The 143,397-nt window shown below is 45.3% G+C and overlaps 3 protein-coding genes and 1 pseudogene across 5 annotated transcripts; 1 reads left to right on the top strand and 3 right to left on the bottom strand.

Moving 5' to 3' along the window:
- Positions 1-4,948: 4,948 nt before the first annotated feature.
- LOC123461711 lies at positions 4,949-5,394 on the bottom strand (annotated as a pseudogene).
- Positions 5,395-17,524: 12,130 nt separating this feature from the next.
- Krcc1 (lysine rich coiled-coil 1) lies at positions 17,525-34,598 on the bottom strand. Of its 2 annotated transcripts, none has more exons than XM_045152739.1 (3): positions 34,463-34,598; positions 22,138-22,275; positions 17,525-18,836 (listed from the first exon to the last, which is right to left on the bottom strand). In XM_045152739.1, exon 3 carries the CDS (start codon positions 18,812-18,814, stop codon positions 18,047-18,049), a length of 768 nt encoding a protein of 255 aa, XP_045008674.1. In that variant the 5' UTR covers positions 18,815-18,836; positions 22,138-22,275; positions 34,463-34,598; the 3' UTR covers positions 17,525-18,046. The 2 variants fall into 2 exon arrangements, with proteins under 2 accessions (XP_045008674.1, XP_045008675.1); XM_045152740.1 differs by lacking the exon at positions 34,463-34,598 and adding an exon at positions 25,426-25,497.
- Positions 34,599-50,189: 15,591 nt separating this feature from the next.
- Positions 50,190-117,948, top strand: Smyd1 (SET and MYND domain containing 1). 2 transcript variants are annotated; one of them, XM_004660507.2, is made up of 10 exons: positions 50,190-50,326; positions 79,426-79,602; positions 81,964-82,177; positions 90,399-90,529; positions 93,041-93,079; positions 100,186-100,375; positions 111,490-111,582; positions 113,538-113,701; positions 115,445-115,613; positions 117,610-117,948. In XM_004660507.2, the coding sequence occupies exons 1-10, from the start codon at positions 50,190-50,192 to the stop codon at positions 117,766-117,768; spliced, it is 1,473 nt and encodes a 490-aa protein (XP_004660564.2). In that variant the 3' UTR covers positions 117,769-117,948. The 2 variants fall into 2 exon arrangements, with proteins under 2 accessions (XP_004660564.2, XP_004660565.2); XM_004660508.2 differs by lacking the exon at positions 93,041-93,079.
- A 13,113-nt stretch (positions 117,949-131,061) lies between these two features.
- Fabp1 (fatty acid binding protein 1) lies at positions 131,062-137,692 on the bottom strand. Its single transcript, XM_004660506.2, has 4 exons — positions 137,596-137,692; positions 135,969-136,141; positions 135,126-135,218; positions 131,062-131,139 (listed from the first exon to the last, which is right to left on the bottom strand). Exons 1-4 carry the CDS (start codon positions 137,660-137,662, stop codon positions 131,089-131,091), a joined length of 384 nt encoding a protein of 127 aa, XP_004660563.1. The 5' UTR covers positions 137,663-137,692; the 3' UTR covers positions 131,062-131,088.
- Between the last annotated feature and the right edge of the window lie 5,705 nt (positions 137,693-143,397).

Genomic DNA, 143,397 nt, shown 5'->3' with positions numbered 1-143,397 from the left:
ATTCCATGACAAAAGCAGGTTAAAGGAGTATTTGAAGACAAAACCAGCTCTACAGAAAATACTTGATAGAATCCTCCATGCTGAAGAAAAGGAAAAGCACACATATAAGGAACCTAGAAAAATCAAGCAATACTCAAATACTAGTCAACAGAAGAGAGCACAGGTAGAACCAGAACCACACACACACACAAAAAAAATGGCAAACATAAATACACACCTTTCAATAATATCTCTTAATATCAACGGCCTCAATGCCCCAATGAAAAGACATAGATTCGCAGACTGGGTTAAAAAGCAGGATCCTACAATTTGTTGTCTCCAAGAAACTCACCTTTCTACAAAGGATAGACATTACCTTAGGGTGAAAGGTTGGAAGACGGTGTTTCAAGCAAATGGGCCTAGAAAACAAGCAGGGGTTGCTATCCTAATATCGGACAGGGTAGACTTTACTCCAACATTAGTCAAGAAAGATAAGGATGGTCACTTTATATTGATTAAGGGCACACTCCAACAGGAGGACATTACAATCCTAAACATATATGCACCTAACATCGGGGCTCCCAAATTCATCAAACAAACACTATTAGAACTAAGGTCACAGATGACACCAAACACAGTGGTGGTGGGTGACTTTAACACCCCACTCTCATCAATTGACAGGTCATCCCAGGAAAAAATAAACAGAGAGGCATCTGGACTAAATGAGGTCATAGAAGGAATGGACTTAACAGATATATACAGGACATTTCATCCAAAGGCTGCAGAATATACATTCTTTTCAGCAGCACATGGAACATTCTCTAAAATAGACCATATATTAGGACACAAAGCAAATATTTTAGAACCAGACAGCCAGACCTTTGTAAGAATGAGGTTCCTGGTTTCAAAGCCCCAACCTCGGGGCCTGGGTCCTTTGGCTTTGTAGACAAGTACCTTAACTGCTAAGCCATCTGTTGCAGTCCGGTTCGCATTGCTGGTAGAAATCACCCAACCAAGAGCAGCTTCTGGGAAAAAGAGATTTATTTTGGCTTACGGGCTCGAGGGGAAGCTCCACGATGGCAGGGGAAAACAATGGCATGAGCAGAGGGTGGACATCACCCCCTGGTCAACAGAAGGTGGACCAAAGCAACAGGAGGGTGTGCCAAACACTGGCAAGGGGAAACTGGCTTTAATACCCATAAGCCCGCCCCCAACAATACACTCCCTCCAGGAGGCATTAATTCCCAAATATCCATCAGCTGGGAACCTAGCATTCAGAACACCTAAGTTTATGGGGGACACCTGAATCAAACCACCACACCATCTCTCCAGCCCTACTTCATTTTTTTAAAATGCCATCCTGCCTCAGTACCACACTTTGAAGTTTGTCTTCCTCACTGCTCTGAAATGCCTCCTTTGTTACTAAGTACATATTCATGGCTCTGCATCTGGCTTCTGCTTTCTCTACACCTTTGTATCTCTAGCTGTATTGTTGGATTTTTGTTTTGCTTTTTTCAAGGTAGAGTCTCTCTTTAGCCCAGGCTGACCTGGAATTCACTATGTAGTCTCAGGGTGGTCTCGAACTCACAGCCATCCTCCTATCTCTGTTTCCCAAGTGCTGGGATTAAAGGTGTGTGCCCCCATGCCAGGCTTTGTAACTATAATTTAACAGGAGTGTCATAAGATACCTTTATAATAAGTAAACCCTCTGTTTTTCCTTTATTCAGGCATGTCTTGTTTATTCTCTGTATTTTGTTTTCATTAAATTTAAAATTTGGGGGCTGGAGAAATGGCTCAGTGGTTAAGGTACTTGTCTGCAAAGCCTGACCTGGGTTCAATTTCCTAGAACCCATGTAAAACCAGATGTACAAAGTGGTGAATGTATCTGGAGTTGGTTTGCAACTGCTGGAAGCCCTGGTGCACACATTCTCTTTGGCTATCTTCTCTCTATTCCTGCCTGCTTGCCAACAAATACATAAAAATATTCTTTTTTAATTTAAATTTGTACTGGGTGTGGTGGCTCATGCCTTTAATCCCAGCACTTGGGAGGTAGAGATAGGAGGATCACTGTGAGCTCAAGGCCACACTTATATTACATAGAGAACTCCAGGTCAGCCTGGGCTACAGTGAGACCTTACCTCAAAAAAAACAAGAAAGGAATTACCATGATTTATTGTTTATAATTATAGAAGTTGTCAATAAAAGTTTTAAAAGCAGGTCAGGCATGGTGGCACATGCCTTTAATCCTAGCACTCGGGAGGCAGAGGTAGGAGGATCACCATGAGTTCGAGGCCACCCTGAGGCTCCATAGTGAATTCCAGGTCAGCATGGGCTAGAGTAAGACCCTACCTCGAAAAACTAAAAAAAAAAAAAAAAAAAAAAAAAAATTAAAAGCAACAACAACAAAAAAAAATTAAGTTTAGGGCTGGAAGGATGGCTTAGCACTCGAGGTGTTTGCCTGCAAGGCCAAAGGACCCAAGTTCAATTCCCTAGGACCCACATTAGCCAGATGCACAAGGGGGTACACATGTCTGGAGTTCATTTGCAGTGACTGGAGGCCCTGGGGCACCCATTCTCTCTCTCTCTCTCTCCCTCTCTCCCTCTTTCCTGTCAAATAAATAAATAAATTGAATAATTTTGAAAAGTAAGTTTGGTTCCTCAATTTCTAAAAAACATAATTTTGTTTGGAACTGCACTGATTATAGGTCAGTGTGAGAACTGACATCTTTCCAACATTATACCTTCAATATACAGACACAGCTGTCTCTACTTATTTGGATATTCCTTTGTGTTCTTTGAAATAATTGCTCATTAAACATCTAGTCACTGTTAACTCAGAATTTGTGAGAATAAAGACCACCAACCATAAGTTATGGCCAAATTGAAGTAAGCTTTTAATTGTGGCGGCTGTCTCCCTAAATGCGGGGTGTAGAGAGCAGCCCCAAGTCAGCTTCTCAGGATCCTTTCATAGGGCAAAACCATAGAAATCACAGGCTAGGCGGTTTTCAGAGACAAGCAAGCATGGGGACAAAAGCAGACGAGCCATTATAGTTAAACTACTTGACTTGAAGAGGACCCTCTGGGTTCCTAGTAATCTGTGAGCTGCTCAGCTGAGGACACTGTGCTCTGGACTCTGGTGCGATGAATCTACACTCTTTGGCTGGTGGATATGGATCCAATTTCCAGAGGGAAATGTGGGTCCCCTTGTGTTACAAATTTTAAGGGAGCACCATTGATGGTGAGAAAATCTGGTTTACCTCTATAAATCTGAGCAAAGAGATACCTTTGAACAACCAGTACCACCCACATCAGCTAGTGCAAACAGCTAGAACTCTGAATTGTTTTACATGTCAGGATGGGGGTCTGAGATCTGTCCTTAGTAACATTCCTCCTTTAATAAGACATCAAGGGTAGATTGGATTAATACAAATCAATAACTTTCAGTGAACATAACCAGTGAGGACAATTTTTGGAATTTTTATTTACAGGCAGCAGTGTCTGACTAACCAGGGACAGGCAGAGGCCTGAGTTAATGTTAGAGTTTAGTACTGTAAGCTAGCATCAGGCAGGGGAGCCTGTTAGTCTGAATCTTTGTTTATATTGTACTATTTTGTAGTTATATTTTCTTACTGGGTGATTAAGACCACGTAGGCTGTATATTTTGGAGGTCAATAATGGCGCTGAAGGAGAGACTTTTAGGGACCTGTGAGGAGTTCTGTGACTTTCAGCACTGTCATCTGCTAGGATAAGTCAAGGCCATGATGACCAAATGGCCCTTCCTCTTTGGGGAAGTCTGGAGGACTGACTTTCCTCTGATATGACTCTCCTGTTGCAGATACACTGACTTGAAATTTACCCCTGGGCCTCCATATCCTCTCTGATCAAGAAGACAGGTGACTTACCAGAGGCTAGAAGTTAGCAAGTGTCCCATCATCTCCTGTGACCTTCTGACCTGAGAGTAGGAATCAAAATATTGGTTATCCTTTTAACTCCAATGTTTTTTAATTGACTTTGGCTTATATATGTGGCTATTATTGTTATTTTATTTTTTGGTTTTTTGAGGTAGGGTCTCACTCTGGCCCAGGCTGACTGGATTTAACCATGTATTCTCAGGGTGGCCTCGAACTCACAGTGATCCTCTTACCTCTGCCTCTGGAGCACTGGGATTAATGGCATGCACCACCACACCTGGCTTATATATGAGTATTAATCACTCAGAGACACTGTACTTACCTGATAAGCAAAACAGATTTAGTTAAAAAGGTGAAGAATATATCTGGTTAGCAAAGCAGATCTGGACAGAGAATGACACAACAGTTTTAAAACATTTTGATTAGTATTTAAGTTTAGCTGTCAGGTGACAGTGTAAGCTACATCTGAACACAGAAAATAGATATACATTTTATCTTTTAAATACCTGTCAGTTATAAGTATAGGCATAACATTTTAGTAGCCCAGAAAACAAAATTTTATCAATTACTTTTATTAATAACTTTAAGTTGATTAATCTAGATATTATACATCAGAAAAATATAAAACCATATAAAAACTTGGCATTTATATTTGAAAACAGCTTTGAGTAGTCTGTATACCTATGCAGGTTCCAATTACTCTTCAAACTGGAAGCAGAATAGCAGTTTAAGATGATGATGATGATGATGATGATTTTTTAGGTATAGAAATATTTATTGGGCTGGAGAAATGGCTTAGCGGTTAAGCGCTTGCCTGTGAAGCCTAAGAACCCCGGTTCGAGGCTCGGTTCCCCAGGTCCCACGTTAGCCAGATGCACAAGGGGGCGCACGCGTCTGGAGTTCGTTCGCAGAGGCTGGAAGCCCTGGCACGCCCATTCTCTCTCTCTCCCTCTATCTGTCTTTCTCTCTGTGTCTGTTGCTCTCAAATAAATAAATAAAAAATGAAAAAAATATATTAAGAAAAAAGAAATATTTATTAACAGAATAGGCCTACAGGCTCATTTCTTCTTGGACACACCCGCAGTGTGGCGCCGGTGGCCAGTGGTCTTGGTGTGCTAGCTTTGGACACGAAGGCCCCAGAAGTGGCGCAGCCCTCAGTGGACTTGGATCTTCTTCAGCTGCTCCAGAGCTTCCCAGAGCTTGTTGTCCAGACCATTGGCCAGAACCTGGCTGTCCATCCCTCACATCCTTCCGTCTATTTAAGAACCAGTCTTGTATTGGTGTGGATTCTGCATAATGGTGATCACACATTCCACCTCTTCTTTGGTGAGTTCTCCAGCCCTCTTGGTGAGGTCAATGTCTGCTTTCCTCAACACCACATGAGCATACCTTTTCCCACGCCCTTAATAGCAGTGATGGCAAAGGCTATTTTCTGCCACCCATCGATGTTTGTGTTGAGTACTTGCAGAATGTGCTGGAACGCCTCAGGGGTCACTAGAGACATAGTGGTGGCACCAGTGGTGGTGTGTGGACCTCCGGGGGAAGAGCTATTTTTAGTTTATTTTTATTTTTATTTTTCAAGGTAGGGTCTCATTCTAGCTCAGGCTGACCTGGAATTCAATATGTAGTGTCCAGGTGGCCTCAAACTGATGGCAATCCTCCTACCTCTGCCTCCCGAGTGCTGAGATTAAAGGTGTGCGCCATGATGCCTGGCATACAAGCACCTTTAACTGTTGAGCCAGAAAGAAATATTTTTAATTTCCTCCAAGCCAATTTTATAGAACTGTAGTAAATCCAAACACACACAAAATTTCATGACACAGCCAGATGTGGTGGTGCACACCTTTAATCCCAGAATTTGGGAGGCAGAGGTAGGAAGATTGCCTTGAGTTCAAGGCCATCCTGAAAAATTCCAGGTCAGCTTGACCTAGAGTGAAACCCTACCTCAAAAAACAAACAAAAAATTCATGACACAATCTATAACTATTTAAATTTTAACCAGCTCTAAACCGGGCGTGGTGAGCATGCCTTTAATCCCAGCACTCAGGAGGCAGAGGTAGGAGGAGTGCTGAGAGTTCGAGGCCACCCTGAGAATACATAGTGATTTCCAGGTCAGCCTGAGCTAGAGTGAGACTCTACCTTAGAAAAACAAAAACAAAAACAACAAAAAAATTTTAACCAGCTCTATAATTTTGCCTGTAGCACTTTAGTAAACTTGCTTAATAATTATGTAACTTAAATCTAAAGTATTAAGACTGTGATTGTTGGAGGAGCTGAGGAAATCCATCTTTTATTTTGTGTTTTGTTTTTTGAGGTAGGGTCTCACTCTAGCCCAGGCTGACCTGGAATTCACTATGCAGTCTCGGGGTGGCCTTGAACTCATGGTGATCCTCCTACCCCTGCCTCTCTAGTGCTGGGATTAAAGATGTGCACCACCACACCCATTGCATCTTTTTTTAAAAATAATTTTTATTTATTTATTTGACAGAGAGAAAGAGGGAGAGAGAGAATGGGCACACCAGGGATCTAGCCACTGTAAATGAACTCCAGATATGTATGCCCCTTTGTGCATCTGGCTTACATGGGTCCTGGGGAATTGAACCTGGGTCCTTCGGCTTTGCAGACAAATGCCTTAACTGCTAAGCCATCCCTCCAGCCCTCATAATTGCATCTTAAATCACAACATAACTTTGATTAGAATTTTCTTTTACTGTTCATCATGAAGTAAATAGTCTCCAAGTGTATGACAGATAAATGCTGATTGGTATCTCCAAATGTGATCTATTTGCCTTATAAAATAGGAAAAGAGAGTGAATAATTCCTCTGTGGGATTAATAACTTTATGAGAGAATTAAATATTAATGAACCAATTTTAACCTTAAGAGTTTGTTAAAAGGTTGACAAATAGAGAAACCTAACTAATTTGGTTGAGTATGCTGAAGTCAGTCTTTCACAACCATTATTGACCAGATTAACATCAATGAGTTAAAGTTTAAGTTTACAATATGAATACCATAGCAACCTGCTACCAACCAGGGCCATCCTTTGTTAGTCTGATATAAGCCCTAATCCAATAGTCATTTTAATGGTTTTTGTTTGTTTGTTTTTTCCAAGGTAGAGTGAGACCCTCACTCTAGCTCAGGCTGACCTGGAATTCACTCTAGTCTCAGCGTGGCCTCAAACTCAATGTGATCCTCCTACCTCTGCCTTTTGAGTGCGCCACCAGGCCCAGCTCCAATAGTCATTTTATATCTTAGGAAGTCTGTATCTGATCAAGTTCATTAAGATTTAGTTAATCAACTTTGTCTTTAACCTTTGTTTAGGTTTAATCCTATCTTCATTTACATATTTTACTCTACAATCTATGTAACCACTCTGTAACAATCTTTTTCATCAAACATTTAATATCCAACTTTTAAAGTTTTCTGTCCAGTTTATTTTTGTTAGTCAGTTCATCTCATAACTTCCAACAAAAACTTTTATTGTCCTTATCATAGCACTTTTAATATGACCATTTAAGCTTTTTCCCCCTTAAAAGGCTTTTTTAAAAAATTAGCTCTTTATAGAAGTGTAGATCAGATTTGCCTTATATTATTTACCCAGAATATCCTGAAACATACTTCTTAAAAAAATATAAAAGCAGGGCTGGAGAGATGGCTTAGCAGTTAAGGCACATGTCTGCAAAACCTAAGGACCCAGGTTCGATTCTCCAGGTCCCACCATAAGCCAGATGTATGTGGCATGTCCATGCATCTGGTGTTTGTTTGCAGTGGCTGAAGGCAATGGAGCACCCATTCTCACTCACTCTCTATCTATCTATCTTTCTCTGTCTCTAATAAATAAGTAAAAATAAATCTTTGAAAACAATATATAAAAGCAGACTTCTGGGTAAGATTGTGACATAGGAGATACACCAAACCAGCCTAGCAAGGGATTTAAGCAAAGCCACAGCAAAATACACTCTTCTGAAAAGTGAAGGTGTATAGGTTTTTATTAGCCCCAGCAGGAGAGACCAAGATCCACCAGAAAGGAAGAAAATAGCTAGAATCCCACTGAAGCACTTGTGGCCTGATCTGTGCAATCAGCATACCTGCCCAGTGCCAAGCTGCAGGATCAGAGACCAAACAAGGGGATTTTCCAATCTCATCAGCCTCCTTGCAAAGTCAAGAAACCTGTGGAAAGACAGTGGAGATCAGCTGAGGAGTCTCTGAAAGAGGTATGGACGGAACCAGCTGAGCAGTTCCAGTACAACTCCAGACTTCCTGCCCTCTCCCATCCCCCAACCATCAGAACCATGAACCTCCAGAGAACACATTCAGCCCCCAGTGGCAAAGCATCCAGCACAGCTGATCAGAACACCAGCTCCATAGCACAACACAGAGGGATCGAGGCGGGCACTCAGCACTGGTGAGATTGGAAGCCACCCCAAAAGGTAACGAGGCAGACTGACAGAAAAGCAGGTGCATAAACCTGCACTGGAAGTGCTAATCTCTCTTTCCATATCAGGGCAGGTTGTGGGTTACATATTCTTGGTTGGCTTTACCATTTTCAATTAAACTGCATTTGGGGGTTGACTGTTATTGCCTTTGATGCTTTCAGATTCATAGGACCTTTGTCTTTTGCTTCTGTCATTATTGGGGGCAGGGTCTGATTCAGATCGAGGCTGACCTGGAACCCAGTTCAGAACAGAAATCTCAACCTCCCAGCTGACAGGATTAAGGGTGTAAAGTAACACACACCCTTAGGGATTTGGCTTTATAAGAATATCTGTTTGTTTCAATCCCCACACTTGCATACTCTGTGTTGGTTTTTATTGAAGGTGTATATTGCTCAGCTGAGTTTAGAATTTGCCCGTGACTTGCTCCACCCAGCCCACTAGAATACTCAAATATCAGGCAAACTCAACACGTAGGATTACCTTTGTGTTTGGACTGGAGAACAAGAGCTACACCTGGCACCTGAAACTCCTACTCTGAAGGTACATAAAGCTGGATTTCCAAATCTAAAAGCACCACAGATTATTAGAAAACCCAAGCATTAAATCAACTCAAGATGCAAAAATTGCAATATTATAATACAATAAACACAAAGAATCAAGACATAATCCTATCATCAGACATGACCCCCAATGAGACTATTTTTTAAAAATTATTTATTTATTTATTTGAAAGCGACAGACACAGAGAGAAAGATAGATAAAGGGAAAGAGAGAGAATGGGCGCACCAGGGCTTCCAGCCTCTGCAAATGAACTCCAGACGTGTGCGCCCCCTTGTGCATCTGGCTAACGTGGGACCTGGGGAACCGAGCCTCGAACCAGGGTCCTTAGGCTTCACAGGCAAGCGCTTAACCACTAAGCCATCTCTCCAGCCCAAATGAGACTATTTTATGTGAAATGCCTGACAAAGATTTTAAAAAATTGTATTTATACACAAAGAAATCAAAGGAATCAAAGAAGAAAATAAAGGAATTAAAGAAGAAAACAAACTTCTGAAGGAATTCCAAGAGAACACTGGAAATCAGCTTAGTGAAATAAGGATGTCATTATAAGACATGAGTAAAGTGGGCTGGAGAGATGGCTTAGCGGTTAAGCGCTTGCCTGTGAAGCCTAAGGACCCCGGTTCGAGGCTTGGTTCCCCAGGTCCCACGTTAGTCAGATGCACAAGGGGGCGCACGCGTCTGGAGTTCGTTTGCAGTGGCTGGAGGCCCTGGCGTGCCCATTCTCTCTCTCCCTCTATGTGTCTTTCTTTCTGTGTCTGTAGCTCTCAAATAAATAAATAAATAATGAACAACAAAAAAAATTTTTAAAAGACATGAGTAAGGAAATAGAAATACTGAAGAAAAAAATCAGGCAGACATTTTAGCTCTGAAAAACACAACCAGTCAAATAAAAAAAACTCCGTGGTCAGTCTCACCAGTAGAATGGACAAAGGAGAGAACAGAATATCTAAACTATAAAGCAAGTTGGCAGACCTAATACAGTCCAACAAAGAGAAAGACAAGCTAATAGCAAGGTATGAGTGGGAATTTCAAGATATCTAGAGACACTATGAAAAGGTCAAACAGAATTCAGAGCATAGTAGAAGGAGAAAATTTTCAATCCAGTGGCTTAGTGTTTTAACAAAATCATAGAAAAAAATTTCCCCAAATTGGGAAAGAAGTGCCAATGCAGATACATAAAGCTTTCAAAACACTAAACAGACAAATCCTGGAGAGAACCACTCCTTGCCACATTATAATTTAACTACTAAACACACAAATCAAAGAAAATATATTGAAAGCAGTTAGACAGAAAAAGCAAGTCACCTACAAAGGCAAGCCCATCCGATAATAGCAGACTACTCAACACAAACTTCAGAAGCCAAAAGGGCTTGGAATGATGTAGTCCAAGTTCTGAAACATAATAACTGTCAAGCAAGATTATTTTATCCTGCAAAGCTATCTTTCCAAGTTGATGGAGAAATAAGGACATTACACACACACAAAAAATAAATAAATAAATAAATAAATAAATAAATAAATAACAGGCTAAAGATATTTATGACAGCTAAGCCAGCTCTACAGAAAATACTTGAAGCAAACGTGTCCACTGTTGAGTATCTTCACTGGTGGTATCTCTTTCTCCCATTGAACTACATGTAGAATGGCTTCTTCCAGCTTTCTGTCAGCACTTTATAACTTTTTAAGAGTAGGAGAATCTTGCAATTTTTTTCCTGCCTATGATTTTAATTGCTTTCAGTGTGTCTTCTGGGGGACACTCAACAGTAAAAGTTGGCCATGAAGAGTTTGACAGTGGGCTTGGTGGAGGACATCCCCCACAATGAATTTCCCACTGCGTTGGTGCTGCAGAACAGACACAAAGGCAAAGCCTTATCATTCTGCAGCCTTAGGGCTGTGAGCCACACACACTCATATGCACACATTAATCCTAAGTGCGCTTTTCATATAGACTCCAGACACATTTTCCCCTCACACATTCATTTATTCATTCAGAAGTTATATATTCCCATTTTAAATTCCTATTCTATTTATAACTCCAGGGACCAAAACCAAACCTCAAAATTACATCAAGTATAATTTCAGATTTCATAGTCAGGATTTTCCAAACCAAAACTTGATTAGTCTCAATTCCTTTTTTTTTTTTTTTTTTTTTTTTGAGGTAGGGTTTCACTCTGACCTCAAACTCATGGGATCCTCCTACCTCTGCCTCCCGAGTGCTAGGATTAAAGGCATGAGTCACCACACCTGGCTCAATTCCAATTTTTTTTGTTTATTTTTATTTATTTATTTGAGAGCGGCAGACAGAGAAAGAAAGAGGTAGATAGAGGATGGGGGTGCCAGGGCCTCCAGCCACTGCAAACAAACCCCAGATGTGTGTGCCCCCTTTTGCATCTGGCTAACGTGGGTCCTGGGAAGTCAAGCCTCAAACCGGGGTCCTTAGGATTCACAGGCAAGTGCCTAACCGCTATGCCATCTCTCTAACCCCTCAATTCCAATTTTTAATTTCCAATTTTCAACTTACCTGGGGTGGTCAGGGTGTCCAGGTCTTCCAGGACAACCTGTGACTTGATATACAACAGTTCCTAGGAGGATCCAAAAATGTTAAGCACAGAAGGACAAAACAAACACAAACAGAAAGACAAAACATAAAAGAACAAATGAAAGAAGGACAAAAGACAGATGACAATTGAATGATATATGGGCCCCCAAACCAAAACCAAGTAGACAACGCAATGTCTTGCTATTGCCTAGAACCAGGACCAAGTGGACAATGTGGGCTCCGCAGTTATCCTGAAGCAAATGGGCAGTGCAATGACTTGCAATTGCCCTGGACATGAGTATGCATGTGCCTCATCAAACACCTCTCTGTCCCCAAGTGAGATCTCAACCCAGACCAATTGTCATAGAAAAGAAGCTGTGACTTCCGATTGAGGCCTCCCCAGACAGGTGCTTGCTGGTTTCACTTTTGTGCGGCTGCTCACCGTGACTGTCAGTGGAGCAGAAAGCGTGTCCCGGGGCCTGGGAACATCTTCAAGGTGTACACCCCCTGGGAGCAACACTTCAGTCCCTGGGGCTCAGAGAGAAGGGTCCGGCTTTTGAATTTGGGTTGGGAGTCTCCATATTGCTGGGTCCTCCATTATGTTAACCCAGAATTCATGAAGAATAAAGACCACTGACCACAAATTATGGCCAAATTGAAGCAAGCTTTTAATTGTGCACAATAAAGCCGGTCTGGCAGCTTCTTCCCTAAGGTGGGGGTGTAGAGAGCAGCCCCGAGTCAGCTTCTCAGGCTCCTTTTATAGGGGGAAACCATAGAAATCACAGGGTAAGGGATTTTCAGAGGCAAGCAAGCATGGTGACAGAAGCAGACCAGCCATTACAGTTAAGTTACTTCCTGGAACATTATGAATATAGAATCCTGGGGACAGTGACCAGGGAACCATTTGTGGCCCCAGCTCAGACACAGAAACTTAGAGAAACAGAAACTTGATTTAGTCATTACAGCAAAATGGCTCTGGGCACTGCAAGTCTTAAATTTTGCCAGCCAGGCCACATGAACCAACGTGCAATAGTGGCACGTTGTCTGTCATGGTGGAAACCAATTGCCCTCTAATTGGACTGGAGGCCCACTCCATGGGAGGGAATACATCCCTGATACTGAAAACTAAACAAGGGTAGTCATGAGCCCTAGGGGTGTAACATCTGCTGCTGTTTGGCTAAATGTGTATACTATGCTTATCAAACTGCCCAGTAAGAAGTTCTCTTAATATTCACACCCTTATATTAATGCTACTCTCACTTTTCTCTTTTCAGATGGCAGTGGCCTTGGCATGACTCAGAAGGTATCATGGTGCTGGAAAGAAGTGACAGAAGTGCTCAGAACTGCAATATTTCTATCATATCTTCCAAAGCTCAGGGTCTATTGCTGAAGAGGTGGCGGAAAGAATGTAAGAGCCAAAGGAAGGATAGGACTCCTTACAACATGCTCCTACAGACACAAAATGGCCTGGATATCCATGACCTCACAGTGCCTGACACTACCTACAGAAGACCATCATAACAGGAGGAAAATATCATAACATCAAAATAAAAGAGAGGGTCTGGAGAGATGGCTTAGCAGTTAAGCACTTGCCTGTGAAGCCTAAGGAGCCTAGTTTGAGGCTCAGTTCCCCAGGAAGCCCTGGCGCGCCCACTCTCCTCTCTCTCTCTCTCTGCCTCTTTCTCTCTCTGTCTGGTGCTCTGAAATAAATAAAAATAAGCAAAATATATATATATTTTTTAAAAAGAATGTTTACTAGCTAAGCATGGTAGCATATGCCTTTAATCCCAGCATTCTGGAGACAGAGGTAGGAGAGTTGCTATATGTTCAAGGCCACCCTGAGAAAACAGTGAATTCCAGGTCAGCCTGGACTACAGTGAGACCCTACCTCAAAAAAAAAAACAAGAAAAAAATGTTTTTGTAAAAATAATGTTTGGGCTGGAGAGATGGCTTAGTGGTAAAGGACCTGGTGCGCACATTCTCACTCTCTCTCTCTAATAAATTAATGAAATAAATCTTTAAAAGAATCTTTTTTTAAAAAAGAAAAGAATGTTTGTTTACCATGTGAAGAAATCTGGCAGAACTAACAGGTGGAGAACCGAGGCTCCTGTGCAGTGTGACTAGTCACTCTCAGCCTCGTGTGGCCGTCACTCGTATTTAGGAGGTGGGCACTGATTTCATCTTTGGGCAGCTTTTATAGATTCAGTACCTGTGATAAGCATGGGCTCCCTAATGCTTCACCAAGACTATATGGTCCATTGGTATCCATGGGGGTTGTTCTAGGACCCCTGTAAACACCCAAATCAGTGGATGCTGAAGCCCCTTATAGAAAATGATGCAGGATTTGTAGATAACCTGTGCAGATCCTCCTATATACTCTAAATCATCAGTACCTGTGGTGGTTTGATTCAGGTGTCCCCTATAAATTTAGGTGTTCTGAATGCTAGGTTCCCAGCTGATGGAGATTTAGGAATTAATGCCTCCTGGAGGGAGTGTATTTTAGGGGGGCAGGCTTATGGGTGTTATAGCCAGTTTCCCCTTCCCAGTGTTTGGCACACTCTCCTGTTGCTATTGTCCCTCTTACATTGGCCAGGGGGTGATGTCCACCCTCTGCTCATGTCATCATTTCCCCTGCCATTGTGGAGCTTCCCCTGGAGCCTATAAGCCAAAATACACCTCTTTTTCCCAGGAGCTGCTCTCGGTTGGGTGATTTCTACCAGCAATGTGAACCAGACTGCAACAGTACCCAGTACCATATCAACACTACATATGTAATTGTTACACAACACTGTTGCAGGAATGCTAAGACATCTTTATTATCAGCCCAGTGTCACCATCTACTGGACTGCAGAAATAAGAAGCATGGCACAGGCCTTGCCTTTCTGCTCCCCTTCTTGGTTCTGGCCAAAACCTCTCTTTAGGACCCAGACTCAGGCCCCTGCTTGGTCTTTCAGGGTCTCATTCTGCCTTGCCTGCCTCAACCTGTAAGTGACAGACTGTGCCCACAGCAAGGCGTTGATTCAGGACTGGCCTATGCAAGCCATCAGGCACAAATCCTTCCCTCTAAGCTCTTGCAGACACTGAAAATGAAGCACCTTTCCTCTGGACCCGATGGTTTCTTCCAAGTCCTCTGCTCCTCTTCCCAGGGGCACCCATGTTTCTGTTTGTAGCCTTCAGCTCTGCTTGCTAGGGAAAAGCTCCATTCACTCACACTACCTAGATAGAGCCAAATGTTATGATTGGAGTGAGCTTCGGACCCTGTAGGAAAGTGGTCTTTTGAAAGAAGGGTGGAACTTGCTTAGGGCCTTCAATGACTTCACTGTCCCAAGGAAGAATCCTAGTTCCTTAACATAGCTTATAGAAATCTTACTTTCTTCCCAGCCATAAGACTTCACTTACAGAGAAAATTCTGGTTTGTCAAAGCACAACTGTTTTCTTGCTTATGCATTTGGATTTAATGGCCTTTCAATTGAGATTTTGTAGATGTCTCTTGTTTAGGGAAGCTTTTTCCCAAAGACTACTCCCAGCCCAACAAACAAACTGGCTGTAGTGCTCTCCTCTTCCCCCCCGCTGGACTGAGGTTGCCCTTACCCTGGGCTGGCTTCCTTTCATTATCTGCATGCAAGCTGTCTAGGGAAGCGTCCAAGTTCTCACTCCCCGCCCCTCCCCGGTACCCCAGTTCCTTCCTGGCATAATGTAGGCACATTGTTCTCAATATTAATTCATTTGGTAGCTACTCTCAAGTTATAGTTTTTAAAATTTTATTTATTTTTATTCATTTATTAGAGAGAGGCAGAGAAAGAGAATGGGCACTCTAGGGCTTCTAGCCACTGTAAATGAACTCCAGCCGGGTGCGTCACCTTGTGTATCTAGTTTATGTGGATCCTGTGGAATTGAACCTGCGTCCTTTGGCTTTGCAGGATAACGTCTTAACCGCTGAGCCATCCCTCCAGCCCGTTTTTTTTTTTTTTTTTTAAGCTTATTTATTTGAGAGGCAGATAGAGAATGGGCGTGCCTGTGCGTTCAGCCGCTGTAAATAAACTCCAGACGCATGCACCACCTTGTGCATCTGGCTTACGTGGGTGCTGGGGAACTGAACCTGGGTCCTCTGGCTTTGCAGGCAAGTGCCTTAACAACTGATCCATCTCTACAGCTCTCAAGCTCTATGTTTTTTTTTTTTGTTTTTTTTGTTTTTTTTTTACTGAGAGGACCAAGAACTGCGTGGCCTCCATTGGCTTCATGAGGGGGACCCCGCATTCCTCGGATGTGTGGGCCGAGAACCAGAAGAACCAACTGCAACAGGGATTGTGGGAGGCCGGGGTTTGGGGGGAGTGCGCTAGAGCCCCAGGAGGTGAAACTACTTCCACAGTTCGCCCAACCGCGGCCTGCTGCCGCCTCAAAGGAGCACACAAGCTAGCCCCCCTTTTTGGGGGGAGGGTTTGAGATAGGGTCTCACTCTAGCTCAGGACAACCTAGAATGTGTAGTTCCAGGCTGGCCTTGAATTCTCCTGCCTCTGCTTCCTGAGTGCTGGGATTAAAGGTGTGCACCACCACACCTGACTCATTTAAAAAAAATTTTTTTTTTGTTTGTTTTGAGGTAGGGTCTCACTCTAGCTCATGTTGTCTTGGAATTCACTATGTAGTCTCAGGGTGGCCTTGAACTCAAGGTGATCCTCCTACTCTGCCTCCCAAGTGCTGGGATTAAAGGCGTGCGCCACCACGCCGGGCTCTAAACTCTGGTTTTGATTTTTTCCAAATTTAGCCGGAACTTGCCTATTTATATTAGTTTTTGCTCTTTCAGAAGTGCCCTTTCTAAAGGGGACAAAGAGGCCAAAGCAGGGATCAAAGAGCAAGCAAAAGCTCAGCTTCAGTTTTATAGACTTCTTGTCATCTATTTGAATACTGAATGGGATTGTGGAAACAGGGTTCCAATTGACATTTTAGGGCAAAAAGTTTCTGCACATTTTTTAATATTATTGTGTAATATTGTTAATATCATATACATGTAACTCTTCCGCTGCTCAGGATTTATGTTTTTCTTTTGAGAGAGGGAAGAGGCAGAATAAGAGAATGGGTATTCCAGGGCTTCCAGCCACTGCTAACCAACTCCAGATGCATGCACTACCTTGTGCATCTGGTTTACATGGGCACTGGGGAATCAAACCGAGGACTTTTGGTTTTGCAGGCAAGTGCTTAACCACTAAGCCATCTCTCCAGTCCTGTTTTTTCCCTTTGGTTTTTCGAGGTAAGGTCTCACTGTAGCTTAAGCTGACCTGAAATTTACTATGGAGGCTCAGGGTGGCCTCGAACTCACAGTGATCCTCTTACCTCTGCCTACTGAGTGCTCAGATTGAAGGCGTGTGCAACCATGCCTGGTTCAGTATTTGTTTTTTTCTTATTCTTTAATTTTATTATTTGAAAGGTGGTGGGAGAAAAAGAGGCAGATAAGACAATGGATGCACCAGGGCCTTTAGGCGCTGCAAATGAATTCCAGACACATGGACCACCATGTGCATCTGGCTTACATGGGTCCTGGGGAATTGAACCTGGGTCTTTTAGTTTTGCAGGCAAGGGCCTTAACTGCTAAGCCTTCTCTCCCATCCTATGGTTTTTACTAGAATAGTTTTGTTTTTTTTTTTTCCTTCGAGGTAGGGTCTCACTCTAGCCCATGCTGACCTGGATTTCACTATGGAGTCTCAGGGTGGTCTTGAACTCACGGCAATCCTCCTACCTCTGCCTCTCGAGTGCTGGGATTAAAGGCGTGCACCTCCACGCCTGGCTTTTAGAATAGTTTTCTTCTTTTTTAAAGATTTACAGGATATATCTGTGCAGGTTAATGCTCAGTTGTGTGGTGCTGTTCATTCTTAAATCATAGCACCTTGGTATCTTACTGAATAATTTGTACACTGTTGCCAAGATAGAATAATCTAATAACATTTTATATCTTATAAATTCCTCTCTTTAGTTTCAAATTTCAGAAAACTGTTGTCATAGACTTCTATTGCAAAATCTGAATATGCTTGGTAACGTAGTACCTAAGGAACGTATGCAGTTAACTGCTTCTCCCTCCCAGAAGAAAATCACTGACACTGAACATTCAGAAATTAGAACTTTATTATAAACATTCCCAGATTAGAAACTGAATTTGTGTGAAGATGCTGAAACTTTTGGAACTGTATGTAAGATAAGCTTATTATAATGTATTTCACTCTCCAACACTGCAAGTTAGATCTAACAAAGGAAGTCTAAATTGCTTCATAGAAAACCAGTGAGCATAAAAATACCTGACACAAAACTAAAACAAACCCAACCAAAACATAGATTCTGCAAAGTGTTAATCCTCCAATTTAAAATAAATGGGTCTCCCAAGGGAAAATAATTCCATCACAGCAATTTAACAAAAAGCAGCACCACTCTCATAAAGGGAAATTATATGTAAGATGTAATGACGCTTTTAGAAAATGTAATTTTCATATTGGAAAACAAGCAAACTAAATACTTTGTGCTCACTGTCAGAAATTAAAGTACCTCTTGACATAGGATAAGTGGCATGAGTATCATGAAACCAAGCTCTCAAATATTTTTCAACTTAATCCCAGGAGAACCAATTGAAGAGTTTCAAAATCCAAGGATAGACTGGTCCCAGAGCATTTCTTCCTCCGTCCTTTCTTCGCCCTGTTCCTTCTTCTCCTTTCTGCGCTTGCGGTCCTCTCTCTTAGAGGCTTCATCTCGGGTTTTTCTCTCTTTTCGAGTCTTAAGCTTTTCTGTACTGACTGGTTCAGTTTCTGTTTCTCCCTTCGGTTTCTTTCTTTGGATGCTCTTTTGTTTGTTTAAATCCACTTCCTCAGAACTTCTTTTTCTCTCATGCTTGGGCCGCTCTTTCTCAGTTCTTTCTCTGTCTTCTCCTAGGTGCCTTTTCCTCTTTGGATGCATATGTTTATGACTGGCATGAGAGTCGCTGGTGCTGTAACCTGAGCAGAGGTGTTTGTGAACTCCAAACTCTAGGCTGTATGAGCCACAATTGTATTCTTGCTGACTAAAGTTCAGGGGCACTGTTTTTTCTGAGAAATAGTCCCTGCTAAACTGACAGTAACCCAGAGTGTCTAGTGATAGCTTGCTGTTGTGAGCTGGGAACCGGTTCTGTACGGTTTGTGAAATACTGCATGATCTTGGATGGGTCTGGATGGTTCCAGATGAAAATCCTGGGTCAAACATTCTGTACCTGGGTCTGGAATCAGCCTCTTCTCTGTACCTACCATTTCTTAAATAGTCCTCTCTCATCCTTCTGAAAGAAGTCTCTGGCTCTAGGCCTCTGGCTTTCTGTGCTTTAATGTAATTTTCAAGTTCATCTTGAAAAGAGTCACAGGACTTGTTTGAATGCTTCATTAGGGTGACAAAAAGGGTTTTTCTGTGGAGAAGACAGGAGAAAAATCCTTACTTTGATTATTTTGTAATGAAAAATTATTTTGTTCTTAAAGCTTTAAAAACAGTCTAAACAAATTAATACTTAGTTTACTATTAACACTTAATATTAAATATTAAATTGTGAGCAAGAGTGTAGAAAGGATATGATACATAAGATGTTATCATAGGGTTAAAAATGTAAGCCACATAAGGATGTGTGAAGTGAGAACTACTTGTTTGTAGGTGGCCCCATATTAATGTTTAGCTTAACTTCTTTCTTTCTTCATCCTTTTTGAGATAGGGTTTCTCTCTAACCCAGGAGGACCTGGAACTTACTGTGTAGTTCCAGGCTGGCCTCAAACTCACAGAAGTCCTCCTACCTTTATCTCCTAAGTGCTAGGATTACAGAGGTATACACCACACCTGGCTTGAATGTTTGCTTTCAAAGTTCTGATGAATCAGTTTCCTGTACATTACTTTCTTTTTTTTTTTTTTTTTTTTTTTTGGTTTTTCGAGGTAGGGTCTCACTCTGGCTCAGGCTGACCTGGAATTCACTATGTAGTCTCAGGGTGGCCTCGAACTCTCGGCGATCCTCCTACCTCTGCCTCCCGAGTGCTGGGATTAAAGGCGTGCGCCACCACGCCTGGCTGTACATTACTTTCTAAGTAACAGAACCACAGAAAAGTAATTTAATCTTAAAAATATTGTTTACTCTTAAACTGGGTGCGGTGGTGCACGCCTTTAATCCCAGCACTTGGGAGACAGAAGTAGGAAGATCATCATGAGTTTGAGGCCAGCCTGAGAGGTTGGGTGGGCATGGTGGCGCACACCTTTAATCCCAGCACTCGGGAGGCAGAGGTAGGAGGATCGCCGAGAGTTCGAGGCCACCCTGAGACTACATAGTGAATTCCTGGTCAGCCTGGGCTACAGTGAGACCCTAACTCAAAAACAAAATAATAACAACAACAACAAAAAAAAAAAAAAAAAAAACAGAGGCCAGCCTGGAATTACAGAGTGAGTTCCAGGTCACCCTGGGTTAGAATAAGACCTTACCTTGAGGAAAAAAAAATTTAAAAATATTGTTTACTCAAGCAAAAATAAATGTACACACTCACCTGACTATAATACTCTAAGGCTTAATAACAACAAGCTATGATGTTTATAAAGTGGTTTGGGAATGATGTACATAATTCAGCTATAAGATGAACCCAACTCTTATGTATATGGTATGAGAGATGGAGGAGGGACAGAATTCTGTCATCTGTATAGTATTTAGATTTCATTCCATTGCTTCTGATTGGTAACAACACAAACAGAATTCTAGAATTCTTGTGATTTGTTCTCTGAAAGTACCAGTAGGAGGGATAAGGGAGGAAAATGGTGGAGACAACATATGAACATGACATAGAAATGATGCAGAAAAAATTTTTTCAAAGAAACTCAAGCTGGGTGTGGTGCTGCATGCCTTTAATTTCAGCACTCTGGAGACAGAGGTAGGAGGATTTCTGAGGTTGAGGACAGTCTGGGACTCAGGGTGGGTTCCAGATTGGCCTAGGCTAGAGTGACCCTACTTTGAAAAAATAAATAAAAATGAAACTCAGACCTGGTGGTTTTTATTTGATTTGGAGATGATAACGACTTAAAATTTTCTTGTAATATATTTTATCTCCCCAAATAAGAAAGCAACAGCAAACCCTCAGGTAGAATTAACTATCGCTCCCCTTTTAGCACAAATGAGCCTGTCAGAGCACTCTAGAATCACTAATGACTGGATATTTTTCTGGAAGTTTGAGATATAAAAGCAAGTCTATGGCAAGTCTAAGCAAGTGGTGGCGCATGCCTTTAATTCCAGCATTTGGGAGGCAGAGGTAGGAGTATTGCCAAGAGTTCGAGACTACAGAATGAATTCCAGGTCAGCCTGAGCCAACGTGAGACTCTACCTCAAAAAACCAAAAAAAAAAAAAAAAAAAAAGAGATAAAAAAAGCAAGTCTAAATGAAACTAAATTTGGTTAGAAAAATTAGCTTCTATTTTAGTGCTATGAAAATCATGACTAGCATCATAATGTAACAAATATGATAAAACATAAAAATATTTGACACTTCCGAAGAGAATATATACAAACAGTTAATAAGCACACGGAAAGATGTTGAAGACAGGCCACATGTGGTGGCGTACCCCTTTAATTCCTGCACTTGGGAGGCAGAAGTAGGGGGAATGCTATTAATTCCAGGCTAGCTTGAGACTACAATGTGAATTCCGGGACAGCCTAGTACAGAGACTCTACCTCAAAAAAACAAAAGATGTTGAAGACCAATAGGTACCAAGAAAATGAAATAAAATCACAATGAGATTTCACTATATACTCAACGGAGTAACAGAAATTAAAAAGACTGACTGGTGAGGAGGTACAGAAGTGGAATGCTAATTATTTGTCTATAGATAAGAGGGCCGGGCGTGGTGGCGCACACCTTTAATCCCAACACTTGGGAGGCAGAGGTTGGAGGATCACTGAGAGTTCGAGGCCACCCTGAGAATACATAGTGAATTCCAGGTCAGCCTGAGCCAGAGTGAGACTACCTCGAAAAACCAAAAAAAAAAAAGAAGTGTAAGAGGGTACAACCATTTTAAAAGTGTGGCAATTTCTTAGAGAAATCTAGGACAGCCTGAGTTAGAGTGAGACCCTACCTTGAAAAAACAAAAAAAACAAAAAAAAAAAAAGAGAGAGAGAGAAATTACATATGTACTTACCCAATGACCTAATTATGCCACTGCTAGGTATTTAGTCAAACAGAAGAATATATATGACAAGAAAGACATTTACATGGATGTTTGTAGGAGGTTTATTTTAACAGACCCAAACAGGGAAAAAACCTGAAGTGTCGATCAATAGGTGAATAGATAAACCATATGATGGTATAACCACAAAACAATAAATATTGTCAGTGATAAAAGGTTCCTAATGTTCATTCATTGACAAGTGGGCAAACAAAATGTCATCCATTGATTCAATGAAGGGCTGGGCAGATGACTCAGCTGTTAAAGGCACTTGCTTGCGACAAATGACAGCCTGGGTTCAATTCTCCAGTACCTATGTAAAGCCAGATGCACAAGGTGGTGCATGCATCTGGAGTTGGTTTACAGTGCCAAGAGGTCTGAGCATGCCCATACTCTCTCTGTCTCAAAAAAAAAAAAAAAAAAGCAATGCTAATAAGCAGTACAACATGGATGAACTTTGAAGGCATTGTTAAGTGAACAAAGCCAGGCCCAAAGATAACAGATGGCACAGATGTGAATGAACCTTACCTTTATCAGACTGACAGCTTGGTAGAGAAATTTGATCATATTCAGGTTGCTTCAGTTTTTCAGCATGAACTTTCCCCAAAGGAAGACTGTACCATGAGGTAGGCATCTACTTTTGTCCAGTATCTTATCCTCCTTCACCTGAAGCCAAGCACAATTGATTTTCTAATGATTAACTCAAGGTTTGTAACTATACCAATCAACACAGACCAATCATCTCAAAACTCTCACAACTTGCCAGGCATGGTGGCGCACACCTTTAATCCCAGCACCGAGAGGCAGAGGTAGGAGGATCACCATGAGTTCGAGGCCACCCTGAGACTACATAGTGAATTCCTGGTCAGCCTGGGCTGGAGTGAGACCCTACCTCAAAAAAACAAAAAGAAAAAAAAACCCTCATAATTTATCTTTATTTTCTTTTTTTTTTAAATAAACAAACATTTATTTATTTATTTATTTACTTGAGAGCGACAGACACAGAGAGAAAGACAGATAGAGGAAGAGAGAGAATGGGCGCGCCAGGGCTTCCAGCCTCTGCAAACGAACTCCAGACGCGTGTGCCCCCTTGTGCATCTGGCTAACGTGGGACCTGGGGACCTAGCCTTGAACCAGGGTCCTTAGGCTTCACAGGCAAGCGCTTAACCGCTAAGCCATCTCTCCAGCCCTTATCTTTATTTTCCTTTCAGTCAATCGAAAAACAAAGTTTAACTCCCTAGGTATTTTTTTTTTTTACCCTGGAAAAAGGAAAGATTTGGGGGCACAATTCTGCTGCTGTTGTCCACCTGATATTGGCCAGGTGGTGATGTCCACTCTGTTCATGCCATCGTTTGCCCCTGCCATCATGGAACTTCTCCTTGAGTCTGTAAGCCATAATGAACCCTTTCCTCCACCCCCCACAAAAATGATCTTTTCTTTAAGGGTGCTTAGTGGGCAAACAAGACAACCAGAGTTTGCAAGGAGAGAGAAGGCTCACCGGGCCTCTTGCCACTGCAAATAAACTAGACACATGGGCATTTTGTGCATCTGGCTTTACATGGGTACTGGGAAACTGAAGCTGAACCAGCAAAGTACCTTTAACCGCTGAGCCATCTGACAGACACATGAATGACAAGAAAGCAAAGGGAAGAAAAAGGAAGACTAGTGGGAGAGGGGAAGGGAGTGCTGCTATCTGAATACTGTCAAAGTACATAGTGTACTTGAAAGAAACTGTCCTTATGAAATTAATCACTAGGAACAATACATGCCAATAAAAAGTTAACAAAATATTAAAATTTTGTATAATTATTAAAAAATTTCCATTCTGGGGCAAGTCGTGGCCATATGAGTAACTTCTGCTTAAATAAAGACAGCTCAAGCCGGGCGTGGTGGCGCACGCCTTTAATCCCAGCACTCGGGAGGCAGAGGTAGGAGGATTGCCATGAGTTCAAGGCCACCCTGAGATGACAGAGTTAATTCCAGGTCAGCCTGGACCAGAGTGAGACCCTACCTCGAAAAACCAAAAAAAAAAAAAAAAAAAGAAAGAAAAGACAGCTCAAGTTAGGCATGCTGGCACATGAGAACAAAAGAAAACAAAAGCTTGTCCTGCCAACCTTATGGCAGGAGCTCTCTACACTTCCTCTTTCAATCTAATCAAGTTTCTCTAAACTAAAAAAAAAAGAAAAAGAAAACAGCTCAAATCCTTCATGAGGCTTTCTCCCCCCCTCTCGCCCCAGTGCTGGCATGAAGATGCCATAATTGTAGTTCAGTCATCATCATAACTATAGTTCAGTCACCATGGAACAGAAGAGCAAGGGCCCCACAGCAACAAGAGAAGATGCCTGGGTCCTCTCTGATGACACTATGGAGCGGTCATAACTCTGCACTGTCTACTTCCAAACTTCTTGTAAGAGAATAAACCTTCTAGGTTCAAGATCCAACAGTTTAAAACTGGCCACATAAGAATAACTAAAATGTAGATGAGGAGGAAAAAGGAGAAATTAATATTTTGAGTACAATTATCAATGATTTTTACGTTCTCACATGTATTTTTCTTTTTCTCAATTGAATATTACTTTGTAATTTTATAAAAACTTCAATGTAAGCTGGGTGTGGTGGTGCATAACCTTTAGTCCCAGCTGAAGAGGATCACTGTGAGTTTGAGGTCAGCATGGGCTAGCGTGAGACCCTACCTCAAACAATAAACTTCAATGCATTCTAAAGTATCAAATAAGATGTTATCCATCCTTTTTTGCTGCTCTTAGATCCTTGGTGGTCGAGATAATAGGAAAATATTAGAAAGTTATACTTGATTTCACTAATTCTCACAACTATGGCAAGACAAACATTCTATTTTCTAGACTGAAGAAACAGAAAGGTCTAAGTGACTGCCAGCAATTAACAGTGGAGTTAAAACTGAAACCCAGCCAGGCGTGGTGGCGCACGCCTTTAATCCCAGCACTCGGGAGGCAGAAGTAGGAGGATCACCATTAGTTCGAGGCCACCTTGAGACTCCATAGTGAATTCCAGGTCAGCCTGGGCTAGAGTGAGACCCTACCTCGAAAAACCAAAAAAAAACAAAAACAAAAACAAAAAAAAACAAAACTGCAACCCAAGTCCTCTCAACCCAATGCTAAGCAAGAACCAGTTATGGTACTTTAATCTCAACCATATAGGAACCAAGATACAGTCACTGCCAAGATAGATAAAACTAGATGAGGTCTTTAAAGCAGACTAGATGAAGATTCTAAAACATAAAGCATAACCAACTTTGTTTCACTGAAGTAAATCCACGATGCCTGAGAGACCCAATCGCTCATCCAGGTATCAGAATGTAAGAGAACGGGGGGGGGGGGGGGGGGGGGGAGAGGGGGGACTGTCAAGGGTAAGATTGCTGCAGTGTATACAACCTTTAGCTAATGAAAGGGAAATCACTAAGGGCATAATATCTTTTGATTCATTTTGAGTGTCCTGCTCAAACATTATAACCTCTCTCTCTTTGTTCTTACAGTTAAGAATTAAGGTGACTAAATGACTAGTTACTAACAAACTAAGCAGCTTTCTGGGTACAGTGGAAGATGAGGGGAAAAGAAAATTGAGCTTTAGTGTTAAAAGACTTGAGTTCTGGATAATTCTAATTATCCAAGTATAAGTCAGCAAGTTATTTCTTTTCTGAGTTAGTCTCCTCATCCTTCAAAGGACAATACTATGTGTGGTCAGGGTTTTTGGAAGGATTAAGTAAGATGACAGGTATGAAGTTTATCTGCTACACTTAAGAAAAGTGTTTGTGGTACACATTCTTTATTTTCAACCTACCTTAGAATGTAAATTCTTTTATGATTCAAACTGTAGCACTATTTCACAGATTAAACCTTTGTTCTTTCAATGTGCTATAATCTATGGAGAATGTAAAGGGAAACAAGACAAAAGATCACACTGAACATGTAAAATACTTTGTCTTCAACTAGTAGTAACATTTCCTATACCACTGTTAACTTCACAAATGCTTACAAGGCTATGTTAATAGCTTTTTGTTCAAGAGAATTTAAAAAAATTACTTTGCACATGTGTGTGTGCAGGCTCAGCCGACTCATGCGTACTTTGGGTCTGTATTTACATGGGGGTTGGGGAGTCCTACCCAGGCCAACAGGATTTGCTAACAAGCTCCTTTAACCATCTTCCAAGCCCCAAGAATGGGAATTTTAATATGAAAACATGCAGGAAGCCTCTAATATTTACCATGGTAAATTTTGTTGTTGTTGTACATTTCCAGGCATGGAAGTCAGACTCATGCATGGGAGGCAAATACTAACACTGCTGGGCTCAAAATTGTGATCCTGCCTGTGCCTCACGAGTAGACGGAATTACAGCTGTCACATCTGGCTATAACACTTTTATTTGGTCCACAAAATGTCATTGTGAAGGAGGAGCTGGGGCCCCTGCAGATTACTCTATGGAAGTGACCTGGGGCAGCTGTATTGAGATGGGCTAAGAAACCCAATCTTGGCCTTTCTACAACAAACAATACCAAGAAATGCAGTCAATTTTATGAACACTGATTCTGGCAACAGCAAGTCCTCCTTATCTGTGGGTTTCATGCCTTGGATTCAACCAACTATATAAAGAAAATAATTTGGGAAAAATAAAACACAAGAAGCTGGGCGTGGTGGCGCATGCCTTTAATCCCAGCACTCAGGAGGCAGCGGTAGGAGGATCACCGTGAGTTCGAGGCCACCCTGAGACTCCATAGTGAATTCCAGGTCAGCATGGGCCAGAGACCCTACTTCAAAAAACTAAAAAAAACAAAAAACAACAACCCCCCCCCACATCTATAGTAAGTGTATATTATCATTTGAAACAATGTAAGAACTACTTATGTCGCATTTACTTTGTATTGGGTACTGCAAGTAATCAAGAGTTAAAGTATATGGAAGAATTTGCATAGAGTATGTGTAACCACACTATTTTACAAAACAAACTTGAACATTTGTGGATTTTATTATGGGGGTGCATGTCTTGGAACCAATCCCCTGTTAAGATGACTGTACATCACTGTTACATGAAAACCATATGGAGGAACCACACACTATCTTTCCGTATGTCAGAGAACCTTCTTCCATAGTTTGTACAAACATTGAGAGACCAAGGAGAAGTAATGTGCTGCATCTGGCTTCTGTGACCTCGCTTAGTGGCTGGACAGTGGTGCTGCCATTTAAAGTCAGACAGCCATTTTGACTCAGATGAGGAACTAGCTGACTAATGTGCTATTTTTGTTTCTGTATCAGTGCTTGCTTAGCTATAGCCCCCCACCCTTGATTCCTGGGAAGCCTCCACTTCAAGGACATTCCAGAGATACCTGGCCACGGAGGCTCCGGCCTCTTGTAAAAGATAAGTTCTACAAACAGCTCTTGCAATAGGTTCTACAAACAAGTTACTACTTAAGATAAGTAGGCTGTAGTTCCCGCGCGCACCCTCTTAGAACCAATCATTTTAGAAGTCGCAATATGATGTAACCTTTCCTTTATAAACCCCTTTCCTCTGAGGGTTGGGGCTCTTTCCCTCAGTACTGCTGTGCCGGACTGTGGGGACGGAGCCCAGGCCTAGGCTTGCAATAAAGAAACCTGCTGCTTTTACATTCTAGTGTCTTGGCTTCTGTGGTGGTTCTCTGGGGGACTCCTGGGTGACCGGGGGACTTGGCTCCTGGTCAGGGGTCTTGGCACAACAACATGACTGAGTGAATTTTATTAAATAAGGATCATACAAGTTCCTCAAAGCCAAGCCACATGTATAAAACTTCTAAAACTTTGACTAACCCCCTCCAAATAGTCTTGCCAAAATTAGATTTACATCCAAGGTCCACCCTTCAATCTAAAGCTCCCCAATAGCTGAAGTTTATTTCATAGACAGTTTGCCAGTTTACAAGCAGGATGCTACATGGTTTGAAGGTGATCTACCCAATGCAACAATGTGGAATGAAGCCTAATGAGTAATGCTTAGGTAATGTGATAGCACCATCTTTAGAAACAAAAATCATTCTGCAGAGCTAGGGACGTTGCATGCACTAGGCAGGCACATCCCCAGCTGAGGGAATCATTTTAATGAATGTATTAGTGTCAATTCCAAGAGGGCTTGCGATTGTTAAGTTTGATCTCTCCACATATATACTCTTGCCTTCTGCCATGGGACAATGAGGCAAAAAGGCCTTCACTAGATGCTAGTACCTTGGTATAGACATCACCAGCCTATAGAACTGTGAGAAATACCTTTTTTTTAATTTTATTTTTTATTTTTTGCGGTAAGGTCTTTGTTCTCTAGCCCAGGCCGACTAGGAATTCATTATGTCACTTTGGGGTGGCCTTGTACTCACTGCAATCCACCTACTTCTGCCTCCTAAATATTGGGATTAAAGGCATGCATTACCACGCCCAGCTGAGAAATAACTCTTTTAGGAAGTTTTATACACAATAGACTAAGATAAATGTCAATCATGTAACATTTGACTTTCTGCCTAACCATTCATTATTTCATTCATGGTCTTGCTACACAGATCTGGTTAGTTTAGGACTAGTTATGTATGTAGAACTAGCCTTGAATTTATAGTAATCTTCCCGCCTCTGCCTTCTGAGTGCTGGGATTATAGATGCACACCTGTGCTGGCTTCTATAAAGCTTTTGAAAAATAAGTCAAAATCATATGTAGCTGAGCATGGTGGCGCACACCTTTAATCCCAGCACTCGAGAGACAGAGGTAGAAGAATCGCCCTGAGTTTGAGGCCACCCTGAGACTATATAGTGAATTCCAGGTCAGCCTGGACTAGAGTAAGACCCCACCTCAAAAAAAAAAACAAAAAATTCTATACACAAATGCAGAAGATAAATATGTACACTAATTTAAGGAAAGAATCACTAGCTATTCCATGACCCACTCTTCCCTCTGGTGGTGGAGGTGAAAGGCAGGTGATACTTGAATCTCCCAGTAGAGCCTGAGTACTTGCTAAGAGGAAGAGACTATCTCTGAAACTCTCTTAGTAAGAAATCCACTAATGATTACTGATAGTAAACAGACCCTAAATCTGTAAGGCACAGGTCTATGAAGAATGTCACAAAAGGTATGTAACTCCCTAGGGGTTAACACTGAGAGGATACACAATCTACTATGAAGCCCTCAAAGAACCTCACTTACCATCCATAGCTATTATTTTGGGCGAGATATACAAGTCCCATGTAGGGAAAAAAATGTCTTGGAGACATTTTTCATACACTGGAAAATTCTTTGCTTTATTTGGGTCTCTCCATGACATGTATTGTTGAAACAAACATTGATTCTTGATATTACTGATTCATGTGAGTTTGATTTGATAGTTCAATCTGTGTGTTAGCTAGAGTTAGCTAAATTTTTATTGAAAAAAAGACATACACTAAATTTAGCTTAGTATCACATTCCGATTTCATTGTATATGTCTAGTTTTGCTTTTTTGTGAAGACTGTATAATTTAAAACTGCAAGTACTTGTTATGCTTGGTATCTTCAAACTAAGCTTACTTTCAGTACTACCAGAGTACACAACTAAGAGTTGTTGCCCAGCGTGGTGACGCACAACTTTAATTCCAGCACTCCAGAGGCAGAGGTAGGAGGACTTCCATGAGTTCCAGGACACCCTGAAACTACAGAGTAAATTCCAGGTCAGCCTGGGCTAGAGTGAGACCCTACCTCGAAAACCAAAAAAAAAACCCAGTTGTTTAAAAATTCTATACTCGGGCTGGAAGCCCTGGTGTGCCCATTCTCTTTCCCCCCCTCTGTCTTTCTCTGTGTCTGTCGTTCTCAAATAAAAATAAATTTAAAAAATTAAAAAAAAATTCTATACTCTGCTGGGCGTAAGCTAGACGCCTTTAATTCCACCATTCGGGGGACAGAGGTAGGAGGATTGCCTTAAGTTTGAGGCCACCTTGAGGCTTCATAATGAATTCCAGGTCAGCCTGGACTGGAGTGAAACCCCACCTCACAAAAAAATAAAATAAAATTAGTATTGTAATCTGGGGCTAGATAGATAGCTTAGTGGTTAAGGCACTTGCCTGCAAAGCCTAAGAAATCTTGTTCAACTTTCCAGGTCCAGTAAGACAGATGCAGTAATGCAAGTACAATGTCGCACATGCACACCAGGGGGTGCATGTGTCTGCAGTTTGTTCACAGGGGCTGAAGACCCTGGTGCTCATTCTGTCTTTCTCTCTCAAAGAACAAAAAAAGTACTCTGGGCTGGAGATGGCTTAGCCTGCAAGGCCAAAGGAAACAGGTTTAAGTCCCCAGGAACCACGTAAGCCAGATGCACAAGGCGGTGCACGTATCTGGAGTTCCTTTGCAGTGGCTAGAGGCCCTGGTGTGCCCATTCTATCTGCCTCTTCCTCTCTCAAATATATATTTTATAAAATTGTTCTCATCCAGGAATGGTGGCACACACTTTTAATCCCAGCACTCAGGAGATAAAGGTAGGATTGCTGTGAGTTCAAGGTCAATATGGGACTACACAGTGAGTTCCAGGGTCAGCCTGGGCTAGAGTGAGACCTTAACTTGAAAAAAAAACCTAAAAACAACAACAAAAATATACTGTATTTAAGATAATGATAAATTAGGGGCTGGGAGATGACTCAGAGGTTAAAGGTGCTTTGTCGGTAAAGGCTGTGGGTCTGGGTTCAATTCCCCAGCACTCACAAAAAAGTGACCCGAGTCTGACATTAGTTTGCAGGGCAAGAGACCCTGCTGTGTACCTCTCCACATGAGTAAATTAATTTTAAACAGGTAATTGTAAATCAACAACATTCTAGAAGGGACTTCATTAATAGCTTCTCTCAACTACTTTTGTTTTAAAATATAAATTTACTCTAAAATCAGGTTAATTTCAGAAGTTTTGGCACTTCCTTTGTTTCAGAAGTAATGGCTGTAATGATTTTTTTTTGAGACAGGATCTGTGTTGAAACACTGTCTCACTTTGTAAACCAGGCTGACCTCAAGCTTAAGGAGCCCCTCAGCCTCCCAAATGCTGGGATTAAAGACGTATACCACTAAGCCAAACTCGAAATAGTTTTAGTGATCCTATTTTGAAGGTGAGAATGAAACTATAGTAATTGGAAGCAGGATAATTCTGATAACCAGGCATGCGATATCATACTAAGTCTGGCTTCTGTCCTTTCTGTGTTTCTGTTGTACGTTTTTCCAAGGTAGGGACTAGCCCTCTAGTACAGGCTGATCTGGAACTCACTCCGTAGTCTCTGGCTGGCCTCAAACTCTGGGGAAATCCTCCTCCTACCTCTGCCTCCCAAATGCTGGGATTAAAGGAGTGCGCCACCATACCTAGCCCAAGCCTGGTTTAAGATACATATATATATATATTCTTCTGTACGTATTCAGTCATTGCCCCCCCCCCCCATTTAGATGCTGAATCTGGGACAAAAAAGCCATTTTTCCATGAAGATACATACATATATATATATGTATGTGTGTGTGTTTTGGTTTTTCAAGGTAGGGTCTCACTCTGGCCCAGGCTGACCTGGAATTATGATGTAATCTCAGGGTGGCCTAGAACTCATGGTGCTCCTCACCAACCTCTGCCTCCCACATGCTGGGATTAAAGGCGTGCACCACCATGCCCGGCCAAATAACGTGTATTTTGTATATAGTATATATAGGCATGATGGCACATGGCTATAATCCCAACACCTGGGAAGCAAAGGCAGGAAGATCAGGAGTTCAAATTCACCTCCAGCTACACAGGAAGTTCAAGGCCAGCCTGGGCTAGATAACACCCTGCCTCATCTCCACCCCCCAATCATGTATATATACATGTATGAGTGCTACTAGTGCTTTAAATGTAACACAGTAAAAATTTACAAGTTGTCATGTGGCAGTTAGTGGTGGCAATGAGGGATATTTACTGGAAATAGGCAAGAGGTAATTGTTTTTGGTTAAGTTGCTGTATGGCATTTAGAGGCCAATGTTTCATGTTTTATAAATTATGGAACCCTACACACACCAGGGAAAGAGTAACACAGCACTGCTAAGTCAGTTCACAACTAAAGCTATACAGGTCCTGAGTTGGTTAGTGCATGGTTCCTCCACCTTGATACTGATATATGGTCTAAGGTAACCCTTTGGTGTAGAGTGGTCCCATGCATTTCAGGGTGCTTGTGGTGGTAGTGGCCTATACTCAATAGATACCCATAGTGCCTGTGCTTTCTTATCATGTCCCTCCTGTGCAATGATACACCAGTGTATTTCCCAGGTTGAGGGGTGTGGATACTTTGATGAGAACCATTGGATTAGTCTCATTACCCTATTCAATAAATGACAAAATTCAAGTCCCAACAGTCTGGGACTTTCTTAGGGTCTTGTGAAATAGCTAGCACTAAAATCTATTACCAGTCAAGGCTCCTATTCCACTATTCTCATTTTACCACCTTGAAGTGGTACAGAAAGGTTACTGTCAACATTTTAAGTATTTTGTACCTATTCAAAGTCATTGCCCCTCCCCCCATTTAGATGCTGAGTTTGGCCAAAAAAATAAGCCATTTTTCCATGAAGAGCTATTTCCAAATCTTTCTGTGGTTTGGCCTAGGAGCCAAAAAGAATTGTAGGCTTGATATTTCTTAGCTGCTCAGGCATACCTGGTGACAGGCATGAAGTTTGTCATGCAAACAAAAATAAAACCTCAGATTGTATTTATCTCACAGTACTATTTCAAGCTAATAGAAAACATCCATCTAATTGTAACAAATTGACATTCTTACTGAATGGAATTTTATATATAACATGCAGTTTTAAGGATTTTACTTTGCCATTTATCCAAAGTGGACTGTGTAAAAGATAAAAATACCTATTTGGGGGCTGGAGAGATGGTTTAGCAGTTAAGCGCTTGCCTGTGAAGCTTAAGGACCCTGGTTCCAAGCTTGATTCCCCAGGACCCACATTAGCCAGATGCACAAGGAGGTGCATGAGTCTGGAGTTTGTTTGCATTGGCTGGAGGACCTGGCGCGCCCACTCTCTATCTGCCTCTGTCTGTTGCTCTCAAATAATAATAATAAAAAAAAACCTACTGTTAAGCTTTTTTTATGGGGTTATATTTACGGGTGTCTTTCTGGATAAAAGGAATCTAGGTTACTTGGTAGTACTCTGGCTTTCATCACTGGAGAGAAAAAGCAGCCTAGGGCAATACAGCAAATATTTTTTTAAAAAGTCGTTTTCCTGAAATCTGCAGGGGGACTCAAGCATCACAGTTTAAAATGATTTCTAAACTACTTTAAAGTTTATCTGAGTTGCTAGCAAGCAAGTAAGACGTTTCCAACTAATGTAGTGCCTGCCCACTAAAACTGGGATGGCTAACAAGTAACTTTTTTGTGTTTCCTAGTACCTGTTGGTGAAAACTGTATCCAAAACTATCCAACTCCCTGTACAAAGACTTAATCAAATTTAACATGGCCTCTACTTGCCTAAGGTCAACTCCTATGAATAACATAGTTCAAAGCTCTGGTCTTCAAAGTTTACTGTTTCTTTTAACCCACACGTTAATGACAGGTCCTGACCTCTAGGGTCTTGCTCTAGCCCAGGCTGGCCTAGAATTCACTAGGTACTTTCAGGACTGCCTCAGTGATGATCTTTCCACCCGTCTCCCAAGTGCTGGGATTAAAGGCGTGCACCATCTCTCTTTAAAAAGAAAGCATTTGCTAATTAGGATTTAAACTAGTGACTTGGAATTTATGACTTTTCCTAGGACTAGAAAGCTGTTCCTTCCGTTTTCAATTTCAACAATTCACATAAACAAGGCTGGCCTACTTGCATTTACAATGACTAAGCCTGTATAATTTTTCATCTGCTCCTTCTAGACTGTTCCTTTCCTCATACTTCTTGCTTTAAAAGGCCTAAATCACCCCTGAACATATTAGAATTCTTTCTTCCTACAGTCAACAGCCATGGATTCAAACCTGTTTCTATCACTCCTATGTGCAGCGTGACTTTTCACAAACCACTCTCAAGGTTGTAAACTTTTTTCCTTTTTTTTTTTTTGAGGTAGAGTCTGGCTCTATCCCAGACTGACCTGGAACTAACTACTGTAGTCTCAGAGTGGCCTTGAACACACAGCAATCCTCCTACCTCTGCCTTTGGAGTGCTGGAATTAAAGGCGTGCGCTACAACGCCCAGCAAGCTTGACTTTTTGAAAGGGCACGGACTATCTCGATTTGTTTTGGGGGTTTTTTGGGTGTTTCTAGCCCGGGCTGACCTGGAATTCACGGTGGGATTAAAGGCGTGCGCCACCACGCCGGGCTGAGGTTGTAAACACTTTAGCAACTCGTCTCTTACAGGCTCACGGCCTCGAGAGCGGCGCGGTGGCGCCCGCGCCCAGCCTCTGCTCCCGGCAGCAGCCTTCAACTTCCCTAAAAGTTCCCGAATCGCTCCTAGAACCGCCCAGTGCCTAACTGCGCCTCCGCTGGCTGCGTGCGGGACGTGTCCGCTCTCGGCCGGGGCTCTCCCCGGCTCGGCTCGGCTCGTCCTTCCCGGGACGGTGCGCTCCTCGCGGCCGCTTCCTCTCCCTGGCCGTGTGCGGGCCCCGGCCTTCCCCTCGGACTCCGGCCGGCCGAGGCGACCTGGGCCCTCCAGAGTCCGCCCGGCGGCCCGGCGCTGCGCGGCGGCGTCCGTTCCGGGGCGCGGGAGCTCACGGGCAGCGCCGGCCGGCCGGCCGCGCCGCGCCCCGCCAGGTCGGCCATTTCGCAGTCCGGGGCGGGGCGCGGCCGGGCGCGGCGCGGCGCGGCTTCCCTGCCGGGCGGAGGGGCTGGAGCAGCGGCCGCCCCCGCCGCCGGGCCGGAACTCACCTTCTCCGAGCAGGGGCGGGCGTCTACAACTACTGCCCCCTCCCCGCCAACGCCGCCGGCCGGGGAAGAGGCTGCGGGGGAGGTGGCGGAGGGGCAGGAGCACCGCTGCCGCTGCCGCCGCCTCCGCCGCGCCGAGCAGGCGGGGTGGGGGAGGAGGCGGAGACCCGACTTCCTGAGGGGAAGTCGCCACCGCCACCCGCGGCTCACTGGTCGGCGCCGGCGCCATGGCGCCCGGGGCGCGCTGACGCGCGTGCGCACTGCCGAAGCCTGGCCGCAAACAGCCCTGCGGCCCCGCCCGCCCGCCATGGCCTGCCTGCGCTCGTCCCGCGCCGCCGCCCCGCGCCTGCGCTCTCCCCGCGCCGCTGCCCCGCGCCTGCGCTCCGCCTTTCCCGTGGACGCGGGACACACCATTCCGGAATGGGGCGGCAAAGTATCTCTGAAGTGTATTATCTCCTGTTCTGAACTTTTTGGTATTTTAAAGTCAGGGCCTTTAACCTGGGCAGAGCTGGAATTCACTATGTAGTCTCAGGCTGGCATCGAACTCAGAGATACAGTGAGCCACGATGAAATATTTTATGTACTCAATTGAGAGAGAAAGAGAGAAGCAGGTAGAGAGAGAATGGGCGCGCTGGGGCCACCAGACGCATGTGCCACCTTTTGCATCTGGCTTTACGGCGGCCCTGCAGGCAAACGCCTTCACCGCTCAGCCATTTATACAGCCCCTAATTTTTTTTTTAAGTCTTTGCTCACTTACACGTGTGTGAGAATGATCGTACCAGATCGTTTTGTCATTATTTATTTATTTGAGAGCAACAGACACAGAGAGAAAGACAGAGGGAGAGAGAGAGAATGGGCACGCCAGGGCTTCCAGCCTCTGCAAACGAACTCCAGACGCGTGCGCCCCCTTGTGCATCTGGCTAACGTGGGACCTGGGGAACCGAGCCTTGAACCGGGGTCCTTAGGCTTCACAGGCAAGCGCTTAACCACTAAGCCATCTCTCCAGCCCTCTGCGGATGAATATTGTCAGGCTTTACGTGGGGGTTCCCAGGCATGGTCTCTCTCTGGCCCAGGCTAACCTTGAGCTCATGGCAGCCTTCTACCTCTGCCTCCCGGGTGCCCCCACGCCCAGGATTGCCTTAGTTGAGTTATCATCATCTGTTGCTTGTGCTATGCTAAGATCTCCGTCCCTCCGATTTAACTGCTTCAGTTTGCTCTCCGTATTGCCACTAGAGGTCATTATTGAATCCCCATTGTCTTCTGGACAAAATTACAGCCAGTTCTACCAGCTTTCTTCCACCTTCCTGATGTCATCACTTTTCTCTGCCCTCACCTTGCACCTTGCACCATGTTCACCTTATGATTTACAAACATTAGACTTACCTGATTTCTGTTAATACCACGCTTATACTCATACTGTATTTGCTCTTTCTTTTCCTGAATTTATTAAGGAATTCCTTTCTTAGTCTTTTTTTTTGTTTTTCGAGGTAGGGTCTCACTCTAGCTCAGGCTAACCTGGGATTCATTCTGTCGCCTCAGGGTACCCTTGAACTCACAGCGACCCGACCCTCCTATCTCTGCCTCCTGAGTGCTGGGATTAAAGGTATGCACCACCACGCCCTAGTCTAGAAGTACTTTTTTTTTTTTTTTTTTTTTTTGAGGCAGGATTTCACTCTAGTCCAGGCTATCCTGGAACTCACGCTGTAGCTCCAGGTTGTCCTTGAACTCGTGGTTGATTTTCCTACCTTAGCCTCCCAAGTGGTGGGATTTAAAAGCATGTACCACCACGTTCAGCCAAAAGTAACTACTATTCATATTTCTCATTCATTTCTTAACACTTCTACTTTACATGTATCCTAAGGTAACTTGGAAGACTTTTTAAAATTTCATTTATTTATTTACTTGAGGGGGTGTAGAAAGCCACTGCTTGTGCATCTGGCTTACGTGGGTACTGGGGAATCAAACCTGGGTCCTTAGGCTTGGCAGGCAAGTGCCTTCACCATTGTGTCCAGTGTTTTTTTTTTGTTTGTTTTTGAGACAGAATCTCACTATGGAGCCCATACTGGTCTCAAATGTGTAATCCTCATGCCTCAACCTACCATGGGCTGAGATATGAGCATGTGCTGTCATGCTTGGCATGCAAGGCTATTTTAAGCCTGTAATCTCTGCTATTTGGTAGGTTGAGGCAGGGGGATCATAAATTCAAGACCTGCCTGGGCTACAGAGTGAGTTCAAGGCTAGCATAAGGACCCTGTTTCTTTCTTTCTTCCTTCCTTTCTTCCTCCCTCCCCCCCCCCTTCTTTCTTGTTTGGTAGAGTCTAGCTCTAGCCCAGGCTGACCTGGAATTCATTATGTAGCCTTAGACTGGTCTTGAACTCACAGTGTTCCTCCTATCTCTGCCTCCCCAGTGCTGGGATTAAAGGCGTGCGCCACCACACCAGACCTAGGACCCTGTTTTAAAATCCAAAAGTAGCCGGGCGTGGTGGCGCATGCCTTTAATCCCAGCACTCAGGAGGCAGAGGTAGGAGGATTGCCATGAGTTCAGGGCCACCCTGAGACTACAAAGTGATTTCCAGGTCAGCCTGAGCTAGAGCGAGACCCTACCTCAGAAAACCAAAAAAATAATAAATAAATAAAATCCAAAAGTAAAGCTGGGTGTGGTGGCACACACTTTTAATCCCAGCACTTGGGAGGCAGAGATTAGAGTTTCCTTGAGAGTTGAAAGGCTGCCCTGAGACTACATAGTGAATTCCTGGTCAGCCTGGGCTAGAGTGAAACCCTACCTAAAAAAATAAAAAGCACTCGGGAGGCAGAAGTAGGAGGATTGCTATGAGTTTGAGGCCAACCTGAGAATGCAGAGGAATTCCAGATCAGCCTAAACTAGAGTGAGACCCTACCTAGGAAAAAAAAAAAAATCAAAACAACCCCCCCACACAAAAAAAACCAACCTCCAGATGTATGTGCTGCTTTGTGCATCTGGTATTATGTGGGTGCCAGGAAGTTGAACCTGGGTCATTAGGCTTTGCAGGCAAGCACCTTACTGCTGAGGCATCTCCAGCCCTTTATTTGCTCTTTGATAGTCCATTTTGAATGGTCAGTATCTTGAAGACAGGACATACATTTTATGTCTTTATCACTTGGGTCTTGATCATCATGCTTAATGGATGTTCTGATAAACATATGTAGAAGTTAATATAACAATTCTTGGTGGTAAAGCAGTTTCCAACTATGAATTTCTTGAAGCCAGAAAGAAACAAGCATTCTATTTTATTTTGTAGGGCTAGGGATCAAACCCAGGGCCTTGTACTATTACTGAACTATATGCCATGATATTTTCATATGAACATAGTGATCAGATAGAATATGAAATGTTATTAGTGATATAATTGTACAGGGAATAATAATAGTCTAATAATCTTGGAATGTGAGGGTTGGATTCCATATGATCTTTTCCTTGAGTGTGCCTCTCACATTGCCTATGGAATAAATGAATGAATGAGTGAATGAGCCAGTGACTACAGTTTGGGTGCTCCATGGCCTGCCTATTTAATATTGCCAAGCATCCTGAGCATTCTGCTATTATTAGCCCCGGCAAGGGTTGGCAAAGGTTTTATATGAAAGGTCAGATAGTAAATACTTTTGGCTTTGCAGACCATGTGCTTTCTCTGACACATATTCAGTTCTGCTGCTGTCATATGAATGCAGCCATAGAAAGTATCTAAACAAGTGGACTTCGGTTTTTTTTTTCTAACACAATTTTATTTGTAGTAACTAAAATTTGAATTTTGCTTAATTTTCATGTGTCACAAAATTCTCTTGATTTTTTTTTTCCCAGTCATTAAGGAAGGTACAAATTGTTCTCAGTCACATGTCCTAAATGCTTCTTGTAGACAGACCCCTGTCCTAAATGAACATTAGCCCCATGTAGAATGGAGGTTGAATCCAATGATAAATGGTACCCTTTTCCTAAAGGGGGTTTAGACAAGCTCCCTTGATTTGCCAGTAGATGGATCTGCACAGGTCTGTAGCTTAACCAGTGTTTGTGTTTTTGTTTGTTTTTCCCCAGATAGGGTCTCACTGTAGCCCAGGCTGGCCTCGAACTCACAGGTTCTTTAATGGAGGTACTGGCTGGTGAATTTTTCCAGGCTATCGTAGGAATATCACAAATTCAAAACTTATCACAAGCTGTATGGTTGGTTTTCCTTTACTTCTCCACTTTCATACTTATTTGTACGTGTTCCCTAAATTGTAACCTACCCAACAGTCATTCTCTCAAGGACTCTGAGGTTACTAGATTAAAGATGTGGGGGCTGGAGAGATGGCTTAGCGGTTAAGGTGCATGCCTGCGAAGGTCAAGGACCCAGGTTCAATTCTCCAGGTCCCATGTAAGCCAGATGCACAAGGGAGCGCATGCATCTGGAGTTTGTTAGCAGTGGCTGGAGGCCCTGGCGTGCTCATTCTGTCTCTCCCTCTCTCTGTGTCTCTAATAATAGTAATTAAAAATAAAAGATGTGGGGCAATAATGTTACTATAGAAAAGCAGCTAAAAGTTTTTGGGAGTTGAAATGTGATGTCTGGAACCAGATTGTACCCAAGATTCAGGTTAGCAAAGGAAACCCCTTCTTTCACTAGGAGGACATTTGGTCAGGAGTGATGGCATGTGCCTGAAACCCAAGCAACTTAGGAGGCTGAAGCTGGGAAGTCTCAAGGTGACAGGTGGAGTGGGTTAGTCCTAAAACCCGTCTCAACAACAACAAAAAACAAACAAGATAGTTTAAGTAATGCCTATGTTTAGTTATGATAGAAGAAACTTAACAAAGAGCCCAGGCCCAGATGGTACTCTGAGAGAGACAGAATTTCTATTGTACAAGCCTTTGCCGGGCAAACAGCACGAGTCTCCTGCTATCTATGCTGCTGCACCCTGCTCCTATGTTATCTGGGTAATGCAGCCACAGCCACCAACACCCCTGAGCAAACAGCTTTCTGTTCTGCATTAGTACTTTCTAATCACTGATTTGTTGCTAAGGAATTTTCTGTTTGTGCCCCCAAATCATGTAACCTTAGAAACTTATAACCCACCAATAGTGTAAAGAATGCTATACTGTCTGTAAAACCCCTGAGCTATCAGGGTTCAGGACTCAAGCTTTGGAAGGTATTTCCTTGAGTCCATGTTGACATGGATACATTTTCTGATTCTCCACTACACTTCTGGTGCCATCTCTGTGTGACTCAGTTTCTTGTAACACTGTGACAGCAGTTAAATCTCTCCCATATAGCATCTACATCTGGCTTTTCATGTCACCTTGTACCCTTGAGGGACATGACTAAGGCATCACTCTTGCTTAGCATACCCTGCACCCATTGTCTTGAGCTTGCTTTCGGGCGTGGGAGTAGGGGATAGCCACTGTGATGCTTTTGGTATATGTTGGGGGCAGGGAAGTTCTGCTGAAATCCAGATTGAGTGACAGCCTGGACTTCCTATTCTGTGGTAGTCATTCTTATTCCCTTGTCTGGAAGCTCCTAGCTCAGGCCCATCCTCTGACTGGGTGCCCTTTGATTTGAGCTGTTTAAAGTAGCAGCCTCATCATAAATGCTAATTAAAATAATTACGAATGAGAAAGTTTTCAGCTTCTTGGAGAGGAGAAGGGCTCATCTACAGTAGCATGGTCATGAAGGCCTGTGAAGCTCGTCTCTGGTTTTAACAACCACACCACTGTGTCACACAGGTATGTCCACCCCAGCTTCTAGTGGGATCTCCCAGGAAACACAGAATGAGTCTGTCTCTTCCATATTTCAAGATATATGATATGGGGCTGGATAGATGGCTTAGTGGTTAAGGAAGCCTAAGGACCCAGGTTCAATTCCCCAGTACCCACATAAGCCAAACTCATAGGGTGGTGCACAGGAGTTCATTTGCAGTGGCTGGAGGCCCTGGTGTGCCCATTTGAAGGAGAAGAGAAAATAAAGGAAAAGATCTTTGATATCCAAAAGATTTCTTATGCCCACCCTGAATCATTTGACTCACCATCTCCATTAGGGCCATAAGAAGTTCTTTCAAAACCCTAGACATGCCGGGCGTGGTGGCGCACGCCTTTAATCCCAGCACTCGGGAGGCAGAGGTAGGAGGATCACCGTGAGTTCAAGGCCACCCTGAGATGACAGAGTGAATTCCAGGTCAGCCTGGACCAGAGTGAGACCCTACCTCAAAAAACCAAAAAAAAAAAAAAAAAAAAAAAAAAAAAAACAACCCTAGACATATTTTCTTGAGGGAAAATGCCAGAAGTTCTCAGAGGAGGCAATTCCACTATGAAGAACCATTTTAGAAATGCAGGAAGAACTTTGGATTGTCATCATGTTAGGTGAGTCTAGCGACATACAGAGTCCAAGGCCATTGAGAAAGGTTTGGATCCCAGTGGGAAAAAAGCATAGGGATGCAAGGATGCCAATGAGCGGGAGGTGGATATCCCTGGGGGGAGGCAGTTAGACAGGAAGGCCCATGGGAGACGGGTCTTGATTCCTGTCCACCAAGAGAAGGAAATAACAGGCTGTGGTTGCTCAGTTAACACTGCACATTCATCTCCGCAGAGCTGGAATTAATTAGGCGCTCGCCACGCAGAAGTTTGGGTCTGGCCCCTTCTAAGTGCTGCACCCAGGTGTGCTAACGTCTAGATTCAGTCCCGTACCTGGGATAGAAGGCCTGGCTGCTCACAAGGCTTTTGGTGAGCTTTTTGCACTTTTCCGGCTCCTAGGCTGTTCATTTCCCAGCACTTGAGGTTTTTGCCACTGGGAAGGCTCTGTCCTTCCCTGCCCTGGCAGCTTAGCTGCTGCCCGGGTGGGGAAGGATGATGCATGGTCAACTTGTTTTTAAAAGCCTCTCTTCCTTTTTCATTTGCTAGGCCCACAGGTATTTACGTAGGCCCTTAGACAACATGGATGTACCCATTCCTTATCCTTTGGTTTCTGGACTTTATGAAGTAAAATGTAATAATTTACTAAAATAATCCTTCTCAGTCTTGTTGCAGTTCAACTCTCTTTGGTCAAGCAGACGTCAGCCGTGTTAGCAAAGTCGTGTCTCACTAGCAAGGGAAGTTGAGGAAGAACGGGCACAAGCCTTTTGCATCAGACTTGCCCTGATATGCACCGTAGTAGGGCCCTTGCTTCCTCCCATTACCAGTGCGGGGCTAATGCCAGTGCCTATGTGTCATGGGTGCTGGCCAGAGATGCTGGACGTCCGAGGAAGCAAAGGGCAGCGTTATCCATGAAAAATCTCTGCCCATCCTGCATGAATTCAAATTTCCAGGTGCGCCTTTCAGGTAAACACAAAGGCTTGTTTTGAATAACCTGGTTTTGGAACTGTTTTGTACCTCATAATATAGGTTTTTGAGATATTTTAATAAATATTGAATTTCTAGGAATGTGGTATACTGTTAACTAAAGAAACAGTATACTTTCTTTTGTTCAGACTGAAAGGCAGGATGAAAAATTTTAAAGTAAACTTGGTGAAGAAATAGCTGGTTGCTACAGGTAGGGGACAGCCTGAACTATATATTCAGGAAGGAGTAAATAAAAAATAGGCTAAAAGATAGGCTGCAGGTGGCCCAAGATATGGATTGGTCGGGTCAACCTAAACTTTATGTCCCAGGAAGAGGAAAAACAAAAATACAGTTTTGAGAAAAACCAAAATAATAAAATAGTTTCCCAAGACAGCCTGACCAAGGACTTAAACTCTGGTTATGCACAAATAAGATATGTAGACATAACTGTACAAGCTTGGCAAATACCCTTGTGAAACCCCCTCCCCTTTTCCTTCCTTGCTAAAAACCCTATAAAAAGAAACACCCAATAGGCTCAGGGTCGACTCCTCTGTTTCCTGCATGAGATATGTATCGACCCCAGAGCTCTGGTTTCCCGAATAAAGCCTCATGCTTTTGCAGCAAGTTTGGTCTTCTGTGTGTCTTTGGGTGCGTGCTATCTCGAGACTTGAGTGAAGGTCTCCCTCTGGGGGTCTTTCAAGACCTGTCTACTATTTTAGAAAATCATGTCACAGACACAGTGACCCATGTGGTATCTTTCTGTGTTCCCAAAGTCAACTACTTAAAAAAAATATATGTATGTATGTATGAATATATATATATATATATATATATATATATATATATATATATATATTTACAAGAGAGAGACAGATAAAGAGGCAGAGAGAATGGGAGTGCCAGGGCCTCCAGCCACTGCAAACGAACTCCAGGTCCATGTGCCCTCTTGTGCATTTGGCTCACGTGGGTCCTGGAGAATAGAACTGAGGTCCTTTGGCTTTGTAAGCAAACGCCTTAACCACTAAGCCATCTCTCCAGCCCCAACCTACATTTTTAACTCTCACTACCCTTGTGAATTCACTTAGAAGTGCAGCCAGGCATGGTGGTACAAAGATCACTGTGAGTTCAAGGTCACCCTGAGACTACATAGTGAATTCCAAGTCAGCCTGGGCTACAGTGAAAAAAAAAAAAAAAAGTGAAACCCTACGGTTGGGTTACCCAAGCATGTGAACAGTGAGCACATTTATATACTTAATTTATAATGAGTAGATATTAATTTATTATGTTAATTTTCATTGTCTTCCTTATTCAAGAAAACTAATAGCTTATGTTTAGTCAATGATACTCTGCATGAGTTGCATTTTAGAGTATCAGAAGAGATAGCCAATACTACATACTGTAGGAGATTAAATATAATGCTTTACATGTTAGATTCGATTGCTGATGTAACAAATTATGATAAACTTGGTAACTTAAAACAATATAAATTTGTCATCTTACAGTGTGGAGATCAGAAGGCAGAAGAAGCTGGGTTCATGGCACTGGGATTAAGGTGCAGCGGGGCCTCATTCCCTCAGAGAGGAGTCACCCAGAGATGAAGCTGCGTCCCACGTACCCTAGTGCAGGAGTCTCTTCCTTTGCCTATTCCGGTTTTCAGTACTCCCTGGGGTTTCTTGGTTCATCACCCATTCTCCCATCTTTGAACTCAGCAGCAAGGCACCCTCCCCTATCTCTCTTGCTTCCATTGTCCTGTCTCCTCCTCTGACCTTGACCCTCCTGCTTTCCTCCTGTAAGGATTACACTGGCCCCAGGATAATCCAGGATAATCTCCTCATCACTGCATCCTTAATCTAATCACATTTGCAAAGTCCATCTTGCCATGCGTCATAGTCCATTTGCTGATGCTCTGACTATGACAAACTAATTTAAAAAGTTTATTAGGGAATTCAGGTTCCATTCCTCAGGACCCACTTAAGCCAGATGCACAAGATAGTGCACGTGTCTGGAGTTTGTTTGCAGTGGCTGCTAGCCTTGGCATGCTCATTCTTTTCCCCTCTTTCTCTCTCCCTCCCTCCCTTTCTTCTTCCCTTCCTTTCTCTCTCCCTCTCTCTATGTAATAAAAATAAGTTTATTTGGGTCTGGAGAGATGGCTCAGTGGGTAAAGTCCTTGCCTCACAAGGATGAGGACTTGAGGAGGTTGGATCATCAGCATCTGTAATCCCAGTGCTGGGGGTGCTTGTGGAGACAGGAGGGTCTCTAGCTCATGCTTGCTGGCTAGTCTAGCTGAATTGGTGAGCTCTGGGTTCATTGTGACATCCTGTCTCAAAAATAAGATGGAGACTGATCATGGTGGCACAAGCCTTTAATCCTAGTACATGGGAGGCAGAGGTAGGAGCATCCCTGTGAATTCGAAGCCAGCCTGGGACTATGGAGAAAGTTCTAAGACAGCCTGCAGCCTGCAGCCTGGGTTAGAGTGAGACACTACCTCAAAAAAAAAAAAAAAAAAGGGAGGCAATTAAGAAGGTATCTGATGACAACCTCTGACCTACACACACGTGTGTGCATATGAGTTTGCGCTCAAACACACATGCATGCACAGGCAAAACAGTAAAAAGGGAGCTGGGCATGATGGTGCATGCTCTTAGTCTTAGCCCGTGGGAGGCAGAGGTAGGAGAATCGCTGTGAGTTCAAGGCCACCCTGGTAAATTCAAGATTGGGTGGCTATATGTGCTGAAGTCCTTCTGGCTGGTGGAAACGGCAGATGTCCAAGGCAGAGCAGCACATGACATGGTGAGGCAGCGTCTTCACTCGGGTATCTTCTCCTCTTGCAATGCTGAAGTGCCATTGGATTAGGATCATCCTCAAAACCCCACTTAACTTTAATTATTTTCCACATAAATAGCATAGCTGGATTAAGCGTCTTCATTTCTCATGATGGGGATTATATTTCAACATGAGTGTTGGTAGAGACATTCAACCAATAGATAACATGTTTATAGCCCTGGGGATTTGAACATGGACATCTTTGAGAGGTCTTCCTAGACACTTTAACAATGTAGTAGTCATGTTTCGATAAGGTGGATGCCCACAGATGTAACTAAAGCTGTGAGTTTGAGGCCACCCTGAGACTCCATAGTGAATTTCAGGTGAGCCTGGGCTAGAGTGAAACCCTACCTTGAAGAAAAAAAAAAAAAAGAAAGAAAGAAACCGGGTGTGGTGGCGCACACCTTTAATCCCAGCCCTCAGGAGGCAGAGGTAGGAGGATCACTGAGAGTTCAAGGCCACTCTGAGAGTTCGTGCTTCCTCTTTCCTCAGAGCAAGTAGATTTCTTCCTTGACCACACCTTGGGCTGACCCTGTTTCAATGCGGTATCTAGAGTCCAGCCAGGATGAGCTCTGGCCCCTGAAGGCACACATGTTGTTTTAGGGCCTTGAGTTGCTGAACAATGTGTAGGCAAGGCACTAATTGGATTGAAAAACTCATATATTTACTTTTTTCTCTTGGGAACAATCATTTATGTATTTATTTTTTGGAGGTAGGGTCATGCAAGGTAGATCAGGCTGGCCCCAAACTCATGATTCCCCCTGCATTAGCCTCTGGAGTGGCTGGGATTACAGATATATACCACCATGCTCAGCCCCTTTTACTGTTTGAGACACTAATCTCATTTATTTATTTATTTTCAAGGAGAGACAGAGAGAGAGAGAATGAATGAGAATGGGCATGCCAGGGCCCCTTGCCACTGCAAACAGAACTCCAGATACATGTACCACCCTGTGCATCTGGCTTTATGTGGGTACTGGGGAATCAAACTGGGGCTGTCAGACTTTGCAAGCAAACACCCTTAACCACTGAACCATCTCTCCAGCCCAGAGAGGTACCAATTTCAAATGCCTTACATTGTTTTTCTCTTCAGGAGTTTTTTCTTTTCTTTTTTTATAAAACATTTTTTTAATTTATTCATTTATTAGGCACGGAGAGATGGAGAGAGAAAGAGAGAGAGTGAGAATGGGCACGCCAGGGCTTCTAGCTACCTGCAAACAAACTCCAGATGCATGTGCCACCATGTGCATCTGGCCTACATGGGACCTGGAGAATCAAACCTGGGTCTTTAGGCTTCATAGGCAAGTGCCTTAGTGGCTAAGCCATTCCTCCAGCCTTTCTTTTCTTTTCTTTCTTTTTTTATTTTTTTCAAGGTAGGGTTTCACTCTAGCCCAGGCTGACCTGGAATTCACTATGGAGTCTCAGAGTGGCCTCAAACTCATAGTGATCCTCCTATCTCTGCCTCCTGAATTCTGGGATTAAAGGCATGTGCCACCATACTCGGCCTCTTCAGGATTTTTCTGAAGCCACTGAAATACCTTCTAGCTCAAGCGGGCTAAGAATTAGAATGTGGTCTGACAAGAGAGTTTGGATGGGCTTCCAAGGCTCAAGGAGTTTTAAGGCTAGGGATGTGGCTCATTCAGTCAAGTACTTGCCTTGCAAGTGTGAGGACTTGAGTTCAGATCCCCAGCACCCACACAGATGCTAGGAGAGGTACTGCATGCCAGTACCTTCAGAGCTTAGGAGACAGCAGGAGTGAGTTCTGGGTCCAGTCAGAGACCCTGTCTCAATAAATGTGGAGTATGAAAGAGGAAGTTACCTGACTTCACGTCTGGCTTCCACCTGCATGTACACATGTGCCTGTGTACTGTTGCAGTCAGGTTCGTAATGCTGGCAGAGATCACCCAACCAAGAGCAGCTTTTGGGGTGGAAAAAAAAGGTCTATTTTGGCTTCCAGACTCAAGGGGAAGCTCCATGATGGCAAGGGAAAAATGATGGCATGAGCAGATGGTGCACAATAGCAACAGGGAAGTGTGCCAGGCACTGGCAAGGGGAAATTGGCTATAATACCCATAAGCCCACCCCCTAGGGTGACACCTGAACCAAACCACCACGTTCTGCCCCTGGCCCCCATAAACTGATAACCATCCATGATGTAAAATGCAATGCATTCAGACCAACTTTAAAAGTCCCCATATTGTTTATCAATCCTAATGATGTTCAAACATCCCCATAATCCAAGGTCTTTTAACTAAGCTATAATACCAAACAAATCCCCCCAAAACCCATAATGGCACAGAATAAACATTCACACTGCAAAAGATGGCATTGGGTATAGCAAAGAAATATTTAATCAATACAAGATTTAAAACAACCAGGGCAAACATTAAACTCTGTAGCTATAAGTCCAACAACTTGAGTCAGTGACAGATCTCCAAGTCCAATAATTCTAATCATCATCAAGTCTCTGGAGTTCCAATTCCACCCCTCCAGTTAGGCTACTCACAGTCCTGGAAAACTTCATCTGGGGCCAGCAGCTGTCCTTAGCAACCATCTTGACATCTCCACTGGGTCTCCACTGCAACCCACAGGTTCATCCTCAAGACTCCACTGGGTCTCCATGCAGACATCCAGCAAACCTGCTTCATTGCCCATGGCTGTTTCCAAACACAAGACTGTATTGCAAATTCAATGACCCTCTCTTTCCTGCATTTCTTATACTCCACAATACCAAGTAGGGTGCCAATTTGTTAATCCAGGAGGGAAATAAAGCAGACTTTGAATAACAGGATACTTCTTGAGCACTCAGGCCCCTTCAAAAGAGTCTACATTCTTTCTGTTGCCCCAGTGCAGGTCAGCTGGCCCAGTCTCAAAGGTTGTAATCTCATATAATTGCAGCTGAATGGGCAGCAGTTTCAGCCCAATGATTTCATTTTTTCTGTGCCATATCCCTCAGTTCACACCAGGCCATTTCTATGCAATGCAACTCTATACAAGTTCTCAGGACATGGGTATAACAGCAAACCCCTCACACAAACTGCCTTTAGCCCAGTCCAAGCAAAGCTCTTTCTCACCCTCATAAGCCACACCTCACAGTCCATAGTTCTTACTGCATTCAGGTCTTTCAGCTCTGACCAGCATAGTCCATCAAACTGTACTTACAGCACTGCAAGGCATCTCTTAGGCCAAGGTTTCAACTCCTTCACATTCCTCTTGAAAATCAGCTCTAAAAGGCCAAAGCCACAGAGTCAGGTGTCTAGTAGCAACCCTACTCCTTGGCTCCAACTTTACTGTTGCAGTCAGGTTCACATTGCTGGCAGAAATCACGTGACCAAGAGCAGCTTTTTTTGGGGAAAAAAAGGGTTTATTTTGGCTTATAGACTCATGGAAAATGATGGCATGAGCAGACAGTGGACATCACCCCCTGGCCAATATCAGTCGGACAACAGGGAGTGTGCCAAACACTGGCAAGGGGGCACTGGCTATAATACCCATAAGCCCGCCCCCAACAATACACTGCCTCCAGGAGGTGTTAATTCCCAAATCTCCATCAGCTGGGAACCTAGCATTCAAAATACCTGAGTTTATGGGGACACCTGCATCAAACCACCACATGTACCTATGTGTGCCACACACAAACAAAAAGGCATATGTACATGTATCTCTCTCTCTCACACACACACACACATACACATGGAGTTTTGAGACACACAATCTGGCTGAAAACACATTGGAACTTCTGGTATATGTTGACAGTTTAGAGGAGGATAATGTGATAGAATAAATAAAACAGCCATCATGGCTTGAATCGGCTATGGAATACCACGTGCTGTGCGCCTTTCTGGATCTCATCTCGTCTAACGCGACGATCCAGTGAAGCAGAACTCATCACGCCTTGTCTTACAGGTTTCACCCCAAGGTGGTTGTGGCACACTTAGTGCTTGTCAACTACTACACTAGCGAAGATCCAGGCACAGGGTCCCCCATACATCAGTGTGTCTTTGTACAGTGGCAACAGCACCAAAGACTGGGTAGTCTGTATTAAACAAACAGTTATTGGTTCATAGTTCTGGAGGCTGGGAAGTCCAAGATTAAAGGGCTACATCTGGTGAAGGCCTTGTTGCCTCACATAGTGGAAGGAACTCCATGGAGGGCCGAGAGTGAGGAAGTGGCCAGACTTGTCCTCTTCGCAGGAACCACTCCCTTGATGATGTCATTGATGCCGAGGGTGGACCTCTTACAAACTAATAGCCTCTTCAAGGTCCCATGTCTCAACACTGTGGCATTGCGGATTGGGTTTTCTGGCACCTGAACTTTGCAAGCCACATTCCAACCATAACAATCTAGAATCTAAACACATCTATAATGTCAAGATAGTACATGGATAATAACTCACGGATTTGAATCTGCAAGTGCCTTTCTTTTCAACTTAGTGGGGTCTGCTTGATGGCCAAGGAGTGGTATTTAGAATTGTCTCTTCAAAGTCCTCACTTATGGGTAAGGAGGACAGAGCACACTGGTATTTTCCTGTAGCAGATGTCTGTTCAAGAAAAACTTGAGGGCTGGAGAGATGGCTTAGCAGTTAAGCGCTTGCCTGTGAAGCCTAAGGACCCCAGTTCGAGGCTCGGTTCCCCAGGTCCCACGTTAGCCAGATGCACAAGGGGGCGCACGTGTCTGGAGTTCGTTTGCAGTGGCTGGAAGCCCTGGCACACCCATTCTCTCTCTCTTCCTCTATCTGTCTTTCTCTCTGTGTCTGTCGCTCTCAAATAAATAAATAAATAAAATTAAAAAAAAAAAGAAAAATTTGATAGAAAGGCAGAGACAGATGTTGCTATTTCAAAGCTTTCCTCTTCCTCTATTCAGTCTTCCTCCAACACTCCTGTACCATCATTGCTGCTAGAGACAGGGAATTTCTGACCTCCCCACCTTGGAGCAGGCTTCTGGGAGAGCCCCAGGTGATACTAGCAAGAAGGGATGTCCATTGAGCCTAACTAATTCTGGGATGTTTGTGTCAAAAGGCTCATTTCAGCTTCTGCTGTTTCCTGCCAGTAGTCCCTGCTATGGTGAGACTGGGGGATGGGGCCAGGGACCCACTTCACTTGAGAAAGTGCGTGCCTGACAGCTGAAGGGTCCCAGAGCAGCAAGCATCACCTTGCCGCTTCTCTTGGACCACTCCGGCTGTCTCCTTTTGATTGACAGAGGCATCTGGCAGCTAAAAATACCCCACTGACCAAGTGCTCTGTATTTCAACTCACGCTGAACATGGCTGCAGTATTGCAACTGAACGTTTCAGAAGTGTCAGGCCCCATGTCAGGACCACATCAGTCCACGGTTATTTTCTGCCCTGGCAGCTTTGCTGGATGCTGAATGAAACCTTTGGCAGGTCATTGGCGGTTTTCTTGCCTTTACCCCTCGGCAGGAACAGTGGTGGAGGGGGAGGTGTGGGCTCAGCCGCTGGGAGGGGGCAGGGGAAGGGGAGGCGGCCTGTCCATTTATAGCCCTGCTCTTTGGGGTGCTGAAGGTGTTAAATAGCAGCAAGGACAAGAGGCCTGGCTCAGTGTGCACATCCACCGCGCTGGCCTGCCAGGCTCTGCCATGACAATAGCGGGCATGGAGAACGTGGAGGTCTTCGCTTCCGAGGGCAAAGGCAGGGGCCTGAAGGCCACCAAGGAATTCTGGGCCGCAGATGTCATCTTTGCGGAGCGGGCTTATTCTGCAGTGGTTTTTGACAGGTATGAGTGGTGGGGAGTGGCCTTCGTGGCCCCTGCTGGCTTGACAAGTGCCAAATTCTCCCAGACTTGCACTCAGAATCACCAGGGGAAAGGATAAAGCGTGTGGGATCCTGAACCTGATGGCGCCTGTCATGGGCGCTTCCTGGGAGAGCTTCTTGCCTGAAGCAGTCATTGCTTGTGGCTGTCGGTGGTATCTAGAAGGTTTGCAGAGCGTGGGCAAGGGCCTTGAGAAACTCTGTCCTAAAACCAGGGACCGTGACTGAAGAAAGACTGCTGTGGGTAGAAAGGGGGTGTGGTGCTATGGGAAATGTTTTCTTACAGAAAACTCATTTTAGCTTCATTTGACATGCAAAAGGGACAAAACATCTAAATAAAATTTATAAATAAATTAAATAACATTTAATATTTGAAAAGTAACTGCTGAGGTAAAGTAACTGCTGAGGTTTTAAGAAATTATTTGTAAGCCTATAAGTTATCTACTTACGTTCCAAAAATTAAAGACTTTTCCACCCACTTCCTTCTGCCTTTCCTCAGAGGTAACCTGTATGAGGATTTAGAATGTATTCTTTCTAGAATGTTCTTATACCATTACCTTTTTTGAAAAGAAAAATTAAATTTTTATTTATTTATTTGAGAGCAACAGACAGAGGGAGAAAGAGGGAGAGAGAGAAAGAGAGAGAATGGGCATGCCAGGGCTTCCAGCCTCTGCAAACGAACTCCAGACACTTGCGCCCCCTTGCACACCTGGCTAACGTGGGTCCTGGGGAATCGAGCCTCGAACTGAGGTCCTCAGACTTCACAGGCAAGCGCTTAACTGCTAAGCCATCTCTCCAGCCCATACCGTTACCTTTATTTGAACTTATCAACATGAGTAGCCATAGTTTGTCTATTTTTTCTTTTTATAGAAATGCTGTCATACTTCAGGTGTCATTTTAGGGTTAATTCTTTTCCACAAACAACATGTTTTTGATGCATGTTCCTGTGGGAACAATAAGTCTACAGATATTTAATTTAAATTTTCAATAATCTATTTCTTTAAAAAATAGTTTTAGTTATTAATTTGAGAGAGAGAGAGACAGAGAGGGAGAATGGGTGCACCAGGACCTCCTACTTCTACAAACGAACTCTAGATGCATGTGCCGCTTTGTATGGCTAGCTTTATGTGGCCACTCAGGAATCAAACCTAGGCCATCATGCTTTGCAAGCAGACACCTGTGACTGCTGAGCCATCTCCCCAGCCTTCAATGATCTATTTTCTTTTTTTCTGAGGTAGGGTCTCACTGTAGCTCAGGCTGACTTGGAATTCACTATGTAGCCTCAGGGTGGCCTCGAACTTGTGGTGATCCTCCTACCTCTGCCTCCCCAGTGCTGGGATTAAAGGTGTGCGCCACCATGCCCAGCAATGATCTATTTCTTTAAACTGTAGTGTAGAGTGATCCATAAACTATAGGGATCATCACTTTTAACTGTTGTAAATATTCCACCTTGTGAACACACAACATTTTAATACCTGTTTTCTAATTTGGTAGTTTCTAATTTTTCATAAAGTCAAGCATTTCTGCAATTAAAATGTTTGCTCATGCTCACTTCCAGGAGTGGTGGCACTCACTTTTAATCCCAGCACTCAGGAGGCAGAGGTAGGATCTCTGTGAGTTCGAGGCCAATGTAGGACTACAGAATGAGTACCAGGTCAGCCTGGGCTACAGTGAGACCCTACCTTGGAAGAAAAAATTTCTCTTTTCTTCTTGTTTTCTAACTGACAGTGAGCTAGGGAATATGGCCCAGTATCATCCAAGGGATATCAGGGAGCCAATGTGACAATGACAGCTCCTCAGGAGAACTTGCCTTAGTCCATTAATCTAGTTGTGTATATCAGGGGTGGGTGACACATGCAGGTGTGCAATTGGCTGACTTCAGAGTTCACACATGAAATTCAGAAGCACACAAGTGGCAATTGCTGTTCTTGGCTCTTTATTTTTTTAATTTTTTAATTTTTATTTTTTTGGTTTTTCAAGGTAGGGTTTCACCCTAGTCCAGACTGACCTAGAATTTACTATGTAGTCTCAGGGTGGCCTTGAAGTCACAGAAATCCTCCTACCTCTGCCTCCCAAGTGTTGGGATTAAAGGCATGTGCTACCATGCCCGGCTGATTTTTGTTTTTATGGTTCTCCGAGGCAGGGTCTCACTGTAGCCCAAGCTGACCTGACTTGAAGGTGGTCTTTAAAGTCAGATGAGTCAAGCGTGGTGGTGCCCGCCTTTAATCCCAGCACAAGGAAGCAGAGGTAGGAGGATCACTGTGAGCTCAAGGCCACTCTGAGAATACATAGTGAATTCCATTCAGGTCAGCCTGGGCTACAGTGAGACCCTACCTTGGAAAAAAACAAAAACAAACAACACAAAAGAACATCTTCATCTAATGCCTGAGTCCCCAAAGCCAAAGTAGCCAGTTGCCAGTTCAAGAATGGCTGCTGTTGAGTGGAATTTTCCTTAAAAGAAAAAAGTCTTTATTTTTCATTTGCAAGCAGAGAGAGATAGGAGAGAGACAGAGAGAATGGGTTCGCCAGGGTCTCTAGCCACTGCAAATGAACTCCAGATGCATGTGCCACTTTGTGCATCTGGCTTTACATGGGTCCTGGGAATCAAACCCAGGTTGTTAGGCTCTGTAGTCAAGTGCCTTAACTGCCGAGCCATCTTCCCAGCCCCCCTAAAAGTATTCTTACTCTTTACATGTCAGTTACTTCCTTCTGGGTTATTTCATTCATTCACATTACTACTACATCTTACATATGATTACAGTACTACATAGTGGAGGCTTATGCTGTCCTATTTTTCATTTAATAGTTTAAATATCTTCTGTACAATTACATACTCTGCATGGACAGTACTCAAAGGCTGCATGTTCTTCTCTTACTTGCTCAAGACAAAACATTGAGGTTGCTTTCCTAATTTTATTACTATAAATGACTTTCTATGTGTTTTAAGTAATAACTACAAAAATACCCTTAATGTGCATTGCAGTAAAACACTACCTGAATACTATCTCGCTATTACAATGGTCATACAAATTAGGATGATTGGGCTAAATGTTTAAAATGATTAAAAAAGAGTTTGACCCTGTCACTGGCCTGTAGCAAAGGCGACACAGACATTGTCAAAATGCTGCTTGGTTGTGGAGTTGACGTCATGAGTATGACTGGATCGGAGGGACAGCTCTGTCGTACGCTGCACGTGGGAACCGTGTGAGGTGTGTGAAGATGCTCTTAGAAAGCGGAGCCGATCCAACAACGGGAACAGACTCTGGGTATCGTTCTATGGATTTAGCTGTTGCTTTGGGCTGTAGAAGTGTTCAACAGGTTATTGAGTCACATTTGCTGAAGTTGCTTCAGAATATCCAGGAGTAATGCCCTGCCATCCACAGCAATGTGTCTGCCCTCTGCTCAGTTCTGGGTCCTTATAAATGGTAGTTTTGCTTACTTATAAATTGTTACCTCAGTTGCAATATTTTCTGACTTTCAGTAAGTTTTAATAAGTATTACTCTGGGTAATTCACTGGTTTATAGTAAAATTAATATTGATCCTTTTTTTTTTTTTTTTTGAGGTAGGGTCTCACTCTAGCCCAGGCTGACTTGGAATTCACTATGGAGTCTCAGGGTGGCCTTGAACTCCCGGTGATCCTCCTACCTCTGCCTCCCAAGTGCTGGGATTAAAAGTGTGCGCCACCACGCCCGGCAATATTGATGCTTTATAACAAATGTTTTACTGTATATTTAAAACTATAAATTAATGCTTTATGGCATGTAAATTTTTATGGTACAGATAGTTATTTGTCTTTGCATCAAGTGTAATTTGACACTTTTAAAAATTATTCTACCCTATTCATCTTCACTGTGTATTATTAACTCATTGACTTACAATAGGACTTGTTGGAAGTCCATGGGGAGAATGCTATTGTTGAATTGAAAAGTGCACAGTGTGATTGTTTACAAAAGGATGATATAAATAAAGTACTTTTCTGCCAAAAAAAAAAAAAAGAGTTTGAGGTATAGCTTGGTGATAGTCCACAAATTTAGCATGCACAAGACCATGGGTCCAATCCCAGAACCCCACATTAGCACAGATACAAAAGTATTGAAAAAGCCATCTAAGGGCTGGAGAGATGGCTCAGTGGCTAAGGTGCTTGCCTGCAGAGGTTAATGACCTGGGTTCGATTCCCCAGTATCCACGTAAAGCCAGATGCATAAAGTGGCACATGTGTCTGAAGTTTGTTTGCAGTGGCTGGAGGCCCTGGCATGCCCATTCTTTCTGTCTCTCTCTCTTTCTTTGTTCTTCTCCCTCTCTCCCTCTCTCTGTCTGTCAGCTTGCAAGTAAATAAAAAGTATTTTTTTTAAAAGCAATCTAGTATGGTGGTATACTCCCTTAATTCCAGCACTCGGGAGGCAGAGGTAGGAGGATCACCATGAGTTTGAGGCCACCCTGACACTACATAGAGAATTTCAGGTCAGCCTGGGCTAGAGTAAAATCCTACAAAAACAACCAAACAAGGCTGACCTCGAACTCACAACCATTCCCTACCTCTGTCACCCAAGTGTTAGGATTAAAGGTGTGCACCACCATGCCCAGCTGGTTAGGATTTCTTTTTTTTTTTTAAATTATTTTTGTTTATTTTTATTTATTTATTTGGGAGCGATAGACAAGAGAGAGAAAGAGGCAGATAGGTAGAGAGAATGGGTTCGCCAGGGCTTCCAGCCACTGCAAACATACTCCAGATGCGTGTGCCCCCTTGTGCACCTGGCTTACATGGGTCCTGGGGAATCAAGCCTCGAACTGGGATCCTTAGGCTTCACAGGCAAGCACTTAACCACTAAGCTCTCTCTCCAGCCCAGGATTTCTTTAACTTTGCTGATTGGGGTGTGCTTCAAGGTAAGAGAACCATGCTGGGAAAATTCTCTCAGGATTAGCAACTATGTAGCATTTGGGTCAGGATCTCTGGCAGGCATTAAAAAAAATTTTTTTTGTTTATTTATTTATTTGAGAATGACAGAGAGAGAAAGAGGCAGATGGGGGGGGAGGGAGAGAGAGAGAGAGAGAGAGAGAGAGAGAGAGAGAGAGAGAGGGAGAGAGGGAGAGAGAGAGGGAGAGAATGGATGCTCCAGCGCCTCCAGCCACTGCAAATGAACTCCAGACACATGCGCCCCCTTGTGTATCTGGCTAACATGGGTCCTGGGGAATCAAGCCTTGAACTGGGGGCCTTAGGCTTCACAGGCAAGTGCTTAAGGGCTAAACCATCTCTCCAGCCCTCTGGCAGGTATTCTTAATCAATCAGGCACATCTGAACTCAACTTGGCCTCAGAATCCTTTCCAGCAGGGGCAGATCAACTAATCAGTTGGAACTGGCATTTATGATGAAGTCTGTTCTCCACCCCTCTCTTAGATGTCTCCTTCTGGCACCAGAAAGGAGCCAGGGGGATGCCAGCTTACCAAGGAGGTGCCTTTTTCAAGCACACCATACTTTAAAGTAGATGAGATAGGGCTGGAGAGCGAACTCAGCAATCAAAGCACTTGCCTGCAAAGCCTAACAACTCAGATAATGGCTCAGGGTTGATTGCCTAGTACCTATGTAAGGCCAGATGCCCGAAGTGGCCCATTCCTCTAGAGTTTGTTTGCAGTGGCTAGAGGTCCTGGTGTGCCCATTTTCTCTCTGTCTCCTTGCAAATAAACTAATAAATAAAATAATGAGACAACAAGGATGGGTGTGCTCTGTAAAAGCCCTTTAGCTCTCTCCACTTGGAGGAGGGTTCTGAGTTCTTCGGAGGATAAAGAACTGGAGCCTAGGGCTGGAGAGATGGCTTAGCGGTTAAGCGCTTGCCTGTGAAGCCTAAGGACCCTGGTTCAAGGCTCGGTTCCCCAGGTCCCACGTTAGCCAGATGCACAAGGGGGCGCACGCGTCTGGAGTTCGTTTGTAGTGGCTGGAGGCCCTGGCGTGCCCATTCTCTCTCTCTCCCTCTATCTGTCTTTCTCCCTGTGTCTGTCACTCTCAAATAAATAAATAAATAATTAAAAAAAAAAAAAAGAACTGGAGCCTACCATACTTTAGCCAAGTGCTCTTTTCTTTTGCCTAAGAAATTCATGGGAATTCATGAGCTTGGACTTTGTTTAATTTTTTTCTTCGTCATTTTAGAAAGTTTTATAAATTTAAATATAACTTTATAAATTATAGAAAAATCAAAAGAAGAAAACAAAACTTGTCTGAGATCTTACCACTCAGAGACTATTTACATTCAGACACATGTCCTTCCAATCTCCACATGCAAATATAATGCATTTAAAATATTTTCTTGCTCCTTGTGAGTTGAAGGTGGAATGGTGGTCTCTTATAAACACTACGTTAAATGCACACCTTGATTATTTTGCTACAAAAAAGTAGAATTGGCCAGGCGTGGTGGCGCACGCCTTTAATCCCAGCACTGGGAGGCAGAGGTAGGAGGATCACTTTGAGTTTGAGGCCACCTTGAGACTCTATAGTGAATTCCAAGTCAGTCTGGGCCAGAGTGAGACCCTACCTCAAACTCTCCCCCACCCCCAAAAAAGTAGAATTGTTTAGTAGCCTGTTTATTTTACAATATGCCATAATATTCCAAACAATCTGTGTCCCTCCAACAATTTTAGTGATTGGATACTATTCCTTTGGTTGACTATTACATGTTACTTTAACTAGATACCATATATATATTTGAGACATTGTCTCACTCTGCAGCCCCGGCTGGTCTTGAACTCATGACAATTCTGCTGCTAACCTCCCACATTGAAGCTTTTGATATCGATTTCCAAATCACCTCACCACTGGAGGAGGTCATACTTTACTAGCTCTGTAGGATTTGTCCCTCCATCCAAATCCTGGCCAAAATAGAAAGTTTTTTTTTATGTTTTCTAACTTAATCTATAATATTTAAAACGTATTTATTTATTTGAGAGAGACAGAGAGAGAATATGAGCGCACCAGAGCGACCTGCCCCTGCAAACAAACTCCATACGCATGCAGCGCTTTGTGTGTCTGACTTTGCGCGGGTGCTGGGAAATTGAAGCTGGGCCATTAGGGTTTAATTGCTGAACCATCTCTCCAGCCCCTTAATTTTAGAGAGAGAGAGAGAGAGAGAGAGAGAATTGGCATGCCAGGACCTCCACCACTGCAATTGAGCTCCAGACACTTGGGCCACTTAGTGGACGTATGCGACCTTGCACTTGCCTCACCTTTGTGCATCTGGCTTGCATGGGATGTGCAGTGAGATTGAACAATTGAAAAAGTCATTAGGCTTTGCAAGCAAGTGCCTTTACCATTAAGCCATCTCTCCAGCCCCCTGTAATGTTTTAATATTGTTTTCATTTGCATCTATTATTTAAAAAGTAAAAGTTTAATTTTTGGTAATGCTAGCATGTATTCTTTTATGGTATGTGTGATGCTGGGGGTGGAACCCGGGGTTTCACATGCGCTCGGCAAGACTCTCTCAGCCCTCAGCCCAGGTTGTCCTTTAAGGCCTTCATTTTTTTTGTTTTTTGAAGTTGGGTCTTGCTCTAATCCAGGCTGACTTGGAATTCACTATGTGAGGGAGGCTCTGGGTTTCAGGTGCTGGGAGAGGAGAGGGAGAGAAAGAGAAGGAGAAATTGATTCTGGAGCCTGGAAATTGTTAGGTCTAGAAGCTTATAGGTAAGAAACATTAATTATACATGTGATTAAAAGAAAAAAGCAAGTAATCAGGCATAGTGGTGCACACCTTTAATGCCAGCATCAGGAGGCAGAGGTATATTGCCATGAATTCGAGACCACCCTTAGACTACATAGTGAATTTCAGGTCAGCCTGGGCTAGAGTGAGACCCTACTTTGCCAAAAAAAAAAAAAAAAAAAAGAAAAGAAAAGAAAAGAAAAAAAAAAAAAAAAGAAAATCCAGGCATGGTGGCGCACGCCCTTAATCCCAGCACCAGGGAGGTAGAGGTAGGAGGATCACCATGAGTTCGAGGCTACCCTGAGACTCCATAGTGAATTCTAGGTCAGCCTGGGCCAGAGTGAGACCCTACCTCAGAAAAGAGAGAGAGAGAGAAAGGGAAACAAAAACAAAAACAAAAACAACCAGGGCTGGGAAGATGGGTCAGCAATTAAAGGCACTTGTTTGCAAACCCAAGCCCTGTTGGCTTGGTGTTCAATTCTCAAGCCATCCACATAATCTAGAATCAAACAGTGGGGCTGGAGTGATGGCTCAGTGGTTAAGGTGCTTGCTTGCAAAACCTGACCTAAACCTAAAGCCTGGGTTCAAGTCCGCACAAAACCCAACGCACAAGGTGCTAGTCCTGCTGTGCCCAGTCTTCCTCTCCCCCTTCTTTCTTTTTGAGGCAGGCCCAACAGGCTGGCCTCTTTATTATTATTTTTAATGCGAGAGAGCAAGAGAGAGAGAGAGAGAGGAGAGAGAGGGAAAGAGAGTGGGCATTCCAAGACCTTCAGCCACTACACTCACAATCCAGACATGTGCACCCCCTTTTGCACATGTGCCACCTTGTGTGTTTGTGTCACTGTGCGTCTGGCTTATGTGGGACCTGGGGAGTTGAACATGAGTCCTCAGGCTTTGCAGGCAAGTGCCTTAACCACTAAGCCATCTCTCCAGCCCCTCTCTCTGTCTTTCTGCTTGCAAATAAGTAATTAATTTTTTTAAGTGAGGAAAGCATGTGATGTTTGTTTATAGCCACAAGAGGCTCTGGAATGACCACCCGTCCCCCCATATGAATAAATAAATAAAACTTTTAGAAAGGATGGAAAAAAGTGCTCATGGTAATAAACCAATATTTTAGTTTCCTATTGTTGGAACAAATTATCAAAACTTCAGTGGCTTAAAACAACACAGATTCACCAACTTAGGGGTATGGAAATTCAAAGTTTAAAATGACTCACCTATCTGTATTTTGCTTTCTTCTACCTTTCAAAGATGGATCCATCACCCTTCCTACATCCTTAAAGCCAAATCAGTATAGGGCTGGAGAGATGACTTAGTGGTTAAGGCACTTGCTTGCAAAGCCTAAGGATCCAGGTTCAATTCTCCAGTACCCTTATAAGCCAGATGCACAAGGTGGCACATGTGTCTGGAGTTCTTTGCAGTGGCTGGAGGCCCTGGCACATCCATTCTCTTTCTCTCTCTTTGCCTCTCTCTCTCTAATAAATAAACAAATAAATAATAAATATTTTTGAAGTGTCTCTTTTAAAAATATTTTATTTATATATATATTTGTGTGTGTGAGAGAGAGGTGGATAGAGAGAAAGAGGGAATGGGCATGCCAGGGCCTCCAGCCACTGCAAGTGAACTCCAGACGCATGTGCCACCTTGTGCACCTGGCTTGCATGGTCCTGGGGAATTGAACCAGGGTCTTTAGGCTTCACAGGCAAATGCCTTAACCACTAAGCCATTTCCTCAGTCCATAAATAAATGTTTTTTTAAAAAACCTATCAGTATGGCATCTTCACTTCTCCCACTTTCTGTCTCCCTTGATGCCCTGAGCATTAGGATTAGGACATGGACATTTTTCAAAGACTATTCCTCAGCCTACCACAACCATGCCTTATTACACAAGTTTGCTAAATCAGTCTGACTTATCACAAAACATAGAGAAGAAGCAAGGATAGTTACTGGATTTTTGTTTTCAACTCTTCCCTCTGTTTTACTCCCAACTCCGTGATAGGAGATGAATCCAGAGTCTTTACAGAGTAAGCAAGTATCCTGTCACTGATACACCCCAGCCTTCCCTTCAAGTTCTTTAATGTAACTTGACCAGGCTGGGTACTGTGGCACATGCCGCTTTAATCTCAGCACCTGGGAGGTTGAGGTAGGAGGATCATAGTGAGTTTGAGGCCAGCCTGAGACTAATTCTAGGCCAGTCTGGGCTAGAGCCAGACACTACCTCAACCGCTCCCCCCAAGAAAACTCCCCCAGCTCCCTACACCCCCCTAAAAAAACAACCAAAAACTTGATCAGTTCTCCCATGATTCTGATTAAAGAGTTAAAAGTGCCCAAGAGGAGCCAGGTGTGGTGGTGCACATCTTTAATCCCAGCACTCAGAAGGGGAGGCAGAGTTAGGAGGATCACTGTGAGTTCGAGGCCACCCTGAGACTTCCATAGTGAATTCCAGGTCAGCCTGGGCTAGAGTGAGACCCTACCTTGAAAAAACAAACCAAACCAAACCAAACCAAAACAAACAAACAAACAAAAAAAAAAAACCCATGCCTGAGAGGGTTGGAGAGATGGCTCAGCAGTTAAGGCACTTGCCTGCAAAGCCTAAGGACCCAGGTTCGATTCTCTAGTACCTACATAAGCCAGATGCACAAGGTGGCTCATGTGTCTGGAGTTCATTTGCAGTGGCTGGAGGCCTGGCACACTCATTCTTCCTCTATCTGCCTCTCTGTCTCTCTCTCTCTCTCAAATAAATAGAAAAAAATATTTTTAAAGAAAGTGCCCAAGAGATTATGTATATGTATGAATGTAGGGAAAACAATCAAAGTCAGCATGGGAAAAAGTTGAGTCCTTTCAAGGATATTCAAATCAGCTAGGCTGTTTTTGCAAACCAGAGTGGTTATGAGCTTCTCTAGGCCTAGTGGGGGACAGCTGGGTTTGTAGCTGGTGTAATTCGATGTGAGCCTGTGGGAAAGCCAGGATTAGTCCTGGCATATTCAAGAGCACACATGTGCCCTTGATCTGCTAACAACTGCTGAGGGGATGGTGGAGGACAAATGATGCTATAAATGGAAGTAATTTAATAAAGGGATTAGAGAAATTCTTGAACAAATTGTTTAGAAAATGAATGGTGTTTGTTAAATAATTCATGTTACTCTTTCAATGTGTGTATTTATAGCTAAGGATAACCACAATAGATTTGGAATGATGCCTTTAATTTGGCACTTTTAACTTCAGAAACAAGATATGCCACAAAATCTGTTGTGTGTCCGTGAGTCCTATTGCTAAATTTTACTAAATGACCACCAAACCCAACAGTTTGGGAATAATTTCCTTTTTGCTTTTGTTATTATTATTTTTTCAAAGTAGGGTTTTATTCTATCCCAGGCTGACCTGGAACTCACTCTAGTTCCAGGCTGGTCTTGAACCCACAGCAATCTTCCTACCAGTGCTGAGGGTTTAGGCCAAAAGTGCAGACTATTCCAGATAGCAACCTGTAAACAAACAAACAAACATTTGAGTGGCTGGGTGTGGTGGCACATGCCTTTAATCCCGGCGGAAGTAGGAGTATCGCCTTGAGTTCGAGGCCACCCTGAGACTACAGAGTGAATTCCAGGTTAGCCTGGGCTAGAGTGAGACCCTACTTCACAAAACCACAAACAAAACAAAAACCAAAAACTAAATAGCAGCTTGTTTGCAGAATGAGGCCGTATTCCTCTCATTTTCATCTGATGATTAGACTTGAACTTGAGACGAGGGGAAGGGGGCTCAAGCCTGTAAGTGTGCAAGTGATTGTACCAACCATCCTGTGCCTTATGGCAGGAACATCTTGAAAGTAGGTTTTTTAAAGCATGTAGTCATGAGTTGGTGCACATTTCCCACAAATGTAATATTTTAAAATTTAATTTAGTTTATTTACTTGAGAGAAAGAATGAGAGTGAGAGAGAGAGAGAAAAGAGGGAGGAGGAGGAGGAAGAGGAAGAAGAAGAGGAGGAAGGAAGGGAGACATGCTTCAGAATAATGGTTCTGTGTCACTATTTCCTGGTACTCAGAAGAATTTTCCTGGTGTTACATGCTTTCTTAGTGTATTTCAGAACAATATTCTGAAGGCACAACTTTTTTTAGAATAGGTTAACAACAGAAAGGCTCCAGTAGCAGGTAATTGGCTCCTTCCTTTCTTCCCTCCCTCTCTCTCTATTTCTTTCTCTGTTATGTGTATGTGTGTAGTATGCATGTTTGTATATTGAGGGTGTGCGTGTGTACAGTTATGTGTGTGTGTAAACCAGAGGTCCTCATTTGCTCTCCACTTTTTTAAAAAATATTTTTTTGTTCATATTTTATTTATTTATTTGAGAGCAACAGACACAGAGAGAAAGACAGATAGAGGGAGAGAGAGAGAGAATGGGCGCGCCAGGGCTTCCAGCCTCTGCAAACGAACTCCAGACGCGTGTGCCCCCTTGTGCATCTGGATAATGTGGGACCTGGGGAATTCAGCCTCGAACCGGGGTCCTTAGGCTTCACAGGCAAGCGCTTAACCGCTAAGCCATCTCTCCAGCCCTGCTCTCCACTTTTTGAGACAGAATCTCACACTGATTGGGACAAACTAGCTAGCCAGTGAACCCCGAGGTTTCTCATGTCTGCCTGTCTGGAGCTGGGACTGCTGGCACACACCACCATGCCCGCCTTTTATGGGGGTGCCAGGGATCTGCAATCAGGTTCTCATGCTTGTATGGCAAGCGCTTTACCCACGGAACCATCTCCCAGCCCTTCCTTTATTGGCTTCTTTCTCTACCGGTGCCAATGCTTACTTGCTTGCTTTTATTTATTTTCAAACAAAGAGAGAAACACACACATAGAGAAAGAATATGGGCTCTCCAGGGCCTCCAGCTGCTGCAGATAAACTCCAGATGCCTGAACCACTTTGTGCATCTGGCTTTACAAGGGTACAGGGGAATTGAACCCTGGTCGTTTGGCATTGCAGGCAAGTGTCCTAAACCTCCGAGCCATCTCTTTAGCCCCTTGGTGCTGGTCCTTTCTCCATTGTCTACTTTTCCCTTTGTGATGAAGGCTCACCTTTGGTTCTGCATTTCATTATCTCTTTTGGTTGTTTCTTTTCCTCTTCTCTGCCACTTGCATTTCTTCTGCTCCCCAAGAAGCTATGGAGGGGTTTGTTTCTCTTGTGCTTCAGGTTTTCTTTCTTTTTAAAATATTTTTATTTATTTATTTGAAAGGAGAGAGAGAGAGAGAGAGAATGGGCACACCAGGGCCTCTTGCCATTGCAAACAAACTCCAGACACATGTGCCACTCTGTGCGTTTGGCTTTATGGGGGTACTGGGGGATTGAACCCAGGCTGTCAAGCTTTGTAAGCAAGCACCTTGATCACTGAGCCATCTCTCCAGTCCCTTCAGCTTTTCTTTTACTTTGCAAACTCCAAGCTCAATGATTTCTGGAGCACGAGTCTCTTCAAGATAAGACTCAGACATCTGGTGTATGTTAAAATGAGATTGGTTCTTGTCCAAGGCCTTGCTGCAATGCCCTACTGGCATTGGCTTTCAGTTCTACAAGCATTCCCAAAGCTCTTGCTGGTCAGTGCTCTTCCTTGAGCCTCACAGTGAGGACCTCCACCGCGAGCCTTTGAGGCTGCTGCTGAGGCGGCTGAGAGAGCGTCCCCAAGTCAGGGTAGAGGGGCTCCTTTGACAGCAGTGCCTGTCTGTGACTGTGTCTTACTGTGGCTACTGACATCATCTTGGGTGGCCTATGCTATGGCTCCTCTGAAGCTCTGATTACATTTTCTGGACTTCTGCTTGTCTGCCCAGCCTTACTCTTCAGGCTTGTGACAGTGATTGTAAGAAAAAATGATATTAAAAGGAAGGTGTCTTCCTGGTTCAATTCTCTAGGACCCACATAAGCCAGATGCACAAGGGGGTGCATATATCTGGAGTTCGTTTGCAGTGGCTGCAGGCCCTGGCATGTCCATTCTCTCTCTCTCTCTCTCTCTCCCTCTCCTCTCTCAAAAAACAAACAAACAAACAAACAAACAAACAAACAAACAAACAAACAAGTAAGGTGTCTCATGTTGTTAATCCCAGCACTCTGGAAGTAGAGGTAGAAGGATCACTGTGACTTTGAGGCCAGCCTGGCACTACAGAGTAGGTTCTAATTCTAAGACTGGGCTAGAGTGAGACCCTATCTAAAAAAAAAAAAAAAAAGTAGTGCTGGAGAGGTGGCTTAGAGGTTAAGGCACTTTCCTGCAAAGCCAAAGGGCCCTGGTTTGAATCCCCAGGATCAGATGCACAAGGTGGCACATGCATCTGGAGTTTGTTTGCAGTGGCTGGAGGCACTAGTGTGCCCATTCTCTTTCTGTCTATCTGCCTCTCTCTCTCAAATAAATAAATAAAAATGTTAAAAAAAGAGGGCTGGAGAGATGGCTTAGTGGTTAAGCGCTTGCCTGTGAAGCCTAAGGACCCCGGTTCGAGGCTCGGTTCCCCAGGTCCCACGTTAGCCAGATGCACAAGGGGGCGCACGCGTCTGGAGTTCGTTTGCAGAGGCTGGAAGCCCTGGCGCGCCCATTCTCTCTCTCTCCCTCTACCTGTCTTTCTCTCTGTGTCTGTCGCTCTCAAATAAATAAATAAAAAATTAAAAAAAAAAAAAAAAGAAAGTAGCTGGGCATGGTGGTACACACCTTTAATCCCAACACTCCGGAGGCAGAGGAAGGAGGATCACCCAGAGTTCCAGGCCACCCTGAGACTGCATAGTGACTTCCAGGTCAGCCTGAGCTAGAGACCCTACCTCTAAAAAACAAACAAAAAAAAAAAAAAAAAAAAAAAAAGAGAAAGAAATTAGGCAGCTGGGTGTGTAGCACTCCTGCAATTCTAGGACTTGAGAGGGTAAGGCAGGAGGATCCCAAGTACCCAGGTTACATCACAGGGTCGTGGCTCAGCAAATAAAGAAGTCAAAACAAAAAGCAAAATAAACAGATACTCCCAAGGCTTGACGCAGGAACCAAACTCACCCCTGAGTGTACAATAGTCAGTGTAAATATCAGTACAGCCCTGTGCCTCAAGGGTTGACATGGACAAATGAAAAATCACATTCGGGTTTGTCACAGTGAAACAGAATGAGCCTCCCGCCCGTGGCAATGCTGCTCCTCTCTGTGAATGCCCACAGCGGCTCCTCTCTGTCTGCAGGATGAGGGTGTGCTGAGAGAAACATCTCATGTCCACCAAGTCGGGCTATTTTCAACACCATTTCCCCAAATAGGCCATCCCATCACCATAGGCTGCTTCCTGTCTGCATGCCACCTGCTCCCTAAACTTTGTTTTTTAATATTTATTTATTTGAGTGGGGAGGGAACAGCCATGCCAGGGCCTTCAACCACTGCAAATGAACTCCAGACACATATGCTGCCTTGGGCATCTGGCTTATGTGGCTACCAGAGAATCAAACCTGGGTCCTTAGGCTTTCCAGGTAAGCACCTTAACCACTAAGCCATCTCTCCAGTCCATCCCCAAACATTCAACTTATGTCAGTGCACGTTCCAGAAGACCTTGACCTTCGCTGAGTACAAGCCCAGCCATCTCTAGAGGATCAGAACTGTGTCTCCTCGCTGCCTAGTTGATGGACATTGCAGTCAGGTTTACATTGCTGGCAGAAATCACCCGACCAAGAGCAGCTTTTGGGAAAAAAAAAAAAAGGGTTATTTTGGCTTACAGACTTGAGGGGCAGCTCCATGATGGCAGAGAAAACAACAGCATTAGCAGAAGGTGGACATCACCCCCTGGCCAATATCAGTTGGACAACAGGGAGTGTGCCAAACACTGGCAAGGGGGCACTGGCTATAATACCCATAAGCCCGCCCCCAACAATACACTCCCTCCAGGAGGCATTAATTCCCAAATATCCATCAGCTGGGAACCTAGCATTCAGAACACCTAAGTTTATGGGGGACACCTGAATCAAACCACCACAATGGAATTTCTGGATTTCTTGCCTCCCCAACCTCAGTGGAAACAAAATATTTCTTTCTTGACTCTTATAGCAAATTGCTGAGTTGTGGACTGCAGATCCCTCCAACCTGGGGTCCACTGGGAGGCAAGGTCTGTTTTCATTATATATTTAATGCCTGATATTACCTAGCTCAATGCACAGCATAGAAAAGACATCAATACGAATGTGTTAAGGGAAAGAAGGAGGAAGGGAAGAAAAGAAGGAAAAAACCCCAAAGGAGCGAGCAAAGGAACTCAAAATATCAGGAAGTTGTCTGGACACTTGAAGGACAGAATATTCTTTAAGACACCCCCCATTTTTGAGGGAGACCACTGGCAGGTTGAGTTGTTTTTAAAGTTGGAAATTCAACTTTATTTATAAAAGTTCACCTACACAATGATGCCATTCCACCCCTTTAAGACACGAAGCATCCTGGACAGGCAGAGTCTCTGGCTAAGTTCTCTGCTGGCAGTTTGCAGAGCTGTCAGTCCACCATGCGGACACCTTGTCTTGGCATTTATCTGTCAGTGACCGACTCCTTCCGTACAAGGAGCTGTGCAGCTGTCATCCAGTCCTCTCGACTCTGACAGATAACAGGACCCAGGAGAGGGGTGCAGGAGTGATTGGAGACCTGACCCAGAGCAGGGCACACTTCAGGCTGCTGCCAAAGCAGGCAGGCTTGGCAAGGGTGGGGGAGCTCTACCTCCTGTGCTGGGAGCAGTGCCCAGTGAAGGGATATATGAGACTAACACCCCTGTGAGGATAATGATCACCACCACTCAGAAGAGTTGGAAAGATGAGAGAGAGAGAGAAAGAGAGAGAGAGGGAGGGAGGGAGGGAGGGAGGAAGGGAATGACTAAGAAATATTGCTTTGAAAATTCTTGTGAACTGGAAGTAGGAAACTGAGGAGACATAAGACCTGTTGAGGGTCACTATGCTAGGACAGACACTCTTTTTCCTAGAATCAGAAAAGAGGTTGTTTTTTCTTACGCGGGGTGTGGGGTAGTGGCTAGAGAGATGGCTAAGCAGTTAAAGGCAATTGGCTGCAAAGCCTATCATTATGGGCCCAATGCCCCAGTTCCCATATAAAAAGCCAGATACACAAAGTGGCATATGTATCTATAGTTTGTGTGCAGTGGCAAGAGGTCCTAGTGCACCCATATTCTCTCTCTCTCTCTCTATTTATCTCAAATAAATAAAAATATTATTTAAAAAAAAAACAAAGTTTTGGGACTTCGTGTCTTTTGGCCATTGCTTTGCTGGGGCAAGTCCTGGCGGGGGGGGGGGGTAGGGGGAATGGTTGTTTTCACACCGAGGTTCTCCAAATCCAGCTGTCTTACTCTCCCACAGCTGCTAAAATTAAGAGGGGGTGCTGGAGGAGGGAGGATCTCAGCGTTCACACACCAGCTTCACCACAGGACAGCCAGATGGGCAGGCCAGGGTGATATCTAATGAGCAGTGTCCGCTGCTGGCTTGGGTGCTGGGTGCTTAACACTTACTGTTCACTTAACTCCAGTCACCTTGAGTAGGGCAGCTTTGGAACTTCTTTATAACTTCCTTGTTGCCGCTGGGATAAGCTGAGTTTGTTTTGTCATGTCTCATGTATCCCATGGTGGTCATAAATTCACTACGGAGCTGAGCATGACCTTAAGCTTCTGATCCACTTTGGCTCCTGAGTGCCAGGATGAGAACTCAGGGGCAGCGCACTCTCGTGTAGCCCTTTGTTGTTGCTTCTGAGGCGGGGTCTGGAATTCACTATGTAGTCTCAGGGTGGCCTCGAACTCATGGGAATCCTCCTACTTCTGCCTCCCAAGTGCTGGGATTAAAGGCATGTGCCACCATGCCCGGCTCATGTAGTGTTTTTTATTAAAATACTTTATTTATTAGAGAGAGAGAGAACATCAAGGCCTCCAGCCACTATAAACAAACTCCACATCCATGTCCACCTTGTGTATCTGGCTTACATGGGTACTGGGGAATCGAACCTGGGTCCTTATGCTTCGCAGGCAAATGCCTTAACTGCTAAGCCATCTCTCCAGCCCTTACGTAGCATGTTACCAGTTTCAGGACACGCATTCTGTTACTTATTTGTTTGAGGCAGGGTCTCATGTATCTCAGGATGGTTTCAGCCTCCAGTGCTGGGATTACAAGCATGTGCCACCATGACCAATTTATGTAGGCTTTCTGTGTGTTAGACAATAGTCATCACTCCAAAATATCCAGGTGTCATTATTGCTATTTTTATTTTCATATAAGGAAACAAAAACTCAGAAAAAAGAGGTGACAGTGGAGTGTTCAGCGTCTCTATTACATCTCTAAGGACCAGGGCCCATTGCAAAAAGGGTGGTGGAAAGAATGTAAGTGTCACAGGAAGACAATGCTGTCATTTAGACACAAAGTGGCTTTGATATTCATAGATTTTTTTTTTTCGAGGTAGGGTCTCGCTGTAGCCCAGGCTGACCTGAAATTCACAATGTAGTCTTAGGCTGGCCCCAAACTCACAGCTATCTTCCTGCCTCTACCTCCCGAGTGCTGGGATTAAAGGCTGTGCCACCACACCTGGTACACATAGTTTCTTTGAGGGGGAGGAGCTCAATATTCATGACCTCATAGACAGTACTTAATCAAGACCTGCATAATAAGAGGAAAAAATGATTACCTCAACCTAGAAGAGACTACTTGGAAAGAAGGGATTGAGTGGAGGAAAGATTTGGGAGGGGGCAAAGGGGAGTCATGAGAGGGGGGATTATGATCATGGTTTATTATCTATAGTTCTGGAAGTTGTCAGTAAAAGTTTAAAAATCAGCCAGGTGTGGTGGCACACACCTTTAATCCCAGCACTCGGGAGGCAGAGGTAGGAGGATCACTGTCAGTTCAAGGCCAGCCCGAGACTACATAGTGAGTTCTAGGTCAGACTGGGTTAGAGCCAGACCGTACCTTGGAAAAGACAAAAACAAAACAAAAAGCCACAGACAATAAAATAAAAAGCTCAGAAAAATTGAGGGGCTTATTCAAGCTGACATAGCTAGGAGATGTTGAAGTCAGGAGTTGAACTCAACTTGGACTGACTCCAGATTTGACTTTTTTTTTTTTTTTTTTTTTTGGTTTTTTTGAGGTAGGGTCTTACTCTAGCCCAGGCTGACCTGGAATTCACTATGTAGTCTCAGGGTGGCCTCGAATTCACGGTGATCCTCCTACCTCTGCCTCCCTAGTGCTGGGATTAAAGGCGTGCGCCACCACGCCCGGCCAGATTTGACTTTTCATATCAAGTTTGAAGCCACCCTGGGGTGCATGAGACCTTGTCTCCAAAGAAAACAAAAGAAAGAAAAGAAGGAGGGAAAAAAAGAAAGACAAGAAGATAAGTCTTACAGTGAAGGTATTTTCTCAAAGAAGCTCATGGGATAAATGGATGGGGAGTTATCTTTGAGTTTATAGCTTTATTGGTTCAAGGCCTGATACATGATGATAGAAATGATTGTAAAGCTGCCCTGTTCTGCAGGACCTCAGGGCTGTGCCTACAGCTTTCTCCTAGTCAAAGTGACTCTTAAAACGTGTGGGCCATGCAGCTGAAACTTATTCTCAGGGATATCATGTAGTTACGTGGTTTATTCTATAATAGGACCCTAGTAGAAGTGTATTATCTTAGTTCATGTGAGCCTAGAGGTGGATGCCGACTCAGAGGTATTCTTTCCCTCTGAGTCAGTCTGGGAAAACTTGTCTCAGTAAGTCACATGGGCTGTGTGTATCAGGGTAGGGCAATGTAGAAGAGCCAGTCCATCTCTGATAAAAGCAATAAGGGAGGATTTGCACAGAATTTAAAAGTAATAATAAAGCCAATGGAGACTCCACTTTTTTTGCACTATTGCCATGCACCAACCCACTTAAGCCATGTCAAAGATAAGATCATCCCCGCCCCCTCTGCCCGGCCAATGTCTAATGGCGTATGTTCTAAATAACTGCTTCTGACTCAACTGAATTACATTTTAAACTCCTGCTTGTCCTTGGAAACTTGTATTTCTCCTAGCCAATCTGACAGATTCATACTTGTACAGTCACCCTTTCCTATGCATAGTCTCAGCTAATGCAGCCTCAGCTAATTTGAGCATTAGTTCTTAACTAATGACTTTAAAAAATATTATTTAGTTATTTGTGAGGAGGAAGGGAGGGAGGGGAAGAGAGAGAGAGAGGGAGAGAGAGTGTGTGTGTATGGGCATGCCAGGGGTCTTGCTGCTCCAACTCAACTCCAGGTGCATGCATCATTTTGTACATCTGGCTTTACATGGGTACCTGAGCTGTTAGACTTTGCAGACAAGTGCTTTAACCACTGAGCCATCTCCCCAGCCTGACTGATGCTTTTGTAAAAAATATTATTTATTTATTTATGAGGGGAGAAAGAGAGAAAGAATTCCAGATGCATGTACTACTTTGAGCATCTAGTTTTACATGGGTACTGGGCAATCGAACCCAGGCTGTCAAGTTTTGCAGGCAAATGCCCCCCCACCCTTTCTTTTTCTAGGTAGGGTCTCACTCTAGCCCAGGCTGACCTGGAATTCACTATGTACTCTCAGGGTGGCCTTGAATTCACAGTGATCCTCCTACCTCTGCCTCCTGAGTGCTGGGATTGAAGGCGTGCACCACCACATCTGCCTGGCAAATGCCTTTAATCACTGAGCCATATCCTCAGCAGGGAGAATCAATTCTTCTTCTTCTTCTTCTTTTAAGAATCTTTATTGTTTTTCTTAACATGTGCATTACAAGAAACAAAAACACAAGCAAAAAGCAGCCATCCAGTCACAGGCAGTTCTGTTGGATCTTGCATGTGTACACACTGCAGAGAATCAATTCTTAGTAAGAGTTCAGAATTCTTGGAACTTGCTCTGGCCACAGGCCATGGTGCTGACTCCACTACGCATTACTGCATTGTAAGTAGGTGAGATATAAGCAGTGCTGAAAGACGAAGCAGTAGAACTAGAGAGCTTCAGTGTTCCAGGTTTTTGTTTATTTTGACAGGGTCTTGCCAGTCGCCCAGGCTCTTTAGACTCATGATCCTTTGGCCTCAGCCTCCTGAGTGCTGACAGAGCTTTTAGTTGTATTTAAATTTTTTTAAAACTTTATTTTCATTTATTTATTTATTTGACAGAGAAAGAGGGAGAGAGAGAGAGAGAGAGAATGGACACTCCAGGGCCTCCAGCCATTGCAAACGAACTCCAGGCTCATGCTCCCCCTTGTGCATCTGGCTAACGTGGGTCCTGGCCTGGGGAATTGAACTAGGGTCCTTTGGTTTTGCAGGCAAATGCCTTAACCACTAAGCCATCCCTCCAGCCCGAGATGGATTTAAATTTTAATTCTTTGTAATTAATTTTTTTTAAAAAAATACTTATTTGAGAAAGAAGTAGAGAGAAAGAAAGAGAGCCACTGCAAATGAACTCCAGATGCATGTACCCCCTTGTGCATCTGGCTTACGTGGGTCCTGGGAATTGAATCAGGGTTGTTAGGCTTTGCTGGCAAACACCCTGACTGCTAAGCCATTTCCCCAGCCCTGAAATTAAATTTTTTAATTTAAAATTTTTGAGGGTATTGGGAATTGAATACAGGACTTCACTTATGCTAAGCATGCACACCACTTCTGAGCATTTAACATTTGAAACAGTGAACTTGATAAGAACTTTGCACCATAATGTTTTTGCTCAGTACAGAATTCAGGTATAAAACACAATGTATTTACAAAATATCAATATATGTATATGAATATTACTATACTCTAATGTTTTGAAAATATCAACCTGGATGTAAGTCATGAGAACAATTTTTTCCTTTTTTTTATTAACAACTTCCATGGTTATAAAAAATATCTCATGGTAATACCCTCCCTCCCCCCACTTTCCCCTTTGAAACTCCATTCTCCATCATACACTTCAATCAGTCTCTCTTTTATTTTGAGGTCACCATCTTTTCCTCCTATTATGATGGTCTTATGTAGGTAGTGTCAGGCACTGTGAGGTCATGGATATCCAGGCCATTTTGTGTCTGGGGGGAGCATCGCAATGGACCCTGAGCCTTGGAAGGTGTGATAGAGATATTGCAGTACTGAGCACTCCTGTCACTTCTTTACAGCACCATGATGGCTTCTGAGTCATCCCAAGGTCACTGCCACCTGAAAAGAGAATATTCTCTACCAAAAGTGAGAGTAGCATTAATATAAGGGTATGAACATTAAGAGAAGTGCTTACTGGGCAGTTTGATGAGCATAGTATATACATTTAGCCAGACAGCAGCAGACGTTACATCCCTAGGGCTCATGACTACCCCTGTTTTAAGTTTTCAGTATCAGTAATGTATTCCCTCCCATGGAGCAGGCTTCCAGTCCAATTAGAGGGCAACTGGTTTCCTTCATGACAGACATGCCACTATTGCATCCATTGGCTCATTTGGCCTGGCGGGCAAAATAAAAGGCTTGCAGTGTCCACTGTTGGGTATCTTCACTGGTGATTTCTCTCTCCCATTGAACTGCATGCAGAATGGCTTCTTCCAGCTTTCTGTCAGCTGGTCTATATGGAGGAGGTTATCATCTCAGCTCCAGCAGGATTTCTCAGTGGCCTTGCAGCCCAAGTATGTGGAATCTTCAGCAATAGGGTCTTATCATCTATTCCTGGTGGGAAACCAGGGGCCCATGAGAGCAATTTTTAAAGAAAAATTTAAATTTATTAGAGAGAGAGAGAGAATAGGTGCGCCAGGGCCTCTAGCCACTGCAAATGAACTTCAGATGCATGCATCACTATAGTAGACAGCTGCAGTTGTTGGGATGAACTTCCAAACCAGGCACAGTTATGGAGGAAGGGATTTATTGAAGCTTAGAGATCCAGGGGCTATTACAGAATGGCGCAAGAAGTTGACTCCCTTTTCACAGGTCCATGTAGGGCGAGAGGAAAGCCATCACCATCACCACACCAAGCACACTGAGGAACATAGACGAAGCTCCAGCACTTTGCGTATCTTTAGACTGGAATTCCAAAGCCACCCCAAACACATCTCAGGGCTGGATCCTAGGATCCACCCACTGCGACATCTTCAGCCAGGTGGTTGGAGATCTAACTTACAAGTGGTTTTTTTTTTTTTAAAAACTTTTTTTTTTTTAAATTTTTATTTATTTATTTGAGAGCGACAGACACAGAGAGAAAGACAGATAGAGGGAGAGAGAGAGAATGGGCGCGCCAGGGCTTCCAGCCTCTGCAAACGAACTCCAGACGCGTGTGCCCCCTTGTGCATCTGGCTAACATGGGACCTGGGGAACCGAGCCTCGAACCAGGGTCCTTAGGCTTCACAGGCAAGCACTTAACCGCTAAGCCATCTCTCCAGCCCACAAGTGGTTTTTTGTTTGTTTGTTTGCTTGTTGTTTCATTTTTCTAGGCAGGGTCTCACTCTAGCCCAGGCTGACCTGGAATTCACTATGGAGTCTCAGGGTGGCCTTGAACTCATGACAATCTTCTTACCTCTGCCTTCTGAATGCAGGGATTAAAGGCATGTGCCACCACCCCTGGCCTAATTTACAAGTTTTAATAAACTCCTAAATCTATTGGGGGACATCCATTTAAATTTGTTTGTTTGTTTATTTATTTTATTATTTGAGAGAAAAAGACAGAGAGAGAACGAGGCAGATAAATAGAGAGAGAATGGGCGCTCCAGGGCCTCCAGCCACTGCAAATGAACTCCACATGCATGCGCCATCTTGTGCATCTGGCTTATGTGGGTACCGGGGAATCAAGCTTCAAAATGGGGTTTTTAGGCTTCATAGGCAAGTGCTTAACCACTAAGCCGTTTCTCCAGCCCGGGACATCCATTTAAACCACTATGGCCACCATGTGCTTACGTGGGTTCTGGAGAATCAAACACGGGGCCTTAGGGTTCACAGGCAAGTGCCTTAACTGCTAAGCTATCTCTCCAGCCTGAGAGCAGTTTTAGTGGGCACCCATGAGCAAAGTGGTGTACAGCTACAAGTGACTGCTGGCACGATTGTTCTTGCTCCTAACTGTTCCCTTTCGGATGCTTTCCTGGCTCTGCCCCCTTCCTTCTCTGCCTTGGGCTTGTATTCCTGCTCCGTCTCTTGGGTTCAGAGGGAAGCACTGCCCCTCCTGTTTCTTTCCCAACCTAGGAAAGGTGCTCAGATTTGCAGATGACTCAAAGTTTATCACACCAGCATGAAAGATGACTGAATAGGGCTGGAGACATGGCTTAGTGGTTAAGGCATTTGCCTGTAAAGCCAAAGGACCTAGGTTCAACTCCAAAGAACCCACATAAGCCAGATGCACAGGTGATGCATGTGCATGAGGTGGCATGCGTGTCTGGAGTTTGATTGCCAAGGCTAGAGGCCCTGGCATGCCAATTCTCTTGCTCTCTCTCATAAAAAAGAAAAAAAAATATTAGTTATATATATATAAAAAGCAAGGGCTGGAGAGATGGCTTAGCAGTTAAGGTGCTTGCCTGCAAAGCCAAAAGACCCAGGTTCACTTCTCCAGGACCCATGTAAGCCAGATGCACAAGGTGGTACATGCATATGGAGTTTGTTTACAGTGGCTAGACGCCCTGATGCACCAATCCTCTCTCTCTGTCTGCTTCTCTCTCTCTCAAAGAAATAAAATAGAATAAAGTTTTATTTTTATTTTATTTTTTTTTAAAGCCAGGCACAGTGGCACACACCTTTACTCCCAGCACTCAGAGGCAAAGGTAGGAGGAATGTTGTGAGTTTGAGACCTCTCTGAGACTACATAGTGCATTCCAGGTCAGCCTGGGCTAGAGGGAGATCCACCATGAAAAGACAAAAGAAAGATTTTTATTTATTTACTTATGAGAGAGAGGGAGGGGGGGAAGAGAGAGAGAGAGAGAGAGAGAGAGAAGGAGAGAGACAGAGAGAGGGAGAGACGCAGAGAGAGGGAGAGACAGAGAGAGAGAGTGAGTGAGTATGGGCACCCCAGGACCACCTGACACTGAAAACGAAGTCCAGACACATAGGCCGCTTTGTGCATCTGGCTTCACGTGGGAATCGAACCTGGGTCATCAGGCTTTCCAAGCAAGTGCCATCTCTTCAGTTCCCTTAAGGCTCCTTTTGGAGAAGGCTTGGTCTCTAGCCTGACAGGGACTTTTTGGAGGCGAGGCTAGATGGACGGGAATTGAGTCACTGGGGGCATGTCCTTCAAAGGGACATCCAGACCCTGGCCATTGCTCCTCCTTTCTTTGCTGCCCAGCTGCCATGGTGAAAGCAGCTTCCTTTGCCACACAGGGCTTGCCCAAAGACCCAAAGCAACAGAGCAGCCTGAACCAAAGTAAGCATTTCTTCTTTTTAAAGTTTATTTATTTTCAAGGAAAGAGAGAGAAGCTGGGTGTGGTGATGCATGCCTTTAATCCCAGCACTTGAGGGGCAGAGGTAGGAGGATTGCTGTGAGTTCAAGGCCACTCTGAGACTTCATAGTGAATTCCAGGTCAGCCTGGACCAGAGTGAGATCCTACCTTGAAAAACAAAACAAAAACAACAACGACAACAAAATAAGAGACAGAATGAATGGGCACACCAGGACCTCTTGCCACTGCAAATGAACTCCAGATACATGTGCCACATTGTATATCTCGCTTTATGTGATATTTAATAGAGATTTGAACCTGGGCTGTCAGGCTTTGCAAGCAAGAGCCTTTAACTGCTGAGCTACAGTCTCATTTCCTCTTTTTATTTTCAAAAATATTTTAATTAAACCGGGCATGGTGGCGCATGACTTTAATCCCGGCACTTGGGAGGCAGAGGTAGGAGGATCGCCATGAGTTCAAGGCCACCCTGAGACTCCATAGTGAATTCCAGGTCAGCCTGGGCTAGAGTGAGACTGGACCTCAAAAAACAAAAAACAAAACAAATATATGTGTGTATGTATATATACATACACATATATATATACATACATACATATATATATACATACATACATATGTTTTAACTTATTTAATTTGAAGTGCTCAAACTACTAAACCATCTCTCCACCACTCATTTCCTCTTTTTAAATGGATTATTTTGGGATTGGAGGGATGGTTTAGCGATTAAGGTATTTGCCTGCAAAGCCAAAGGACCCAGGTTCACTTCCCCAGGACCCACGTTGACACAATGGGTCTCACATGTCTGGAGTTCATTTGCAGTGGCTGGAGGCTCTGACACACCCATTCTCTCTCTCTCTCTCTCTCTCTTTGTCAAATAAATAATAATAATAATAAAATTAAATTGATTATTTTGGTATGCTGTTAGAAAGCTAACATATACTTTAAAAACTAATTGGCTGTAGTGATTGAATCCTGCACCTTGTGCATACTGAGTATGCTACTGTTGACCCACAACTTCAGTCCAAATATGTATGTTTTCAATACATGACATACATGTAATGTATGTCAATTGTACCTCCACAAAGCTAGAAAATTCAGTGCCATGCAGACAAACAGAAATAAACTCTGACTTGGTCACAGCACCTTTATAAAAGCGTAGGAAGCTCAGTGAGTATACTTGTGACTTGACCTTGGAGTAATGGGAGTTGTGGGGTTTTTAAAAGAATATTTTTATTTATTTATTTGCAAGGAGAGAGAGAGAGAGAGAGAGAGAGAGAGAGAGAGAGAGAGAAAGAGAATGGGCACTCCAGGGCCTCTAGTCACTGCAAATGCACTCCAATTAGGGAATCAAACCCGGGTTGTTAGGCTTCGCAGACAAGCGCCTTAACCAGTGGGCTACCTCTTCCACCTCCTCCTGGTTTTCAAACAGGAACTTGCTTTGTAGCCAATGCTGGCCTCAAACTTTCCATCCTTCTGTCTCCTCCTCCCAAGCCAGGCTAAAACTCTTTTTATTTATTTTATTTATTTTTTTTAAAAAAGCAACAGGTTTCTTTATTGCAAGCCTAGGTGTAGGCTCTGTCCACTCAGTCCGGCACAGCGGTAGTGAGGGAGAGAGCCTCTTTCTTTTGGGGGAAGGGGTTCATATAGGAATTCGAACAAAGAAGTAGGGGATAGATATATGATTGGTTGATTTAAACAGTTCTGATTGGCTTGGGGTTTCAGCGGGCAAAGTTGGGGGCAGGAGTTAGGGGCACTCCAGGCAGATGAAGTCATCTCCATTGTCCTTGAAGTGGAGATTCCTCAGTTTCTTTTCTAAGCAGGTGGTCCGAGGCCAGAGGCCCCCCACAGTGGAGTGTTTCTGCAATGTCCTTGAAGTGGAGATTCCTCAGAAACTTTAGGGGGAAGGGCTGCAATTGAGCAAGCAAAGTTTGCAGAAGCAAAAGGTCAGCACAGGGCTGGAGAGATGGCTTAGCGGTTAAGCGCTTGCCTGTGAAGCCTAAGGACCCCGGTTCGAGGCTCGGTTCCCCAGGTCCCATGTTAGCCAGATGCACAAGGGGGCGCACGCGTCTGGAGTTCGTTTGCAGAGGCTGGAAGCCCTGGCGTGCCCATTCTCTCTCTCTCTCCCTCTATCTGTCTTTCTCTCTGTGTCTGTCTCTCTCACATAAATAAATACATAAAAATTTAAAAAAAAAAAGGTCAGCACATTAGCCCACTAGTTCTCTAAGTCGGGCCTGGGCCTTTTTACTTAAAATGGTTATATTTGGCCTCTCATTTCTATGTGCCATGAAGAGCCAATCTTGGATCCCAATTGAGTTGGTGAGTGGAGTCTTATGGTATACACTGTGATCTTAAAACCATAAGCTGTACTGTATTAATGCGTTCCCTGACAGAAGCAACTAATCTATTAATAATGCAAGGTCCTGTTGTGATTAGCAACAAAAGTAAAAGTAACGGCCCTGCTAAAGCGGACAGCAGAGTTGTTAACCATGGGGAATGATCGAACCATGACTTAAACCATCCTCTATCAGCTTTTTTGTTTTCTTTCGTTTTTCCAAATTCTCTTGTATCTTCGCCATTGAGTCTCTAATTATACCTGATTGGTTGATATAAAAACAACATTCTTTCCTAAGGCCACATATAGTCCACCTTAGTAGGTGGGTGTGATGAATCCCAGTGGCAATTCTGTCTATCTTCACAGCGGTAGGTGTGCTCAGGATGAAGACTTAGGGTCCCTTCCAGCGGGGCTCTAGTGTCTCACGGCGATGGCGACACCCAGTCTCCTGAATTATTTACATATTTTAGGTTTGAAAATAACCCTTTGAACATCTTTTTTTTTTTTATTATTATAGAATTAAAACTATGGGGAAAAGATGGCTTAATGTTTGTTTCCCCTCTTGGAAAGTTCTTGTGTTACTTAATAGGCCATTCATATGTGTAAGGTCTTTTTTATTTATCTTTGGCTATGCATTTCTCTCTGAGTGTTTAAGACCATGCAGATAGCTACATTTAATTAAGGATTAATTTTGGAGGTCATTAATGGCTCTCCAAGGAGACTTTAGGGACCCAGGAGTAGCCCCATAGCTTACTGGTGTCTTCTGTCAGGATGAGTCAGGGCCGTGCTGGCCAAGTCAGGAGGACTGATTGCTCCTCAATTGTGACTCTCCTGTTTCAGACTGTACACCAGTTTTGTTTGGGTCTCCATATCCTTCCTGCTCAGGAAGACAGGTGACTTACCAGGGGGGCAGTACAGAACTGTCCCATCATCTTCAGTGGCCTCATGACCTGGGAGCACAGGCCAAGATATTGGCACCTCTTGCTCTGATGATTCCAACTGGCTTTTGGCTTCTACGTAGGTAATTAACACACTTAGAAAGGAAGTTACACCAGCCTGGATGTATGTACATATAGAGCACATTTGATTACTGAAATACACTTAAAGAATGGCACAAGGGCTTTTAAAATCATTTTGTCCTATCTTTAAAATTTTGGTTGTACTATGGCAGCATAAGCCTTATAAATGAGGTATAGAAAGTAGACACATCTCATATTTTAAATATCTAATATTTACAAACATTTCATATTTTAAATATCTAACATTTATATAAAATTCTTTTTAAACACACCCAGTTTGTCGGTGATGTGTTATTAGCAACATGATATGAATGAAGACCCCTGTTGCAGTCCAGTTCGCATTGCTGGTAGAAATCACCCAACCAAGAGCAGCTTCTGGGAAAAAGAGGTTTCTTTTGGCTTACAGGCTCAAGGGGAAGCTCCACGATGGCAGGGGAAAACGATGGCATGAGCAGAGGGTGGACATCACCCCCTGGCCAACATAAGGTGGACCACAGCAACAGGAGGGTGTGCCAAACACTGGCATGGGGAAACTGGCTATAATACCCATAAGCCCGCCCCCAACAATACACTCTCCAGGAGGCACTAATTCCCAAATCTCCATCAGCTGGGAACCTAGCATTCAGAACACCTAAGTTTATGGGGGACACCTGAATCAAACCACCACAACCCCCCTGACTTCTTTCTCCCTCCACTGGCAGCCTGGTAAACTTCGTGTGCCACACCTGCTTCAAGAGGCAGGAGAAGCTTCACCGCTGCGGTCAGTGCAAGTTCGCCCATTACTGCGACCGCACGTGCCAGAAGGATGCCTGGGTGAACCACAAGAACGAGTGCTCAGCCATCAAGAGACACGGGAAGGTGCCCAGTGAGAACGTCAGGTCAGAGCGGGGCCTTTGGGGTGGTGACTGCGAAGGCATTCCTAAGGCCCGGGGACCCCTGGTATCTACAGAATTAATTTGATTCCAAATTGCCCCTCCTGGGTGCAGCAGGCTGGCAGGCTCCTGTATGACTCCCCAGCATTCAACTTTTAAACTTGCATTTGCCAAGCTTTACAAGTTTGAGATTTTTTATACTGTTTAAAAAAAAAGGTTTGGGCTGGAGAGATGCCTTAGCAGTTAAGGTAGTTGCCTGCAAAGCCAAAGGACGCAGGTTCAATTCCCCAGGACCCACATAGGACCAGATGCACAAGGTGGCACATGCATCTAGAGTTTGTTTATGGAGACCACAGGCCCTGGTGTGCTTATTCTCTCTCTCTCTCCATATATCTATATATATCTATATATCTATATATATCGATCCATCGATCGATAGATAGATACTTCTTTCTTTCTCCTAAATAAGTAAATAATAAATAAATAGATAGATAAATATTTTAAAGTCTTGAAAAATAAGATTTAACCAAATGGGCTGGAGCTTTGTATATCCCTTTGAAAAAATACAATCTTCTGTCATTTCAACTGACTATATACCAGTGGTCCTATATGTAGCCCGAGGCATCACTATAGCCTCCAGTGATGGACATTCCTGGGGGACCTCGGGGCCTAGGTATGGAGAGCTCCTGAGTGTAGGCAGGGGCTGGTGCTGAGATGCCCAGAGGTGCTTAGGAAGCTGCCCCAAGAGCAAAGCAGGTGGGGATGGAGACTCTTTGTGGAGGTGTGAGTGAAGGTACACTCCTTTCTGAAGTCATTTTTTCTTTATCTTTTTTTTTGGAGAGAGAACATGGGGGCACCATGGCCTCTAGCCACTACAAACAAACTCTGTATGCATGTGCCACCTTGTGTGTTTTGCTGGCTTTTATGTGGGCACTGGGGAATTGAACCTGGGTCCTTTGGCTTTTTGGGCAAGTGCCTTAACTGTTAAGCCAATTTCCCAGCCCTCCTAGGAAGTTTTAAAATACTGCAGGATGAAATGTCTCAGTCAGCCTTCTCAGCCTCCTTTGTTCTATCTACTAAAGTTATATACATATAATAATCTCTTGAGATGAAAACTGTTCCTATAGGCAGAGTTTGTTAGTTGTTTTTCTGATACTGACTTGAAATCTGTTCACCAGTGGACTCTATTCTCTGAGCGTGGTGACCATAGTCCCAGGATTTAGAGGCTATAGCACTTCCTCAAACCTTGTCTTGAGTCTTATTTTTTTAGGGTTTAAAAACATTTCATTTATTTATTTATATATTCTGTATTTTTTAAAGTTTTTTTTCCCGTTCTTTTAAATTTTTTATTTACTTCTATTTGTTTTCTTGCATTCATGCAAGAGACAGAGAGAGAATGAGAGAAATGGGCACACCAGGGCCTCCAGCCCCTGCAAACAAAGCCATACACTTGCACTACCTTGTGGGGTCCTGGGGAGTTGAATCTGGGTCCTTTGGCTTTGCAGGCAAGTGCCTTAACCACTAAGCCATCTCTCCAGCCCGACTCTTATTTTCTGATGTTTCCGTGAGGTCTGTGTGGGAACACCTAGAGACTCTAGAAGGGCACATCTCTAGGAATAACTCTGAGCCAAAGGAGAAGCAAAAGGGCTTTGCCAAAGAGCAAGGGCATCTTTCTCCAGGCATCGGTCTGTCGTGGGCCACTAACCTTTCCCAGGTGACATAAACGTGGTCAGCATGTAACAGAGAGACAACAAGTGTTCCTGGGCCACAGGATTCATTTGGTGGGAATATGCACTCAAAACTCACTGAGGTTTCCTCCTGTCCCACTTGACCTCTGCCTCCTCAGGATTCAGACAGGAGGCCCAGGCTGCTGCATCTCTCTGAGTCCCCAGACCCTATGTGACCTGGCTCCTGCATACATCTCCAACTCATTTGTCTCTACTGCTTGCTTGTCCCTTGGGCTGCAGCCACCCAGGCCCTCTTGTTTCTCCATGGGACCAAGCCTGGTCCTTCTTGTCTGAATTTTACCCACTGCTCTTTTCCCAACCTCACAGGACTGGCTCCTTCTGTCCTCTCCAGCTACAGCTCAAACCTGCCCCCCTTAGTGAACCTCCTTGATGCCTTAGCTTCCCTTCACTCTATCATGTCACCTGCTCTGTTTTCTGTATAACATTAGACACAACTTAAAATGAACTTGTTTGCCTTTATCTGCCTCATTACGAGAAGTGTCACGAGAACAGAAAAATCTATTCCTCACCCCGCTTGCTGTGGGCTAGGCGCCAAAGTTTGCCGAGGGAGTGAGGGAGTGAATGAATGAATGAGCGTGTGAGCATCACCAAGCTCCTCTAACGCTGCTCCTCCCCCCAGGCTTGCAGCCCGCATCCTGTGGCGGGTGGAAAGAGAGGGCACCGGGCTCACTGAGGGCTGCCTGGTGTCCGTGGATGACTTGCAGAACCACGTGGAGCACTTCGGGGAGGAGGAGCAGAAGGAGCTGCGGGTGGACGTGGACACGTTCTTGCAGTACTGGCCGCCGCAGAGCCAGCAGTTCAGCATGCAGTTCGTCTCGCACATCTTCGGGGTGGTAAGCCTCTGCTTCCTGCCTGCGCTCCTCTTGCACCCTCCTTCCTTTCTCCGTGGAAGGGCAGGGCTTCTCCGAAGGAAGGAAGGACACCCCAGCTGCCCTGACAGTGCCTTCTAGTCCCGGCCAGTGACAGTGAAGGCCCTCTGCTCCCCACATGTAGCAGAGACACCTACTGTGTCTTTCCTCCAGGTCCTGAGATCGGGGACAGGTCCTTCAATGATCCCATTAAAAACAACAACAACAACAAAAAAAAAACACCCACTTGGGCTGGAGAGATGGCTTCGTGGTTAAGGCGCTTGCCTGCAAAGCCTTAGGACCTATGTTTCATCTCTGTCTGGGTACCATGGAAGCCAGACCCACAAAGGTGAGGCAAGCGCGAGGCCTTACATGCCCACTAGGTGGTGAAAGCATCTGGAATTCAGTTGCAGAGGCTGAGGCCCTGTGTGCCAATTCTCTCCCTCGGTCGCTCGCTCACTCGCTCATACTCTCTAAAATAATAATAAAAAAATAATTAAAAAAAACGCTACCCACCAACCAGCCAACACGACATTGGAGAGTATGATTTTTTTCATAAATGAGAGGCTATGGTGATAGCCAGTATTGTCCAACTAAGAACTTTCCAGAAAATATCAGGCCCATCAGGATTGGAGGTAAAGAGGGGACAGAAACTTAACATGAAGATCTCTCAACCCTACACTATTTTTTTCTCCTCACCTCTGACTTTTGTGTTTTTTTGGTTTTTCGAGGTAGGATCTCACTCTGGTCCAGGCTGACCTGGAATTAACTCTGTCATCTCAGGATGGCCTTGAACTCATGGCGATCCTTCTACCTCTGTTTCCCAAGTGCTGGGATTAAAGGCGTGCATCACCACGCCTGACTGATTTTTTGTGTTTTTGAGATGGATCTTGCTACATAGCTCAGGCTGGCCTTCAACTCCCAATTCTCCTGTACTCACCTCCTGAGGGCTGCGATTACAGGCATGAACACAAACATCAGTCCTTAAACACTCTTCTGGCCATGCTTTCTGTGAGGTCACTCCTGCCCTAACTGAATCTGGCATCCAAACTTTTCATGATCTTTGAATGGCAGATTTTGAAGGTAACTTATCCCATCGCGTATCTTCATTTTCTAACATCGCTCCTGTCCACAACCCATACTTCCTGCCCACCAGTCACTCTGCAAATAAGGCCATTCCTCCCAGGTTGGCCAGGCAGGATGGATGGGGAGTATCTGTGTAGCTGTCAGGGTTTTGTGGTGGTGAGGAAAACAAGGCCAGGTGAGGCCACAGAGAGGCGCAGCCAGTGGAGCCTGAAGGATCAGAGCCTGGGCCTCAGGCTGTGGAGGTGCATGCATTCCTTGGGGTAGGCCAACACCTCTTACTTCATGGTGATGAGGAGGGCGGTTGTTGAATCAGCAGCACCTCCATCAGCGATCACATTACCATCTGTCTAGTCATGGAGTGAGGCAGAGAAGGGGAGAGGAGAGAGAGAGGAAGAAGGAGGAGGAGGGCAGGAGGAAGGGGGAGGGGAGGGAAAGCCAGGAGAAAGAAGAGGAGAAATTGATTTTTTAATATATTTTACTTATTTGTTTATTTGAGGCGGGGGAAGGGGCACATAGAGAAAGAGAGAGAGGGCAGACATGCCAGGTCCATGCCACTGCAAATACAATCCAGATACACACGCCATCTTGTGCATCTGGCTTTACATGGGTACTAGGTAATTGAACCTGGGTCCTTTGGCTCTGCTGGCAAGTGCCCTAACCAGTAAGCTATCTCTCTAGCCCAAGAGATTGATTTTAAGGGAGTGGCTGGTGCAGTTGTGGAGAAGAGTAGCAGTTTGTCCAAGGTCAGTCGGCTGGCACAATTCTTTCTTGCACCTGGGAGGTCATGCTGAATCATATTAAGCCTTAAACCTGTGGATAAGACCCACCTGTATTGTGGAGAGCACTATGCTTCCCTGAAAGTTCACCAATTTTTTTGTTTTGCTATTAAAACTATTTTTATTTACTTATTTGAGAGAGAGAGAGAGAGAGAGAGAGAGAGAGAGAGAGAAAGAAAGAGGCAGAGAAGGAATAGGTGCTCCAGGGCCTCCAGCCACTGCAAATGAACTCCAGGGGCATGCGCCCCTGCTTCTGGTGTGTCTGGCTTACGTGGGTCCTGGGGAATTGAATTGAGGTCCTTTGGTTTTTCAGGCAAGTGCCTTAACTGCTAAACCATCTCTCCAGGCCCCTCCCCCCCCCCTTTTTTTTTTTTCCAGGTAGGGTCTCACTCTAGCTCAGGCTGAGCTGGAATTCACTGTGTAGTCTCAGAGTGGTCTCAAACTCACAATCATCCTCCTACCTCAGCCTCCTGAGTGCTGGGATTATAACCCTTTTTTGATTTTTATATCATCACACTTTATTCAGGCATGAAGGACTTCACAGAAGGAAATGGGGGGTTCGAGGGTCGAACAGGTAGGGAAAGTGACCAGAGAGATCCGGAAAAATACACCAAGTGGCCCAGGAGCCCATGTAAACGAATATGGACCTTGGATCTAAAAGATATTAGAAGGGGTTTAAAAAAAAGTGTGTGCTTCCAAAGAGATTAAAAAGTAAAAACAGTCATAAGAAATGTCCCTGCCTGGCTGCCAGGATGGGAGAGAACTAACTTTACCAGTGTGAAGACTCCGGTGTGCAGTGCACAGCTCAAGGGCCAGGGAGAAGAGAAGCCTTCTCCTTAGGCCCAAATAGGATTTATTTTATGGGCTGTAGAGATGGCTTACGGATTAAGGCACGTGCCTGTGAAGACTAAGGACCCAGGTCCGATTCCCCAGTACCCATGTAGGCCAGATGCACAAGGTGGCATGTGCATCTGGAGTTCATTTGCAGTGGCTAGAAGCTCTGGCATGCCCATTCTCTCCCTCTCTCTAATATGTAAACAAAATATTTTATTTAAAAAAGATATATTTTGGAGTCTTTGCTTGGGAAGAGGTGGGCACACCTGAACCAGGCATCCCAGCCAATTGGCCTGGGCTCAGAGGAGGACTCCATCCACACTTGGGCAGCGTGCACGCTCCTGAGAGATCTGATTGGGTGAGTTGAGTCCTGTGACTGAAGCAGCCGGGGAACTGAGATGATAGGAGGGAGTGGCAAAGGCGTCAGGTAAGGTAGGAAGATTCCCTCCCTTAAGGACCTTCCTATCAACCTGTGGCAATCCTGGCCTCCCACAGCTCCACTGGATCCCTTCTTTCCAACTAGGCTCTTCTATTTTGATGCCATCGTTTCCCTCCTCCTATTATGCAAGTATTATGTAGGTAGCGTCAGCCGCTGGGAAGCTATGAATACTACAGTCACTTTGTGTCTGGAAGAATGTATTGCCAAGTACTTACTTCAGCTCTTACATTCTATCTGCCATTTCTTCCACAATGTTATAAACAGAATATATATATATATATATATATTATATTTATATTTGGGGGGTTCGAGGTAAGGTCTCACTCTAGTTCAGGCTGACCTAGAATTTACTATGTAGTCTCATGGTGACCTGGAACTCTCGGTGATCCTCCTGCCTCCTGAGTGCTGGGATTAAAGGCATGTGGCACCATGCCCAGCCAGAATATATTTTTTATATTAAAAACATGTATTGAAATTTTGGTTGGTATAGAATTGATTAAGAATTTAATTTGGGGGGATTTGATATCATTAAATCATTAGTATTTTTAAACATATTTTAAAATATTTATTTATTTGAGAGAGAGAGAGAGAGAGAGAGAGAAAGAGGCAGATAGAAAGAAAGAGAAAATGGGCACCCTAGGGCCTCCAGCCACTGCAAACAAACTCCAGACATGCCCCCTTTCACATCTGGCTTACGTGGGTCCTGGGCAATTGAACCTGGATCCTTTGGTGTCACAGGCAAATGCCTTAACTGTTAAGCCATTTCCCAGCCCAGAACATTAAAGTTTTGTATTAAAAAAATTATTTATTTTCTTGTTGCTTCTATTTTTCATCATATAAGTGCCATGGATTTTCTTTTCTTCCTTTTCTTTTTTTGAGGTAAGGTCTCACTCTAGCCCAGGCTGACCTGGAATTCACTATGTAGTCTCAGGGTAGCTTTGGACTCACAGTGATTCTCCTACCTCTGTCTCCCGAGTGCTGGGATTAAAGAAGTGCGCCACCATTCCTGGCTGGATTTCTTACTAATATTTATTATGTAGTATATTATGTTCCTTTGATGTTTTGATTATACTTTTTTTTCTCAATTTTTATTAACATCTTCCATGATTATAAAAAATAACCCATGGTAATACCCTCCCTTCCCCACTTTCCCCTTTGAAATTCCATTCTCTATCATATCCCCTCCCCATCTCAATCAGTCTCTCTTTTATTTTGATGTCATGATCTTTTCCTCCTCTTATGATGGTCTTGTGTAGGTAGTGTCAGGCACTATGAGGTCATGGATATCCAGGCCATTTTATGTCTGGAGGGAGCACATTGTAAGGAGTCCTACCCTTCCTTTGGCTCTTACATTCTTTCCACCACCTCTTCCGCATTAGACCCTCAGTCTTGGAAGGTGTGATCGAGATGTTACTCAGTACTCCAGTCACTTCTTTCCAGCACTATGATACCTTCTGAGTCATTCCAAAGTCACTGCCATCTGAAAAGAGAAGATTCTCTACCCAAAGTGAGAGTAGCATTAAAATAAGGGTATGAATATTAAGAGAAGTGCTTACTGCACAGTTTGATAAGCATAGTATATACATTTATCCAGACATCAGCAGATGTTACACCCCTAGGGCTCATGACTACCTCTGTTTTAAGTTTTCAGTATCAGGGATGTGTTTCCCCCCCATGGGGCAGGCCTCCAGTCCAATTGGAGGGCAGTTGTTTTCCACCATGACAGATGTGCCACTATTGCACCCGTTGGCTCATTTGGCCTGGCTGGCCAATTATAAGGCTTGCAGTGTCCACTGTTGAGTATCTTCACTGGTGGTATCTCTTTCTCCCATTGAACTACATGTAGAATGGCTTCTTCCAGCTTTCTTTCTTTAAAATTATTTATTTATTTATTTGAGAGCGACAGACACAGAGAGAAAGATAGAGGGAGAGAGAGAGAATGGGCGCGCCAGGGCTTCCAGCCTCTGCAAACGAACTCCAGATGCGTGCACCCCCTTGTGCATCTGGCTAACGTGGGACCTGGGGAACTGAGCCTCGAACCAGGGTCCTTAGGCTTCACAGGCAAGCGCTTAACCGCTAAGCCATCTCTCCAGCCCTTCTTCCAGCTTTCTGTCAGCCGGTCTACATAGAGGAGGTTATCAGCTCAGTTACAGCAGGATTTCTCAGTGGCCTTGCAGCCCAAGTATGTGGAGTCTTCAGCAATAGGTTCTTATCATTGATTTCTGGTGGGAAACCAAGGGCCTCGGCAATGGCCTATAATGTTTTGGGGGCATCAGGGACCTCCTTGGCCAACAACTCACTGGAGGTATCCCATCCCTGGCACTGAAAATTTTCTAACAATGATCTATGGCTCCTGAGTGTTCCATTGTCTGAAACTGGAGGATTCCATATGATTATTTTTTGCATCCTCTTAGATTTTGATTACTCCTCCCTCTACCTTTCCTTTACTCAATCTCTTCCTCTGACCTCATTTTAGGCCTTTTCACCCCCGTTAATCCATTCTTCTACTTACATATATACAATACTAACCTATTAAGTACCCTCCTCCCTTCCTTTCTCTTCCCTTTATATCTCCTTTTTTATATATATATATATTTCTTAAATTTTTATTTATTTATTTGAGAGCAACAGACACAGAGAGAAAGACAGATAGAGGGAGAGAGAGAGAATGGGCGCGCCAGGGCTTCCAGCCTCTGCAAATGAACTCCAGACGCGTGCGCCCCCTTGTGCATCTGGCTAATGTGGGACCTGGGGAACCGAGCCTTGAACCGGGGTCCTTAGGCTTCACAGGCAAGCACTTAACCGCTACGCCATCTCTCCAGCCCTATATCTCCTTTTAAACTTACTGATTATATTTTCTTTCTTTCTTTCTTTTTTTTTTGTTTTTGTTTTTGTTTTCTAAGGTAGGGTCTCACTCTAGCTCAGGCTGACCTGGAATTCACTATGTATTCTCAGGGTGGCCTCGAACTCTCAGCGATCCTCCTACCTCTGCCTCCCGAGTGCTGGGATTAAAGGCATGCATCACCACACCCGGCTTTGACTATACTTTCCATACAACTTATTTTCTTTTATTATCATTAGTAACATATTTTGTATGGATACATCATGTGTTGGTACCCTCTTTTCCCTCATCCCTGCCCCCATTCCATTGGGGATGCTCCTCAGTGGGGTTGCAGGTATTCCCCATGGGGTTGTGGTTTATGCATTATGCGAGCAGCAGTCAGTTATTTTGGGGAGGCAGGAATGCCTCTGGGCATGATGTTTCAATTTGTGGCTTTTACAGTCTTTCCGCCCCTTCTTCGCAAAATTCCCTGAGCCGTGGTGGGTGAGTTTTAAGTCTACTTCAGTGATGAGCTCTTAGGAGCCTCTGGATCTCTGCTTTGGTAGGTGTTGAGTAACCTCAGTGTTGGTCTCCTGCACCCAGGCGCTGGTTATCAAGTTCAGCACGGAAGCACACTCATGCTCTCCCCAGTCTTTGTGTTTTCAGCCATGGCTTGGCTGAAGTGTGCAGAGTAGTTCATCTCCTTGGGTCTCACTACCTTTCTGAGCCCACCATGAGTACTTCTGGGAATTGGGGACTCAGGGGAACTTCGATCAGAAAGCAAGTTCATGGATTTAAATGTTAGTCTCATCCAAGAAAACAACTTCATAGAAACATACATAATAAGGTTTGACCCAGTAAAATCTCTGGGACACCATGACCAGCCATAGTATCACATAGAGGACTTCATCATAGCTTCTTGTTTATTCATGTGATTTTTACTATTCCAGGTGAGGTCCATGACTTTAAATCGTCATATTTATTTATTTTTTTAAGTGAGTGAAAGAGAGAGAGAGAGAGAGAGAGAGAGAGAGAGAGAGAGAGAGGGAGGGAGGGAGGGAGGGAGGGAGAGAATGGGCACGCCAGGGCCTCTAGTTGTTGCAAAACAAACTCCAGATGCCTGTGCCACTTTGTGCATCTGGCTTTACATGGGTACTGGTGAATGGAACTCAGGTCCTTAGGCTTTGCAGGCAAGCACCTTAACCATTGAGCCATCTCTCCAGCCTGAGAACAACCTTTGTAAAAGAGGTGTTGGAGATCAAAGCCAGGGCCTTGTGCAGGCTTGGCACATGCTGTACCACTGATCTACATCCTCAGCTCATTTGTTATTATTATTTTTTATGTTAAGTAGAAACTGCATGGACCACTCATATATTGGCTCCATCATTTCCCTCCTCCCTGCCCCCACTCCACTGGGGGCAGTCCTTAGTTGTATTGCTGGTATTGTCATCCTGTTTAAATTTTTTAAAATTTATTTGTGAGGAAAGAGAGACAGAGAATGGAAGAGAATGAGAGAAAAAGAGAACGAGAAAGAGGATGGGCTCATCAGTGTCTCTTATTGATGCCCGTGAACTTCAAATGCACACACCACTTTGAATCAAACTCAGGTGGGATTTGCAAGCAAGCTCACCCCAAAAATACACTGCCTCCAGGAGGCGTTAGTCCCCAAATCTCCATCAGCTGCGAACCTAGAATTCCGAACACCTAAGCTTACGGGGACACCTAAATCAAACCACCAAAGGTGTTAACTTTGACACTCATCTAATTTTAAAATTGATCAGGAAGCATAGACACCAGTCACAAACTAATCCAGAGGAATGTTAATTTCATTTTGGGTGCAGCTGTAAGAATTTCAGGTAGGTTGGGGAGAGGCCAACAGACAAGAGCATGCATGTACACTTGCACACACGTACACATACCTACATATACCCACACCCAGGCAGGGGAGGGCATGGAGAGAAAAACCTAGACAGACACTAAGGAGGACCCATGGGAAACCCAGATAGGGAAAACGGGATCCACCATTTCCATCTTTGGCCTTATTAGAATGGGCCTTGAAAACTTCAAGGTGGTGTGGCTTTGCGCATGTGGTGGTCATCTCGTGAGGCACTCAGCACAGGAGGCTGAGCTCAGACTCTAAGCATCTCTAGGATGAGAAGGGGCCCTGTATTTTTCAGACTCCTTTCAACGTTAAGATAGTATCTGTCTCTGTATGTGCTCACTGACTCTTTTGTCCTGTCGTCTGGGTAGATCAACTGCAACGGCTTCACGCTCAGTGACCAGAGAGGGCTGCAGGCAGTGGGCGTGGGCATCTTCCCCAACCTGGGCCTCGTGAACCATGACTGCTGGCCCAACTGCACCGTCATATTCAACAACGGCAAGTGAGTGAGCCTTTAACGAAGGGCGTCGAGGGGGATGGGAAATCGTTTTCTCCGTTTCATTTCAACTGAAGTCCACCTGTCAAGCCTGAGTTGCTATGGATGTCCAGTGTTCAGCAGCAACACGGGCTCTCACTGTACAGTAGCGATGGATGGGAGGAAGGTATTGAGATGGATAGTAAAGAATTCCACCCAGGCCATTTCTGAGTGTTTGTGTGTTTCCTGGGGCTACCTCCCTACAAATACTAGATAACCCTCTAACCACTGTTCTAAGAGTTGGGCCTCAGGATGACTACCTAGAGGTGATGGCAGAGTATTGAGAGCAAAGCATGCTATCATCAGGAAGTTCTCATCAGGAATTAGAAGCCATACTCAAGAGGTTTGCTCAGCAGGGCATGGTGAGGTACAAACCATTTCATCCCAGCACTCAGGAGGCTGAGGTAGGAGTTTACAGAAAAACAATAATAGCAAAAAGGAGGTTTAATACGGGACAATTTCCATAAGTGTGGGCAGGATTTAGGACTAATGAGGTAGGGAATGGTGAGGGATCCAAGGTCTAGAGCAAGACCATGACTAGACCTGAAGGGACAAGCAGAACAGACCTTTCCTGTAGCTGCAGAGCACCTGGGCTTGGTGGCCTGCCAGCCTGGCTGGGCCTTATGACCGTGCCACGGCTGGGATCTTAGGCTAAAATCTCTGGCCTTGTTCGCCTCCTGCCCTTAGCCAAACATCAGCCAGAAGCAAGACAGCAAGGACCCTGGGTGAGGCAGCCTGCAGAGTTCAGCTTCCTGCCCCCAGGAAGGCGCAGATCAGCCTCATGCCCTCAGGGAGGCTCGTAGGTGCTAGGGCTTACGTGGAGAGGATTCAGATGACCCGGAGTCTGCTTGTCCATGGCTCATGCTGGGGAGAGTTGGGAGACGAGGCCTGAACAAGAGTCATCACTTCGGCCCACAAAATGGTCTCCTTGACAAATACAAGCCAAATCTGAGCCACCAGCGCGAGCAACTTTCCCCTGAAGCAATGGCTCTAAGTGTCAGCGAAGCACCAGATGGAAACACCAGCACAGCTGGAGCCCCATCCCCCTCTCTCCTTCTTATCACTGACAACAGGCGCTAAAGTAACTGAGAAAGATACCCGATGGGGGGGGGGGGGAGCTTATTTTGCACTCAGATGGTATTTTCCCAGCATGTATGTTTCTTTCTAATCCTCTAGGGACAATTGGCCTGGACCTCATGGAACCCTTCCTCCAGGGTGTGCTGGCCAGGTTTAGCTTTGTTAGCACAGAGGATCTAATTTTGCCAAATTTGGAGGTCCAACTTCCGTTCTTTTCTTTTCTTTTTTTTTTTTCATTTTCTTTTTTTGAGGCAAGCCCAACAGACTAGCCTTTTTTTTTTTTTTTATGAGAGAGAGAGAGAAAATTGGTGTGTCAGGGCCTCCAGTTACTGTAATCAAAGTCCAGATGCATGTACCACCTAGTGTGCACATGTGACCTTGTGCGCTTGCATCTGGCTTACATCGAACTTGGAGAGACAAACATGGGTCCTTAGGTTTCACAGACCAGCACCTTAATCACTAATCCATCTCTAGGCCCTTCTTGTATTAAAAAAAAAAAAATCATTTATTTGAGAAAGAGAGAGGGAGAGAGAGAGAATGGGCACAACAGTGCCTTTTTGCCACTGCAAACAAACTCCAGATGTATACATCACTCAGTACATCTGGCTTTACATGGGTACTGGGGAAGTCAAAGCCCGGCCATCAGGCTTTGTGATAAACACCTCTAAGCACTGCGCAATCTATCCAGTCCCCTGGGATCCAAGTTTGCACATGGCTCTCCTGTAAGTGGAGGTGACTCAGGGCTCCTCTTGTCACTTGTCATGGTCAGGGAACCTGGGGCTCTTCTTTGGGCCATCGCTGACATGTGCGCCAGCTTCCTTGCATCTACTGATTTCCAGCAGCCACGTGTTCCCTGGGCCTGTTGGCTTTTGTATGAGGGAGGAGGTTATTCCAGTCACCACCTAGCAGCCCGTCACAGTGCAGGGCACGCATCTAAACTTGGGTAGGGGCCCGATTTTAGTCGCAGCAGTTTTCCCATACTACCTGTGAGATTTTCATAGATGGTTCAAACTCTCCCCCAAACAGTCATCGAAAGAGGCTGTTTATTCACCCAGCATGCCAGTCAGTGGGCCAACAATTACACATTCCTTATAGCCTGCTCTTAAGTTGTGTTACCATGGTCTTATGCATGGGTTACAGGGGAGACAGCGAGGCAGAGGGAAAGGACGTCACCACTGAGTGCCTTTGTCCTCAGCACTCTGCACCCCAGTCCAGAGCGCTTTCCATCCTCGCAGGGAGCATCCTGCTGTGGGAGCCCGGCTGGAAGGGGCTGCGTGGGAGGTGGCTGTGGCGGCCAAAGCTTTGCTTGGGCGACCTCAGAATGCTGCGTGGGCGTGCTTGTTGGCTGTGCCCATCAGCCGACCTATTGACTTTTGTGTGGGTGTCTGTTTTGTCTTTCAGTCATGAGGCAGTGAAATCCATGTTTCATACGCAGATGAGGTGGGTCAGTCTTCTCAAACATTCCTGCTCCTCTGACCTACCCCCTCATTTGCCTGGCTTGCTGGGACCAGCCCTTCCCGAGACGGGACGCCTTGGCTGCTGTCACCTGCCGTGGCCTGCGCTGCACTGTCTGGGCTTCAGGGAATGGCGTAGTGTTCGTGCAGTTGAATTTACCCTGCTCCTCACCTGCCTTGTCTTCCATTCATTTTGCAATCTTTCTTCCTCCTTTCACGCCTCACTTCCCTCACTCTCAGACCTCAAAGCATGAAACTTTCTAGTCCACGTCATCCTAACTAAATCCTGTATGGTCTCCCTAAACCCTGCTTACCATGCAATAAGGACGATTGATATACTACTAACCTACTAAACGACCACGTGCTTATCACTCCAACCTTCGCCAGTCTCAACTCTGGATGGCATCCATCACTGTGGTATTTTTATCAATATGAATCCATAGTATCCTTTAAAAATGTATGGCCAAGTATTAATTTGAGGCTGAGGTTAGATTTTATTTTATTTTATTTTTTAAGCATATTTATTTAGTTTTTGAGGTAGGGTCTCACTGTAGCTCAGGCTGACCTCGAATTCACTATGTAGTCTCAGGGTGGCCTCAAACTCATGGCAATCCTCCTGCCTCTGCTTTCCAAGTGCTGGTACTAAAGGCATGTGCCACCATGTACATCTGGCTTCTGCGGGACCTGGAGAATCAAACCTGGGGCCTTAGGCTTCATAGGCATGCGCCTTAACTGCTAAGCCATGTCTCCAGGCCAATTTTTTAAATTTTATTTTTTATTTTTGAGAGAGAGAGAGGGAGAGGGAGAATGAGAATGGGCAGGCCAGGTCCTTTCAGCTGCTGTGAACTCCAGGTGCATGCGCCCCCTTGTGCACATGTATGATATTGCACACTTGTGTCACTTTTGCATCTGGCGATATGTGGGACCTGGAGATCTAAACAAACATTTCTTAGGCTTCGCAGGCCTTAACTGCTAAGCCATCTCTCCAGCCCAACTTCTTTCTTTCTTTATTTATTTTAGAGAGAGAGAAATTGTGAATGGGTATGCCAGGACCTTCAGCCACTGCAAACAAACTCCAGATGCATACACTGCCATTTTGTGCAGCTGGTTTACATGGGTCCTGAGGCATTGAACTTGGGTCTTTGGCTTTGCAAGCAAATGCCTTAACTGCTAAGCCATCCCTCTAGCCCATATTTATTTTCAAGCACAGAGAGACAGAGAAGAGCAACAGAGAAAATAGGTGTGCCAGGGCCTCTAGCTGCTGCAAAACAGACTCCATATGCATGTGCTATTTTGTGTATTTGGCTTTATGTGGGTACTGGAGAATCAAATCAGGGTCATTAGGCTTTGTAGGCAAGTACCTTAACCATTAGCCCTCTCTCCAGCCCCAGATTTTACTTTTGACTTTTCTCAATTAGGTTAAGTTTTCTTTCTTTTTTTTTTTTGTTTTTTTGAGGTAGGGTTTCACTGTAGCTCAGGCTGACCTGGAATTCCCTATGTAGTCTCAGGGTGGCCTTGAACTCATGGTGATCCTCCTACCTCTGCTTCCTGATGCTGGGATTAAAGGTGTGTGCCACCATGCCCAGCTTGAATTCTCTTAATAATATACTAAGTATATGCTTTTCTTTTGCTCTGCTGGGTTCGAAAACACTGTGGGCCTTTGAATTCAAAACAAAGTGCTCTATGGGATTTTGGACACTGGAATGAGGGGCAGAGTAGTAAATGAAGGTGCCACTTGTGACTTTGGACCATTCACACCAACTCCTGGGCTTGGGTCCCAAATCTGTAGAGTGAAGGTCAAAAGCCCAACCAGGTTGGCATGGATGCACATGTCTATGAACCCAACACTTGCAAGATGGGGGCAGGAGAATCAGCAGTTCAAGGTGGTCCCCAGCTACAGAGTAAGTTTGACGCCAACCTGGGCTACACGAAACTCTTTTACAAAACAAAACAACAAACCACAACAATAAGCAGAACAACTTCATGGACTTGGTTCTGAATCTCCCTGGCTCCGTCCCTAAGCTCTGAGAGAGACTCTTAGATGAGTTGCTTGCATGTGGCTGAACTATAGAGTTGCAAAGTGTTGGAGATGAAAGGGTTCTGGGGCTCAGGAGGGAAAAGTGATTTGTCTAAGGAAGCTGGGCATATGGAGGCCTGCTGCTAAGACTCGCATTTCTTTCCTCTCTGCAGTGCTTATTGTAACCATCATTCATTCCCTCAATCCTTCGTTCCAGGTACTAATGGTCCCTAACATGTGATGGCCTAACACAGCTTGTTGGCTTTATGACAATGAGAACATGTACGGATGCAAACATTCTGTTTCTTACCTCTGGCACAGAATTAAACAGATTGCATGAGATATGTGGCACCTCATTGCAAAATAGGCTTTGTGAGGGGGTGCTTTTACCAGCTGTGGGTTAGTGGAAGTGCTCTGAGTACGTTTCAAGTAAGTGTTCAGTAGCTTAGAGGTATTAAGTACATGCTCGACTTACATCACTTTCAACTTATCATGGACTTATTAGGACATACCCCTCTATATTTTGAGGAGCATATGCAATATAAAATGGGATGGGATATATATATATTCTCTTCCCCTCCCTAGTCTAGTCCTTTCCTTTTTTTGTGTGTGTAGGGGGGTTACTCTAGCCCATGCTGACCTGGAATTTACTATGTAGTCTCAGGGTGGCCTCGAACTCATGGTGATCCTCCTACCTCTGCCTCCCAAGTGCTGGGATTAAAGGTGTGCACCATTGTGCATGACTTCCTTTCTTTTACCTTTCTAAAAAAAATATTTAATTTATTTATTTGAGAGAAAGAAAGAGGCAGAGAGAGTGGGGGGAGGGAGAGAGAATGGGTGTACCAGGGCCTCCAGGTGCTGCAAACGAACTCCAGATGCATGGGCCACTTTTTGCATCTGGCTTATGTTGGTACTGAGGAATCTAACCTGGGTCCTTAGGCTTCACAGGCAAGTGCCTTAACCACTAAGATATTTCTCCAGACTTTCCTTTTCTTCTAGTCTGAGATACCTGGAGATTTTGTAAATATTGGCTCAACCATTATGGGAAGCAAAGTTTCTGAAAGCCCAACCCAATTTGCTACTGAATCAGTGTGGAACTATGATGTCACCATGGGGCATTCCCCTTGGGAAAGGGAAAAACGGGAGGCCTGGAGGGCACTGTCTACACCAGCTCAGGATGTGGCTTACATAGTACTTTGTGCCTCCCCACACCCCTTCCTCTGAACCCCCTCTTACTTCCAGCTAGGTCCTCTTTTTTTTTTTTTTGTGAGGTAGGGTCTCGCTCTAGCCCAGGCTGACCTGGAATTCACTCTGTAGTTTTAGGGTGGACTCAAACTCACTTTGAGTGCTAGGACTAAAAGTGTGTGCCACCACACCTCAGCCCTCTTTTATTTTGATCTCATTTTTTTTTGTCTTCCTCAATCATCCATGACAACTGCTGAAAAGGCCGCTATGATGGAGGTCTTGTGCAGGTGAGGGCAGCTGCTGTGAGGTCATAAGTGCAACCACCACCTTGTGTCTGGAGGACAGCAGTCCAAGGCACTGCTCCCCATCCTTTAGCTCTTGCATTCTTTCTGCCACCTCCTCCACAGTGGTCCTGGAGCCTCAGAAGGTGGTGGTAGGGATGTCTCATTCAGTGCTGAACACTCTGCTTTCACTCTTTCTCAGGACTTTGATGGGTGTTGAGTCCCTTCAGTAATCACTCCCATTTGAATATTGTATTTATTCATTCATTTGAGAGACAGAAAGAGGAAGATAGAATGGGCACACCAGGGCCTCCAGCCACTGCAAACAAACGAATTCCAGATGCATGTGGCACTTTGTGAGTCTGGCTTACCTGGATCCTGGAGAATTGAACCTTGGCCCTTAGGATTTGCAGACAAGTGCCTTAACTGCTAAGCCATCTCTCCAGCCCATCACTGCCATCTGAAAAGAGAAACTTCTCTAGCATAAGTGAGAGTAGCATTAATATATGGGAATAAGCAAAAATAGTTAGAGGGCAGCTTGGTGAGCATAATATATTCATTTAGCCAAACAACTGTAGAAGCTTCCTCATTAGGGCTATGACCTCCCTAGCCACAGCCCCTTGACTAGCTTTCAGTGTCAGGCATGGATTCAAATCCAATCAGAGAGCAGGTAGTTACCCCTATAACAATCATGCCACTATTGCACTACTGGGCACATCTTGCCTGGCAGGCCTGCTGGTGAAGATTGTTTGTGACTTTTCTCCCCCAGTAGCCTGCAGAGCTCTTTCCAGCATGTGACAGCTAGTCATCAGGGAGAGGGCTTCCATCTGAGCTCTAGCTTCATTTCTTAGTGTCTTGCCACCAAAGCAGCACACATAGATTTTTTTTTTGGGGGGGGGTTGAGGTAGGGTCTCACTCTAGTCCAGGCTGACCTGGAATTCATTATGGAGTCTCAGAGTAGCCTCGAACTCAAAGGGATCCTCCTACCTCTGCCTCCTGAGTGCTGGGATTAAAGGCGTGTGCCACCACGCCTGGCTCGCTTAGAACTTATTAAGTTATCAGTGGAGCCATACAAAGCAGGACTTTTTTTTTTTTTTTTTGAGGTAGGGTCTCCCTGTAGCCCAGGCTGACCTGGAATACACTATGTAGTCTCAGGGTGGTCTTGAACTCACAGCAACCCTCTTACCTTTGCCTCCCAAGTGCTGGGATTAAAGGTGTGCACCACCACACCGGGCTCAGAGCAGGACTTTTCCAAGCATCTGTCACAGAGTCAAGAGGGAGCTGGAGAGCATTAAGTCAGGTAGCTGGGTTCTCATGTTGGCTCTGTCACCCAACTGCCATGGGTGCCTCTCTCCTGCCAGCATACCTGGGTGTGCAATGGGGTCCCGCATTGTGGATGTGGTAGGGTTCTCAGCTGCCTCACGGGGCCTTGCTCTCCCATGCCTTTCATCACTGCAGCTACAGATGCCACCAAAAATTGATCTGGGGAAGAAAGAAAAATAACGAAGAGCACAAGCGTTTAGGTTCTCCTAGGCTTCACATATCGATAAACCATTTTTATACATTTTCTTTCCTTTCTTTCCTCCCTCCCTCCCTCCCTCCCTCCCTCCCTCCCTCCCTCCCTTCCTTCTCTCTCTCTCTCTTGAGATAAGGTCTCACTCTAGCTCAGGCTGACCTGGAATTCACTATGTAGTTTCAGGGTGGCCTCGAACTCATGGCAGTTCTACCTCTGCCTCCCCAGTGCTGGGATTAAAGGTGTACACCACCATGCCTGGCTTTATATCACTGTTTAAAAAAATATTTTACTTATTTATCTATGAGAGTAAGAGAGAGAGAAAGAGGGAAGGAGGGAGGGAGAGAGAGAGAGAGAGTGAGAGAGAGAATGGGCACACGAGGGCCTTTAGCCACTGCAAACAAACTCCAGATACGTGTGCCACCTTGCGCATCTGGCTTATGGGAGTACCTTGGAGTCAAACCTGAGTCCTTAGGCTTCATAGACAAGCACCTTAACTGCTAAGCCGTCTCTCCAGCCCTATCTCACTTTTTGTAGTGTTGGAGGTTGAATTCGGGGCCTTACACATGCTAGGTAAGCTGCAGTCCACCACTGAACTGCATTCCAAGACCCCATATTACCACATTCACTGTGCATGCCCATATATTCCACTCTGGGGAAAGGCTTTGTAACCTTATGTAGTCAACACAGATGCCTGATGTACTTTTCCCCGCTATCCAGCAGTGGTTTCTTTGGTTATTATCGTCGAGGAGTGGAAGGGGCTGCCTTTGGATATTTCAGGGCTGTTGGGGTCTTGACCAAGAATCTGTGTGCAGATATGGTCCCCACCCTCTCCCTCCTCCTTCCTGGGGGATCCTTTCCCACTGGGCAGTGAGGTCCCAGACCCCTAGATACTCATAGCAACACAACTGAGGACCCAGCTTGCAGGCCTCTTTGCTGATTTGTTGGCTTTGTGGTGGAGGGTACATGGCTGAGAGCCCCTTGGCTGTTCAGCTGGATGGATGCCAGCTATGCCAGTTATGTGAAGGACTCTTTTTTTTTTTTTTTTTTTTGGTTTTTTGAGGTAGGGTTTCACTCTAGCCCAGGCTGACTTGGAATTCACTATGTAATGTCAGGGTGGCCTTGAACTCATGGTGATCCTCCTACCTCTGCCTACCAAGTGCTGGGATTAAAGGCGTATGCCACCACGCCCAGCTTTTATAAAATTTTATTATTTGAGACAGCAAGAGGGAGGGAGGGAGAGGGAGAGGGAGAGAGGGAGTACCAGGGCCTCCAGTCACTGCAAACGAACTCCAGATGCATGCACCCCCTTGTGCATCTGGCTTACATGGGTCCAGGGGAATCAAACCTGGGTCCTTTGGCTTTGTAGGCAAACGCCTTAAACACTATGCCATCTCTCCAGCTCAGTGAAGGATGGGCTTAAGTGGGTAATACTGTAACTGGAAGATGAAGTTTAGGTTGGAATGGAATTAAAATGTCATCTACCGCTGCCCACTTCTTTTAGCCAGTAAGCTACACCTCCCTGCCAAACACAAAAGTGAACTGTGCGGCAGGCTAGCAGACTCGGCCTTTGCCTATTGATAAGTTGTCTTCAGTGACTCCAGTGGCCATAAATTCCCTAGGTCGGGTCGGCCTGGCCTGCGGAGCTGAAGCATGAGGTATAAGGGGACGCAACGCAGAGTGGACCAAGACTGTAGGTTACTGCTGCAGGGCAGACGTCTTTAAACTAGCCAGAAATAATTTAAACCCTTTTCTTGCTTGAGGTCTTCACCGCATTATCTCCCTTCTTTGGTACAGATAATCAGTAGCACGGTGTTACGGTGAGCGCAGGTACAGCAGCGGTGCCTGCCGGTCCCGCGTGGGGAGTGAATTTCCAAACAGTGAATTCAGTGGAGCAAAATGAAATGATCTAACAGCGCAGCAGACTTGTAGGCACATCTCCTCTCGGGGGACGATGGCAGTGTTCTGAGTGATCCGCTAGTGGAAGCTGCTGGCTTTGGGGCTCAGCTCCCGGAAGAGCCTCGAGGAGCCCGAAGCCCGCGCGGCTGCGCTCCGCTCCGCTCCTCGGCTCAGCGTGCCCTTCCACCCCGCTCCAGAATCGAGCTGCGCGCCCTGGGCAAGATCGCGGAAGGAGAGGAGCTGACCGTGTCCTACATCGACTTCCTCAACGTCAGCGAGGAGCGCCGGAGGCAGCTGAGGAAGCAGTACTACTTTGACTGCACGTGTGAGCACTGCCAGAAGGGGCTCAAGGACGACCTCCTCCTGGGGGTGAAAGAAGACCCCAAGGTACGCACGGCTCGCTGCTGGGCCCGGGGGTGTCTTCCCAGGAGATGGGCGGGTGTACATGACAGATGCACAGAGCAAGGCAGGTGTCCCTCCCAGCACTTGTCAGGTGTTCGGGGAAGGTCTGGGGATGTCAGTCTTCCGTGTCCTCCCTAGATGTGTACTGTGAGGATTAAACGGGATGATAAATGTAAGGGGGGGGGGGAGGCACGCGGACACTCGGCTGACTTTTGTTCTGCCCTTTATTACTTACTGCTGCACAGGCGAGTGGTATAGAGAAGTTCAGATATCACGGTTCAATGGGCAAAGACATTTGACATGTGGTTTTCCTAGTTCCATGGATGTGGTCACTATGGAGATGGGACAGACTCCGGTGGGGCTGCCGGGATCTCACCTGAGCTAGGAGAGAGAGAGGGAGAGATGGCCTGCCAGGTGACAGAGTACCAGTTAAAGCCACATGTCAAAAATGAGATCCAGCCACGCCTTTAATCCCAGCATTTGGGAGGCAGAGATAGGAGGATTACTGTGAATTTGAAGTCACCCTGAGTCTACATAGTGAATTTCAGATCAGCCTGGGCTAGAGTGAGATTTTACCTTGAAAAACCAAGACAGAGAGAGAGAGAGAGAGAGAGAGAGAGAGAGAGGGAGAGGGAGGGAGGGAGGGAGGGAGAGAGGCACAGCGTGCGGACGGCAGGAGCACACCAAGGGCTGAAGAAATAGTTTAATGGTTAAGGCACTTGCCTGCAAAGCCTAAGGATCCAGGTTTAATTCCCTAGTACCCATGTAAGCCAGATGCACAAGGTGGCACATGCTTCTGGTTTTTGTTTGCAGAGGCTGGAGGCTCTGGTATGCCCATTCTATCTGTCTCTATCTATCTACCTCTTTTTTTCTCTCTTTCTCAAATCAACAAATAAAATATAAAATCAGAGCCAAGTTTTTAGTCACTTATATAATAATAGCATAAGAAGCATAAATCAGAGAAGGTGCCAATTCCTGTTCATTCATCTCCTTCCATGGACCAGCACAGAAGTGAGGGGGCTGGGCTAGCCTCCCTGTTCAGAGCCCCCATTAAAAGACTCAGGTAGGGACTGGAGGGATGGCTTAGTGGTTAAGGCATTTGCTTGCAAAGCCAAAGGACCTCGGTTCAATTCCCCAGGACCCATGTTAGCCAGATGCACAAGGGGGTGCACACATCTGGAGTTCATTTGCAGTAGCTAGAGGCCCTGGAGTGCCCATTCTGCCTATTCTCTCTCCCTCGTTCTCTGTCAAATAAAAAAATAAATTTAAAGAAAGGCTCAGGTAGGAGATGGAAAGATGCTCAGTGGGTTAAGTGCTGGCTGTGCAAGCATGAGGATCTGAGTTTGGATCGCCAGCACTCGTGTAGAAAGCCAGGGGTGATGGTTATAATCCTGGTGCTGGGAGGTGGAGACAGGAGGGTCCTTAGGGTTTGCTGGCTGGATAGCCTGGCTGAATCATTGGTTTCTAGGTTCAGTGAGACCCTGTCTCAAAAATAATAAGATAGAGGGGCTGGACAGATGGTTCAGTGGTTAAAGGTGCTTGATTGCAAAGCCTGTGGCCTGGGCTTGATTCCCAATACCTGCGTAAAGCCAGCTGCACAAAGTGGGCACATGCACCTGGAGTTCATTTGCAGTGGCAAGAGGCCCTGGCATGACTGTTCCTCCTCTCTCTTTCTCTTTGTTGCTCTGCTTGCAAATAAATAAATAATTTACTTTTAAATTTATTTTAAGAGAGAGAGAGAGAGAGAGAGAGAGAGAGAGAGAGAGTGTGTTGGTGCACCAGAGCCTCTAGCCATTGCAGTCAAACTTCAGATGCACATGCCATCTTGCAGAGACACCCATGCAATAAAAATACAGGTATGAAGATATGGTGGCAGTACTGTTGGGAACAATAAAACAATGAACAAACACCAAATAAGCACAGGTAGAGAACTATTTCAATGCAGTAAGTACACTGAAGGCATCAAAATGTTCCATAGTCCATTTTTTAATTGGGTTGAAGGCATTAAAATGAATGAAGCAAGTGTATATGTGTAGGTATGCAATGAGCTCTGTTTCATAGGGGAAAATAATTAAGGGGCCACACAATGCCATGTATGAGAATTGCTAGGGTTGCTGTAACAAATACCCCAAACTGTGTGGTGTAGATCTCAGAATTTGTCTTAGAGTTCTGAAAGCTAGAGGTCCACAATCCAACCATTGATAGATTGTAAGGGAAAGATCTCTTCTAGACTTTTCTTCTGAGCTTGTGAATGACTGTCTTTGTTGACATCATTTTCCCTTTAAGTTTGTCTCTTTGTCTTTTTATCAGGTAGCCATTCATTTTGATTTAGTGACCTTCCCCACTTGATTCAGCATGACATCATCTTAAATAATTATATCTGCAATGATCCTATCTCCAAATAAGTCCACATTCTGAAGTATTATGGGTTAGGACTTGAACATTTAGATTTGGAGGAGATGAAATTCAGTTCATAACAGTGTGTATATTCATTTTTGGCAATTAAAAGAGAGCACATGCTCATACTCTCACGCACATGCAAGCATAGTTGACATCCGGGCAGAACGAAGTAGGAGGCTGTGACCAAGGGGTCAGTGAAGCATGACGTGGAAAATGGAAAATTTGAGTTATTCCTCCCAGCCAGGAGACCAGGAACTGTGCTCTTTGTAGAATTCACCTGCTTTTCACAGAATCAAAGATTTTGCCTCCCACAAAATGTATGTTGTCATGTATGTATACACAAAATGTACACTGTCACGTGTGTATACATGCAATGTACACTGTCATGTGTGTATGCACAAAATGTACACTGTCACGTGTATGCATGAAATGTACAGTCACATGTGTATACATACAATGTACACTGTCACGTGTGTATATGCAAAATGTACACTGTCACATGTATGCATGAAATGTACACGGTCACATGTGTATACACCATGCTCTGGGTACTACACAGAGTAAGTGACCAGATCCACCATTGTGCTGCCTTAATAGCACTTGTGAATAACATATATTTTATCCATGAGCTATCTACCTTCTGTCATGGAACCTGACCCTGAGTATTTGTTTTATAACCTACTTCTAATACCAATTAACTATTTTTTCTCTCTCTCTCTGTGTGTGTGTGTTTTCCTGGGGATTGAACTCAGAATCTATGTTGAGAACATATTATTCATGCTAGATATGGTGGTTGTTGTAGTCAGGTTCACATTGCTGGCAGAAATCATCTGACCAAGACCAGCTTTTGGGAAAAAGGATTTATTTTGGCTTACAAACTTGAGGGGAAGCTCCACAATGGCAGGGGAAAATGATGGCATGAGCAGAGGGTGGACATCACCCCCTGGCCAACATCAGGTAGAAAACAGGAACAGGAGAATGTGCCAAACACTGGCTTGGGAAAATTGGCTATAAAACCCATAAGCCTGCCCCCAACAATACACCACCTCCAGGAGGCTTTAATTTCCAATTGCCATCAGCTGGGGAGAATAGCATTCAGAATACTTAAGTTTATGGGGGACACCTGAACCAAACCACCACATTCTGACCCTGGCCCTCATAAACTTGTACCTGTCCATGTGTAAATTGCAATGCATTCAGTCCAACTTTAAAAGTCCTCATAGTTTTTATCAATCCCAATGATGTTCAAGCATCCCCATAATCCAGTGTATTTTAACAGCCATAATACCAAACAATCCCCCCCAAACCCATAATGGCACAGAATAAACATTCACACTGCAAAATATGACATTGGGAGTAGCAAAGAAATATTCAACCAATATGAGACTTAAACAGGGCAAACATCAGACTCTGTAGCTTCAAGTCCAACAACTCTAGCCAGTGACAAATCTCCAAGTTGGATAATTCTAACCAGCAACAAGTCTCTGTAGTTCCACTTCTGCCCCTGCAGATAGGCTACTCACAGTCCTGGAAAACTTCATCCAGGGCTGGCAGCTTTCCTTGGCAGCCATCTCGAGGTCATGGCATCTCCACTGGGTCTCCACTGCAACCCATGGTTCATCCTCACGGCTCCATAGGGTCTCCATGCAGGCATCCAGCAAACCTCCTTCACACTGCCCATGGCCATTTCCAAAACACAAAATGGTGTTGCAAACTCAATGACCCTCTCTTCCTGCATTTCTTATACTCCAAAATACCAGGTAGGGTGCCAATTTGTTAATCTGGTGGTGGGAGGGAATAAAGCAGACTTTGAAGAACAGGATATTCCTTGAGCACTCAGGTCCCTTCAAAAAAGTCTGCATTCTTTCTGTTGCCCCACTGCAGGTCAGCTGGCCCAATATCAAAAGTTGTAATATCTCAATTGCAGCTGAATGGGCAGCAGTTTCAGCTCAAAGATTTCATTTCTTTGCCATATTCCTCTGCTCACACCAGTCCATTTCTATGCAATGCAACCCTGCACAAATTCTCAGGACAGGGGTATAACAGCAAGCCTTTCAAACAAACTGCTTGTAGCCCAGTCCAGGCAAAGCTCATAAGCCAAACCTCATAGTCCATAGTTCTTATTGCATTCAGGTCTTCCAACTCTGACCAGAATAGTCCATCAAGCTGTACTTACAGCACTGCAAGATGTCTCTTAGGCTAAGGTTTCAAATCCTTCCACATTCCTCTGGAAAATCAGCTTCAAAAGGTCAAAACCGCATAGTCAGGTGTCTAGCAGCAACCACTCTCGGTACCAACTTTACTGTTGGAGTCAGGTTCACATTACTGGCAGAAATCACCTGACCAAGAGCAGCTTTTGTGAAAAAAAAAAAAAAAAGAATTTATTTTGGCTTATACACTTGAGAGGAAGCTCCACAATGGTAGGGGAAAATGATGGCATGAGCAGAGGCTGGACATCTCCCCCTGGCCAATATCAAGTGGACAACAGGAACAGGAGAGTGTGCCAAACACTAGCTTGGGGAAACGAGCTATAACACCCACAAGCCCACCCCCAACAATACAACGCCTCCAGGAGGCTTTAATTTCCAATTGCCATCAGCTGGGGAGACTAGCATTCAGACTACTTAAGTTTATAGGGGACACCTGAACCAAACCACCACAGTGGTTCAAGCCATTTTTATAGCTATGCATTTATTTTTTATTTGCAAGGGGAGAGAGAGAATGAGAATGGGCACACCAGGGCCTCCGGCTATTGCAAATAAATTCCAGACACTTGTGTCACTTTGTGCATCTGGCTTTATGTGGGCACTGGGGAATCAAACCTGGGCCAGCAGGCTTTGCAAACAAGTACTTTTAATCACTGAATCATCTCTCTGCCACACTTAATTTTTTTTTGTAATGAGATAAGATCCTCTTTTCTTCTTTTGGAAATTATACAGCATAGTCGTCTTTGTAAGTCTCTCTGTGTTTGCCTGGCTGGTCCCATAGTTCAGGGACGGTGTGAGGACTTCGGCTCTACCTGCTCATCATCGGGAGACTGGCTGCTCCTGGCGATGGCATACAGATGTCTCCCCATCTAATTGCAGACTTGCCATGTCCCTTGATATAAAAGACTGATGATTTCTCAAAAAAAATTAAATTAAATTAAAAAGCTGGGCATGGTAGCGCACGCCTTTAATCCCAGCACTCGGGAGCCAGAGGTAGGAGGATTGCTGTGAGTTTGAGGCCACCCTGAAACTCCACAGTGAATTCCAGGTCAGCCTGGGCTAGAGTGAGACCCTACCTCAAAAAACCAAAAAACAAACAAACAACAACAACAACAAAAAAAACAACAACAATGATTTCTGATTGAGCCTAATAAGTGGATTTGAAGCAAAAACTTTCTAATAGTTTTAAGTATTGTGTTTTGCTAGTAAAATAAATAATTGAACTTAAATTAAAAGTAAGTCAACATAAATATTTGAACAGGAAGAAGTTGAGTATAGTTTGAAACTTTTTAAAAATTATTTATTTGTTTGTGGTAAGTCTTGCTTTGTAGCCCAGGCAGGTCTTGAACTCATTATTTAGTCCAGGTTGGCTCATAATGCTCCTGTCTCAGCCTTCCAAAACCTGGAATTGGAGGTGTGTGCTACCACATCATGCTAGAATAACTTCTTAAAAACTTTATTGAAGGTTTTTCAGTTTTTCCTCCTCTTTTAACTTAATTTTATTTATCTTTAATTTTTTCCTCAATTTTTATTAACATCTTCCATGATTATAAACAAATATCCCATGGTAATACACTCCTTCCCCCCACTTTTCCCTTTGGAACTCCATTCTCCATCATATCCCCTCCTCATCTCAATCAGTCTCTCTTTTATTTTGATGTCATGATCTTTCCCTCCTCTTATGATGGTCTTGTGTAGGTAATGTCAGACACTGTGAGGTCATGGATATCCAGGCCATTTTATGTCTGGAGGGAGCACGTTGTAAGGAGTCCTACCCTTCCTTTGGCTCTTACATTCTTTCTACCACCTCTTCCGCAATAGACCCGGGGCCTTGGAAGGTGTGATCAAGATATTACTCAGTACTCCAGTCACTTCTTTCTAGCACTATGATACCTTCTGAGTCATCCCAAGGTCACTGCCATCTGAAAAGAGAAGATTCTCTACCCAAGTGAGAGTAGTATTAATATAAGGGTATAAATATTAAGAGAAGTGCTTACTGGGCAATTTGATAAGTATAGTATATACATTTATGCAGACATCAGCAGACGTTACACCCCTAGGGCTCATGACTACCCCTGTTTTAAGTTTTCAATATCAGGGATGTATTTGCTCCCATGGAGCAGGCCTCCAGTCCAATTAGAGGGCAATTTGTTTCCACCATGATAAGTGTGCCACTATTGCACCTGTTGGCTCATTTGGCCTGGCTGGCCAATTATAAGGCTTGCAGAGTCCACTATTGAATATCTTCACTGGTGGTATCTCTTTCTCCCATTGAACTACATGTAGAATGGCTTCTTCCAGCTTTCTGTCAGCTGGTCTACATGGAGGAGGTTATCAGCTCAGTTCCAGCAGGATTTCTCAGTGGCCTTGCAGCCCAAGTATGTGGAGTCTTCAGCACTATTATTTATCTTTAAAAAACTTTCTATTGACAACCTTCATACACATACACATTGTACCCTGATCATAACATCTCATCACTGCCCCCCCCTTTTCCTTGTCTCCCCTCCACTACATGCCTCCTTTTCAACTAGTCTCTCTTTTGTTTTGATGGTGCCACTTTTTTCCCCTTTATGTTATGCAGGCCTTATGTAGATAGTGACAGCCACTGTGAGGTCATGAATGTAGTAACCACTGTGTTTCTAGTAGATCACATTCCCAAGCACTCCTCCCCATCTTTGGCTCTTCCAATCTTTTTTTTTAACTCATTTTTTTTTTTTATTGACAGCTTCCATAATTGTAAACAATATCCCATGGTAATTCCCTCCCTCCCCCCACTTTCCTCTTTGAAACTCCACTCATATTCCCTCCCCTTTTCAATCAATCTCTCTTTCATTTTGATGTCATGATCTTTTCTTCCTATTATGATGGTCTTGTGTAGGTGGTGTCAGGCACTGTGAGGTCGTGGATATCCAGACCATTTTGTGTCTGGAGGAGCATGTTGTAAGGAGTTCTACCTGGCTCTTATATTCTTTCTGCCACCTTTTCTGAACTGGTCCCTGAGCCTTGGAGTGTGTTAGAGGTGTGTCACTTTTCTCAATTTTCAACATGTATATAATGCATTTGGATCAGAATCCTCTCCCATTCCCTTCTTCTGTTCACCCTCCTCTTCCTCCTTCCACAGAACTCCTCCTTCTTTTCAATAGTCTCTCTTCTACTTTGATGCCTCTCCTTTTTGTCCCCTTCCATCATCCTTCATCATCATGATGACATGTTAATGGTCCCAATATTGTGCAGGTCTTATAGAAGTAATGAAAGCCACTATGAGGTCATGAGTGTAACAGGCACTTCATGTCTGGAAGACAGTGTTCCTAAGCACTTCCCCCATCCTTTGGCTCTTACATTCTTTCTGCCACTTCTTCCTCAACTTTTAGTGTAACTTTTAAATAGAATGAAAAAAGAAGACTGTGAAAAGAATTAGGAGATCTCTTTTCTTGTTCTGGCTATGATTCTGAATGTCTGAGCTTAGGCAAGCCTCTTCATTTTTGGCCTTAATTTTCTTGTATATAAAATGGGTAATTGGCCTGATTTAGTAATGATTCCTTCAGGGTGAACTGTATACAGATCACCATTCTTGTTTTCTTCTTATGTGTTATTTATTTATTTTAGGTAGGCTCTCATGTATCTCAGACTGGCTTTGAACTCCCTATGCAGCTGAGGATGACTTTGAATTCAACTCTCTTGTCTTCGCCTCAATTTCTGAGATTACAGCATGCACCATCACACTTATTTCACAGCTGTTCTCTTTCTTTTCCTTGTTACACTTTATCCCAGCCTGATAAGCAGCCCCTGATTCAGCTTGCAAGCCTCAGACTGTCAGTTGGCATCTTTCCTATCTTCTTCACGTATGTAGACATAGACCCATATAGGCATGTGCGGTCACCTGAATGTGATAGTTCGAATGGATGGTCCCATAGACTCAGGTGTTTTGTTAAAATTGAGCTTGTGACTTCAGCTCCTAGCAGGCAAGATCCCTGAAGAGGGGGTTGTGTCACTGGTCGTGGATCCTGGAGTCCAGCCCTAAGGTGTGTTTGGGGGAGGGTCTGAGTCCCGCCCTACTAGGTGTTTTGAGAGCAGTTTGAGCTCTGGATATTGGTGCTTGCTTGTGTTGGATTTTCCTCTCTCGGGTTGAGGTGGCAGGTCTTGTGGTGGGCAGGTGGCTATCTTCTTGAATTATGGATTAATCTTTTTTTTCAAGGTAGGGTTTTGCTCTAGCCCAGGCTGACCTGGAATTCATTTTGTAGTTTCAGGGTGGACTTGAACTCATAGCAATCCTCCTACCTCTGCTTCCTGGGTGCTGGGATTAAAGGCATGTGCCACTATGCCCAGCTTATTGATTAATCTTGGTTCTCTTCCATTTTCTCTGTCATCTATAAATTAAAATAGAGTCTCCAATCAATACTGAGAACAGGGTTGGAGAGATGGCTTAGTGGGTTGGAGAGGTGGCTTAGCGGGTAAGGCATTTACCTGCAAAGCCAAAGGATCCAGGTTCAGTTCCTCGGGACTCACATAAGCCAGATGCACAAGGTGGTGCGTGCATCTGAAGTTTGTTTGCAGTGGCTGAAGGCTCTGGCATGCCCATTCTCTCTTTCTCTTTATCTATCGGCTTCTTTCTCTCTCTCTCTCTCTCTCTCAAATAAAAATATTTTCTCTTAAATAGAGTGAGAACAGCTTGGGTTAGAGGGGATTTACAAAGTTACTTGAGTGCCTTTTTGGTGTTCTCCAGAAAGCAGTGGGGCTTCTCTGTGAAGTCTATGAGTTTCCTGACCACAGTATTCTGACTTGGTACCAGGTATGAGTTCTCTCCCACTGAGCAAGCCTTATGTTCATTCAGAGAACAGTTGGTTACCCACAGAGGCTGCGTGCCACTGTTGCACAGGTGTGAACTGCTTGTCTGGCTGCTTGATTTTGTAGTCCCCTGCTAGTCATGCTGTTGGTGACTGTTGTCCTCCACCGGCTCCCACAGGGCTTTCCAGCAATATGAGGACTGGACAGGAGGGAGCTAGTTTCCCTCTCATCAAACCAAGTACTTAAAAAAAAATAGTTTTATTTGTTTATTAGAGAAGTGTGTGTGTGTGTGTGTGTGTGTGTGTGTGTGTGTGTGTGTACCAGGTTTTCTTGTCACTGAAAACAAACTCCAGACACATGCACACCTTGTGCATCTGGCTTTACAAGAGTACTGGGGAATTGAACCTGGGCTAGTAGGCTTTTCAGGCAAGCAATTTTTTGGCTGCTGATCCATCCCCCAACCCCCAAATATTTTTTATTTGTTTGTTTGTTTGTTTTTGTTTTTAGAGGTAGGGTCTCACTCTAGCTCAGGCTGACCTGGAATTCACTCTGTAGTCTCAGGGTGGCCTCGAACTCTCGGCGATCCTCCTACCTCTGCCTCCCGAGTGCTGGGATTAAAGGTGTGCACTACCATGCCCGGCTGCCCAAATATTTTTAAAATGAGAATGTAAAATATATATATCATTTCCCTTAATTGGGCATTTGGACACTTTTTGTTCAGTCTGATGAGGTCTTTCTTTTACTCTGTGCAGCTTTTAAGCACGTTTATCATAATTAGAAGTGTGCTAATTTTCCAAGGTTGAGGGATGAACATCCCTCCCTCCTACCCGCTTTCTGCCCTGGCTCCTCCCAGCACATCTCCCCTTCTCTCCTGGCTCCTTCCCTTCTTCTCTAGGACCTCCTTCCTCTGGATCCTCCAACAACCATAGTTTTATTTTATTTGTTTATTGAGATAGGGTCTCACATAGCCCAGGCTGGCCGCGAGCTCCTCTTCCTGCCTCTACCTCCCAAGTGCTGTCATTACAGGTTTGCACTTCTACACCTGGCTTCTAGTTGGTACTTAAATCAATCTCTTGGATGAAAACAAAATATGTGGGTATATCTGTGGACTATGTGGTTTACCTGAGGCAGAGAGGAAGAACAGCATGCATTTTGGGAGACAGAATCAGAATATGGAACAGCAGAGAAAACACAGGAGGGATCAATGTCACGTTCTGCTTGGGTCTGAAAGTTCAGCAGTAAATTCAGATGGGGGAGGGGGGATTGGTCACTAGAAAATATAATCCAGGGATGGATAGATGGCTTAGCGGTTAAAGTGTTTGTCTGCAAAGCCAAAGGACCCAGTTTCAATACCCCAGGACCCACGTAAGCCAGATGCACAAGGTGGTGCATGTGTCTGAAGGTCATTTGTAGTGGCTAGAGACCCTGGCGCACCAATTCTTTCTCTTTATCTGCCTCTCTTTTTTTCTCTCTCAAATAAATAAATAATATATTTAAGAGAAGAAAATATAGCCCATGTCAGAAGTATGAGCAGGTAGCTGGAAGCCACACTGGTCTTTAGCACACCTGCAAAAGTGAGGCCCGTGGAAAGAGGAAGGCACTGAAGTTGTGTTATACTAAACGTCAAGTCAAGAGGGCAGATGTTCTAGGACATAATGGGCTGTCCATATGGGAAGGTCTCAAACGGAATGTTCCTCTCTTTCCCAGCCCTCTCAGGATGTGGTGAAAGAGATGATACAATTCTCCAAGGATACACTGGAAAAAATCAACAAGGCTCGTTCTGAGGGTCTGTATCATGAGGTGAGAGCACTTTCTGTAGGGATGGAAGAAGGGAGGGGGCTGGAAAGGTTCTTTAGAAAGGGAGGGAATGTGGAGCGAGGATGGGGATGCTATGGAGCAGGTTGATTTTCTGGAAGCTGTGCCGTAGTCGAGACCATAGCTACTCATGCCCTTAAACCTTTAGCACCCATTAGGAATGTGTTCTCGATGACGCTTCAACCCACTGGGTCAAAAGGCAATGGAGTGCAAAGGCAGCTGGACCCATGTGCCCAGGGGAATCTGTGCCCCCATCAGAGATGGACGGGTGGTGATGGCATCTCTGGGATGCTATTCTGGGAATGAGTTGCTTGCTTTCCCACCATTGAATGCTAGTCCTACCGTATCCTGTCTCCCCACTGGGCGTCCACTTTGACTCTCTACTAGGGCTGCTCATTTGGAATTTGGCTTTTGCCTTCCCTCCCTTCCTCTCTCCCTCCCTTCTTCCCTCCCTTCCTCCCTCCCTCCCTCTATTCCTGCCTTCCTTCTTTCTTTTGGTTTTTGGAGGTCAGGTCTCACTCTAGCTGAGGCTGACCTGAACTTCACTATGTAGTCTCAGGCTGGCCTTGAACTCACAGTGATCCTTCCACCTCTGCCTCCCGAGTGCTGGGATTAAAGGCGTGCGCCAGCATGCCTGGCTTCATTTGGCTTTTCACTATAACCACTTCTGTAAACACCTCATGCTCTCTGCCTCACCTGGGAAAATTCCACCAGAATCTCTGGGAATGGCACCCAGCTATCAAGGCATCTAAAGCTTCTACGTGATGTTCATATGTAGTCTAAACTGAGGCCACTGTCTAACACTAGTCTGCAGAGAAGTTGCTCTTCATGTGGGAGACTGGTCTCACTGCATAACCCAGGTCTGTCCTGAGCTCTTTATCGCCCTGCCCTGCCTCATCTTCCTGAGAGTGGAGACGACAGGCACGTACTACCATGCCTGAGAATTTGATTTGAATTAACCTGGGCAGCTCGTTGGAAACAGTCTTTTGTCTCACCCTCTGAGGTGAGATCCAGCCATTCTGTAGCAGATTGCAGGAACCATGAATCCATGTTTTAAAATCTCATTATGCAGCTAGTATGTAGTCAAATATGAATGCCACAGTGAGCTGCACCATGAGCGGTAATGTCATTTCATGTCTGTTTCATCTTCCCTTCTCTTCCTCTTCCTCCTTACTAATTCATTCATTGCATAGGTGTGAGCCCTTACAGGGGTGGCCAATGCGAGACATTCTTCTTCACTCCAGATTTCTGTCAGGTGGGGAGAAAGTCATAGTGTTACTGCCTATGATGGAGAATCTGCGCCAAGGGTATACATTAAGAGCTGGATTAAACAGTGGGGTATTATAGAGAATCTATATCAAAGGCATATGTTAAGAGCTAGACTAAACAAAGGGATATTAGGGAAAATCTATGTCAAGGATATACATTAGGAGCTGAACTAAACAATGGCACTTAATGGCTCTCACTCCTCTGGATTCTCTCCTTTTCACTTACACCTCTAAATAGAATAGCTCCCCAGGCCAGTGATCAAGCCTTTAACATGTGGGGGACATTTAACAAGCCTTTAACATTGGGGGACACTTATCCAAACTATACAGTGTGTTTGCATTGTGTGTATCCTTGTATATATATGCAAGTGTGTGGACATATCCACATGTACATACACGTACTTTCCAAAACTGCTACCTACTGACTTGGAAAACTCCCTGCTCTGCCAAATCATCGGTATGTCCATCCCGTACTACCTACCTTTCCCCACCCCTCCATCTTAGCCAACCAGCGCCCTGGGCCATTCAAATCACAAACCTCATCTTCTCACCTCTGTTAGAAATTTCCCCAATCTTTAAGGAGCAAGTGCCCAGTGTCGTGGTTTTGCTCCACCAGTAAGTTAGACGTGCCTTCTGGCGCAGGGGTGATGGACAGGGCTCGTGTCCCTGCAGGTTGTGAAGCTGTGCCGGGAGTGCCTGGAGAAGCAGGAGCCGGTGTTTGCCGACACCAACCTCTACATGCTGCGGCTCATGAGCATCATTTCCGAGGTCCTCTCCTACCTGCAGGCCTTTGCGGAGGCCGCACACTACGCCAGGAGGATGGTGGACGGCTACATGTAGGTGATGGTGCTGGGTCTCCTGTTCCAGGGATGGCAAAGAGAGGGCATCTGCATCGCTGCCACCCCTGCAGCCACATGGGTCAGGTGGCCACGGCCATGGTTCTCCTCACCAATGAGCTTTTTAGCATGGTGCTCTGGTGAACATTCACAGCCAGTCAGAACTGGCACTCCAGATAGATCCTGTTTGTCCTCTTCCTTCCTTCCTTCCTTCCTTTCTTCCTTCCTTCCTTCCTTCCTTCCTTCCTTCCTTCCTTCCTTCCTTTTTCTCTTTCTTTTTTTTCTTCAGGTAGGGTTTTACTCTAGCCTGGGCTAACCTGGAATTCACTAGGTAGTCTCAGGGTAGCCTTGAATTCACAGCAATCTTCCTACCTCTGCCTCCCAAGTACTGGGATTAAAGGCATGTGCCACCATGCCCAGTATCTCCCATCTTTCTGACATCCTCATTTATGACTTGAGTGGCATCTTCTGCTTTTGACTTTCTTAAGGTTAAATACAGCTTGATTTTTAAGTGTTTAGAAAAGTTGATTTTTTCCCCCTCCCCAATAGCCAATACAAGCAACCCTGAGAAAGAAAGGGACACACACACCCACACACACACACAGAGAAAGAAAAGACCTGAGAGATCAGTTATTTTTGCTTATAGGTTGTTACATGTCACTCCTTCATGTTCCTTCCACCATTATATTCTTTTGCCTTCTATGTCCACATTTGCATATGGATTTGTATTTCTAGCCAGATGCGTAAGTTGGATAAGAAGGCTCATTTTTTTGTTGTTGTTGTTTATTTTTATTTATTTATTTGAGAGCAACAGAGAGCAAAAGAGGCAGAGAGAGAGAGAGAGAGTGGGGGAGGGAGAGAGAGAGAGAAAGGGAGAGAGAGAGAGAGGGAGAGAGAGAGAGAGAGAGAATGGGCGTGCAGTGTCTCCAGCCACTGCAAACGAACTCCAGGCATGTGTGCCCCCTTGTGCATCTGGCTAAAGTGGGTCCTGGGTAATCAAGCCTCAAACTGGGGTCCTTAGGCTTCACAGGCAAGCACTTAACTGCTAAGCCATCTCTCCAGCCTCAGAAGGCTCATTCTTTGGTGTATGTTATTTCTTCAAAACAAAACAACAACAACAACAAAAAAAAAATGCAGGGCTGGAGAGATGGCCCAGAGGTTAAGGTGCTGGCCTGCAAAGCCTAATGACCTAGGTTCCATTCCCCAGTACCCACATAAAGCCTTGCACAAAGTGGCCCATGCATCAAGTTTGTTTACAATGGCTGGAGACCCTGGCCCTGGTGTACCCACACTCTCTCTCTCTCTGCTTGCAAATAAATAAATAATATTCTTAAAATGCAGTTAAACTGGTAATTATGCTAAGAAGGAGCCCTACCAAAAGAAGCACAATGCAATGCTGTTGTTGGAAGGACACTGAAGTTAGTTTTCCCCCTTGAACTTCCTTTCACTTTTCCAGGAGAACTGAGGTGTTCCACAAAGCACCCAGCTTCCTATACTCAAATCCAGAGCACAACTGTGGCTTGGTGGTCCAGATCTGAATCCCAGCTCTCATAGACTCACTGTACAGAGAGCTCTTGTCAGCTCTCTGCTCCTCAGTGCCCCCTGTGCAGGCCACTGATGCCTCATAGGATGTGGGAGGGGCAGATGGACTTGATCAACCGGGGTACTTTAGGAGCTGTTACATGCTGTGCAGATGTAAGGATGGTAGTGTGACGCGTCATGATTATGTCCTGTCCCCTGTAGGAAGCTCTACCACCACAACAATGCCCAACTGGGCATGGCTGTGATGCGGGCAGGGCTGACCAACTGGCATGCTGGTAACATTGAGGTGGGGCATGGGATGATCTGCAAAGCCTATGCCATTCTCCTGGTGACACACGGACCCTCCCACCCCATCACCAAGGACTTAGAGGTGAGTAGCATCCCGGGGCTGGGTGACCACTGCCTTGTGTGAGTTCCCTGAGGCTGAGGATCCCAGTTTGGCTGGGCTTTGCTTTAGGGATGTTGTGGATTTCCAGCTAGACCCGAAGGGTCTTTGAATGCTTCAACCCATCCCCTTGTTAACATATGGGAAAACCGAGTCCCAGAAAAGGAGAGTTTCTGTTTAGAAACTCTCTGCCCCAAGCCTGACCTGAAAAAGTCTACCTAGTGGTGCGGGTCTGTGTGTGCACACATGTGAGTGTGACATGGGCATGCATGTCCTTTGATGTTAGAAATTATTCCATGTAGAGTGGAGTTTGGGAGTCACGGGCTTTAGACTCAGGCCATCAGCTTGCCAGGCTCTGTGTCCTCATGACCTGTTGGATCTTGAGGGGATGGGTCTCACTGTCCTCGGTGGGGGAGAAGATAGGGATGTGTGAGGTTCAGTGAGTGACAGCAGTGTTGGGCAAGCGTGTTGGGGGCGACCTTAACAGCTTCAGTTTCCTTGTGCTTGGGAGGGCTGCTTTGCTTGGGAGTGACAGGGCTGTCCTCAGATGGTGTGGCCCATGGAAAGCACACCAATATTGGTGTTCTAACATGTATTGTAGGAAGAATTCACTTAGGACTAGTGTGACCTCAGGTGTGGATGTGTCTTCTCCCTCCCTCCCTTTTTTTCCTTCCTTCTTTCCTTCATTTCTTTGATTTTTTGAGGTAGGGTCTCTCTCTCTAGCCCAGGCTGACATGGAACTCACTATGTAGTCTCAGGGTGTCCTTGAACTCACAGTGATCCTCCTACCTCTACCTCCTGAGTGCTGGGGTTAAAGGCGTGTTCCACAATGTCCAGTTTGCCTGCCCGCCTGCCCTCCCTCCCTTTCTTCCTTCCTTCCTTCCTAGACAGAGCCCAGGCTGACCTAAAATTAACTGTGTAGTCTCAGGGTGGCCTTGAACTCACAGTGATCCTCCTACCTCTGCCTCCCAAGTGCTAGGATTAAAGGCATGTGCCACCACATCTGGCCCTCTTTTTCTGGCCTGGGACTCACTCTGTAGTTCCAGGCTGGCTTCAAACTCACAGCGATCCTTCTACCTTTGCTTCCCAAATGCTGGAATTAAAGGCGTGTGCCACCACACCCTGCTTGGATGTCTATTTTCTTATGATCCCTAGTTTCTCATCCATAAAATAGACATAATACACTCATTTCTCAAAACTGACCTGAAGGGGACTGGAGAGATGGCTTAGTGGTTAAAGCACTTGCCTGTAAAGTCTAACGACCCAGGTGTGACTCCCCAGGATCTACATAAGCCAGGCACACAAAGTCACACATGCACACAAGATGACACATGCAAATGGAGTTTGATTGCAGTGGCTACAGGCCCTGGTACACCAATTCTCTCTCTCTCTCTCTCTCTGCATCTCTCTGTATCATAAAAAAAAGTTTAGAAAAATTGACAATAGGACCAAATGAGGAGCAGAACTGTGGAGGTCCTAACTTTATGTCTTGTACATTAGGCTTGTCCAACACAAAGCCTTTGTCAGCCTTACTGTGGTGTCATCTTTAGCCCTGACCAAATATGGGAGAACAGGAGTGCTTCTGTGTGTCACACACTGCAGTCCTCCCAACACACTATAAGACACAAAGAAATCTCAGGCATCTCTTGGATAGAGAAATAGTTGAAGCAGTTAAGTCACATGCCTGAGGTCTTAAAAACTCCATGGTTCAAATCCGAGTCCTCCCTTGACAGTTCCTGAGAAAAGGCATTCTGCTGAAAACAGTCCCTCCAATTGCCATTTCAGTGGTCCAACTCAACTCCCTCTCCTTATCAAACTGGGCCCACCCAGAAGACATTAGGACACAATGGTGTGTGTGTGTGTGTGTGTTCACAGAAGGGGCAGAGTTGCATCTTAGTGAGTGAGAGTCATTTACCCCAAGGTAGGTCAGGGCTGTGTCCTGAACCGTGTCATCACTATTTATGGTGTCTCTGTGTCCCAGGCCATGCGGGTGCAGACGGAGATGGAGCTGCGCATGTTCCGCCAGAACGAATTCATGTACCACAAGATGCGCGAGGCTGCCCTCAACAACCAGCCCATGCAGGTCATGGCTGAGCCCAGCAGCGAGCCAGCGCCAGCTCTGTTCCATAAGAAGCAATGAAGACTTGGTTGCGCGAGTAGGGTGGAGGCGTCAACGTGAGAAATGCTGGCGGTCGTGGGTCTCTGCAGAAACCGTGCAGAGGTGCTGCCCGGTGCTCCCCACTGTCATTTTGCTCCAGTTCAACTCATTGCATTCAACTTGGTTCTATGTTATCCCAGCCCAACTCTTCCTCTAAAGACATTTATTGGGTGCTACAGTCTATTATCTAATAAAGGAGCTCCTAAGATAGTTGGGTGTGGAGGAAAAATATAAACGAATGAGGCACAATGAAAAGAGTAATTACAATGGTGAACTACATAGAAAGGAGCCCTGAGGAAAGTGTGTGTGCATGTGCATGTGTGTGTGCACATGCCTGTGCGTGCGTGTGTGCGTGCGTGCGATGGGGAGGATGGCATCTGTTGCAGTCCGGTTCGCATTGCTGGTAGAAATCACCCAACCAAGAGCAGCTTCTGGGAAAAAGAGTTTTATTTTGGCTTACAGGCTTGAGGGGAAGCTTCACGATGGCAGGGGAAAACGATGGCATGAGCAGAAGGTGGACATCACCCCCTGGCCAACATAAGATGGACCACAGCAACAGGAGGGTGTGCCAAACACTGGCAAGGGAAAACTGGCTTTAATACCCATAAGCCGGCCCCCAACAATACACTCCCTCCAGGAGGCATTAATTCCCAAATCTCCATCAGCTGGGAACCTAGCATTCAGAACACCTAAGTTTATGGGGGACACCTGAATCAAACCACAACAGCATCTGAGCCCAGAATGACAGAATGACGGATGTCTGGCATCTCAGATGGCTGATCAGGTGTGTCTAGGGCAACCCTGTCTCACCCATGATCAGAAATCATCAGGATTTGGTGGATTAGGATGTGATATATCCTGTTTCCTTAGGCTCACGTGGAATTATAAACAAAGCACGTTGCTGTGTTTAGAATCTACCCAGAGACCTGAAAGGCCTTCAGAATGCTGGCAAGAAAGATGCAGTGGCCTTGTCCCAAACACCTGAGATGTCAATTCTGGGTTCCAAGTATAATTTTAAAAGTTTTTATTTTAATTTTTTTGTTCATTTTTATTTATTTATTTGAGAGTGACAGACAGAGAGAGAAAGAGGCAGATAGAGAGAAAGAGACAGAGTGGGCGCGCCAGGGCCTCCAGCCACTGCAAATGAACTCCAGATGCGTGCGCCCCCTTCTGCATCTGGCAAACGTGGGACCTGGGGAATTGAGCCTTGAACCAGGGTCCTTAGGCTTCACAGGCAAGTGCTTAACCACTAAGCCATCTCTCCAGCCCCCCAAGTACAATTTTAGAAATAATTCTAGAATACATAGAAAAGAATACCTCCCCTGCCCCCCTTCATTGCCAAGCCTGTGATATGATGGCTTCTTGAACAATATCAGAGTTTTAGTTCTTGATTTGGGCCATTGGCTTCATTGGATTGAAGTCTTTTCAAGGTCGGGTTGAGAGGTAAAGGAAGACACGCATAGTTGATGATTGTGGGCCTAGGAGAATTGGTGTGTATGTGAGTCTGGGTCATTTCTGTCAGTTTGGACTTTATCATGGACCTCGGAGAGGCTCAATCCTTTTATTTTATTTTATTATTTCTTTTTCTTTTCTCTGTCTCTTTTTAAAGGATGGGTGTGTCAGGGCCTCCAGCTACTGCAAATGCATTCCAGATGCACACACCACCTTGTGCATATGGCTTACTTACATGAGTTCTAGGGAATTTAACCTAGGGCCTTTGGCTTTGCAGGCAAGTGCCTTAATCAGTAAGCCATCTCTCCAGCCCTTGATTCTTTTCTTTTAAAGTTAAATTTTAAAATATTTATTTATTTATTTGAAAGCAGAGAGAGATCGAGGGAAGAGAGACAGACAGAATGGACACTGCAGGGCCTCCAGCCAGTGCAAACAAACCCCAGATGCATGTGCCACTTTGTGCATCTGGTTTTACATGGGTCCTGGGGAATTGAATGGGGATTGTTAGGTTTTGCAGGCAAGCGCCTTAACTGCTGAGCCATCTCTCCAGCCTGAGGCTCCATTCTTAGTCCTGAGTCACTATTATGTCCCTTACTTAGTTTCTTTTTCTGCTTATGTTCCTTGGGCTTCTGCTCTGTTCACCATCAGGGACACTCCTGTTCACCTGGGCTAGGAGCCCTTCAGAGGTATGACCAAGTTGTCCTCATTAGCTGGGAAGCTGATTGTCCTTGGAGAAGTAGAGATCTTGGGACTCAACCAGTCCTAAGGATGGCCTTTTATCTTCTGAGAACCAACTTTCTCACCAGCATTTCAGGGGATTTTGTTGTTGTTCTTTTGTGGCAGGGTCTCACTCTAGTCCAGGCTGACCTGAAACTCACTTTGTAGCCCAGGCTGGCCTTGAACTCATGGTGATCCTCCTACTTCTGCCTCCCCAGTGCTGGGATTGAAGATGTGCACCATCATGCCTGACCTCCAAATTCCTTCGCTTAGGGTGTCACCAAGACTTCTATACCACTTTGGGATACTTTTGACTCCAGAACTTTACCTAATATCTTGAAGTCATGTGATCTCACCAGGCCTCATATTTATTTCTGCCTAAAATGTTAGCTCATCTTTCCACACCCTTTCACCCAGAAATACCCACTGTCTCCCTCTGAGCCTTGTCTCGTCGCCCTCTGCACATGATCCACTTCTTTGTAGAATTTTTATTGCTGACATCCTTTCTTTTTGAGGACATACTTGTGGAAGACGAACACTTCTTTCAAGCTCCATTCCTCAGATTTAGGGACAGCACTCACTCTTTCCTTAGGAATCTAGCACGCTCCAACCACCACTTTTCTTCAATATAAATCCTGCCCCCAAACCCTCTTCCCTTCTTTGTCATGATCAGCTTAACTACCCATCCACTGGCTTTACTCCCATGTTACAGCCTTTTTTCTGATCTTCCTGAAATGTACTGTCTTCACGAGTCGTGCTCCATGTCTGCGCTCTTCTATCCCCCTCAGACCGGGGAATGGGGGTTCCTTCCTCCCACTCAAGCCAGCCTCTCCCCCTGTGTTTCCGAGACGCCATGTGCTAATATTCCTTCTGCAGCCTGGATCCTTGACATCCTGACCTTCTCTAATGCAGCCAATAACAATGTCTGGGGACTCTTGCACTCTTTATAGTCAGTGGTCTCTTTAGTTGCATAGTTTTTAGTCTGCTTTGCCTCTGACTTTCCATTCTTTCTTCTTCTTCTTCTTCTTCTTCTTCTCCTCCTCCTCCTCCTCCTCCTCCTTCTTCTTCTTTCTTCTCTTCCTCCTCCCCTCCCCCTCCCCCTCTTCCTTCTTCTTGAGGTAGGGTCTTGCTCTTGCCCAGACTGGAATTCACTATGTAGTCTCAGGGTAGCCTTGAACTTATGGCAATCCTCCTACCTCTTGCCTCCCACGTACTGGGGTTAAAGGCATGCGCCACCACGCCCCGCTCCAAACCTTCTTGAAGTCACTGTAGACCAGCTTCCACTCTCGCTCCTCCAGTGAAAGGGCTCTTACCAAGACCAACTCCACTGGGTACTTTTACTTTCTTATATGATTGGGACCCTTCAGCAACTGTGCCCGTCGACCTTGAGTTCTGTGACCCCGCTCCATGACCATCCTCTCACGGCTTCTCAGGCCCGATCACTGGCACGGATTCCCCAGCTGTCCCTGGTATGCTGACATTTCCTGGAACTGTTCTGTCCTTGGTGTCTCTCCTCACTCGATGCACACTTCCTGCGTGAGCTGAAGCAGCTGCGATCTAGCTCCTCATACTCTCTTGGATGACCTGAGGGTGCCTCAAATTCAGCCTGTCCAAAATAGGGCTCCTCTTCCTTTCTCCCTTGCCCTAACATTGAGTTATCCCTACAATACCACCCAAGACCAGCACCTCCTCCATCACAGCTTCTGGAGCTTCTGGAGGGCAGGGGCCACATCCTTTTGCTCATCTTTCCCTCCACAGAACATAGGCCAGGTCTTCAAACATGCTGGATGTTCAGTAAGTGTGTGTGTGTGTGTTGAATGTAAGAATGAAGAAATGAATGAATGAATGCACTGATGTCAGAGTCAAGTGATGAAATTGCATTTTGAGTTTTTACATTGCACCAGTCAGCAACCCGAGGAACTCTCTGTGTTTACAAGTGAACTGATGTGGCTTGGCTCATTCTGACCGTCTTTCCAGAAGAGCCCTGCCTCATCAACTTGTCTATGATGGTGGACATGGGTTACATCTGTGCTGTCTAACAGCCGTCACTAACAACATGTGACTACTGAGCACCTGAATAAGACTAAATATCTGGAATTTTAATTTCAATTAATTTATGATTTATTAGCCAAAGTGTTTAGTGGCTATTGAATTGTGTAGTTAGAGAACCACGTCAGTGTAGTTTCTTAACAATGGGCACTAAAGAAGACCCGTCGATACTGCCCTCTCTCTCAGTTCTCCTGGTATTAGCTGTGTGACCTCAGACTGGTTAATGGCAGCAGCTCTCACACATTCACTTTCCTCATTTCTCCCTCTCCCTCCATTTGCTCTGAGGACTGAGCTACTTAAATGTGAAGCTTTTATTTTATTTTTTTTAAAATTTTTATTTATTTATTTATTTATTTGAGAGCAACAGACACAGAGAGAAAGACAGATAGAGGGAGGGAGAGAGAATGGGCGCGCCAGGGCTTCCAGCCTCTGCAAACAAACTCCAGACGCGTGCGCCCCCTTGTGCATCTGGCTAACGTGGGACCTGGGGAACCGAGCCTCGAACTGGGGTCCTTAGGCTTCACAGGCAAGCGCTTAACTGCTAAGCCATCTCTCCAGTCCTTAAATGTGAAGCTTTTAGAATATTAAGACAGTTCTGAGGCCATGCTGGAGTGTGGGAGCCAGCTGTGCACATCTCTTCCCAACACTGAGTTCATCCATATCACACGGATAACTTGAAATTGACCATGATGGGACTATCCACCCCAGGCGAATTGGCTTAACCTTAGAACACATTTGTGCCGCGCGTGGTGGCTTATGCCTTTAATCCCAGCACTCGGGAGGCAGAGGTAGGAGAATCGCCATGATTTCGAGGCCACCCTGAGACTACATAGTGAATTCCAGGTCAGAGTGAGACCATACCTTAAAATAAAAATAAAAAAAAAAAACAAGAAACAAAACAAACAAACAATAAAAAAAACCTTAGAACACGTTTGTAAATCTGCAAGAGTTTTTTTTTTTTTTTTTCCTACATAAGAGGAAGTTAGAAGTCTTTACGTAAACTGGGCTGAAATCTGAACTCTGAATTTTTTTTCCCCTCAAAGTCCCACTAAACTTGTCTAAGAGCGCTTCATCCGCACCACTAAGCCACCTGCATTGTCACCGTGTCCTCGATGTAAAGCTCTAGCCAGATAGCCTCTGCCTGGGCATCTTTCTTAGGGTTTACTTCTTTAATGAATGGAGAAGGAAAAATGTATTTGGAACCCTCACAATGGCAAGAATGAATGGTATTTTTCTTTCTTTTTAAAGTTTTTTTAATTTTGTTTATTTATTTTCAAGTTGAGAGGGAAAGGGAGAGCCTGGGTGTGCCAGGGCTTTTGGCCACTGAAAACAAATTACAGATGCATGCACCACTTTGTTCATCTGGCTTTTCATAGCTGTCAGGGAATTGAACCTAGGCCATCAGGCTTTGCAAGCAAGCACCATTAAGCACAGACCCATCTCTCCAGCCCTGAATGGTATTTTTCTATGATGCATTTTACCTCAGGTTACTTTTAGAGGTAGAGCTATTCCCAGCCCCATTAAGTCCCTGGTGCTGTCTGGACCAAGTCTGAGCTCCTTGCCAGAGTAAAAGAATGCTCACAGTAGAGGCTCAGTCCCTTCTCGGCCTTTTCTCTTGCATGTCTTACTTGCCAAGTAAATTATCCTTGGGTTTAAGATCTTCTCTGACGTTTCTTGCCTCTGCCCCTACCTCCACCCCCAAGGCAGGATAGAAGATCCAGGTAGTTCATGCAACTATAGCTGCCTCATCTGTGCCAAAGGGGCCAAAACACACACTCTGGAGAAAAGACAGCATCTTCAACACATGGTGCTGGAAAAATTGGATCACCACATGTGGAAGAATGAATCTAGACCCACTTCTCTCACTCTGTACAAAAATGGCTTAAGGACCTTACTATGAGACCTGAAACTCTAAAATGCCTAGAAAAAAATAGGCCCCAGTAACCCAGGGAATTAGACAATCACTCAACCACTGGAACCTCATAAGCTAAAAAGCTGTGTGCAAACACACCATCAATAGAGTCATCAGACAGCCCACAGGATAGAACCTACTCTGCCAGCCCTATCTCTGACAGAGGACTAATATCTAGAATTTACAAAGAACTAAAAAAAAAAACAACAAAAAACCCCCACTAAAACAAAGCAATAAAAAAATCAAACGTCGCAGTCAAAAATGGTGTAGAAAAATGAACAGAGAATTCTCGAAGGAAGAAAAAGCCAGTTCACACTTAAAGAGATGTTCAACATCTTTAATCATCAGAGAAATGCAAACCAAAATGACCTTGAGATTCCATCTCCCTCCAGTCAGGATGGCGTTCATCAAAAAGGCTAATGATGGGCTGGAGAGATGGCTTAGCGGTTAAGCGCTTGCCTGTGAAGCCTAAGGACCCCGGTTCGAGGCTCGGTTCCCCCCACGTTAGCCAGATGCACAAGGGGGCGCACGCGTCTGGAGTTCATTTGCAGAGGCTGGAAGCCCTGGCGCGCCCATTCTCTCTCTCCCTCTATCTGTCTTTCTCTCTGTGTCTGTCGCTCTCAAATAAATAAATAAATAAATAAATAAATAAATAAATAAAGGGACACACCACCATGCTTGGCTCCTCTTTAAAAAAAAAAAAAAGTCTAATGACAATAAATGCAGGTGAGGCTGTGGGGATCGGGGAACCCTTACCCCCTGCTGGTAGGAGTAAAACCTTGTACAACCAATATGAAAATCAATATGGCAACTCCTTAAAAAGATAACATTAGATCTCCCACCTGACCCAGCAAATGTACTCCAAACGTACTCTTGGGCATAGACCCTTAAGACGCCACTTTTACTAAGACATACTTGCTCAGCCATGTTTGTTGCTGCTTGATTCACAATAGCTAGGAATTGGAATCAGCCCAGATGTCCATCAACTGATGATGGGATAATGAAGATGTGGTACATATACACAATGGAATTCTCCTCAGCAGCAAGGAAAAATGAGATAATGAAATTTGCAGGAAAGTGGATGGAGTTGGAAAAAAATCATGCTAAATGAGAAAGACAAACGGTGCACGTTATTTCTCATGTGGGTCTGAACGTGGGCACAGAACTGAAGGAGAGCAGGAGAAGGAGGAATAGGAGGGAGGAGAGGAGGAGCGATGTGGCAGGCCAGGTGAGGGACAGAACAGGGTGGGAGGGTCTTGGAGGAGTGGGGATGGTGAGGAGGGGAATCATTAGAAACATAAGACAACATGAATCAAAGCCACAGAAACACTCCTCTAGACAGAAACCTACAAGAAATCACCAACCATCGGAGAGGAGGGACAGCCTTGACAGAAACTCCCCGAAGAAGATGGAACAAACTTACTTCTAAAATCAGGGGCATTTTTCTGCACTATCCATGCAGGGGTCCATCCGGGGGTGGGGGGAGGGTTGTTCTTGATTCCCCTCCAAACTTAAAAAGGGAACCTGGGCTGGGTGAGGTGGCATAGCCTTTAATCCCAGTACTTGGGAGGCAGAGGTAAGAGGATCACCATGAGTTCGAGGCCACCCTGAGACTACATACTGAGTTCCAGGTTAGCCTGGGCTAGAGTGAGACCCTACCTCAAAAAAACAAAATAATAATAATGCATAAGCTGTCAATAGAAAGGAAAAAGTGACATCAAGATAGGAGAGACTAGTTGGAAAGAAGAGACTCAGTGGAGGGGGATTTGAAAGAGGAGGAAGGGAAGGTGGTGGGAGGGGACTATAATCATGATATATTGTCTATATTTATAAAAATGGTCAGTAAAGAGTTAAAAATGAAAAAAAAAATATTAAAAAAATGAGGGAACTTAACCCAATGTCTGGAACCCTTGAGGTCCTGCAAATGAAGGAGGATGTCCTCAAATTCCTTGCAGCACCAACCTCGATTTCCAGCTGGAGCAGTCCACCCACAAGAGGAAGAGCCGTGGTTTCCACATCATACGTCCGAAGAGGACCCGGGGAAAGCTGCTCCCGGCCACCTGCGCCCTTGTTGCCATGGAGAACCCTGCTGAAGTCGGCGTCATCTCCTCGGGGAACGTGGGCCGGGAGCTGCTCCCGTCGCTGGCCGCCGCACCCCTGGGGCCTTCACTAACCAGCCTTCCTGGGGCCGCATCTTCTGGTGGTGACTGACCCCGGGCCGGCCACCAGCCTCCCACACAGTTGTCCTACTCAACCTGCCTGCCGTGGCTCTTTGCAACAGACTCCTCTGCGTGCCTGGACATCGCCATCCCACGCAACAACGAGGGAGGTCACTCGGTGGCTCTGAAGCGGACCCTGGCCTGGGAAGCCCTGAGCATGCGTGAGCTCTGAGCATCGTCTCCCGCCAACACCTATGGAGGGCCCTGCCCGGTCTCCACTTCTGCAGACAGCCCCAGGAGACTGAGAAGGAGGAGCAGGTGGCTGCCGAGAAGGCTGTGACCAAGGAGGAGTTCTGTTCCAGAGTTCACTGCTTCCCTCTGTGCCGAGCCAGCAGTTCCCCGAGGGACGACTGGAGTGAGTGCCCAGGCCACCACTAAGGACTGGTCTTGCAGTTCCCACTGCTCAGGTCAAGGAGTGGGTAGGGACAGTTTCTAAAGACAAACAAACAGGGGCTGGAGGAATGGCTTAGCGGTTAAGGTACTTGCCTGCAATGCCAAAGGACCCAGGCTCGATTCCCCAGGACCCACGTAAGCCAGATGCATAAGGTGGTGTATGCGTCTGGAGTTTGTTTGCAGTGGCTGGAGGCCCTTGTGTGCCTATTCTCTCTCTCTCTCTGTCTCCAAATAAATAAATAAATATTAAAAGCAAACAAACAAAAAGAGGGGTTCTGGCTGGTAAATCCCAGAACTGGGTTACACTTCACAGGTAGCTGTTGGGCAGAGAGACCCATGAGGACCCCAAAACAATGCATGCCACTGCCAAAGCACTTGGTTTCCTGCCTGAGCCAAAAAGGTAACACCCTATTGCTGAAGACATCACCTTGTACTTTACTTTTTTTTTTTTTTTCCAGGTAGTGTCTCACTCTAGACCAGGCTGACCTACAAATCACTCTGTAGCCCTAGGCTGGCCTTGAACTCAGCAATCCTCCTACCTCAGCCTCCTGAGTGCTGGGGTTAAAGGTGTGTGCCACCACGCCCAGCTCCTCTGATACTTCTTTTCGTGGTGTTAAATACTAAACAATCATGACCTGCTCAGTATGTATAAAAAGGGTGGTCTGAAGCTAGAGTGTGGACCAAGTTAGACTCCCTCCTTCTTCCTTACCCTTCCAAATCACTTTACGCTTACGGCAGTCATATTTAAAAAGAAAATTTTATTGACAACTTCCATAATTATAGACAATAAACCATGATAATTTCCACCCCTCCCATACTTTCCCCTTCACAAATCCACTCTCCATCATGTTCCCTACCCCTCTCAATTGATCTTTCTTTTACTTTGATGCCATCATCTTTTCCTCCTGTTATGAGGGCCTCGTGAAGGTAGTGCTAGGCCGCCAGGTTGTGGATATCAAGGCCAATTTCGGTCTGAAGGATTGCATTGTAGGCAGCCCTGTCTTTCCTTTGGCTCTTACATTTTTTCTCACCCCTCTTCTGCAATGGACCCTGAGCCTTGGAAAGAGCTGCTCTGTGGATAGACTTCAGAACATATGTCACATTCTCGCTCCTGAGTACTGGGATCAAAGGTACGAACTACCACACCTGAGATGTGTGTGTGTGTGTGTGTGTGTGTGTGTGTGTGTGTGAGCGCGCGCGCGCGTGCGCAATTTGGCCCATAGAGTTAAACTAGAATTGCTTGCATGAGCATGTGTGAGGGGTTATTTACTGGAGCATAGGGGATTTACCAGTGACTACATCAGTAAAGAGAATACTCCCTCCCCAAGCAACCATAAGTGCTTATAGATTCTCAGGGTTTTTTTTTTTTTTTCTTTTCTTTTCTCTTTTTGTTTTTTGAGACAGGCTGGCTTCAAACTAGCTATGTAACCTGGAACTTCTGATCTCCTGCCTCGACCTCCCCAGTGCTGGGGTTACCACCATGCCTGGCTCTCACATCTATTTCTAACATTTCATATTTACTTAATTCTTTAGTTAGTCTGGAATTTATTTTTGTGAATGGCATATTGATGTGTGCTGTTGTATCTTTCCATAATCTACATGGACGAGAAGCCAGTTCAAGAGGCTATGCAGTCATCTAGTGGGTGGAATCCTACAGGCATGGGGAGCAGGAACACCAGGCAGACAAGCGAGAGGCCCATGTGCACAGCCACTAGTGGCTCTGAGTTCTTACAGAAGTGCAGTCTTATAGCCCCAAACCAAAACCTAGGGGTCTTTTTTTCCCCGAAGATTCCACCCCAGGTGGAGGAGAGCAAATACATGCACAAGTTATATGCAAGGCAAGAGTGGTGTCATTTCTTCTTTTATTATTTATTTGAGAGAGAGAAAGAGACAGAGAGAGAAAGAGAATGCATGTGCCAGTACCTTCAGCTGCTGCAAGTGAACTCCAGATGCGTGTGCCCCCTTGTGTGCACGTGCAACATTACACACTTGTGTCACTGTATGTCTGGCTTACATGGGACCTAGAGGTTTAAACATAAATTCTTGGGCCCTTAACATCTAGACCATCATCTCTCCAGTCCCACTTTATTTTATTTTTGATTTTGATTTTTTTTTTTCCAGATAAGGTCTCACTCTAGCCCAGGCTGACCTGGAACTCACTTTATAGTTCCAGGCTGACCTAAAACTCACAGGGATTCTCTTATCTCTGCCTCCCAAGTGCTGGGATAAAGGCATGCACCACCATGCCAGGCAGGATTGACATTTCTGAGGACTGATGGTAAGCAAACTGGGAAGGTGGTGGCAATCACTCTGTGAGGGGAACCGGAGGTTAGGCTTCATTGGAATGTATATCACAGGCTGACTAAAGCTGGACAAGGTTTGGCAAAATAGGGTCTATGAGCCAAGAGAGTATCCCATTTGTACACAGTATGTCAGCTAAAACTGGTTTTCACATATTTAAATGTTAAGCTGAAAAAAAGTATAATATTTTATGACATATAAAATATATAAATTCAAATCTCAGTGCCTGTTGTAGTCAGTTCAAAGTTGCTGGGATGAAGATCAAAATCAAACACAGATTATGGGAGGAAGGGATTTATTTCAAGTTTATAGATCCAGGGAGAAGTTCCATTAATGGCAGGAGAAGCTGGCTCCCTTTCACAGATCCAAGCAGAGAGAAAAATTGCAGCAAGCAAAACACCAGCACCAGATGCCCATTCTCTCTCTCTCCCTCTATCTGTCTTTCTCTCTGTGTCTGTCGCTCTCAAATAAATAAATTAAAAAATATAAAAAAAGTAAAAAATAAAAAATAAAACACCAGCACCAGCTCACACGCACCAACACCAGCAAATATGAACTGGCAGCAAACAGGACCCCCAGAGCTCAGACCTCCCTATACCTTTGGGCTGGAATTCAGATCCACTCCAGTGACATGCCCTTGTACCAGGAATCTGCCTGCTAGGGGCTGAGGCTGCAAACTCAATTAAATTGTTTTTATGTTTCATTTTTATTTATTTATTTATTTGTCATAAAGAGGGAGAGAGAGAGAGAGAGAGAGAGAGAGAGAGAGAGAGAGAGAGAGAGAGGGAGAGAATGGGCATGCCAGGGCCTCTAGCCACTGCAAATGAACTCCAGACGTGTGTGCCCCTTGTGCATCTGGCTAACGTAGGTCCTGGGGAATTGAGCCTAGGTCCTTTGGCTTTGCAGGCAAATGCCTTAACCACTAAACAATCCCTCCAGTCCTCAATAAAAAATTAAATATTTTAGTTGTATTTATTTATTTGTGTGTATGAGAGAGAGAGAGAGAGAAAGAGAATAGGCACACCAAGGCCTCCAGCTACTGCAAACGAATTTCAGATGCATGTGCCACCTTGTGCACCTGGCTTACATGGGTACTGAGGAATGAAACCTGGGTCATTAGGCTTCACAGGCAAGTTCTTTAACTACTAAACCATCTCTCTAGCCACAAATTCAATTTTATTTTTATTTATGTATTTGACAGAGAAAGAGGGAGAGAGAGAGAGAATGGACACTCCAGGGCCTCCAGCCACTGCAAACGAACTCCAGACATGTGCAACCCTCTTGTGAATCTGGCTAAGATGGGTCCTGGGGAATTGAACCTGGGTCCTTCAGCTCTACAGGCAAATGCCTTAACTGCTATCCCTCCAGCCCCTGAGCTGTATCTTGTGCCCCAAATTTCCTCTTTCTCTAAGGCCATCAGCTATATTAAATTAGGAGCATACTGTACTTCACTACGACCTCATTTCAAGTAATTGTAATGTAACTTTTTTTCTTTCCAAATAAGGCTGCGTTCTGAGGTGCTGGGGGTTAGGGCTCGAGCACGTCAACTTCAGAAAAGTGCAAGTCAACCCACAGTAAGCCTCTTACAGCCCGCCACAAAGCGGTGTTCAGGGACTCCTTTCTCACCTCCTGCTTTCTGCTTCTGCCCGTGGAGTAGAGGGAACTGTCACCCATGCGGCTTCTAACCAGTTTTGGCATTCATCACGAGGCCTTCCCAGAGATGAAAAGTTGATTGGTGGGTCAGTGCCTGACTTTTTGCTACCTGTCCACTGTGGCTGTGCTCATCGGTTCAGCCTGCTGGCATTCTCGCTCCTGGTGCCCGTGGAGAGAGAGCCACTCTCAATCTCACTTTTGCTCCAGCTTCTTCCCCATGTGGCTGATTGGAAAGGGATTCCATCACGCTTGGCATTCCTGCAGAGTACACCTGAGTCTGAAGTCTGTATTAGGACGAGAGTCGCCCTTCGGATCTGACCTGATAGGGTGATATATATGGGTTACCATTACAAAGTCATACATGATCAGTGCTTATCGAAGCCTGTGTCAGGGCAGGAGACGCAGCTCATTGGCAGAGTGCATGCCTAACAGGTCCAAGGCCCCAGCTTTAACCCCCAGTGCTGCGCACGCACCCACACACTCATCAAAAATCTCAAAGCCCATGGTACCATTAATGAGAAGCTATCCAGAAGAAATGTTTTTAAAACAAAGTTCATTTTATTATGCTAATTTTACACAGTAAAAGAATGGGAAATTCTGACTTGTCTAAATTTTCTTGCTGATTCTCTTGAAGACAATATCGCCCGTTGTCATGGTCTGAAAGTCAGAAAAGAAATCAAGAAGTGTTTACTTGACATTGAATCGTACAACCATAGCATAAAGCAGTCTCCCCAACTGGTTCCAAATATGCTAACACATGAATCAACTCCAAGATTACTGTCTTCTTCAGGATCAAAGGAAGGTGGACAGGGTTTTCTGAAACACTGTCCTGGGCCTGGAATGGTGGCACATATCTTTAATCCCAGCACTGGGAAGGCAGAGGTAGGAGGATCACTGTGAGGTCAAGGCCAGCCTGAGACTACATAGTGAATTTCAGGTCAGTCTTGGCTAGAGGACCTTACTTCAGAAAACCAAAACAACACCCGCCCCACAAATAAAACCCCAAACAAGCAAACGAAAACCCAAAAACAATTACAATAAAGCACTGTGCTGGGTATTTGTCACTTCATTTCCACATGGGGAGAGTTGTCCTGACACTTACTGAGCTGTTTTCTGCTTCAGTGACAGCAATAGCAAGGCCATCTGAGCAAGGAGCCAAAGTTTCATTGAGACCTGCTGTGTACCAAGTACACGCTGCTGAGCACCAAGGGTGTGTGGATGTCCATGGATACACCACACATCTAGCCTAGAACTTAATGAGCACTTAGTTTTCCTCCCAGGGTGGGGAATGAAGCTCAATTAAACACTAGCTGTGGGCTGAGAGTGTAGCTCAGTGGTAGAGTGCTTGCCTCACCTCCCTAAGGTCCTGGGTTCCATCCCCAGCACAGCAAGAAAACAGAAGGGAAAGCAATTCTGGAATCCCCAGCTGCAGGGATGTTGAGGGATGGTTCCCCTACCATTCCGTTCTCCTGAGCAAGGCTGGGGATGGGCCCTATCTCGTTGTTGAATGAGAAAGGAGCCCCTTACATTCAGGAGCCACTCCATGCCTCGGAGCCCTGGCTCCAGCGCTCATTAGCTGAACGATCATGGATCTGTTGCCCTGATTATAAAATCTCTTATCTGCCTCCCTCAAGGGAGACAGGAGGAGTAGGGGAGATCTGAAGGATGGAGATTGGGACTCAGTTGGAGATGGCTCTTCCCAGCTCCCCTGCTCTGCTTTGAAACTGAGAGGTGGGGTGGGGAACGTACGCTTCATTGTTCCACTCTTGTCTCGCTGGTTGAGGGCTATTTCTCCCAGAGAAGGAGATGACTGCCTCTTCCCTAACACATTTTCTGGATGCAAAGGAAAGCTAGGGACCCTAATCTTGGGAGAAACTGCAGACTGTCTCATAAATCAGGGATAGGGTGTGGCTGACATCAGACATCAGACATAGAAGATGACTGCACACACAGTGTCCTCTCGTAGGCTACCATAAACTTAGAAGAAGTGAGAATCGGTATTAATTCCAAGTGGGTTGAAGCATTAGTGGGTTGTAGCATGTTCGCTAATGATGAGGCAGAAGGAAGGACTGACGGTAAGTTACCATGGTGCCATAAAATGGGAAAGTCAAGGAAAGATTCCTGCTATTGATGGAACAAAGCCTTCCGGGTGTGTGGATGGCGTGTTGACGGGAAGGGCTGTGTGTGGATGGCGTGTTGATGGGAAGGGCTGTGTGTGGATGGCGCGTTGATGGGAAGGGCTGTGTGTGTATGGCGTGTTGATGGGAAGGGCTGTGTGTGGATGGCGTGCTGACGGGAAGGGCTGTGTGTGGATGCCGTGCTGATGGGAAGGGCTGTGTGTGGATGGCGTGTTGACGGGAAGGGCTGTGTGTGGATGGCGTGTTGACGGGAAGGGCTGTGTGTGGATGGCGTGTTGACGGGAAGGGCTGTGTGTGGATGGCGTGTTGATGGGAAGGGCTGTGTGTGGATGGCGTGTCGATGGGAAGGTTTGTGTGTGGATGGCGTGTCGATGGGAAGGGCTGTGTGTGGATGCTGTGTCGATGGCAAGGGCTGTGTGTGGATGGCGTGTCGATGGGAAGGGCTGTGTGTGGATGCCGTGCTGATGGGAAGGGCTGTGTGTGGATGGCGTGTCGACGGGAAGGGCTGTGTGTGGATGGCGTGTCGACGGGAAGGGCTGTGTGTGGATGGCGTGTCGACGGGAAGGGCTGTGTGTGGATGGCGTGTTGACGGGAAGGGCTGTGTGTGGATGGCATGTTGATGGGAAGGGCTGTGTGTGGATGGCGTGTCGATGGGAAGGGCTGTGTGTGGATGGCGTGTTGACGGGAAGGGTTGTGTGTGGATGGCGTGTTGACGGGAAGGGCTGTGTGTGGATGGCGTGTTGACGGGAAGGGTTGTGTGTGGATGGCGTGTTGACGGGAAGGGCTGTGTGTGGATGCCGTGTTGATGGGAAGGGCTGCGTGTGGATGGCGTGTTGATGGGAAGGGCTGTGTGTGTATGGCGTGTTGACGGGAAGGGTTGTGTGTGGATGGCGTGTTGATGGGAAGGGCTGTGTGTGGATGCTGTGTTGACAGGAAGGGCTGTGTGTGGATGGCGTGTTGACGGGAAGGGCTGTGTGTGGATGGCGTGTTGACGGGAAGGGCTGTGTGTGGATGGCGTGTTGATGGGAAGGGCTGTGTGTGGATGCCGTGTTGATGGGAAGGGCTGCGTGTGGATGGCGTGTTGATGGGAAGGGCTGTGTGTGGATGGCGTGTTGACGGGAAGGGTTGTGTGTGGATGGCGTGTTGATGGGAAGGGCTGTGTGTGGATGCTGTGTTGACAGGAAGGGCTGTGTGTGGATGGCGTGTTGACGGGAAGGGCTGTGTGTGGATGGCGTGTTGACGGGAAGGGTTGTGTGTGGATGGCGTGTTGATGGGAAGGGCTGTGTGTGGATGGCGTGTTGATGGGAAGGGCTGTGTGTGGATGGCGTGTTGACGGGAAGGGCTGTGTGTGGATGCCGTGTTGACGGGAAGGGCTGTGTGTGGATGGCGTGTTGATAGGAAGGGTTGATCCGGGAGCCACTGAGGCTCCCAGAATTGAAATCGGTAGACATCTCTGGATTGACTGTTCTTGTCTTCTGTATCTGAGCCCGTAGCCTGTGGCTCCATCCTAGCAGAGGTAGGAAAATGTGGGTTGTGCCCTCATGTCTTGCCCTGGGCCTCAGCCCACAGAACACTCCTTTATGACTGCATCTGATTTAGGTGTTGGGAAAAGAGGACAGGAATCAGGAGACCTGCCAGGGCGGAGGGGCTGGCTGATGACTCTGAAAGTTGTAATGTAAGGGAAGCCTGGAGGCCTGAGGGGAAGTGGGAGACACTTGGTAGGTCATCTCCAGGACATAGGGTGGCTTTAGTGAATTAGAAAAGGCCATTCCTTCCTCAAGAGATCGTTCTTCCATCATCCAGCACTTTGTTAATCTGTATTAGTTTGTTTGAGGCCACCCTGACACTACATATGAATTCCAGGTCAGCCTGGGCTAGAGTGACACCGTATCTAAAAAAAAAAAAAAAGAAAGAAAGAAAGAAAAAGGTCTCTTTCTCTCTCTCATAAAGTTAAAAAATACCTGGAGAGATGGTTTAGCAATTAAAGGCACTTTCTGCAAAGCCTGCCAGCATGGGTTCAATTCCCCAAAACATACATAAAGCCAGATGCACAAAGTGGGTCATCCATCTAGAGTTTGTTGGCAAGGGCATGAGGCCTGGCACATCCATGTTCATTTCTCTTTCTCATAGATAAAGAAGGAAAATGACAGTATGAGATGGTAGTGAGTGTGCAAATCCACACCCTCTATAGTGTGCATGGCTTTCCTTAGAGTTGGGGTGCTACTGTGTATCATATAGCCCAACAGGTAGGTCATGTTCAGAGGATGTTGCCTCATTTTCCCAAGTTAGAAAAGTACTCAGAAGATTAGAGGTAAGACATGTGACGTGCCTGGTTCATAATGTGTCCTCGGTGAGGGGTAGATGATTCTGACAATAGTAAAGGTGGGCAGTCAGGGACTCAGGGGAGGAGAGTTAGGGTACAGGGGAAGGTGCAGCTGCCCCACACCCTTCATCTCTCCTCTCCCCTCAAGCCTTGGGAACCATAAGCCCAGAGTGCCAACTTACATTGGTGAGTATGTCTCCGTTGAGTTCAGTCACGGACTTGACGTTTTTGAAAGTGGTCACCAGTTTGTTGTCACCTTCCAACTTAACAATTGCCTGCGGGGGGCAAGGACGTGGCAGATGAAGAAGCGTCCGGGGAGGGAGCAAGCCCGCTTAAGGTGACAACCCAGATGCTCTTGTCCCTGTACAGCCAGGCCTCAGGCCTCTGGCTCAAACTGGAAATGGGTACATGCATGAAAGAAGGACAGGACTTCTCCTGTTAGTGTTAGAACAGAGGCAAATGACTGCTAAGCTAACATTCCTTTCTTTCTTCCCCCTTTCTTCCCTCCTTCCTTCCTTCCTTCCTTCCTTCCTTCCTTCCTTCCTTCCTTCCTTCCTTCCTTTCTTTCTTTCTTTCTTTCTTTCTTTCTTCCTTTTTTTAAAGATTTATTTTTGTTTATTTGTTAGAGATAGAGAGAGGAAGAATAGGCACACCAGGGCCTCTAGCCATTGCAAACAAACTCCAGATGCATGTGCCACCATGTGCATCTGGCTTACGTGGGACCTGGAGATCTGAACCTGGGTCTTTAGGCTTTGTAGGCATGCACCTTAACCACTAAGCCATCTTTCCAGCCCCCCCTTTTTTTTTGAGGTAGGGTCTTGCTGTAGCCCAGGCTGACCTGGAATTCACTACGAAGTCTCAGTGTGACTTCAAACTCATGGCAATCCTCCTACCTCTGCCTCCCAAGTGCTGGGATTAAAGGCATGCACTACCATGCTCAGGGAGGTGAGAGCTTTGAGGCAGGGAATTCCAGGTTCCAGGAAACGTTCTTGAAGCAGAAAGCTACTGGAGGGGACACCCCATACCTTGACCTTCTCCCCAGTCATGGTCTCCAGCTCACACTCCTCCCCCAAGGTGAACTCGTTCTGGATTACTTTTGACCCTGTGGTGATGGTGAGCTTGAAATGCTTCCCGTTGTGCACGATCTCCGACGTGCTCTTGATGTCCTTGCCCTTCTGGATGAGCTCATCAGGCAGGCCTGGGGGAAACCATCCGGGGTTAGTGACAGCAGAGTGGGGACTGCAATAGCAAGGGAGACGAGAGACGCTGGCTGGGAGGAGCAGAGGAGGTCGCTGCGTCCCCTCACGGGTCACACACTTTTGGAGACCCATGAGCAACAAAGCCTTTACTTCTGATGGGGCAGGTCAGTCATCTGGCATGACCTGCTGCTATCTTGGCAGCTAATTTGTAATAAGGACCCCCCTAGGGCCTGAGGAAGCTCTTCTGCATGGCGCCCTGCTCCTCATTTGGCCTCCTTCCCCATGTCCAGTTACTTAGTGGCTCTGCTCTTAACATATCAACAGCAGTGAGACCAGAGTTCAGATCTTCCAAATCAGGTCACCTCTGAAGCGATGGGGTGATATTATAATTAGGCCTCCTGGCCCATGCACAAAGTGGAGCTGTGCCAGGCAAGCCTGTGCTGACGTATGTCCCTGCAGTGGTCTCTGGAGTCAAGACATTCTGAGAAGATGCACTGAGAGTCCCTTGCTCTGGAATAAAACTTTACAACTTTCAGAGCACACCTGTGCTTCTGGGTGAATGGACGTTCACAGGGACCGTGCGCACTGGTATCGGGAGTGCAGGGTCCTTGCACAGGTAAGCGGTGCTGGGCACAGAAGTGGCGTGACTTGCCTGCAGAAGCCCTGAAGGCCCTCCTTTCCAGCCCTTCCTGTTTCCTTCCTCTTTTCCCTCTCAACATCCTTCCTTGTTGTATTGAGTCATCTGCTCACAGGTTCCCTCCCCCTCCGTGGCACCTGCTAATCTGCCTTCACGGAGACTTCCCTCCTAGGCCCTGGTTACAAGGACTCTCTGGCAGCCACGAGCCTCCAGTCCCAGCTCCAACCCTCCCTACCACGTGACCTCAGGTCCTAGCGACTTCACCTTTCTTGGCCTCAGCTACCTCAAATATAAAACTGGAAATTAATAGTGATGAAATCGGACTTTTAGGGTGAGGGTTAAGTGGGGCACTGCAGCGCCAACAGTGTGGGGTAGAGAGTTGTATGTCGTGTGGAGACTCTGTTCCAGTATTTCTTCTTGGAGTTGGGGCGTATCACCACTGCCTCTCTGATTTATACAGGAAGCACCATGCTTGAGGTGTGCTTGGCCTCGAACCAATGTTTTCTAGGAGTATGAATTAGTTAATTGATGCATAAATGCATAAATTACCACAAGAAAGTACAAGCAGACCCATGCTTGCTTCAATCCAGACCAAACCCTGGGTCAGGGCTCTCTCCACTGCGTCTTGTCCAGTGAGCAATAGGACACGTGGCCAGAGACCATAAACATCTGTAAACTGCCCCCCGCACCACACACACTTCAGTACAGCCTGCGCCTTCCTCCCACTTCAGCCTCTGACCTCAGGAAGTTTCTGATAGCAGGGTCAGACCCTCGTGGCTGTGACAACAGCCTTGGTGCCCAGTCCATCACACTCACCCATTGCCTTCATGAAGGGCTCAAAGTTTTCCTGGCTCTGCAGTTGGTACTTTCCGGAGAAGTTCATGATGGTGAGGAGGTTCACTCTCCACGCCGAGCCACAGCTCTGCCTGCCAGGCCGCCCACGGCTGGCTGTTTTATAGGGGGCTTCTCTCCCCTTCCGATATGGGCCATAGGTCAGTAGCTGTCAATTTCTTTATGGCCAGGTTCAAACATTAACTCCTGAGAGCAATGGTCAATGATAAAAAAACAGGATGGGTAAGGCAGAGGTTTGCTTTAAGTCAGCAAACATCAGTGAATGCCAATGCTGTGCAAAGCTCTAAACATTGTAGGGTTTGAGGGCCTTGCCTCCTGTCATGAAAAAAAAGAGGGTGAGTATGAAATGTGAGCATGGATACTCGGCACATATGCATGTATGTAACAGACCCATGTATGATGCAACCGACAATGTGTATACATAAATATGTGTGAATCTTTATGCATATGCATGTGTTTGTACATGCATATAGTCATGTGCATACATATAGTGTGTTCCTATGAGCATACATGTACATTTATACCTGTGTAAGCTATATGCAATAGTAGACACATGTGTATGCTTGTGTATGTGCCTATAACACACAGAGAGATGCCTTTGAATGTAAAGCCTTAATCTTATTTAGAGAACCTTAAGTTGGTTTCCCAGCCTATCACCATTACACAAACAAGTTTTCCACACTAGTCATCAGTGCCTGGTGCTAGTCTGTATCCTGAGAATTCTCCCTGATGATCATTACAGGCAGTGCCACACTTCAGATAGCTCCTCCCTTATGAAGCACTAACGCTACACGCTGTGGGGGTAGGGTAAATCATTTAAACGAGGTGCGTGAAAATTGAGATGCATTCTTAAAAATATTGTGATTTGGGCTGGAGAGATGGCCTAGTGGTTAAGGCACATAACTTCAATGCCTAAGGACCCAAGTTCTATTTCCCAGTACTCACATAAGCCAGATGTACAAGGTGGCACATGCATCTAGTATTTGTTTACAGAGCCTAGAGGCCCTGGGGCACCCATTCTCTACCTGCCCCTCTCTCCCTCCCTCTGTCTCTCTGTGTCAAAGAAAATAAATAAATGATGAAAAAAATTTTGAGTTGTTTATTCAGAGAGTGAGAATGGGTGTTCCATGACCTCTTGCTGCTACAAATGAACTCCAGATACATGCATCTGGCTTTGTATGGGATATTGAACCCCAGGACAGCAGGCTTTGCAGGCAAGTGCCTTTAACTGCTGAGCAATCCCCCCCACCAGCCCAAGGTGCATTTTATTTAGAATGGACAAGGTAGGGGGAAGAAAGAAGGCAGCTTCTGCTGACCTGCCCACTCCTGCCTTAAGGGTAGGAACAAAGGGTTTTTAGGGTGATACTTGGGAATTTGGCCTTGGGATGCCCTTAACTGGTATTGGCCTCAGCAAGATGGCGTAGAAGTGCTTCCAGAAACCTCAGAATGCCTTTGTTTGTCATGGAGAACAGAGGAGGTGATGCCACCCCTCAACACTTCTTGCCTTGGAGGCAGTTCTCAGTAAGCACCCCAACCCTTAGTTCTCCTGTTGGACTTTGGCTTCAGCCTCTTCCCCCACAACCTCCCATCTTCCATCCTCTGTCCCCTGCACCGCAGCTACACTAGCTGTCCTAAAGTTGAGCCTAAGGCACGCCGCCCGTCGGCCTAGACCTCTGGTATTCCCTGTTGCTCCAGAGTCTACCGTTGCTGGATGGTGTGTGTTAGGGGGTGGTCCCGGTGGGTAATGTCCTGGCCGTGATGTCCACTCCTAACTGCCCTTGCTCTGTGTCAGTCTACGTTCTAATCCTTGGCTTGGAGAATGCTTGCCACAACCTGAACTTGTTCCAGTGCGGCCAGCCTTACAAAGTCCAGGCATAGTTTACCTTCCCCCATTATGCCAACTTTCTCTGGAGGTCACAGTCGTAGTGACAGCTGAACTTGCCTCTGTTTGCCTTTGTGTCACTTCCTCTGCTCGCTCCCCCATCCGCCCGCTTGCCTCACTGCAAGCCCTTTGGGTTTGCAGAGCGCTGTGCACACGCTTCCATTCTGCCTCCTCCATCCTGCTAGGTGGACTTCTCTATGCATTCCTCACTGTGCTTGCTTCTTCCTTGCTGGCCCTCGGGAAGAACTCGGCCAGTATTGGGTCAGCAAAGAAAAACTATTAAAAGATAATGATAGCCGGGCGTGGTGGCACACACCTTTAATCCCAGCACTCGGGAGGCAGAGGTCAGAGGATCGCTGTGAGTTCAAGGCCACCCTGAGACTCCATAGTGAATTTCAGGTCAGCGTGGGCTAGAACGAGATCCTACCTCCAAAAAAACAAAACAAAACAAAAAAGATAATGAGGCCGTGGCTCTTCTGGTTAAGGGAAATAAAGAGTAGTCAGCCTATAATAGCCTATAATCAGTAAATCATCAAAGTTGGTACAAGGATATAGAGTCTGTGTGTGTGTGTTTGTGCATGTGTGTGTCTGAGTGTGTGCATGTGTGCGTCATGAGGCTACAGTTTGGCTGAGAATACAATAGTAGATGTGAACAAGTCTGGAAACACATGAGCTTACTCCACCCTTCCCACCCTTCATGCTCTTTTCAAATGTGTGTGGGTGAATTCCTGTGCGTGCACATGCGCCCGGAGACCAGGAGATAATCTTAGGTGGTATCCTTAGTAGTGCCGCCCACCTCCTTTGAGACAGAGCCTGTCGTCGGCCTGGAGCTCATGGATGAGGATGGGCTGTCAGGCCAGCAAAGCCCCAGGGATGATCCTGTCTCTGCTTCCCCAGCGGCGGGATTACAGGCCTGTGTTCCAGTGTCTGGTTTTTTATGTGGGGACTGGGGATTGAATTGAAGGACTCCTGTTCGTGAGGCAAGCCCTTCACAGACGAAGCTACTGCCCTGTCCCTTGTTCTTTCTTTTTCCTTCTGCCACCCCAACCTGTGCTGAGCCCATGGTGTGAGATCCCGGGTCGACCCTTCTCTGGTTCCCTCCCACTTGCAGCACAGCCACCGAAATGTTTCAGTGCCCATCCTGCTTACCTGGCCAGCTGCCCCTGCCCTGCTCCTGGAAACTTGCTGGGGGAGCAGGGTGTCTGCTCAACAAGCCCAGCGGCTATAAGGTTTCAGTCAGATAGGGGCTGGGGAGCTGAGAGCAGCTGAGAGCAGCTGAGAGCTGATACCAGGGCGCCAATGCCCCAGGAAGATAGCATAGCAATTTTTTATAAAAAATATTTTATTTATTTGAAAGAGAGAAAGAGGCAGAGAGAGAGAGGATAAGTGCACCAGGGCCTCTAGCCACTGCAAATGAACTCCAGATGCATGCGCCACCTTGTGTATCTGGCTTATGTGGGTATTGGGGAATGGATCCTGAGTCCTTAGACTTCCCAGTCAAGCGCCTTAACCGCTAAGCCGTCTCTACAGCCCCAGCATGGCGATTTTGGACTAACAACCATGCCAGCTCTACCGCCCCAATACCACCTCTGGAGTTCACATCTGCTGACTCAGCAAAGTCCTCTCGCCCACACAGCGCCCTTCCCCAGAACCACCGACGGGGGGCGGTAGTGTGCACCTGCTGTGGGCGTAGCCGTTGCCTTTGGCGCGATGACAGCACAGGCTTGAGAAGAAAGGAAGGAAGTGGAAGTTCAGTGGTTTTGCAGCCTAAAACGAAGGAAATAATTATCAAGATAGACAACGGTGGAGGCTGGGGAGATGGCTTGGTGGGAAAGTGCTTGCTGTGTAAGCGTGAGGACCAGAGTTTGTGTACCCAGCGTCCCAGTAAAAGTGGAGCCCGGAGGCACGCATCCCAGCGCTGGGGAGCCGGGGAGCCGGGGAGCCGGGGAGAGCAGGATCCCTGGAAATGCAGGCTAGCTAGTCTGGCCACATCAGCGAGCTCGAGGTTTAGTGAGAGTACTTGCCTCAAAAAAATAAGGTGGAGGGTGACTGAGGAAGACACCCAACTTTACTATCTGACTTCTGCATGTACACGCATGCATACTCGCATCCAAATATGCCCCCAACACACATCCACACACGCACACATGAATATGTACATGCACACAACTCACACACATGCAAAAATAAAATAAGCAATGGTGATCGAGCCATTGCCTCCCCTACTCCAGTCCATCCGTTGCGTGCTTAGTTTGAGATATATAGAGGCAGCTCCCTGAACACACGTGCTCTCTCGTGGACCAAGATGCCTGGTAAAATTCCTACATGGATGAATAGAATAGCAGCACATAAAATGTCACACTTCGGGGCTGGAGAGACGGCTTAGCGGTTAAGCGCTTGCCTGTGAAGCCTAAGGACCCCAAGTCAAGGCTTTATTTCCCAGGACCCACGTTAGCCAGATGCACAAGGGGGCGCACGTGTCTGGAGTTCGTTTGCAGAGGCTGGAGGCCCTGACGTGCCCATTCTCTCTCTTGCTGTCTGCCTCTTTCTCTTTCTTCCTCTTTGTGTTGCTCTCAAATCAAAATAAACAAACAAAAGAAATTTAAAAAAAAGTCACACCTCGTCCTTTCCCCCTTGTTCACAGATTTCAAGTGACACAGCACACAGTGCAGCTCTCTGAGGTCTAAGGTGAGGCATGGGAAGGGCAGCATGGAAGTGTCTTCATGGGGCCTCTGGGGAAGCCTGGGGCAGAGGCAGCTTTCCTGGTGTCTGAGGAAGAGCGGGAAGTGAGCCAAGTTCCTGCAGACCCTTGCCAGGGCCTACACTTCCTGTCTACCTCATCTAGGCACTGTCTGTAGACTGGCAACAGCCCCTGGTCCATGATGTTGGTCAAAGGCCTGGCATATCAGGTGAAGATGTGACAGTCCCCCTGGCTGGTAGACCACCTGACAGGTAGAGAAGCTGGTAGACCGGGCAAAGACACATTCTCTCCCTAGATCCCAGACAGGGTCATTCATAGGCAACCCCGTAGCTGCTCATATGCAGATGTTTTTGGTATGTGTCTGAGTTTTGAGGCCACAGAGATCAGAAGTTATTTCAAAAGTAGCACTTGGGGCTGGGAGATGGCTCAGTGGGTAAAGTGCTTGGCATGTAAGCATGAGGACTTGAGTTCGGATCCCCAGTACGCAGTACCCATGTAAAAAGCTGGGGTTGGTGGTATGTGCCTATAATCCCAGCAATGGGGAGGGGGGACAGGGGCATATGGGGGTTGCTGGCTAGCTAATTTAGCTGAACTGATGAGCTGTGGCTTCAGTGTGAGACCTGATCTCAAAATAAGATAAAATAATAAAATAAAAAGTGGAGAGCAATTGAGGAACATACGCAGTGTCAGCCTCTGGCCTCCACACACATATGCATGCACACATGCACTCACACCACGCACTAAAAAGTAGCCCCTTTGGGTTGGAGAGATGGTTTAGCAGTTAAGGCACTTGCCTGCAAAGCCTAGGGACCCAGGTTCAATTCCCCAGTACCCACATAAACCAGATGCACAAAGTGGCACATGCATCTGGAGTTCAGTTGCAGTGGCTAGAGGCACTGATGTGCCCATTCTCTCTCTCTATTACCAATAAATCAATAAATAAAATAAACTTGTTAAAGTAGCACTATTGAGTGCTTTTTCATAAAATTAGGTGATTGTGACATCTTCCACCCACTAGCTGAACAAACACCAGAAGAGAAGAGCTTAAGCTTGACAACAAAGTTCAAGTGGCTTTCAAGAACAAAAGATGGAGAAAGAAGCAAAAGGAAAAAGAACTTCAACTCCATGGGCGCAGCATTGGATTTTGGTCAACCCAAAGACACTAGCTAGCCTTCCCCAGCTC

The sequence above is a fragment of the Jaculus jaculus genome, chromosome 6 (genome assembly GCF_020740685.1).
Source record: "Jaculus jaculus isolate mJacJac1 chromosome 6, mJacJac1.mat.Y.cur, whole genome shotgun sequence".
Classification (NCBI taxonomy): domain Eukaryota; kingdom Metazoa; phylum Chordata; class Mammalia; order Rodentia; family Dipodidae; genus Jaculus; species Jaculus jaculus.
This window is presented reverse-complemented; position numbering and strand designations above follow the sequence as displayed.

Coding starts and splice junctions, on each gene's coding strand:
- Krcc1 (XM_045152739.1), bottom strand. CDS start 18,814: ATGAAGCATTCAAACAAGTCCTGTGACTCTTTTCAAGATGAACTTGAA.
- Smyd1 (XM_004660507.2), top strand. CDS start 50,190: ATGACAATAGCGGGCATGGAGAACGTGGAGGTCTTCGCTTCCGAGGGC. Junction 50,327..79,425: donor TCTGCAGTGGTTTTTGACAG/GTATGAGTGGTG, acceptor CTCCACTGGCAG/CCTGGTAAACTTCGTGTGCC. Junction 111,583..113,537: donor CTGAGGGTCTGTATCATGAG/GTGAGAGCACTT, acceptor GTGTCCCTGCAG/GTTGTGAAGCTGTGCCGGGA.
- Fabp1 (XM_004660506.2), bottom strand. CDS start 137,662: ATGAACTTCTCCGGAAAGTACCAACTGCAGAGCCAGGAAAACTTTGAG. Junction 136,142..137,595: donor GCCCTTCATGAAGGCAATGG/GTGAGTGTGATG, acceptor GGTTTCCCCCAG/GCCTGCCTGATGAGCTCATC. Junction 135,219..135,968: donor TGACTGGGGAGAAGGTCAAG/GTATGGGGTGTC, acceptor TGCCCCCCGCAG/GCAATTGTTAAGTTGGAAGG.